The sequence below is a fragment of the Oncorhynchus masou genome, chromosome 1 (genome assembly GCF_036934945.1).
Source record: "Oncorhynchus masou masou isolate Uvic2021 chromosome 1, UVic_Omas_1.1, whole genome shotgun sequence".
Taxonomy (NCBI): domain Eukaryota; kingdom Metazoa; phylum Chordata; class Actinopteri; order Salmoniformes; family Salmonidae; genus Oncorhynchus; species Oncorhynchus masou.
Window position 1 is genome coordinate 68,913,745 of NC_088212.1, and position 144,179 is coordinate 69,057,923.

Here is a 144,179-nt window from a genome sequence, read left to right on the forward strand (position 1 = left end):
TGTTTCAACATAATTTGCCAATGTATTGTGACGTGGAAAATACATTGGATTTGAAAAAGTAATCAATGTAAACTGCTGTTTGAGGGTGAAATTTCAACCACAGGTTTATGTCATCATTGCAACCAATTTTCAATATAGACAAACCTGGTATAAAATATGTTTAATTTGTACCTTTGAAACAATGTCAGATCTTCAACATTATATCCACTATAAAAAACTAAATAATAGGCCTGTCTCAGCCTCCAGTATTTATGCTGCAGTAGTTTATGTGTCGGGGGGCTAGGATCAGTTTGTTATATCTGGAGTACTTCTCCTGTCCTATCCGGTGTCCTGTGTGAATTTAAGTATGCTATCTCTAATTCTCTCTTTCTCTCTTTCTTTCTCTCTTTCTCTTATTATTTGACCATGCTGGTCATTTATGAACATTTGAACATCTTGGCCATGTTCTGTTATAATCTCCACCCGGCACAGCCAGAAGAGGACTGGCCACCTCACATAGCCTGGTTCCTCTCTAGGTTTCTTCCTAGGTTTTGGCCTTTCTAGGGAGTTTTTCCTAGCCACCGTGCTTCTACAACTGCATTGCTTGCTGTTTGGGTTTTTTGGCTGGGTTTCTGTACAGCACTTTGAGATATCAGCTGATGTACAAAGGGCTATATAAATACATTTGATTTGGTCAGCACCTCAAACTGGAGATTTGATCTATCTACAACTATTCATTTGTTCTCCCGTCTAGGGTTTTAACCAAACCCATTTTTTATATTTGTCACTGACTACTACCAATTTGCTAACGTGAGAATTATTATTGAGAGATCTCCTAACTAAATATATTTACTGTTGCTATAAAAGTAATTCCAAAGGGTAGGTTCAACAGAGCAAATTAAATGTAACCATACTCTCTCTATAAGTCATATATCATCAATTATACTATTTAGGCCAATATAGCATCTGCAAAGTCATTAACAGCTATTGTTTCAATTAAACACAGGTTTCACTAACATGTTGGAGTTGTCTCCATGTCAACCAGAAATAAATCAATGTTAAATACCACAAAATCGAATCAAACTTTATTTGAAGTGCAATTACATTTGAAGGAGATGTATTTTCTACTTGGATAGTTCCATCTGTGTCACTGACTTTGTCCGGCTTTAACTCCACTTTGTCTACAAATGTTTAATCGATATTTTGGATTTACATCTTCATCTTCAAAGTTAAAGAAGAGGAAACTTTAAATCCACTTTAAATAAAGTTGAATTTGAGTGTCACGACTTCCGCCGTAGTCGGTTCTTCTCCTTGTTCGGGTGGTCGACGTCACCGGTTTTCTAGCCATTACCGATCCACCTTTAATTTTTTAATTTGTCTTGTCTTGTTTTCCTACACACCTGGTTTCAATTCCTTCAGTATTAGACATGTATATAACCCTCTGTCCCCCCCATGTCTGTGTCTGGAAGTGTTTGTTGTTTCGTGTATGTGCACGCTAGACTAGTTTGCGCTGGGTTATGTCAATCCATATTGTGTTTAGTGTTCTTAGTGCCGTGTGTTTTGTTCACGGAAAAGAAATGTTCCTTTGGCTACCCAACTTCTGCTCTCCTGGGCCTGACTCCCTTTCAGCCAGTTATGCATGCCTAGCATTGAGCCCTATTCTTTACCTTTGATTCTTGGATGAGATGGAGACATGAATCCAACACATACATTATTCATTTGTAGACAAACTGGAATTTGTTGACAACCAAACACAATTCAATATCGCTGGCCACATTTTGAGGTTAGCCTACTGTAACTATAAATGGCTTCTTATGTCATCATAGAAGCATGCATGTTCAAGATAGCATGCAAAGGTCGAAGGTCTGTGGAAATCTTCACAGTTGCTTTAATAATCTGTGCAGAATCTTGAAAAGCATTGATCACTTGCAATCTGTACTTTTAATGTAATCTCAACTACAATCCAGGTAATTTGGTTGTGCTATTAGACGAAGCACAGTGATAACACATTAAGTTGTATAAATACAATTTATTTGCCATTGTATTCCCGTTTGAACTTTGTTGTGCTTTTAAAATGGTTGATAGCACAGTGATAAGACATTTAGATGACAACTAAACCAGGAATTTGGTTAAGCCTTTAGTTGGTTGAAAGCATAGTAATAACACATATGGATTTCAACAAACTTCTGTCTGTCTTTTTGAGTGGGTAAATAAAGGTTGAAATATAATTTATCAACGTCTCACCCAAATATTACCTTAATTTCCACGTTGAAACAACTTGGTGTGCCCAGTGGAATGTTTATGTTAGCATTAAACAAGGTAGTTTTATTTTGACTTCTTGGTATATCCACTCTCCACAGAGACATTCTCTCCTTCCTCAGTCATGTGGTTCCAGCTTCACCAGGGGAGATGAGTTCAGCCAGTCAGTCTTCCTGATTCATAGTGCGGGTCTACAGGAGACAGGTCTGCTTCACGTCAGGTGAAATGACTGCTGGGAAGGAAGTGTCTCCAGCAATCAGCCTTGATGAGGCAGCCAGTGGACCTGTCCTGTGAGACAGAGGAAAGCCACTGTACGTGTCAGACTGGCTGCAAATGCGGATGGACACAGAGCAGACCTCTGCATTAAGGCAGGCTGGCCACCCCTGAGAGATGGGTATTTAGCCAGCAATTATGCATCTCACAGGACTGAGGGAGTCAACGGGAATGTCCCCCTCAACCCCAAAACTTGAGGAATGTTAATCTCGTGACCTCATCTCATGAGTTAAACGTTTGCATGCACAGCCTCTGAGAAACATGAACAGAACATAAGCAGGGAAATAAAGAAAACGGCTCAATGTAACATTGTCATTTCCTTAATCAGGGTGTTCACTTTGAGTCATAAGAACGTATGGTTTCAGAAGTCGTAAAAAACATTGTTCATTGCTTTAAAAAGACTTTGGCGACTTACAGCAAAACAAATGACAGTGAAGTGACACCTCCCAGGCAGGGCAAGCTATCCCTGGAGCTACCACAAGAGAGCACAGCTGGCCGGCCACCCAGCCCCATGCATCCATCCCCTCTCACAGCACAGCACTACCTTCCTGCTGTCACAGTCACACACAGGTTTAAAAGCCCTGGCTTTGAACACAGAGCCAGGCACAGGGAAAGTGACAAGCAGAAACCCCCCGAAAGACATACAGCCGCCCAAATGGGGCCACCCTGTCCCCTCCATTGGCAAATTGCTGGCCAGCTAGCCATTTGGGAGAGTGGTCGTTCACGTCGATAGACTCATAAGAAAGCGACACGTTGGCTCAGTGTGGTGCCACTGGACTACGTGACAAATAGGGAGCTCCTAAATCATTACATTACAGTGTGAAATGACTGATTGGCACAGCAGACGGCCTGATCCAGGGAGAGTTAAAGATGCTCTCTGTTTTAGATCTCACCCGTTCTGTAACATGTTTATGCAGCTGGATAGTTTTATTGGACCAATTGAATTAAGTTGTGATAATTGAGCTAAGTACAATGCTCAAGGGTGCAGTACCCCACCTGTCAGGGTGCTGGGCTCTAGTGGGTGTTGCGTCACATTCTTATTCAGTCTATGTTAAACTATCAGTGTACTTAAACTTACAATTAAAATGCCTATAGACATTTATAGAGGCTGTATTAAAATAGTGGTTCAATTGGGCCTGAACCAACCCACAGGACAAAAACTGGCTGAATCAACGTTGTTTCCATGTAATAAAAAAAAATACAAAATCTATGTGATGACATTGAATCAACTTGAAAGACGGACTGAATTTACAAAAAGTCATCAACGTTAGGGAATTTTTTCCAAAGACTTGGTGACATTTATTTTTTCTTTCACGTTGAACTCATTTTAGTTGATACCTCGACCAAATGTAAATCAAAACTAGACTTTGAACTGAAGTCTCTGCCCAGTGGGAACCTTACTGTTACATTAACCCTAACCCTAGCTTCATGTCCAAACCCCAGCTCAACCTTAACCCTAACCCTAGCTTCATGTCCAAACCCCAGCTCAACCATAACCCTAGCTTCATGTCCAAACCCCAGCTCAACCTTAACCCTAACCCTAGCTATAGGTCCAAACCTCAGCTCAACCTTAACCCTAACCCTAGCTTCATGTCCAAACCCCAGCTCAACCATAACCCTAGCTTCATGTCCAAACCCCAGCTCAACCATAACCCTAACCCTAGCTTCATGTCCAAACCCCAGCTCAACCTTAACCCTAACCCTAGCTTCATGTCCAAACCCCAGCTCAACCATAACCCTAGCTTCATGTCCAAACCCCAGCTCAACCTTAACCCTAACCCTAGCTATAGGTCCAAACCTCAGCTCAACCTTAACCCTAACCCTAGCTTCATGTCCAAACCCCAGCTCAACCATAACCCTAGCTTCATGTCCAAACCCCAGCTCAACCTTAACCCTAACCCTAGCTTCATGTCCAAACCCCAGCTCAACCTTAACCCTAACCCTAGCTTCATGTCCAAACCCCAGCTCAACCATAACCCTAACCCTAGCTTCATGTCCAAACCCCAGCTCAACCTTAACCCTAACCCTAGCTTCATGTCCAAACCCAGGCTCAACCCTAACCCTAACCCTAGCTGAATCTCCATTGCTTGGCCTATACCATTGAGACTCGAGGACAGACATGTTATTTGGATATTCAACATTCCCTCATTCTGAAACTGTAAATTAGGAGCTACTAGCGCTGTAAAGCTTAGTGACAGTCTGCACGAGAGGATCAACTCATTTCCTTTACCATGCAGTACAGCACAGTGTGGGGAGAACACAATTCACATCTTAATAGATCAAGTGCTTCTCTTTGTCCCTGCATTCGCACAGCCTCTGTGACTCACAATGGCGTCAGCGAGGATGTTGGACTGGCGTGACACTTGACTGGAGAGCCCAGCTGACCACCTGACCTCCCACTGGTGCCTGGGGAACACACACACAGCTGCCTGAAAACCATAATTGTGACTCTTCCCCCCTAGTGACAGCAGATGCACTTGTGTGTTCATTAAATCCCCACCCATTCTATATTTAAGGAGTATTGTTCTGTATTGATGCACACCGGGCATACACACACACAAACACATCTTAAATATAATCAATTCCCAGTTCATTGTTTTTTCCCAAATAGCTTTTGGAATAAGAGATCTATTTACTCATCCACTCATTCAACCATCCCTCCATTTAGCGCTCCATTTATCCCTCCTTCGTATCTATCTGCACGCCTGTCTGACTTACATAGTTTCATAATTACTGTATATCTTTTACTTCCAAGTCTTACTCTTAACATTAAAATAGTTGTGAAACAAAAAGGAGATGCATTGTTGGACAGATATACTGTAGCAAGGGATTTAGATTTAGTAGATTTGAATGTTAGATTTAGTAGATTTGAATGTTATGGCAATATTCTGGCAACTTAATGGAATTTTACATCAAAGCTGTTTATATATTCGGGACTTATGATTTACAGCGCTGTCCTTCAACCATTTCCCCCCCCAGAAAATACAGCTGCAAAGCTATAAAAACCAGAGGAAATTGGATTTGACAGTGTTTTTCATTCTCTCATCCCCCCAAAATAACATTATCTCTGATTTCTCATCTCTGACAACCGATGAGAGGAGGAGGGCAAAAGCTAAGTTTACAACTGCAGATCCTCATTTGGAAAGGTGGCCAAGACAAGATAGAGAAAAAAATAAACAGTCGCTGGCTGTGGCCATTCTTCAGCGAGTGCTAGAATGTCCCAGCCCTCCAACCACTGGGATGGAGAGTCTTGGTTAGTGATGACAACTGATCTCTTCCCTCTGCAGGCACTCTCCTTTGACGAAGCCCAGCACATCTCTCTAACTTCTGGACAGAGCAATCAACCCCCTCTCTTTGTATCACATGCACAAGTGCACACCCAGCGCACGCACGCACACACACACACACCTACTACACTGTGGGCCATTTGTGTTGTTAAGTGTGTGCTAAATGCTACAAGGTGATTATCAGGAGGGGCAACTAATTGCCCCCTGTCCTGTAAGAACACCTTGGCTGTTGTGACTCTCACAGTCCTCCTTGAACTTCAGTGGCGAGGCCTCACTGTGCTGAGAGTTCCCAAGCCCTGTCAGTGAGCCTCAATACAGGCAACAGACATCAAATTAAATATTTTGGACTGGAAATATAAACAATAAAAACATGATACGTTTTTTATCATTGTATCTTGGAGACAGCTGAGCTCCAAGTCTTTATTGGGGAATGTTTGCTTTCACAACTTTGCCTTGATACAAATCATGCAACATTTTCACAGCTTTGAAAACATTGTTTAATGGAGGGGAATTGTGAACATTGGGTCTTTTTACAAATCCTGTCCAGAGTATGACAGAGTCTCCCCTTCCTAATAATGGAGGAGGAGAACAGGGCTGAAGGGATGAACATATTTCCATGATGCACTGTGGTCACTTCTTATCGATAATGTAATGATCAAGGTTATTGTAGTTTTGTGTCTTTATGTTAGTTTTTATTTCTATTCGTTTTAGATTTTGGGGGGAAATTCAATTCAGTTTCAGTTAGTCTTCCTACTTGATTTACTAGTTTTTATTCAGTTTTTGTTAGATAAAACATTTATATTTTGTTTTTATATTATTCAGTCTCAGTTTTAGTGTTAGGGACATAAAGTAGCCCAAGCATTGGAGGCTAGGAATCTTATATGTGTTGTAGGATCTATTTATTCCCTGTTAGCTAGTGAAAGCTGGCAGTCTCCTGTTAGCTAGCGATAACTAGCAGTCTCCTGTTAGCATGTGATAGCTAGTAGTCTCCTGTTAGCATGTGATAGCTAGTAGTCTCCTGTTAGCATGTGATAGCTAGTAGTCTCCTGTTAGCTAGTGATAGCTAGCAGTCTCCTGTTAGCTAGTGATAGCTAGCAGTCTCCTGTTCGCTAGTGATAGCTAGCAGTCTCCTGTTCGCTAGTGATAGCTAGCAGTCTCCTGTTAGCTAGTGTTATCAATTAGTCTTGGAAATCCCAAACCTAGAGCAACAAATAAATAAAATAAAATGTTATTTTTCACATGCTTCGTAAAAAACAGGTGTGACTAACAGTGAAATGCTTACTAATGGGTCATTTTCCAACAACGTAGAGTTAAAGAGTAAAAGATAGAAAATTGAAATAGTAACACAAGGAATAAATACACATTGGATAACAAATATCAATAACAAGTAAATAATAACATGGCTAAAAACATGGAGTACCGGTACCGATGTGCAGTCGATGTGCAGGGGTATGAGTTAATAGAGGTAGCTACAGTTGAAGTCGGAAGTTTACATACACCTTAACCAAATACATTTATTCCTAGTAACAATTCCCTGTCTTAGGTCAGTTAGGATCACCACTTTATTTTAAGAATGTGAAATATCAGAATAATATTAGAGAGAATGATTTATTTCAGCTTTAATTAATTAATTTCATCACATTTCCAGTTAGTCAGAAGTTTACATATACTCAATTAGTATTTGGTAGCATTGCCTTTACATTGTTTAACTTCGGTCAAACATTTCAGGGAGCCTTCCACAAGCTTCCCACAATAAGTTGGGTGAATTTTGGCTCATTCCTCCTGACAGAGCTGGTGTAACTGAGTCAGGGTGGAGGCCTCCTTGCTCGCACATGCTTTTTCAGTTCTGCCCACACATTTTCTACAGGATTGAGGTCAGGGCTTTGTGATGGTCACTCCAATACCTAAACTTTGTTGTCCTTAAGCCATTTTGCCACAACTTTGGAATTATGCTTGGGGTCATTGTCCATTTGGAAGATGCATTTGTGACCAAGCTTTAACTTCCTGACTGATGTCTTGAGATGTTGCTTCAATATATCCACGTAATTATCCTGTCTCTATTTTGTGAAGTGCACCAGTCCCTCCTGCAGCAAACCACCCCCACAACATGATGCTGCCACCCCCGTGCTTCACGGTTGGGATGGTGTTCTTCGGCTTGCAAGCCGCCCCCTTTTTCCTCCAAACATAAAGATGGTCATTATGGCCAAACAGTCCTATTTTTGTTTCATCAGATGAGAGGACATTTCTCCAAAAGGTTTGTCCCCATGTGCAGTTGCAAACCATATTCTGGCTTTTTTCATGGCGGATTTAGAGCAGTGGCTTCTTCCTTGCTGAGTGGCCTTTCAGGTTATGTCAATATAGGACTCATTTTACTGTTTATATAAATAATTTTGTACCTGTTTCCTCCAGCATCTTCACAAAGTTCTTTGCTGTTGTTCTGGGATTGATTTGCACTTTTCGCACTAAAGTACATTCATCTCTAGGAGACAGAACGCGTATCCTTCCTGAGCGGTATGACGGCTGCGTGGTCCCATAGGTGTTTATACTTGCGTACTATTGTTTGTACAGATGAAAGTGGTACCTTCAGGTGTTTGGAAATTGCTCCCAAGGATGAACCAGACTTGTGGAGGTCTACAATTTCTTTTCTGAGGTCTTGGCTGATTTCTTTTGATTTTCCCATGATATCAAGCAAAGAGGCACTGAGTTTGAAGGTAGGCCTTGAAATACATCCACAGGTACACCTCCAATTGACTCAAATGATGTCAATTAGCCTATCAGGAGCTTCTAAAGCCATGACATCCTTTTCTGGAATGTTCCCAGCTGTTTAACGGCACAGTCAATTTAGTGTATGTAAACTTCTGACCCACTGGAATTGTGATACAGTGAATTATAAGTGAAATAATCTGTCTGTAAACAATTGTTGGAAAAATGACTTGTGTCATGCATAAAGTGGATGTCTTAACCGACTTGCCAAAACTATAGTTTGTTAACAAGAAATTTGTGGAGTGGTTGAAAAACGAGTTTTAATGACTCCAACCTAAGTGTATGTAAACTTCCGACTTCAACTGTATGTACATATAAGAGGGGGTAAAGTGACAAGGCAACAGGATAGATACAGTGCCTTCAGAAAGTCGTCATTTTTCTTCTACATTTTGTTGTGTTACAGCCTGAATTTAAAATGTATTCAATTTAGAGTTTATGTCACTGCCCTACACACAATACCCCATAATGTCAAAGTGGAATAATGTTTTTCAACATTTTTCCAAATTAATAAAAAATGAACAGCTGAAATGTCTTGAGTCAAAAACTATTGTTATGGCAAGCCTAAATCATTTCAGGAGTAAATATTAGCTTAACACGTTACACAATAAGTTGCATGTGTCCAATAATAGTGTTTACATTATTTTTTAATGACCACCTCATCTCTGTACACACCACACATCCGATTATCAATAAGGTCCCTCAGTTGAGCAGTGAGATACACAAACAAATTCAACCACAAAGACGAGGGAGAAGGGTTTAAAAACAAGCTGAATATCCCTTTGTGCATGGTGAAGTTATTAATTACACTTTGGTTGGTGTATCAATACAGCCAGTCATTACAAAGATATAGGCGCTCTTCTTAACTCAGTTGCCGGAGAGGAAGGAAACTGCTCAGGGATTGCACCATGAGGCCAATGGTGACTTTAAAACAGTGGTAGGAGAAAACTGAGGATGGATCAACAACATTGTAGCTACTCCACAATACTAACATAAATGACAGAGTAAAATGAAGGAAGCTTGTATAAAATAAAAATATTCCAAAACATGTATCCTGTTTGCAATGCACTAAAGTAAAACTGCAAAACATTTGGCAAAAAAAAATGTACTTTTTGTCCTGAATACAAAGTGTTATGTTTGGGGCAAATCCAACACAACAGATCACTGAGTACCACTTCATAATTTCAAGCATGGTGGTGGCTTCATCATGTTATGGGTATGCTTGTCATAGGATAAAAAAACCCTGGTTCAGTTTGCTTTCCAACAGACACTGGGAGACAAATTCATCTTTCAGCAGGACAATAACCGAAAACACAAGACCAAATATACAGTGGAGTTGCTTACCAATACAACGTTGAATGTTCCTGAATGGCCTAGTTACAGTTTTGACTTAAATTGACTTGAGAATCTATGGCAAGACATGAAAATCTTGAAAAGCTTGAATAATATTTTTTTAGAATAATGTGCAAATATTGTACAATCCAGGTGTGCAAAGCTCTTAGAGACTTACCCAGAAAGCTGGCTGTAATCGCAGCTGTAGTCACTGCCAAAGGTGTATTGGCTCAGGGGTGTGAATACTTATATGAATGAGATATTTCTCATTTGTGTGTGTGTGTGAGTGTAAGTATGTGTGGCGTCAGTATACATGTGTGCGCATGTTATTTGTGTGTGGGTTTATGTAGTGTGTGTGTGTGTGTGTGTGTGTGTGTGTGTGTGTGTGTGTGTGTGTGTGTGTGTGTGTGTGTGTGTGTGTGTGTGTGTGTGTGTGCATGTGTTGGGGTGTCAGTGTAAGTATCTATGAGTGTGTGGGTATGGGTGTGTGGGGACCATGATGATGGTGTTATAGTCATGTGCGGCCATGCAGTCATGGGTGAACTACAGGAGGGGACTAAGCACACACCCCTGAAGGGCCCCCGTGTTGATAGTCAGCATAGCGGATGTGTTGCTGCTTACCCTCACCGCCTGGGGGCGGTCCATCAGGAAGTCCAGAGGGAGGGGTTCAGTCACAGGGTCCTGAGCTTGGTGATGAGCTTGGAGGGGACTTTGGTGTTGAATGCTGAGCTGTAGTCAATGAACAGCATTCTGACATATGTATTTCTCTTGTCCAGGTGGTTGACGGCAGTGTGGAGTGCAATAGAGATTACGTCATCTGTGGATCTGTTGGGGCAGTATGCAGATTGGAGTGGGTCCAGTGGGTCTGGGATGATGGTATTGATGTGAACCATGACCAGGCTTTCAGCATTAGGTCTGGGGAGGATGTCAGATTCTCTTGGACATTTAGAAAAACTTGTTCTAGGGAGGGCCCTCTTCAGACAGACAACTCTGCCAACAAATCATAAGTTTGAGTAGGCAGGCCAAGCCTGAAAAATCAAACTCTTTCCATAGCCTGTAAGCAGACATCTCAGAACGTCGTGATTCAAAACAGTTTCCTGGCAAAATCTTGGCTGTGGTTTTAGTGAAGGTAGATGATGCAAACTAGCCACTTGAAATGCACTCATTAAAAATAACCTCCACATTCTCCATCTAGCCACTTCTTTGTGTCCGGTGGGGATGTTTTCACTGTTTCACTGTCTTCACTGTTCTGACTTTTCCTCTCTGTCCCAACTGACACAGGTACTGTATTTGTATGTATGCTGAAACATTGGTATATTGTGGGAGGCAAACCATCTGTCTAGAAAGATAGATAGTAATAGTGATGCACAAGTTATGCTCATTTGAAACATCACCTACTTCTGGCAGCATTTACCTGCCAGATTCAGAAGCTTGAAAACACAATTGAAAAAAAAACGTTTAGAAGAGAAAAAACTACAACTGAACATAATGTTTTTTATTTTATTTTGGAGTCAAAGATAGTTTCAGTATAGTTAAGTTTTGAAAGAGGTTTCTTAATTATTTTATTTCAGTTTACTAAATTGTTTTTTCATGATTAGTTTCAGGATTCCTGCAACATCTGTAGTAAACCTAACAGGTTGGCCATCCAACGTAACTACATATTCAATCCCTTGGTCATATATTATATATTCCATTTAATTATTGCATGATAACCTTACATAGCACACTGGGTAGAAAAGGAAGACTGATTATTTATCTTTTTCCGTCTTGCCTAATACAGTTGTGAGAACAAGTATTTGATACACTGACGATTTTGCAGGTTTCCCTACTTACAAAGCCTGTAGAGGTCTGTTATTTTTATCATAGGTACACTTCAACTGTGAGAGACGGAATCTAAAACCAAAATCCAGAAAATCACATTGTATGATTTTTAAGTAATTAATTTGCATTTTATTGCATGACATAAGTATTTGATACATCAGAAAAGCAGAACTTAATATTTGGTACAGAAACCTTTGTTTGCAATTACAGAGATCATACGTTTCCTGTAGTTCTTGACCAGGTTTGCACACACTTGTAGCAGGGATTTTGGCCTACTCCTCCATACAGACCTTCTCCAGATCCTTCAGGTTTCGGGGTTGTTGCTGGGCAATACGGACTTTCAGCTCCCTCCAAAGATTTTCTATTGGGTTCAAGTCTGGAGACTGGCTAGGCCACTCCAGGACCCTGAGATGCTTCTTACGGAGCCACTCCTTAGTTGCCCTGGCTGTGTGTTTCGGGTCGTTGTCATGCTGGAAGACCCAGCCACGACCCATCTTCCATGCTCTTACTGAGGGAAGGAGGTTGTTGGCCCAGATCTCACAATACATGGCCCCATCCATCCTCCCCTCAATACGGTGCAGTCGTCCTGTCCCCTTTGCAGAAAAGCATCCCCAAAGAATGATGTTTCCCCCTCCATGCTTCACGGTTGGGATGGTGTTCTTGGGGTTGTACTCATACTTCTTCTTCCTCTAAACATGGTGAGGGGAGTGGAGTAGACCAAAAAGCTCTATTTTTGTCTCATCAGACCATACGACCTTCTCCCATTCCTCCTCTGGAGCATCCAGATGATCATTGGCAAACTTCAGATGGGCCTGGACATGTGCTGGCTTGAGCAGGGGGACCTTGCGTGCGCTGCAGGATTTTAATCCATGACGGCGTAGTGTGTTACTAATGGTTTTCTTTGAGCCTGTAGTCCCAGCTCTCTTCAGGTCATTGACCAGGTCCTGCCGTGTAGTTCTGGGCTGATCCCTCACCTTCCTCATGATCATTGATGCCCCACGAGGTAAGAACTTGCATGGAACCCCAGACCGAGGGTGATTGACCGTCATCTTGAACTTCTTACATTTTCTAATAATTGCACCAACAGTTGTTGCCTTCTCACCAAGCTGCTTGCCTATTGTCCTGTAGCCCATCCCAGCCTTGTGCAGCTCTACAATTTATCCCCGGATGTCCTTACACAGCTCTCTGGTCTTGGCCATTGTGGAGAGGTTGGAGTCTGTTTGATTGAGTGTGTGGACAGGTGTCTTTTATACAGGTAACGAGTTCAAAGAGGTGCAGTTAATACAGGTAATGAGTGGAGAACAGGAGGGATTCTTAAAGAAAAACTAACAGGTCTGTGAGAGCCGGAATTCCTACTGGTTTCTTATGTCATGCAATAAAATGCAAATTAATTACTTAAAAATCATACAATGTGATTTTCTGGATTTTTGTTTTAGATTCCGTCCCTCACAGTTGAAGTGTACCTATGATAAAAATTACAGACCTCTACATGCTTTGTAAGTAGGGAAACCTGCAAAATCGGCAGTGTATCAAATACTTGTTCTCCCCACTGTATGTGTGAACCCATTAGTGAGTCCTGTGCATGGGAGTTTGTGCATATGGCTCCAGCTGAAAAGAGTGCCAAAATACTCAGGTTTTTTAAATGTCCATTTATTCAGATTTGCCAGTGTTGTTTTCCTCTTTAGGTATCTTAGAGACTGGTTTTACACTGTCTACAGGCATGACTTCCATAGCCGGTTGAAGGCTGATCCTGTCACACACATTTTGAGTGCAGCTGGGCCACCCAGTCTGGACGTGCCTCTAGCATGTCATCCCTCTGTGTGGTCCTCACAAAAGAGAAACAGATAGATGGAGGGAAATGTAGGGAAGTGCCAACTAGGAGAGAGATGTTTCAAAATCTGACACTGTCATTTCTGGGCAAGGAGGGGGGGGGGGATGGAAGAGAAATACAATATATATATAAAAAATAAATATATCCCATTTAGCAGACGCTTTTGTCAAAAGCGACTTACAAGTCGGCTGGGGCCACTACTTTTACACATGGGTGGCCCTAGCGGGAATCGAACCCACGACGCTTGGCGTTGCAAGCGCCATGCTCTACCGACTGAGCCACACAATAAAGCATAGGTAGAGACATAATGTGTTGTGAGTCATGCCATGGGAGGAAAGAACAAAGTTGGAATGGTAGTGTGAGAGGTGTCAGAGGAGGAGTGAATTAAAGCATTCAATTGGATTTGCAGGGAAATAACTCTATATTATAGTAGGTACCTGTTGGGAGGCCTGGATAAATGTGAGAGGCAAAGTCTGCAATGCTGTCATGAAGGCAAAGGGTGGCTACTTTGAAGAATCTAAAATCTAAAATATATTTTGATTTGTTTAACACTTTTTTAGTTACTATTTCATAGTTTTGATGTCTTCACTATTATTTTACAATGTAGAAAATAGTACAAATAAAGTAAAACCCTTGAATGAGTAGGCGTGTCAAAACGTTTGGTACTGTATATATATTGAACTATGCTTCCCTCCTGGAGCTGATAGTATGAGAGCCATTGAAACCATGGATCCCAAATTAGAGCAGTAAGATTATTATACTGGAGTATATTATAACTTTTAATAAGGGCAAACTCCCATTTCCTATTTGTAGAGTAAACACAGGTTATATCATTTACAGACATTTTTACTTTTTTAACCATCACATACAGGAGATGAGGATCATGTTTTGCAATAAAAACACAAGTAATGTAGACTATAAATACCATAAACCAGTTTGGATCTTCAAATGTGGGTTTGTGAAAATTCACCATAAAGAGCACAAAATCCCCCTTAATCAGGTTTATTTGTGGCTTGCTGGATGGAGAGAAGAGAAAGGCATTTTCCGGAGCACATGGTACAGATCCAGTGCCCTGAAGGTGTTGTGTCAGTGAAACACAGGCAGCTGGGAGAGATTAATAAACGGCCATGCATCGTAAATACTGCTGTGCTCCTGTGATTTATGCCACATCAGACAGTAGAGGGATGGGGAGATAAGGGCAGCGCAGAGACAAACGTTCTGTTCCAGCGTGGGAGGGAGGGGGACACATCTCCCCACCCTCCATCTGATGCGAGCTTGTGCTGTGCCAAAGGTATCTGAGGCTGGAGAGACTTGATGAGGAATCTGGGAGTCACAGAGAGGAGAGAGGAATAGGAATACCCAAAGCAGGTTTTTCTGCTATCATATGGGTGTGTAACCTCGCATCCAAAGAGACTGCTTAGTCTAACTTAGTCAGTCAAGCAAAAATGTATGTTTCTTGAATCAGTCATTCGCATACATGCCATCGGATCACAGGTGATAAAACACAGAAATACTGGTCTGTATTTGATTAGACAGCTGTGTCTGTGTTTAGTTTTTTACTGCGATACATTTTTTCCCTACCTCTAAATCAGTAGTTTCCTATCTGGAATCAATCATATACACATAAGATAGCCTCCAAAATGACCAGTTGACTTGCTTCATGAAAAGCCAACGGGTGCGAGTATTTACACTCACACAGATGGGAGTGATTTGTTGATATCCAAACTAATATATAATGTCTTGTTTTACCAGGGTTTGCAGAATGTTGCGGTCACAGAGGGGAGGAAAGGGTGAATTACAGCGCTCTCTGGCCAACAGGAGAGGAAGAAGGTGGTTAGAATCAGGTCTTTTGGGGGAGGAAGGAGGTTTCCATGGCCAGAAAATGTAAGACATGTAAAACAGGATCTACAAACCAGTAACCTACTCCAGGTTGACTCTCCACCCTAGTGGGCACAAACTGGTTGAATCAACGTTGTTTCAAAGTAATTTGTCAACGTATTGTGACGTGGAAAATACATTGGATTTGGAAAGCGTCATCAATATGATTGCTTTGAAGGTGAAATTTCAACCACTGGATTATGTCATAATGGTAACCAAATTCAATATAAACCAACCTTGTATAAAATAGGTTGAATTTGTACCTTTAAAATAACCTCAGCGTTAAATCCAATATCAGAAAAAAACTCAAACAATAGGCACTTTCTACTGGAGAATTGATCTATCTACAGCTAACCTTTGATCTCCCATACAGGGTTTTAAACAAGCCCAACACTGCTTAGCTTTGATATTTGTCAATGACTATTACCAATGGGCTTTTGAGAGATTGCCACTTAAAAATGGGTAGGTTTAAGAGAGCAAATGAAATGTGACCATTATTTATCACTCATATCACGAACAATGCTATTTAGCCCTACAGTATATAGCATTTGCCAAGTTATCAACAGCTATTGTTTCAATTCAACCTAGAATTCAACAAAAATAGGCAATACAATAGGCCTAGGGCAGTGTTCCCCAACTGGCAGCTAGAGGCCAAATTTGGCCCGTGGGTGATTTTATTTGCCCCCTCTCAATTGTTGGACATTAAAGACTGTAAAAACACCAGCAAATCAGCTCCTACTTGGCAGACCGCTCCTACCAGGTGACGTGAAGTGGATCTGTGTCTGCACCACATAATCTCACTACTGGTGTCCCCCAGGGCTTGGTTCTAGCCCATCACCTCTTCTCTCTATACACCAAGTCAGTCGGCTCCGTCATATCCTCACATGGTTTCTACTATCATTGCAATGCGGATGACACTCAACTACTTTTCTCCTTCAACCATTCTGACACCCAGTTGGTGACATGCATCTATGCGTGCCTGGCAGATATCTCAGTTTGGATGTTGGCCCACCACCTCAAGCTCAACCTTGACAAGAAAGAGCTGCTCTTCCTCCCAGGGAAGGCCTGCCCACTCCAATACCTTTCCATCACTGTTGACAACTCCACAGTGTCCCCCTCCCAGAGTGCAAAGAACCTTGGCGTGGCCCTGGACATGATCTGTCCTCCTCTAAAATCACAGCAGTGACTTGCTCCTACAACATCCATAGAGTACGATCCGACCTCACACAGGAAGAGGAGCAGGTACTACTTATCCAGGCACTTGTCATCTCCTGTCTGGACTACCGAAAGTCACTGTTGGCTAGGCTCAACGCTTGTGCCATCAAACCCATGCAACTTATCCAGAACGCTGCAGCCCGCCTGGTGTTCATCCTTCCCAAGTTCTCCCATGTCACCCTGCTCCTCTGCACACTCCACTGGCTTCCAGTTGAAGCTCACATCACCAAAAAGACCATGGTACTTGCATACAGAGCAGCAAGAGGTACTACCCCTCCCTATCAGTGATAGACATTTGGGTGACAGCTAAATAAAAAAATCGGACATTGTTTTTCCATTGGAATTTGGTTGTGCTTTAAGATTTTTGAAAGCATAATGATAACACATTGACAATTCAACTAACTTTGGGTGAATATAGGTTGTAATCTCAATGATCACCGTCTAAACCAAATATTACCCAAGTATCCACATTGAAATGACATGTTGTGCCCAGTGGGACTTTTGGAGCTTAGCTAGAGGTAGACAGAGAGAGAGGAAGGAGATGAGAAAGAGCTAGAGAGAGAGTTTGAGAGGAGATAGACACTGGGCCCTTGTGCCTTGTTAGTTGTTACTGTACCTGACAAAGGCAAAGGCCCATAAACAAATGGCAATTTGAAGCATTACAGCAGCAAAGGGGCTTTGTCTTTTATAGATGGTTTCATACACTCATCTCACATTATGGAATGTTCTGGATATGGTTTCAATATCATTTTGGATCTGTGTACCTTTCTTTGCCAATGGGCCTTCCTCCCCACGCAGACTGATGCCACTTCCACTCATCTCTCTCTCCCCTCTATGGGAATTTGCGGTCACTTTGCAATCAGACCAACTTTAAATGTAGATACTTACAATAATCATCCCAAAGTAAATTATACCAAACTATGAAGACATGAACACACTACAACCATGTGTGTTCGCTTCAGTCATACAGTGCAGTTCACTGAGGTGCAGCCAAGGAGAATGATTAATGACTCATATTTTCTATTTTTTTGACTGAACATTATCAGATAATTGTGACAAAATGGTAGGGTGTGAGTTAAACAAGGAAGAGTTGGCATGGCACAATGGATGAGAGCACTAAATATAGCTGCTGCAGGGAAGCGGCCAAGTGGGATACGGTACTGGTATATCCTGTTAAACTCAAACTGTCTGTGGTATTATCAGACCGACAGTCTGGGATCTTAAATCCATCCACCTTAATGCCAAAACACAAAGGTGGAACACAAGCTGCTTGGCTGAGCCCTGTAAATCCGAGACCCTCGTCGGAGCGGATGGGGAAAGCGGACGGGGTGAATATTTGCTTTATGACAATGACATGGGTAATAATGAAAAGAAGATTTACATCATCACAATAATCACAATGCTTCAGGGGTGATGTCATACAGAGCCCTTATGGTAGCAAACATCTCGCTTACTGCACAGTATGGAGGCTGTCTTGCAACGTCACACAAATACCCCAGTGTTTAGGTGGAAAACCTCATAGTTATAGCCGATTATTGCTTAATATTTGATTTATTTTGTCATTTGTATACCCAAGTTTTAACTGGCAAACCTCCTGTCAGTTGGAGAAAATAACAGATGACACTGAAGGTGCAGGCACCTTCCAGTGTCTCCTCCTAATACTTCAGAACTGTACACACAGCACAGAGCACTGGATATGAGTCAAATACATAGGATGGGGCCAGCAGGCTCTGGTATGAGCCTTCTGGCCCCATCCTATGTGTTTGACTCATATCCAGTGCTCTGTGCTGTGTGTTTGATGTCACTCACAGCCCCCCCCCCCCCCCCTCGCCGCGGCCACAGCAGTGGTGCAGGCAAGCTGAGTGGCGGCAGGATTTGTTTTTCTGGGCAGACTGCGAGGAGTCGGTTTAACGGTTGGGGATTATTATTTAACGGTGCTCCACATGGAGCCCTGCATCCCCGCTCCTGAGAGAGAAAGGTGTTAATTCCATTTCTCAATGTGGTTTTAGTTTGCCCCATCGCTGACATGCTTCTCAGCTCTAATGGGCACCAGTGACGGACAGCCCAAAGCTCGCACCACGTTCGGTGGGAGAGAGTGTGCAATTATGTGGATGGAAAATGCAAGGCAATTACCGAATTGAGCAGTCCTTATATTTATATAATAGCATCCACTACCATACCCTTCGGATAATGTAAATAAATAGTGAGGTTAGTGAACAATGACATAGTAGAGCGTTTTGACATCATTATCAAATAACGGCGTTAACAAATAAGGCATGAAATGACTTCGCATACAGAGCGCTGTGGATGAAAACTGAGGGGCTCCTATTTAGCAACGGCAAACAAACAATTGCTTCATAGCTGTAGATCAAGTCAATCCTTTTAGTTTGGCATCAGTTCTCTCAGATGCTCTTTCAGTCTGCTGTCTGGCAAGGTGAAGGTAAAAGAGGAAGATTGGCTTTTACTTAGCAGATCAGCAGTCCAACAATCCTCCCATCCACCCTGTGTGTAGTGGGACTGAACAGAGAGTACACTTTAAACTGAATGGGTGGACAACTTAATCTTGTTTCATCATAGAAGGCATGTGGACAGTCAGTATATCAGCTATACTGGCCAACAGACCACCATTCACATTTTTGAATTGCACAGCACACTAGAAAACACATTTGATTCACTGTAATAATCCATCAACTAACGATTACATGAGAATGCATCTAAGTGTAAACCAGGCCCAAATATGAAGGCATTCTGGGCTAGCAGCTGGGTGGGTTTCAGCAGCTAAGCTGTTCTGCTCTGGTCTGCTGAGATCCTGCTAATGACTATCCATGTGGACTCCATTTCCTTCCTGTCCCCATCCCGCCCACCTATTTATCCTGACACACACAGACACCGAGAATGATAGTGAGAGACTTGTCGTTTTTCTCTCATATGCTTTTAAACGGCAGATAGGAGTTCCCAGTAGTTTAGAGGGAAACACATTTCAAATGCCTGGACAACAACCGACAACAGTGCTTTCCCCGTCATTTGCTAGGAAAACATTTACCGTCGTAGGCTCCCCGCCCCCAGCCTGCGTTCCCCACTGTAAATCATGATGAAATGGCTTGCAGGTGTCAGGATTAAAGAATAGTCACACAGGACCTCCAGCCCCAGCTGGGTCCCTCCCTTTGCCAGGTCTTCTGTTGCTATTTGTTTTTGTGAGATCCTCTTGTATAGTACCAGGGACCGGCACCGAGGAAGGCAGGGCCGGTTTGGGGACGGGGGGGGGGCTCTGGGCCTGATCTGAGTTATGCACTCAGTTAGCCCAGTGAGTAAGAGAGCAGATGTCCCTCCTGCCCTCTCAGGGTGTTTAGCATACCTGCCTCCTCCAGTTAAACAACATAACCTTCACACATCTCTGGCTGTATGAGCCAACACCGGCCCCCGTGCCAGAGGCTCTGGGATCAATAAATCCTCCTGTCAGCAGCCATGAGCAGCACAGAGAGAGGAGCTACGCAAAGAAGAGGATGCTTCAAAAATGTTACTTTATGTGACTGCGGTGTAAACCGTGGAAACCTTGAAACTGACAGCACAGTGCTAACAACACGCTCAAAGTATAAACCCAAATGAATGAACTTTAAAGCTATGTGTCTATTTGCTGAGTGAATCCTTCTGATAGTTTCACTCAGGGGTGCTCAGTCCACTCAGGGGTTTTCAAATGCTCAGTCCACTCAGGGGTGGACTGTGCATTTGCCAAAAATGCCAGATGGGCTGGTCAATTCTTAGCCTATTGGGCCTGTCTAACTTGGCTTTTTTGCACAAAATTATAATTATCTGGCTAATAATGGGCTAATAATAGGCCACATGGGGGTCCACGAGCAAAGAAAAATGGGCAAAAAATGGGCCGGTGTGATAAAAATGCCAGAGATGATTTCTGGTACCAGTCTGCCCCTGGTTAAACTCTTTGTTAAATCAACCAAGAAACAGAGAGAAAGGGAAGAAAAAGAGAGGACACAATTTTCTCTCTCCAATCTTTCTCTGAAGAACCTGGGTACCTGATTACCTGCTCTTTAAGTAGTTAAGTACCTCCCCTGTGTTGTGCTGACTAGGCTGTTGTGAGAGAAGAGTGAGTGGTTCTGCCAGCCCTGTTCCCCAGCTGAGGAGAAACCACAATATTAACCAACAGCTTTGACAGTGTGGGAGCATTCTCCATGGAGAGATGCAGTCCCTGGGCATTCTGAAGTGGTCCAGAAACCTCCTCACTGAAATTACCACTGACACATTGGTGAGTCTGCAGCTAAGGGCTGGAGAGAATATGGAGATATGTTGATATATTGAGAGGGACTACTGAGTCCATTACTGTGAACCATCTATAATACTACACACTGTAGCTATGGGCTAGACTAGTCATTATCATACCCTATATTTTATGAAAGGTCATATAATCTTAAAGTCTTTAACATCCTGCGCGTGCCAAAAGACAGTATTATATTAGATTGTACAATATGGTCTCTGAGGAGCAAGCCATGTTAATATATAACTGCTTTAATAATTCTTAAAGATTTAAAGTAACACTGACTTCAAACCCCCCTCTACCACAAAGCTGGAGGAAACTCAATGATTTGGTGGGAAGTAGGGTTAGTTTACAAGTGCTTCAGTGAAAGGGGACCCCACAAAGCAGGTTTTATACAGCCAACGTTATTTCACAGAACACAATCTCTTGGACCACTTGTACCCTCTTCTTGCGCTAAAGAGGAGAGACAGTCGGGGAGAGGGGGAAGAAGAACGCTCTCATGTGGCTGATTTGATAATGACCCTTCTGTTGGGAGCGGATTGATAGACGCTGTCAGAGAAACATAAGAACTCTCAAGAGCGTTGTCAGGGGCCTGCGCGAGCCGAAAGCCATAAGAGACGTGTGTTGCTCCTGCCAAAGGATGTCCACCAGTCCCCATCCACTGCCAGACAGGAAGGGGAGACCCACTCAGGTTGAATGGAGCAAGCCGCTGCTCAGCAGCAGATGTAAGGGTGGATTGTTCCCAGTAGAAATATTAATCCAGAAGGGTTTGAAGATTATGTTGTGTCGTTAAAGGTATTTCAATAACTGTCAGAGTTGACATATTTATTTTGTTGAAAGGAGGAAGAGGAAGAGACATCTCTCCAGAAGATAAAACAAACACTCCACCCTTGAGACCTCACAGTGTAACACCATCTGAGACTGTTGTTCCTGTGCAACATCTGAAACACACACTGTCTCTTCACACACAGAGACGGGAGATCAGTTGGTATGGCGGATGGCCTGTCTATGTCTTACGAGGGCTCTATTTCTCTGGGAGCCCACTGTATATCTGCGAGAAGTGAAAACGATATGAGAGGGTGGATACTGCAGCCGTGGGGTGACTGACAGTACCTGCCAGCGGAGGCACCCCATGCTGCATGTAAAACATGTCAGAGAGGAATGGAGCCATCCCCTCCCCTCCCCTCTCCTTCCTTCCATCATCCCTCGCCCTGATCTGCTCTCCTCTTCCACACACTCTGCTTTCTATTAGACAGCACTGTGGCACCTGTAGGGGCTCAGGCAGAGAGGTACAGACACAACCATCTGCAGCTCTGTGAGCATTTGCCAGTTTGTGATACGTTGTGATACATTCTCCATTGGTCACGGCCCTCTGTGTAATTCCACTTTGTTTTGTGCTGGCGAAGAACAAAGAGGAACAGGAATACAAACAGCCTTTATGAATTTAGTTAAGTGGATGGGTGGATGACACTCCACCCTTCATATGATTGAATCATAGGGCCGCCCTCCATAACAGGAAGACAGCACTTTCTTTCTGCCCCCTTTACCTTTACATTTCGTACTGTGATTATGTCAGCAGAGATTGTTTATAGATAAAGGGCTAGTTATTCTGGATTTTAACCATATGTTTATGGGTGGAGAATTCCATGTAATCATTTCCCATAGGATTTTGTTTGTGAGCCATTTCTAGACATATATATAACATACATCTCGAAACCCACCAATAAACAATGAATCCAATAACAACAGCAGGAGAGTTTTACTCACAGTTGCACTGTATGTACACTACATATACAAAGGTATGTGGACACTCATTCAAATTAGTGGATTTGGCTATTTGAGTCACACCCATTGTTGCCAGGTGTATAAAATCTAGCACACAGCCATGCAATCTCCATAGACAAACATTGTCAGTAGAACATGCACAGACAGAGCCCTGACCGCAACACCATTGAACACCTTTGGGATTAAATGGAACACCGACTGCGAGCCAGACCTAATCGCCCAACATCAGTGCCCAACCTCACTAATGCTCTTGTGGCTGAGTGGAAGTCCCCACAGCATTGTTCCAATATCTAGTGAAAAGCCTTCCCAGTAGAGTGGAGGCTGTTATAGCAGCAAAGGGGAGGCCATCTCCATATTAATGCTCATGATTTTGGAATGACATGTTCGACGAGCAGGTTGTCATGTAGTGTACGTAGAGGATGCCTGGTTGTTATTTTTTTTAAATGCCTTCCTCACCATCTTAAATAAGCATGCCCCATTCAAGAAATTTAGAACCAGGAACAGATATAGCCCTTGGTTCTCTCCAGACCTGACTGCACTTAACCAACACAAAAACATTCTATGGCGTTCTGCATTAGCATCGAACAGCCCCCGTGACATGCAACTTTTCAGGGAAGCTAGAAACCAATATACACAGGCAGTTAGAAAAGCCAAGGCCGGCTTCTTCAAGTAGAAATTTGATTCCTGCAACACAAACTCAAAAAAGTTCTGGGACACTGTAAAGTCCATGGAGAATAAGAACACCTCCTCCCAGCTGCCGACTGCACTGAAGATAGGAAACACTGTCACCACCAATAAATTGACTATAATTGAGAATTTCAATAAGCATTTTTCTATGGCGGGCCATGCTTTCCACCTGGCTACCCCTACCCCGGTCAACAGCACTGTACCCCCCACAGCAACTCGCCCAAGCTTTCACCACTTCTCCTTCTCCCAAATCCAGTCAGCTGATGTTCTGAAAGAGCTGCAAAATCTGGACCCCTACAAATCAGCCGGGCTAGACAATCTGGACCCTTTCTTTCTAAAATTATCTGCTGAAATTGTTGCAACCCCTATTACTAGCCTGTTCAACCTCTCTCTTCGTGTCGTTTGAGATTCCCAAAGATTGGAATGCACATGCGGTCCTCCCCCTCTTCAAAAGGGGGGACACTTGACCCAAACTGCTACAGACCTATATCTATCCTACCCTGCCTTTCTAAGATCTTCGAAAGCCAAGTCAACAAACAGATTACCGACCATTTCGAATCCCACCATACCTTCTCCGCTATGCAATCTGGTTTCAGAGCTGGTCATGGGTGCACCTCAGCCACGCTCAAGGTCCTAAACGATATCTTAACCGCCATCGATAAGAAACAATACTGTGCAGCCGTATTCATTGACCTGGCCAAGGCTTTCGACTCTGTCAATCACCACATCCTCATCGGCAGACTTGACAGCCTTGGTTTCTCAAATGATTGCCTCGCCTGGTTCACCAACTACTTCTCTGATAGAGTTCAGTGTGTCAAATCGGAGGGTCTGTTGTACGGGCCTCTGGCAGTCTCTATGGGGGTGCCACAGGGTTCAATTCTTGGACCGACTCTCTTCTCTGTATACATCAATGATGTCGCTCTTGCTGCTGGTGAGTCTCTGATCCACCTCTACGCAGACGACACCATTCTGTATACTTCTGGCCCTTCTTTGGACACTGTTTTAACAACCCTCCAGACGGGCTTCAATGCCATACAACTTCCGTGGCCTCCAATTGCTCTTGAATACAAGTACAATTAAATGCATGCTCTTCAACTGATCGCTGCCTGCACCTGCCCACCTGTCCAACATCACTACTCTGGGCGGCTCTGACTTAGAATATGTGGACAATTACAAATACCTAGGTGTCTGGTTAGACTGTAAACTCTCCTTCCAGACTCACATCAAACATCTCCAATGCAAAGTTAAAACTAGAATTGGCTTCCTATTTCGCAACAAAGCTTCCTTCACTCATGCTGCCAAACATACCCTTGTAAAACTGACCATCCTACCAATCCTCGACTTTGGCGATGTAATTTACAAAATAGCCTCCAATACCCTACTCAATAAATTGGATGCAGTCTATCACAGTGCCATCCGTTTTGTCACCAAAGCCCCATATACTACCAACCACTGCGACCTGTACGCTCTCGTTGGCTAGCCCCCGCTTCATACTCGTCGCCAAACCCACTTGCTCCAGGTCATCTACAAGACCCTGCTAGGTAAATTCCCCCTTATCTCAGCTAGCTGGTCACCATAGCAGCACCCACCTGTAGCACGCGCTCCAGCAGGTATATCTCTCTGGTCACCCCCAAAACCAATTCTTCCTTTGGCCGCCTCTCCTTCCAATTCTCTGCTGCCAATGACTGGAACGAACTACGAAAATCCCTGAAAGTGGAAACACTAGCTTTAAGCACCAGCTGTCAGAGCAGCTCACAGATTACTGCACCTGTACATAGCCCATCTATAATTTAGCCCAAACAACTACCTCTTTCCCTACTGTATTTATTTATTTATTTTGCTCCTTTGCACCCCATTATTTCTATCTCCACTTTGCACATTCTTCGACTGCAAATCAACCATTCCAGTGTTTTACTTGCTATATTGTATTTACTTCGCCACCATGGCCTTTTTTGCCTTTACCTCCCTTATCTCACCTCACTTGCTCACATTGTATATATACTTATTTTTCTACTGTATTATTGACTGTATGTTTGATTTACTCCATGTGTAACTCTGTTGTTGTATGTGTTGAATTGCTTTGCTTTATCTTGGCCAGGTCACAATTGTAAATGAGAACTTGTTCTCAACTAGCCTACCTGGTTAAACTGAATAAAAATAAAAATACAACATGTAAAGTGTTGGTCCCATGTTTCGTGAGCTGAATTAAAAGATCCCTGAAATGTTCCATATGCACAAAAAGCTTATTTCTCTCAAATGTTGTGCACAAGTTTATTTACATCCCTGTTAGTGAGCATTTCTCCTTTGCCAAGGTAATCCATTCACCTGACGGTATGGGATGTCAAGAAGCTGATTAAACAGCATGATCATTACACATGTGCACCTTGTGCTGGGAACAATAAAAGGCCACTCTAAAATGTGCAGTTTTGTCCCACAACACAATGCCACAGTCTCATGTTTTTAGGGAGCATGCAATTGGCATACTGACTGCAGGAATGTCCAACAGAGATGTTGCCAGAGAATTGAATGTTCATTTCTCTACCATAAGCTGCCTACAACATTGTTTAGAGAATTTGGCATCACATCCGACCGGCCTAAACAACTACAGACCACGTGAAACCACGCCAGCCCAGGACCTCCACACCCGGCTTCTTCACCTGCGGGATCGTCTGAGAAGGGGAAGGGGGGAACTGAGGAGTATTTCTGTCTGTAATAAAGCCCTTTTGTGGGCCTATGCCATTCCCAGGCCCACCCATGGCTGCTTCCCTGCCCAGTCATGTGAAACCCATAGATTAGAGCCTAATTTATTTATTGCAATTGACTGATTTCCTTCTATGAACTGTAACTTAGTAAAATCTTTGAAATTGTTGCATGTTGCGTTTATATTTTTTTTCAGTATATGTTTGTATGTAACACTAGAGGAGGATGAGTGTGTAAGGTTAATTTAAAATAAAATATCTAATACAGGAACAGGAGACTGATTCCTCTGAATGGGCCATGGATACGGGAGTCTAAACTATCCTGTAACACACTCTCACACTGCACAGTCACATGGCCCATGTTCCTGAACATGGTTAAGGTGGCCAATCCAGACTCTCTCACCATTAAAAAGGGATTGGATTTCATGAGATTTTTACTAATAATAGAACCCAATCCTAATGACAATAGCAGCAGCCCAGGCTGTAAATGGATATGAAGCAGTCCCAGTGCAGCACAGTGAGAGCAGGGCCACACACTACAGTACTGCTCTCTCCTGTCACAACCAGTGAGAGGCTTCCTGACATTACACCCAGGTACATTATGTCTTTCCTCAGCCCCAACAACTTGTAGGAGACTTGTGGCAGTCAACTTGTGGCAGTCATATGAGGCACACAGGACCATTAAGATGACCGTGAGAGACTACAAAAGGAGATATCAGACAGAGATGTAACACTCAGTCGTTCAGAAACTTGATCAGAAAAGTGCTGACTAAGCATCATTTGTGAATAATATTAACGCTGACAGCCTGGAGCAGCTTAAGATAATTAACGTTTGGAATTAGACAGTGTCTTCCTCCTCATTAAACAAAGATGTTTTATTTTGGGGACGGAGAGACGGGACTGGAGTGAAAAAAAACAGGAAGCCCCGCTCTCTTTTCCCTGACAGATGCAGTTTGTATCAAACTAACAAACAAATAAACAAGAAAACAGGGAAAAGACTCCCACTCCCACCCTGTCTCCTCTGACGGATCACACCCTTCAGGAGCCTCCCCGTGGAGCCAGAACCATGCTGCAGACTCGGCACTCCAACACACTCCCTGCTGCAATCAAAACCACCAGGCCCCAGGGCTCAGAGCGAGCTTAGCGTGGACACAACATTACAGCATATAAACAAGCCTGCAGTTCCTTATAGAGGCCCTGTAATTGTTATGAGCTGGGCTAAGGAGGATTGCCTCTTTTTTACAGCAAGGTTTTACTACTGTTGTAAGACACAGTGCCCAGATCAGAACTTTATTACACAATGCAGACTTCATAGAATACAAGACATTCTCACCAAAATGCATACAGTACAGAACCCCCGTCCACCTTCCCCAGCAACACCCTCTCATCTGTAGCCTACTCCATGACTGCAGCTTATGAGAGAAGAACTGTCCTTCAGATTTGATCTAAAACCCCTTTCAACTCCCTGCCCACATCCAACTTTCACACCTGCAACATTAAAAAGAATGTAGGCAAAAATTATATTTGACATTTCAGAGGTTGTATTTCATGACCCTTTAAATGAAGTTAGTGCTCTCAATTTGTAATGTCTGGCACCATTCCCTGATTTGCTGCTAATTTACACTCCTGGTGCTTGTCAATTGGTGCGTTCACAAATCAAGAGGCATGATTTCACTTAAAAAATAATGAAAATAATGAAAAACAGAATTACATTGTACTCATCACACCTCTTTGCTGACAACTTTAGATTGACGTCACATATAAATGCCCCAGCCAGGAAGTTATTACTTCAAACTGGTATTCTGCATCTTGACTGCCATAACTGACATCATCCACAGTCATCAGAGCCTCATGACAACCTCTCTCATGCCATCTACCAGGCTACTAGCAAATATACCGAGACAACCAATGTTCTATCTGTCACTTTGAATGGAAACATGCTCACTTTGTACCACTATAAGACACCACATGAAATAAGTAATGATGTTACACAACGTCAGAGTTAGCAGTCTCATGCACCAGGATACAGTACAACTCCTCTAATAAGCCAGGCGGCTGGACTTGCGTAATGTGTTGGGAGGATACTACGTAACATAACTCCACTAGATATAAATAGGCGAGAGACAAAAAATATAAGCCATCATCATTAATGGACTTGGTATATCTGATGAGCAGAAGTTAAAGGGGGAAAAGGGTATTGAGTAAAAAAAAAAGAAGAAAAGTTGGACAAAAGCGGATTGTTATTGTTACATGAATCTGGATGCAAGAATGGGAATTTTCCTCCTCATTATGGCCAAGCTGCTGGGCAAGACTGGTTTCTCTCCCCTACCGTGCCCTGGCACTCCCGCAGCATCCCCACGGAGACGGCTTCCTCGCCGTGATGAGCTTTTGACAGGCCTCTAAACGGCCCGCTTAATGCCGTGCCAGCCCAGACATGGGGCGGCTGGGACGCTGGCAGCTTCTTGGCCCTCTCCGCGCACCATGGGCCTCAGCCCATCTAGACCCTCTTTTCTCTGCTTTTCTTTCTGCAGCCTCATGATTGTTATGCAAAGTTCTCCAAGCAACAGTTGTTGGAGTCCGCTTAGCCACAGATGTAGACAGGGATTTCAGACTGTTTCCCCTCTTGGTAGATTTGTAGACGTAGATCTGGGCTGATTGTTGGTGTTATCTGGACTAAGCAGATGCTGGGCTGTGGCCCATTGGGCCAATCATGAGGGACATCCACCACACCTCAGAACAGCAGGTTCTGGAATTAAACACAATTATGTCAGCTCAGGACTGCAAATGACAGCTGACAGCTGTTCAGTCAGATCCATTCAGAAATGGTAACATTCATTGCTTACTTTAAGTTATGATGAGGTGTCATCATAGCCGAGGCCTTGCTGGTGTGCTTGCATTCCAACTCCTACAAACAACACTGACTGTATCCTCATGAGAGCAGTTGCATGAAAACAGAACCTAGTTATTTTCTGTGTGCGTATCATTATCGTCAACTGGCCAATAAAAACCTTCCTATGTTTATCCAAAGTTTACAATTTGTTGGTGGTCTGTCCAGTGTAAAAAGGTGCGAGACAACAGGTTCCAGGTACGGTAAGGAAGGGCACAAAGTGGTGCTACTGCCATCTTGTGTTAAGACTGTGGAAGCTACATACTGTCGGTAACACGTCTGTAGTCCCATCTGCTGGAGGAAGCTTGAAAACTTCATAGTAATTTATTACAGCCATGTAATGTTTTTTCCCCCCATATGTGGTCAGGGATACAGCTACTGTAAGATAAATATTTTTGTTAGGGAAACTAACGTGGCTTATTCTTATAGGCCACAGGGGTGCAGAGCCTGGCATACTGTATTCCACATGGAACCTCGGTAGGATACAGTTCTGCATGCAATGTGTAACCTGGACATACAGTACAGTAGCCTATATCTTGACATATGTCACTCAGAATGCTATTCTGGCAAAGCACTATATTAAAGATATCAAATACTACTCATGGCCATAATTTTTAAAAGTCATAATCAGCTTCTATCTAAATAATATTTATATGGTTAAGTGTTATTTTTGCATAACACATACCAGCTTTTCTATTTATCCCTGCCTGTGCAAGGGCCTTCTCTAATGTATCTACTAACATACAGTGCCTTCAGCAAATATTCACACCACTTGACTTTTTTCACATTTGTTGTGTTACAGCCTACATTTAAAATGGATTAAATTGAGATGTGTCACTGGCCTAAACACACTACCTCAATGTCAAAATGGAATTGTGTTTTTGGAAATGTTTACAAATTAATTAAAAATGAAAAGCTGAAATGTCTTGAGTCCATAAGTATTCAACCCCTTGGTTATGCCAAACCTAAATAAATTCAGGAGTAAACATGTGCTTAACAAGACACATAAAAGTTGCATGGAATCACTCAATGTGCAATATAAGTGTTTAACATGATTTTTGAATGACTACCTCATCTCTGTACCCCACACATACAGTCCCTCAGTCGAGCAGTGAATTTCAGACACAGATTCAACCAAAGACCAGGGAGGTTTTCAATGCCTCGCAAAGAAGGGCACCTATTGGTAGATGGGTAAAAACATTGAATTGAATATCCCTTTGAGCATGGTGTTATTACACTTTGGATGGTGTATTAACACACCCAGTCACTAAAGATACAGGCGTCTTTCCTAACTCAGTTGCAGGAGAGGAGGTAACTGCTCAGGGATGTCACCATGAGGCTAATCGTGACTTTAAAACAGTTACAGAGATAGGAGGAAACTGAGGATGGATCAACAACATTGTAGTTACTCCACAATACTAACCTAAAAGACAGAGTGAAAAGAAGGAAACCTGTACAGAATAAAACTATAAAATAATAGAGCTATGCACAAGCAAAATCCTAAGGGAAAACCTGGTTCAGTCTGCTTTCCAACAAACAATGGGAGACAAATTCACCTTTCAGCAGGACAATAACCTAAAATACAAGACCAAATATACACTGGAATATTGAACATTGTACAATCCAGGTGTGCAAAGGTCATTAAGGAATATTGTGTGGAGATGGGTGAGCGAAAATCTATTTAATTCCGTTTCATTTCAGGCTGTAACAACAAAATGTGGAATAAGTAAAAGAGTATGAACACTTTCTGCAGGCACTAAATCACAATATGACAAAGAAAATGTATACTACCAAGCCTTTCATTGTCTTCATAAAAAACAACATTAAAATCAACTTCAACTCATGGAAAAGTAAAGGATGGAGTTCATCTAAAAATACCAGATAGCAGCATTTTGAAGGGGATGTTTACTTCATGCATGATGAGACCCAGTTCCAGACAGCTGTAGTGCATCTCTAATGCAGTGTTTTAATAGGAGTAACACCAGCCAGGGAATTCAGTGATCTTATCTGCATATGGTGTTGATGATGGGGCAGCTGCAAACACTTTCAGAACAGTTGAGGCCACGTGCGATGTCTCTTCTGGAAGACATCAGGCATGACATAAACAACCCTTTTCCTTACTGCCGTCTGTCTCACAACTTTCTCACAGAAAAAAAAATCTGAGACAGAGGCTTGAGAAACTAACTGTTGTCTTGTTAAAGTTATGAGTTACCTGGTCTCATTGGACAGAGCAGACTAGACTAATGAACAGCAGCGGAATAGGGTAAAATAATACTGAATATCCGCACTTACATGTACAACCATGAGAGAACTCAGCAGGATACCAGTTGAATAGCACCCACTCCCTGAATAATTTTTTCTCCGTTATCAAAACACTGCCATTTTCTGATCTGCTTTGACATATGTCTTCCGCGCATCAGGATTTATTATGAAAACAGATTTCCGGTGAATACCATTGATTGAAAAAGCTCTACATCATAAATAGAAAATTAGACTGAAATGTACAATTGAGCAACAATCCACATATCAAAACACCAATGAATGAAAAGAAAAAACCTGGAACACATAACTCAATCTGGTCCCAGTAAGAGGAGGCAGAGCTGGTTGTGATTGGAATGGGGGAGATAAACTACCATCACATAGCTGCTGACTGCTGCATTATTCAAATCCTTTTGTGCTCTAGGAAAAAAAAAAACATAAGAGGGGAGAGAATGGAAAACATTGTATGACCTCAGACTTTGTAACATGGCAAATGTAGGATAATGCAATCATTTAGCTGAGAATCCAAATTGAGCTTAATGCCAGTCTATACATCACTGTTCACTGTACGGCCAAGCTGGCTGCTCTTTGAACAGGCAGTTTTAAAATCATATGCCATTTTGCCTTCCCAAGTGCAAATTATTCCAGCTCCCCAGAGATGTGTGATTTCGGACACACAGTTGGAGCAAATCACTTGCAGGCTAGCTGAGCAGTTTATTAATCTGAGGTAAGGGGTGTGGGATTCACCACAACTATAAACAACCTCCCAAACAAACAACTTAAAGGCTCTGGACATAGAACGCATGCTTGGTTCCAGCTCAGACATATCAATGTACTTGTGAGTGATAGCACAGGCCGGAAACCATGTAGCAAAGCTGTAGGAAAAATGCAACCCCGTAATTGGTAACAGTCTCCACATTTATGTAAGCAAGGTAGGCCTAATTAATACCAGTACGAGGAAGATCCTCTCCTGAGCTCGCTGACATATTTATTATTGGACGTTCGAGCAGAGCTTTCTGGAGTCCATCAGACCTGTGTCTAAACACACAGCAGCCAGATGGTATTTTTTTCTATAGCAGCTCCCACCAATGGCTCAACAGCAATTACCAGGGGTTATCAAGGAGCATCAACCATGGAGCTCAGACAGACCGACATGAATTCTCCCTCATTTCCCCACTGTGCTCGCCTCAATCCCTTCTCTACTTCTCCTCATTAAAATTCCTGAATCGTACTAAAGTTAAAACGGGTCTGTATAACAATTAGGGAGGATTGGACTGGAGGTGATGGGAATAGATGTTTGGGAAGAGTTTTTAATGTTGTTGGCACTCCTTATCAGCATTAGTAAAAAATAAAAAAAAAGCTGAAAAATGGCATGTCAGTCTGCTGCCATCCCATCATACCCTGCCACTCCGGAAAGTAACATGAGCCAAATGCAAGCCAGATGTATTCCAGCCATTGGGCCCGATTCCATCAAGCTGCAATATTTCACTAGACCGTATATTAATCTTCTAAAGCGTGTCACAGATTTCTCCACTGATAACATCACAGGGTTTAAATGATGGTTGAGTCATAGCTCTCATCAAACCGTGGCGGGGTTAAGAAAACATTCTGCTGGAAAATGTCAGCACACTGCTCCATCGCAATTAACCGCTTCCACCTTTATTTTCAGAGCTCGCAGAACTTAGGGCTATGATGATTTGTTCCCATTTCTAGAATAAGATCAACCAAAATATGGTAAGAACAGAGTTTTATTTTCAATAAGAAACACTGTAGAAAAAGATCACCCAAAAAATAATTTCTTTGTTTCTCACATGCAGACAGTCATTACTTTGCAGTCTTTTGGAAATGCAACCACCAAGTGAGTCAACAATACCAGACAATACTGTAAGCAGCCTCATCACACAACTGATCTTTTACTCTCTGACAACATGGTGAGATAGCATACCTAATGCTCCCTGCAAGAGACTAAAACATCCTCACCCAACAGGAGGCCTAAGGTTCTGTGGCAGCTCTTATAAACTGGACAGGATGCTGACTGGGTGACAACTCAGTGAATCATTGATGGTGAACCAAGACCCACACAATTTACCTCCCAGGATAGACAAGACAGGGACACCCACTGTGCCTTCAAAACCACCCGATGCCCATGACCCTTTCCATCTCCTCAAGCAGGGCTCTAATCTTTGAATTGCCAATTCCCTTCCTTCCATAGGTCCTGATGCAGGGCACAGAGACTGTTGTCTCAGAGGTCAGGGGTCACCAGAGTTTCCTTGCTGCGGCCCCCTGGATTAGTCTTCCTCTGAGGAGAGCTGGGCTCCGTCGTCATGAACCTCCCTGTAGGCGCCCAGCGAGCCCCCTTCCACAACATAGCTCCCTGTGCTGAACCTCAGCCCCTCAGACAGCTTTTGGGCTGCCAGCTTGGCCTGCAACTCCTGAGGGAAACACACAATTCAGGAAAGATGCTTACATTGAAAGGATAATTAACCTGGAAAATGAGCAAGTGCTTAGCAGTAAGCATCCGGCTGCTATGCTATACCATGAATGGAAGTAGCATAGGGAGTGTTCATAATCAGATGAGCAGTGTTTTTGTGGTGATAATGGAATAGGTAGGTAGACTCAACACTTATAACACATTTCATTCCCTCATGTAATCTGTGGGGTAACTGTTACCTTGAGGAGTGAGCATTTTGGTGTTGTTGGACATACCTTAAATGTTGCTCTGTGGTGTGATGTGTCAGACAGACCCAGGGGCCACTCACCTGGTGTTTCCTGGTCTGTTCGCGTAGCAGGTCAGCTGACTGCTCCAGTGTCAGCAGCTGGGCAGGGCCATAGTGGAGCAGTGGGAGCCTGGCCGCAGTGATGTCATCAATGTGCTTCCTGTCTCGCTCCCTCCTGGCCTCAACAGAGAGCACCGGTGATGGTAATAAGCCTCCAGGGGATTGGTTGGGTGACAGAGACCCTGACGGGGAGCCATCAGTGTTGTGGGCAAACCTGCAAGCATTACAGGAAGAGTTAATATAAGCGTTAGTAGGTGAGAATATTAGTGCATCTCTATAACTAAAGGCAGCATCACTGAACTATACAGTATTCTCATACTTTCATACAATGTGGACTTACTGATTAGGCTTGTACTTCTGTCTCCTCGTAACCGGGTCCTTCTCAGTCCTCTCCAGGACTTCTATGTAGTGTGGTTTCTTCTGTGGCTGCCTTCCAAGGAAGGGGTTGCCAGTAGCAGGTCTGTTGAATGTGTCTTTAAGGGATCCACTCGAGCCAGTTGAGTGGTCAGACAGAGTGACCCTCTGCAAGGCTTCCGCTAGGTCGCTCTCTTTTGTCCTGTCAGAGTCTGGAGAGACCTCTGCATCATCACCAGCCTGGGCCATATTCATGGTTCCAGCAGCAGATATTTTGGACACACTGTCTTCTTTCAGCGTGTCAACTGTTTTGCTCTCCTGAACATTAGGTGACAGAGGTGAGATGTCCAATTCTTGGACATTTCCAGGAGCTGTGTCCCCAGCTTGTCTCCTATGTTGGGAAGTTCCTGGTTTATTCTGGCTACCACGTGGTCTTTGTGTCAAAGCCTGCTGGTATTTAGACTGCAGCTCTGTCCTGACAGATGATAGCATATCTTGCTTCCTCTCCTCTTCTTCATTGTGGGCAAGAGCAAGGCATATTCTCTCTGCAAAGTCTGAGATCTTCTTCCCTTTGTCTGGAAGGGTCTGTATAAACCTCCTGTTGATAACATATCAAATCAGTCTGTCAACAAGAGATAGCCAATCATTAACTACTGCTTTCAGCTCAACTTTAAGAAAATGTAGTTGGCAGTGATAGTAAAACAAAGGAATGTCAGGTTCAGGGTAAAAGGCATTTCCCTAGTTCAAGTAACGTCAGCTAGCTTGCCTACAGGTGGATGGTATATACACACAAGCGCCAAAACTGGCACCACTGTCTTGGCAACTGCTGGAAGTTTCTAGAAGAATGTAATGTTGTTGTAGAGACTAACCATGAGTTCACTTCTGTCAGATGAATGATATGAAGTTACTTACTTGTTAGATAATAATTTATCTTGGCGTGACAGTAATTCACCAAGTTCTTCTTTGCTCTTGGTTTTGAGATCCCCCACTTGCCCCTGGCGTTCTGATGGAGCTGCCCACGATGACGAGGACATTGTTAGCAAGCTAGTAGCTACTAGTCTAAAACCCGCCCAAATAAGCTTACCGAATAGCTCAAATGACCCTATAAAAACATTACTTAGTTAGTCCATTAGCGTTACACTTAACGGGATTATGTTGTTCAATAAAATATACATTCATATTCAGCTGCCTGTTAGCTAGAACTTGTATTTTGCTAACTACGTAGCTCGCGCGCTGTCATTGTAACCGGAAGTAGTACGGAAGTATGATACCTTCAATATTGTTCTTCTTTTGCTTTAGGATTTGGTTGGCGGATCGCATCCAACTTTTGGGTGCACACACCGCCACCTACTGTACTGGTGTGTGAGGCCATTCACAGCCTACCTACAGTCAATTATTGATGAACGTTTTACGTCTAGCTCACACAATATAATTTAAAAGTATGCATTACGGTGTCGCTAATAGAATAATTGTGGCAAAAACTAATGTAGACATTATAATAAATGAATTTCTATAGGTTCCAAAAATATTATGTTAAACGGTGTAGCTATGTAGTGCCAAGATGGAGTCATGGTGGCTTCAACACAGTACCCTCTATAGTCATCTAGTGTATATATAAACAATTGGATGCTACATATAACCTCCCTGAAAGCTTCACAAAATGAACAATTTCAGCCACTGGACTGTGACCATATTCATGAATGATTATAAAAACACCACAATGTCACATTTCCAAAGTCAAATCAATCAAATGTATTTATAAAGCCCTTCTTAAATTAATTGATGTCACAAAGTTCTGTACAGAAACCCAGCCTAGAACCCCAAACAGCAAGCAATGCAGGTGTAGAAGCACAGTGGCTAGGAAAAACTCCCTAGAAAGGCCAGGGCCTAGGAAGAAACCTAGAGAGGAACCAGGCTATGAAGGGAGGAGCCCTCTTCAGAAGAGGAGTCCTCTTCTGTCTGTGCTGGGTGGAGATTATAACAGAACATGGTCAAGACGACGAGCAGGGTCATAATAATAATTAATAATAATGACAAAACATACACTGATTTCATTAGTATGCGCTGGATGAGTATCATTCAAGAAAGGCACATCATGCTTATCATAACTTCTCATATACACAGTCCTGGCAGTGTAGACAAATTACTTATACCAGTGGCTCAGGGATGGCAGTCAGTAGAAATAGTTCTTCAGTTTTGTCAGATATAGTTAAATATTATCCAATAGATTTAAAAAAAAAACAAAAAAAACGATTATCATCATTGTGGAGTATCAGTGATGAAGCTGTTAATAAAGGCACAAAGTATATGTATTTTACATATTTGTACATAATTTGACTAATAATAAAATAATATTGCATCTAATTTATAGAGAGCAAACTAAAAATGTTAGAAAAAGATACAGTATAAATTTAAACCTTCATACATGATAGTGAATTCAGAATTCCATAAACCATACAAGAACATTCACTGTAAACAAAACCAAACATAATTGAATAATTTCAAGTATTATTTACAGAACAGTAGACTATTTATACAATATGCAACATATTCCCTTATACAGTATACTGAATAGCTTTCATAAAAAATATTTATTCATGTGATTACTCAATGTTAATCTTTGCTGTTATCTCCATAAGTTTCATGAAAGGTGTGTAGATTTTGGATGGGCTTGATCTTGGTCGAGAACAGGATGGGGCTGAAATGTCAGTCTCTGGACTTGAGGCTTTATCTGTGATTGGAACTGAGGCAGGCTCTTCTGTACTGGACTGATCAGGGCTTAGAGGGCCAGACGTAGAGAGCGTTGGACTGGTTAGTGTTTCAAAGGATCTTGAGGAGTTGGTTGACAGATACCTGCTGTACTCAGGAGGAGTGTATCTCAGTAAACTAGACTCCAGTCTGCTGGGTGGCGGTAGACCTGATCTGAATGCCCTAGACTGTCCTAGGTATTCTGTAGAAGAGGGATGGATTGGGGTTTGTCTGGGTTGGTAATGTGCTGCTGGAGGTTGGACATTAGTTTCAATCTCATACCCTTGTATTTCAGGTCTGTGGAAGTAAAATGAGAAAACAGAATAAGTAACTTAAAAGAGAAACCCAACTACAGGAAATGAAGACACGTGTATAGTAGAACCAGTGGTTCATACCTGGGGAGCAGATCACAGCCCACTCCTATCTCTCTGGTTTGCACAACTTCCCTTGGCGCACTCTGTACAGACATAAAATACTTCAGCTTGTCTTCTAACTCATTATTCTAGGAGGAAGGAACAAAGTCAGATCATGCAAATGAGGTGGATGTGATGTAATCCAAGTGGACCAGACAGAGACAGATGATGTCACAAAAGGTGCAACACTGAATTTAGAGGTAGAGTCATGTCAAAGGACAACACACAGATTGACGATCCGAAACGTAGGAGAACGCTGGACATGAATGCATCCATAAAGTTAAAGTTTTGAAAACCACACCAACATTCATAATGTTCGGGAAGTGGACAGTACATAGTGTGGTCGCAGTCCAGTCTTACCTCACACTCCACAATAGAAATTCTGTCCAGAAGCTCTGAGATGAACATGTCCTTCTGTGCCACTTTAGCTCGTAATGATTCAACCTTTACATTTTCAAGATGAAAAAAAGAAACTTTGCATATCAGTATAACATTCATATGTCAGTGTACTCATGTTTCCATTGACAGTGAGACAGAGCGAGAGAGAGAGAGACAGAGCGAGAGAGAGAGAGAGAGACATATCTTAGTCATTCACCTCCTCTATCATGCCTTTGACCTTCCTCTGCTGACAGAACACCATGTCATTCAGGTGTTTGATTCTCTCACGGAGCTCCCCTGCCTCCTCTTCCAACTTTTGAGAACTGTAATAATTAATTATAGTGTTATCACTTCAGTATATACATTTCAATGGGATGGAACATATAAAATGCCATTTTTGTTTTGGCATTTGTACCTCTTTGCTACAGTTGCATCTGTTTTGTATGTCACCTCCATCAAGCATAGACGCTGTTCACATTCCTGCAGTTTCTTCTGAAGATGGCCCTTTTCCTGCAAAAAATACATATTATTATAGTATTCTTGCCCAAAGGAAATATTACACCTAAAAACTATAGATATAAAGATAATGTTGCATGCATTATTGCATTATTGGATGCGTTATTCTGGGTCTTACCTGTCCCATACAGTCCAGCAGGCGCTCCACCTCACTGATCCTCTGGTCCCTTTCAGCGATCTTGGCCTCCGCAATCTTAGCATTCTTCTCTGCCTCCTCTAAACGCCTAATATACTCATCAATTTGGGCCTAGTTGAAAAACATTGACGGTAAACAAAATATATTAAAAGCTTTAATGCAGAGAACATACAATTTAATCTGGGCTCATTATTATATCAACACTTGGAAGTTAGGCTACTCTACATTTAACAGTACTATAGTGAGTTACTTGTACCACCAGAGGGAGACTCATACCACTTGTATGAGCAGAGTGAAACTGAAACCTTTCATACTGTTGACATCACATGAGGTTGGTGGCACCTTAATTGGAGAGAACGGGATCATGGTAATGGCAGGAGCAGAATCAGTGGAATCGTATCAAACATATGGTTTCCCTTCCATTTGCTCCATTACGGACATAATTATGAGCTGTTCTCCCATCAGCAGCCTCCTGTGGTTTACATATACACTTTTCATTAATATGTAAGATGGTGAAAACATCACCGGCCTTGGTTTTCGCATGATTTAATCGATCACCGCCCTTTCTCTTCAGGCAGTAGCTTGTGCGAAGTGATATCAGAAGGAGACTCAGCAGTACCTGTAGCTTCTCTATCTCCTCTCTGTGTTTCCTCTGCTCCTCCTGAAGTCTCTCCTCATACTGTCTCTGTAGCCTCGCTGTCACCTCCTGCACTGCATGGCTGTTGGCCTCCTGAGACGATTCCACCTGGACAACACAAGCACACATCTATCCGTCAATTTCAAACAACACTGTGACGATTCAAAGACCTGCTAAAGAACATTCATGTAGAAATGTCTGTTGATTCTGTATTTTTCTAGTGAGTCCGGCATGAATGTTAATAGTTAAAATCTGGAGGACTGGTTCTTTGAGCTTCAACTATCTGTCAATGACATGTCATTCATCATCACATAGAATTGAAGTTGAGTGTTCAGTGGTCAGAGTGGACAAAGCAGGTCAGAGAAGGCAAATCAGTCAAAGGATCAGGGGAGTCACAATCGAACATTGAATGAAACAACCAGAACATGAAGTGTGTGAAATCAAGCACAGCATTCTGAGACTGAAGTAGAGAGGTAAATTAAAAGAACGGAGTAAGCCACAGAGAGATATCAATCATACAATGCAAGGATGGTTAACTTTGATGGGGGTGTGGCCACAAAAAATCTGAACTTATTATAAGGAGCCGAAGTACCCACATGTGCGTACAACGCCTCCTACCACATTGCAAGCAAAACATTTTAGCAGCCCCCCTCTTGACAGTGGAGAGAACATTTTTACGTTTTAGAGTTAATTTCATGCAATTCTGCACATTTTGCAATGGGGCGTACAGAAAAAGTTGCCGTTTTAAAGCAGTTATTCACAATTCTTTACTGCAATCCTTCACATTTTGCCATAGGGCAAAGATATTTTGCAATTTTACAACTAATTTAGTGCAATTCTGGAAATTTTTCCATAGAATGCCAACCCAATGCTCCCGAGTGGCACAGCGGTCTAAGGCACTGCATCACAGACCCTGGTTCAATCCTGGGCTGTATCACAACTGGTCGTGATTGGGAGTCCCATAGGGCGGAGTCGTCTGGGACGCGCTCACCAGACAAGCACAAGCACTGTCGTGGATGCAAGGTCCGATCCCACTTCTGACAGCAATGTAATGAAACAGCAGGGAGCAGGTCTCGAACCTTCGACCTTCTAGCCCGTAGTCTAGCGCGCTATCAACTGTGCCAAAAATGCAGAATTAAAAATAGGTCTTGCCCCTGGTTCAGAGTCATACACAACAGAGATGCTGCCTGGGCCAAAACTAGATTCACAGACTCGGCCCAGACTGGCAGTGTGTCAGGGGATTGAGAAATTGTGTGTAAAACTAGTTTAAAAAGCCAAAGCCGATTATTATGTTAATACACTATCTGAATGCACCGGGAACCCAGCTACATTTTGGAAAGCTGATAAGTCCCCCAATAAATTAATTTAGATTCTGGCCCTATTACAGACCAAATTGATATCATTAATGCATTTAATCACCATTTTATATCTGCAGGCTTTATATTTAAGTGTATTTCAAAACCAGCTCTTCAAAAGAGTAGTTTGGATGTTGATGGGGAAAATCTATTGAATTATACAGAAAATGCTGGTCAGGAGTTTTCTTTTCAGAAATTCACTGATAAAGAAGTCCTGGATGCTAACGTAACGGATGTGAAATAGCTAGCTAGTTAGCGGTGGTGCGCTAAATAGCGTTTCAATCGGTGACGTCACTTGCTCTGAGACCTTGAAGTGGTTGTTCCCCTTGCTCTGCAAGCGCCTTGGGTTTTGTGGAGCGATGGGTAACGATGCTTCGTGGGTGATTGTTGTTGATGTGTGCAGAGGGTCCCTCGTTCGCGCCGGGGTATGGGCGATGGGACGGTCTAAAGTTACACTATGCTAACATTAGACAGAAATCCACAGTGGCTAATCATTTGGAGTCTGTTCTGCTTAAGTGTGCATCTCCTTTTATTGCTGGCTCAGTAGCCCACATTTTTTATTTAACATTGTTACCAGGAACTATTCCAAAAGCATGGAAATCTGCATATGTGCTGCCACTCCATTACGGTGGGGATTCAAAACTACCTTGTTTAGCTAAGATTGTTGAATCCTTGGTTAATGTACAACCTCGTTCCTTTTTATCTGATAATTGTATTTTTAATATAAACCAATCAGGGTTTAGGGCTGGGCATAGATAGTACTGCCACAGAAGCCACGCTAGTTGTTAAGGATCTTGTCAATGCCTTGGATGCTAAAAAGAGCTGTGCTGCCTTGTTTATTGACCTGTCAAAGCATTCGACACTGTTGGTCATTCTGTTTTGCAGAAGAAGTTATCAAGAATAGGCTTGGGATATACAGCCTGTTTATGGTTTCAGAATTATCTTAGCGACAGAACTCAGGCCAGCTTGACAGATGGGGTTAATTCTGAATTTCTTGAGATTCAAAAAGGTGTTCATCAGGGTTTGAGGGTTTGACATTATTGTTCACCTTGTATATTAATGACACACTGTTAATAATTGTAACATTCATCTCTATGCAGATGACACAGTTTTGTATTCCTGTGCCAACTCGGTGCAGCAGGCCATACATGAACTTCAGCATGGCAATGATTCATTTCAGAAATCACTTACAGATCTTAAATGAGTGTTAAATATAAGTAAAACCAAGCTCATGCTGTTCTCTAGGTCACAAAATGTTGACCCTGAGGACCTGCATATTTGCGCTACAAATGGAGCCCAAATTGAGGTTGTTTCTCAATATAAGTACCTGGGTGTCTAGATTGATGTTGTTCCTTCGTAACGCATATAGAAAATCTGACTAAGAAGCTAAGACCCAAGATCGTTTTTTTATACTGAAATAAATCATGCCTCAGTATTGAAAAAAGGCGAAAGATTGTTCAAACAACACTTCTCCCCGTATTGAATGTTGGTGATATTGTGCATGCACCATGCATCAACCTCTGTTTTAAAACCCTTGGACACAGTCTACCATTCCTTTTATCACAGGGGACAATTTTAGGACTCATCATTGTAGTCTGTATAAAAATGTGGGATGGACCTCTCCGTCTGTAAGAAGAGAGCTGCATACTCGTATTTATTTACAAAGCAATATTACAGAAACTCCCTTCATATGTAACTTTATTCATTAAGTTAAGAATCATAAGTTACCAAACCCATTCTCAGGAATGGATAACAGTAGAGATTTCTTCAGTCTCCACAGATTTGGTCAAATCTGCATTTTGTTTTTTTGCCCCTAATTTGTGGAACAGTCTGCAAAGTTCACTGCAGTTACATGTGCTGGTGCCACTCAGGCAGTTGAAATTATTGAATCACCTCTATGTAGATCAATGGGATTGCTTTTATTAAATATGTTTATTTTGTTATGGTGTGCTGAATTATATTATTTTATACACATGTGTATGTTTTATTGTTATATTTTTTATTGTAATGTATACAGGGCTCTCTTGTAAAATATACTTTTAATCTCAATATGACTTTTGAAAAAATTAAGCAATAAGGCACAAGGGGGTTTGGTATATGGCCAATATACTAAGGTTAAAGGCTGTTCTTGTGCACGATGCAACATGGAGTGCCTGGACACAGCCCTTAGCCGTGGTACATTAGCCAAATACCACAAACCTCCGAGGTGCCTTATTGCTATTATAAACTGGTTACCAACGTAATTAGAGCAGTAAAAATAAATGTTTTGTCATTCCCGTGGTATATGGTCTGATATACCACGGCTGTCAGCCAATCACCATTCAGGGCTCGAACCATCCAGTTAATAAGTACATTTATGTATACAAATACACCCAGCGTATTTACACAAATAAAGCCCATATCATTTTCTTTATTTTTGCACACATAAGAAACTGATACCATTAGAAAATGTATATATAACTGCAAATTTGACCAATTTAATACCTGAATTCAAATTTTTAAATGTATTTTTTATTTAACTAAGCAAGTAAGTTAAGAACAAATTCTTATTTGCAATGACGGCCTACCCCGACGACGCTGGACCAATTGTGCGCCGTCCTATGGGACTTCCAGTCACGGCCAGATGAGATACAGCGTGGAATCAAACCAGGGACTGTAGTGATGTCTCCTGCACTGAGAGGCAGTGCATTAGACTGCTGTGTCACTCAGGAGCCAATTAGTGTTTTCCCTCACCGGGAATCGAACCCAGGCCGTGGCAGTGAGAGCACCGAATACTAATCACTAGACTAGACTATCCATCAAATTGATTACACAAATTCAAAATGTTTTGAGTATCTTCATCCAGTGTCCAACTTTTGCATTTATTGGAATTGTTTTTATAACCTTTTAACAATTGTGATGACTGTTGCTACTTCATGGCACTCGTTCAGGGTGAGGATGGTGTATCCTGTGATCACGAATGACTAGAGTAAACTGTGCTCCATAAACAAAAAGCAAATGCTTACCAGACCTGTGCCACTGTGTGGTGCTGGTGTGCTGTGTTTACATTAGTACTCTACCTTCAGTTTGAGTGTGTGGTTCTCAGCCTGGGCAAGTTCCAGCTGCTTCTCCCTCTCCTTCAGCCTCTCCTCAGCCTGCTGAAAGGAGCTTCTCAGGCTCTTCATCTCATCCCGGGAGTCCACACGATTGTGACAGCTCTCGAGTAGAGATTTCTGCAAAAGGAAGCAAGTTCTTTAATTCCTCATACCAACCATGGGCATTATTGCATGCAGCAATCATGAGCAGAAAGATTGAGTCATACACTGAAACTAAGATTAACAGCTTCGAGCTACTTTATAAAACAAACATGTATAATGAACCAGACAGGATATCCTTAAAACCTCTTGGAACTCCCCATCCCGGATCCGGGATCGTGACTAAAGCCTCAGGCTCATTAGCATAACGCAACGTTAACGATTTCTGAAAATCGTAAATAAAATGAAAATAATGCGTCTGCTCTCAAGCTTAGCCTTTTCTTAACAACACTGTCATCTCAGATTTTCAAAATATGCTTTTGAACCATAGAAATTGACTAATTTGTGTAAGAGTATGCAAAGCTAGCATAGCATTTTGAGTAGCATTTAGCACGCAACATTTTCACAAAAACCAGATAACCAAATAAATAAAATCATTTACCTTTGAAGAGCTTCTGATGTTTTCAATGAGGAGACTCTCAGTTACATACCAAATGCGCAGTTTTTCCTGAAAGCGTCTGTGTGTAGGAGAAATCGTTCCGTTTTCTACATTGCATCTGGCTACCGAAACGAACCGAAAATTCAGTCACCTACAACGTCAAACTTTTTCCGAATTAACTACATAATATCGACCGAAACATGGCAAACGTTGTTTGGAATCAATCCTCAAGGTGTTTTTTCACATATCTCTTCATTGATATATCGTTCGTGGAAGCTTGCTTTCCTCTCTGAATCCCATGGAAAAATACTGGCAGCTGACTTTTGCGCACCAATTTCGGCGCAGGACACCGGGCGGACACCTGGTAAATGTGGTCTCTTATGGTCAATCTTCCAATGATCTGCCTACAAATACGTCACAATGCTGCAGACACCTTGGGGAAATGACAGAAAGGGTTGACTCACTCCTCTCGCATTCACAGCCATATAAGGAGACAATGGAAAACAGAGCCTCAAAAATCCTGCTCATATCCTGGATGCCGTCTCATCTTGGTTTTGCCTGAAGCTCACGTTCTAGGGCACGCACAGAAAATATCTTGGTAGTTCTGGACACGTCAGAGTGTTTTCTTTCGAAAGCTATCAATTATATGCATAGTCGAGCATCTTTTTGTGACAAAATATCTTGTTTAAAACGGGAACGTTTTTCATCCAAAAATGAAATAGCGCCCCCCATAGCATCAAGAGGTTAAGGATAGTGCTGCACATCCCCCCATGGGGGGGTTATGAGACATCCCACTGGGCAAAAACTGGTTCAATCAATGTTGTTTCCACGTGATTTCAACCCCAAAATTCTATGTGATGATGTTGAATCAAAGTGGAAAACTGATTGGATTTGCAAAAAGCCATCAACGTACGGGAATTTCATCTTTTTTTCACCCAACTTTTAACTTAAATCCAATCACAGGGTGACATTTTTGGTTGATTTCACATTGAATTCACAAATGTAAATCAAAACTAGACATTGAACTGACGTAGGTGCCCAGTGGGATGGCCGTGACGAGACAGTGACAGGCCTGTTTGACAGTGTTGTTGATCCTGTACCTGGAGGTCGATGTTGGCAGATATGAGGGAGCTGTTCATCTGGTCAAAGCTGTCCATGGCTGCAGTCCGAACCCTCACCTCTTTCTCCAGACTCTTCCTCTGGGAGTTGGCAGTCTGGAGAGACACACATGGCACACCCAATTCTCAGATTTTGTATCCATTTTGTGCTTATAAGAAGCTGTTAGCTGTCTTATTAGTCATGTGTGCCTTTGTGTATTGTCTTACCCTGATGTCTTGTGATAGTTTCTGCATCGAATGTTGCATTCCTCCAAACTGGCCATACATCCGCTCTCTGACCTTCTCCAGGGAATCTCTCACCTGTGCAGCACAGAGATAACACACGATTGAAGTAATCCATCCTTATTGCTTAATTAGCAAATCTATAATATTGTCCATGTTACAGAATCCTGGTGTTAGCTCTTGGATACCCTGCAGGCCTGTCAGGTGTACTGTACTGTAGGCCTCTGCTCTGTTTACACTCCTTAACTTGGATCAGCTTCATCGTTATCTTCTCCATCTCCACTCACCTCCTTGATGTAACTCATCTCATCCCTCAGGTGATTGACAGACCACTCGCACGCCATCACTTCCTGCTGTCTATCCGAGCCTCTCCCCTGCAACACACCGTACACCTTGGGCCCGTGCTGCCGCTGCAGCGACGTCTCTAGTTCCCCATTGGTCGCTGCACTGAGGTGCTGAGGGAGACAGGATCAACCCGGTCAGGTTTCTATCTAGGCAGACTTTCTACCAGCCTGTAGATGTGTGTGTGTGTTCGCCTCTATCTGAGTGTTTGTGCGTTTGCATATGTGCGCATGCCCAGGTATTTCGAGCATTGCTGCTGAGCACTTGAATCTGGAGGTTGGGAAGCAGGGATGGAAACAGGGTGTAGTGAGGGTGTCATATTTCTGCAACCCAGTACATGAGCTCCTGCTGTCTCCCTGCTATTGTTCCTCTCCAACAGGGCTCTTAAGGAGCACAGGTGCACACTGACACAGGTCCTTTGTAGCTCAGCAGTATCAAGAAGTGGCTCTAGCACCTTTATGTTATCTTACAGTAACATACAGTATGAGAGGAATCCACTGGGTGACACAGATATAGAATCTTATCAGTCTCACAATGAATAAGTCTTACTGAAGCAATATGTTTCCATTGTTATGATCAGACAGGCAGCCAGCCCACATTTGAGTCTGTTATCTACCCTACATTATTCAACAATAGAGGAGCCAAAACAATGGCCCGCCCTACTATGCCACAGACTCCAGTATAAACGATGGAAGGTGAATCTGTTTGCCTTTGACAATAAATTTGGGACACTCAAATTAGTATGATGTTACGTTTGGCATGGTTACATAAGTCAGATGGTTATACTTAAGGCAAACACAAAAGTATTGTGGGTGGGCGGATAACGCAAATGTCGAGCAAACCAAAGATTGCGAGTTCAAATCTCATTACGGACAACTTTAGCATTTTAGCTAATTCGCAACCTTTCAACTACTTACTACTTTTTAGCTACTTTGCAACTACTTAGCATGTTGGCTAACCCTTCCCTTTAGCCCTTTTAGCTAACCCTTTCACTAACCCTAACCTTAACCTTAACCCTTTCAGCTAATCCTTCCTATAACCCTAACCTTAACCCTTTAACCTAACTCCTACACTTAACCCTAACCCCAACCCTAACTCCAGCCCACCTAACATTAGCTAGCTATGTAACGTTAGCCACCTAGCTAGAATTCGTAACATATCATACATTTAGTAAATTCCTAACATATTGTAGGTTTTGAAAATTCATAACATATAATATGAATTGTAATTTGAAGTGGGTGATGGATATCCCCAAATTAATACATACCATACGAAACATAACATATAATACAAAAATTGAGAGACTCGAATTCACCTACAGAATAATACGAAATGCTCTGAGACCAGGTTGTGCACATAGGTCCATATGACCTCTGTTTCCACCAGAGGCAGAGGGTTGTACCCAATACTACACATCGACAACATTTGTTTGACATACACAGAAATCAATACTTAGAATTATCTGAGGATAGGTTATATCAAGGATAATACAAAAGGTTCTTGTATATACAGTGGATAGTTTGCATATTTGTGTTTCACACGCCAATAGCAGAGTTGACCACAAATTCAGGAAGTCACTTCCCATATTCTCACCATAACATTCTGTAACTTTCCCTTTCAAAAGCCTCTATGTAGGAAACCATGATAGCTTTTTATGTTGTGGTTGTGGTAGTTTACCTGTACAGGTGACTCACTGCCAGCTGGCCTCTCTCTCTGGATGAGTGTGTTCTTCTTCTTCCATGTTCCGTTGACAACCTTCTGCTCTTGCTGAGAAGACAAACAGAAACAAACAAACTGTGTGTTCACAATGTATGGAGATATTTCACAACCCTGTAACCTGATTATCACTGAATGCTTGTAATATTTTGTTTGCAAATGATATGGTTCAATGTACACAATGCATTCCCCTCTTTCAGATAATGATATGGGCTAAAGAGTAGATTATTAAATGCATGGATCATGTACCTGTTCTCATCAAACTGTTGATAACAGATTACCATCTTTGTTGAAAATAGTCTACTGTAGTTTTGATCACTGGGAACAGTCATTGTACTCATTTCTAGACCACATCTTAGTCATAACCCATACATTTATTTTTTAAAGAATGGTTTGGACTACCGCAATGCTTTGTGGGGAAAGAGCTAGGATAAACCTAGTTTCTGGACACTCCTTGATGACAGACATCAACAACACGGGATGGTAATTGATATACAGTACCAATCAAAAGTTTGGACATGCTTATTCATTCAAGGGCTTTTCTTAATTTTTTACAATTTTCTACATTGTAAAATAATAGTGAAGACATCAAAACTGTGAAATAACACATATGGGATCATGTAGTAACCAAAAAAGTGTTAAACAATATTTTTTAGATTTTCAAAGTAGCCACCCTTTGCCTTGATGACAGCTTTGCACACTCTTGGCATTCTCTCAACCAGCTTCATGAGGAATATTTTTCAAAGTGTCTTGAAGGAGTTCCCGCATATGCTGAGCACTTGTTGGCTGCTTTTCCTTCACTCTGCGGTCCAACTCATCCCAAACCATCTCAATTGGGTTGAGGTCGGGTGATTGTGAAGGACAGGTCATCTGATGCAGCACTCCATCACTCTCCTTCATGGTCAAATAGCCTTTACACAGCCTGGAGGTGTGTTTGGGGTCATTGTCCCGTTGAAAAACAAATGATAGTCCCACTAAGCGCAAACCAGATGGGATGGCATATCGCTGCAGAATGCTGTGGTAGCCATGCTGGTTAAGTGAGCATTGAATTGTAAATAAATCACTGTCAGTGTCACCAGCAAAGCAGCTCCACACCATCACACCTCCTCCTCCATGCTTCATGGTGGGAACCACACATGCGGAGATCACCTGTGCACCTACTCTGCATCTCACAAAAAAACGATGGTTGGAACCCAAAATCTCAAATTTGGACTCATCAGACCGAAAGACAGTTTTCCACCGGTCTAATGTCCATTGCTCATGTTTCTTGGCCCAAGCAAGTCTCTTCCTCTTATTGGTGTCCTTTAGTAATCATTTATTTGCAGCAATTAAACCATGAAGGCTTGATTCACACAGTCTCCTCTGAACAGTTGATGTTGAGATGTGTCTGTTACTTAAATTCTGTGAAGCATTTATTTGGGTTGCAATCTGAGGTTCAGTTAACTCGAATGAACTTATCATCTGCAGCAGTGGTAACTCTGGGTCTTCATTTCCTTTCGCGGTCCACATGAAAGACAGTTTCATCATAGTGCTTGATTGTTTTTGCGACTGCACTTGCAGAAACTTTCAAAGTTCTTGAAATGTTCCGGATTGACTGACCTTCATGTCTTAAAGTAATGACAGACTTTCGTTTCTCTTTGCTTTTTTGAGCTGTTCTTGACATAATATGGACTTGGTATTTTACCAAATAGAGCTGTCTTCTGTATACCACCCCTACCTTGTCACAACACAATTGATTGGCTCAAATGCATTAACCTCTTACATCTATGGGGGCGCTATTTCATTATTGGATAAAAAAAACGTGCCCGTTTTAAGCGCAATATTTTGTCACAAAAAGATGCTCGACTATGCATATAATTGGTAGCTTTCGAAAGAAAACACTCTGACGTGTCCAGAACTACCAAGATATTTTCTGTGCGTGCCCTAGAACGTGAGCTTCAGGCAAAACCAAGATGAGACGGCATCCAGGAAATGAGCAGGATTTTTGAGGCTCTGTTTTCCATTGTCTCCTTATATGGCTGTGAATGCAAGAGGAGTGAGTCAACCCTTTCTGTCGTTTCCCCAAGGTGTCTGCAGCCTTTTGACGTATTTGTAGGCAGATCATTGGAAGATTGACCATAAGAGACCACATTTACCAGGTGTCCGCCCGGTGTCCTGCGCCGAAATTGGTGCGCAAAAGTCAGCTGCCAGTATTTTTCCATGGGATTCAGAGAGGAAAGCAAGCTTCCACGAACGATATATCAATGAAGAGATATGTGAAAAAACACCTTGAGGATTGATTCCAAACAACGTTTGCCATGTTTCGGTCGATATTATGTAGTTAATTCGGAAAAAGTTTGACGTTGTAGGTGACTGAATTTTCGGTTCGTTTCGGTAGCCAGATGCAATGTAGAAAACGGAACGATTTCTCCTACACACAGACGCTTTCAGGAAAAACTGCGCATTTGGTATGTAACTGAGAGTCTCCTCATTGAAAACATCAGAAGCTCTTCAAAGGTAAATGATTTTATTTATTTGGTTATCTGGTTTTTGTGAAAATGTTGCGTGCTAAATGCTACTCAAAATGCTATGCTAGCTTTGCATACTCTTACACAAATTAGTCAATTTCTATGGTTCAAAAGCATATTTTGAAAATCTGAGATGACAGTGTTGTTAAGAAAAGGCTAAGCTTGAGAGCAGACGCATTATTTTCATTTTATTTGCGATTTTCAGAAATCGTTAACGTTGCGTTATGCTAATGAGCCTGAGGCTTTAGTCACGATCCCGGATCCGGGATGGGGAGTTCGAACTTTTAAGAAGGCACGCCTGTTAATTGAAATGCAGGTGACTACTTCATGAAGCTGGTTGAGAGAATGCTAAGAATGTGCAAAGCTGTCATCAAGGCAACGGTTGGCTACTTTGAAGAATCTCAAATATAAAATATATTTTGATTTGTTTAACACTTTTTTGGCTACTACATGATTCCATGTGTGTTATTACAATGTAGAAAATAGTACAAATAAAGAAAAACCCTGGAATTAGTAGGTGCCCAAACGTTTTACTGGTACTGTATAAAAAGCTCTTGTTTCTAAGAGAAAATAGGAGCTTCCACACTAAATACATATTAGCTCAGAGGAACTTCAGCCAAAACATCTACTCTGCAGCCCATCAAGCCAGCGAGAGAATGTGTCCTTCGCCCATCCAGCAGAGATAAGAGATGGGGAACAATGACGCCACTGTTGTTTCATGGCCTCCTGAGCTCGACGTTGCTTCACATTTCCACACCAGATAATCCACAGAGAGAGCAGGCTGACGAGAAATTATGAGGCGCTCTAAATAGGCAATGTGAATTCCAACAGATGGGAGAGAAGAATGGCCGGCATTATGTTTTATGGCCAGTACTGTACACACCCTCTGAAAGAACTCAATATGTCAGCCTCTATTGCATTTTAAATATTACAATATGGGTGTTTCAGCATGTTTGCAGAGGGAGCATTTATTCCAGTTTTGTCCTGGATTCTTTGAAGCTGTAGCTGCAACAGACACAGATTTTTCTTCTTCTATCTAGTCAGATAAGGGGCTGTGAAAAAAGTATTAATGTCCTGCCAAAGGAATTTGACCCTTGCTGAACTGGCAGTGTTATGTATTCATGGAAAACCAGATGAGAGAGGCCTAGTCTGAAGAACTCAACATTGAAAGCAATGGGCAATATTTGCTTCTACACTCTTAGAAAGAAAATGGTTCCAAAAGGGTTCTTCGGATGTCCCCACAGGATGAACCCTTTTGGTTCCAGGTAGAACTCTTGGGTTCCATATAGAACCCTCTGTGGAAAGGGTTTTACATGGGACCCAAAAGGGTTCTACCTGGAACCAAAAAGGGTTCTTCAAAGGGTTCTCCTATTGGGACAGCCGAATAATAATTTTACGTTCTAGATAGCACCTTGTACTATTCATTACTTTAATTGACATAACGCTATCTAAGCTTGGCTGTGTATCAAAATTGCTTGCACAATGAAAGACTCCACTGTGCTATATACCTCTGTAATTTTTCTTTGTGCCCTGAGCTTTATTTCCTTTCCTTAGGACATGTACAGTTGAAGTCGGAAGTTTACACACACTTAGGTTGGAGTCATTAAAACTCGTTTTTCAACCGCTCCACAAATTTCTTGTTATAGTTATACTATAGTTCTGGCAAGTCGATTAGAACATTTACTTTGAGCCTGACGCAAGTCATTTTTCCAACAATTGTAAAGACAGATTATTTCACTTATAATTCACTGTATCACAATTCCAGTGGGTCAGAAGTTTACATACACTAAATTGACTGTGCCTTTAAACAGCTTGGAACATTCCAGAAAATGATGTCATGGCTTTAGAAGCTTTTGATAGGCTAATTGACATAATTTGAGTCATTGGAGGTGTACCTGTGGATGTATTTCAAGGTCTGCCTTCAAACTCAGTGCCTCTTTGCTTGACATCATGGGAAAATCAAAAGAAACCAGCCAAGACCTCAGAAAAAAATTGTAGACCTCCACAAGTCTGGTTCATCCTTGGGGAGCAATTTCCAAACACCTGAAGGTACCACTTTCATCTGTACAAATAATAGTACGCAAGTATAAACACCATGGGACCATGCAGTCGTCATACCACTCAGGAAGGAGACATGTTCTGTTTCCTAGAGATGAACATACTTTGATGCGAAAAGTGCAAATCAATTCCAGATCAACAGAAAAGGACCTTGTGAAGATGCTGGAGGAAGCCGGTACAAAAGTATCTATATCCACAGTTAAACGAGTCCTATATCGACATAACCTAAAGGCCGCTCAGCAAGGAAGAAGCCACTGCTTTTAAACCGCCATAAAAAACTACGGTTTGCAACTGCACATGGGGACAAAGATCGTACTTTTTAGAGAAATGTCCTCAGGTTTGATGAAACAAAAATTGAACTGTTTGGCCATAATGACCATTGATATGTTTGGAGGAACAATTGGATACCATGAAATTGGGGAGAAAAAGGGGTAAAAAAAATATTTTAAAAATAAAAAGATATGTTTGGAAGAAAAAAGGGGAGGCTTGCAAGCTGAAGAACACCATCCCAACCTTGAAGCATGGGGGTTGCAGCATCATGTTGTGGGGGTGGTTTGCTGCAGGAGGGACTGGTGCACTTCACAAAATAGATGGCATCATGAGGCAGGAAAATTATGTGGATATATTGAAGCAACATCTCAAGACATCAGTCAGGAAGTTAAAGCTTGGTCGCAAATGCGTCTTCCAAATGGACAATGACCCCAAGCATAATTCCAAAGTTGTGGCAAAATGGCTTAAGGACAACAAAGTCAAGGTATTGGAGTGACCATCACAAAGCCCTGACCTCAATCCTATAGAAATTGTGTGGGCAGAACTGAAAAGTGTGTGCGAGTAAGGAGGCCTACAAACCTGACTCTGTTACACTAGCTCTGTCAGGAGGAATGGGCCAAAATTCACCCAACTTATTGTGGGAAGCTTGTAGAAGGCTACCCAAAACATTTGACCCAAGTTAAACAATTTAAAGCCAATGCTGCCAAATAGTGAGTGTATGTTAACTTCTGACCCACTGAGAATGTGATGAAAGAAATAAAAGCTTAAATAAATCATACTCTCTACTATTGTTCTGATATTTCACTTTCTTAAAATAAAGTGGTGATCCTAACTGACCTAAGACAGGGAATTTTTACTAGGATTAAATGTCAGGAATTGTGAAAAACTGAGTTTAAATGTATTTGGCTAAGGTGTATGCAAACTTCAGACTTCAACTGTATGTGGAACTTACAGTACAGGTCATGTAGAATTAAAAAGATTTGCTAATGTAACCCATTTGATTAAAATGCCTTAATTTCAAAACACACCATCCTTTGACTCAAGCCCATTGTGGCAGTGGGGGTCTTACATTGCAGGCGTATAAACTTTCAGTCTAGCACCTCTGTGCCACAGTTCCAGGCAGTTCACATGGAGCAGATGCATTACACCACATCCAGGTCAGAGTCACCGATAAGCCTGTCTCACACTGAGTGTCGGGTTACATGACACGCCCTTTTTAATTTCATGGTAGATCACCACTTTCGTCATTGTCCTTTTCCAAAGCATGATATCTCCGACTTAAATGTAAGATGTTTCCTCCCTCCTTCACTTAACACATATGACAAGATAGTTTTCTTTCTTCGTCTTCTCCATCTCTTTGCGACACCATAGTCTTTTTGTCTCCTGCTACCCAGGTTTCACTTCCAAATGACTAACAAACCAAGAATATGTGCACAATATAGGAGTGTTCCCTATTGTTACCTATATTTTCAATTCCTCTGAAGATAACATCTATATACAGCGAGTTTAACCATCAAATAATCTAGTGTCAAGGACAGCCCACAGACTTTTACGATAGTCGCTCTCCATGTTTGATGCTGACCTTTATTTTCAGATGTAGGTCGTAGTGACATCATCTGCTTATTGTTTGATTCACTCAAAGTACTGTACTGATGAATACTGAAATGGCATTATTGAATGAAACCCTGACAACAAGGGAAGAGTTATGTCAGCTGCCTTCAACATGCCTGCTAAGTCAATAGATAAAGGGAAGCTAGAGGGGATGTGGTTGGAGGAGAGGGGGCACTTTGAACATCCTTCTCTCCTCCTTTCCCACTGTGCGTCCTTACATACTAATCCTCTGTTTATGTTCTATCTGTAAAGGCCTCTGAAGTTAATGGGCTGGGATAATTATTAATGTAATGTGCGATATGTCCTGGCCGCTCCAGAGCGCTGCTCTTGTTAGTGCTGGGTGGCTCGTTAAGTGGGCCTAGCTTAGGCACAGACTGATACCACATTGCAGTCTGAAGCGCACAGCTGGCCATGGCAGAGTGGCACGGCCCTCATACGACTGGCACAGATGTGAAGTATCATCAGCAGGGCTCTGAGTATTTCCAGACCACATAACTAAACCAGGAAACCTGGGTCCTAATTAACTAGGGCCCAAAGTTGTTCTTCTCTGTGCTGCTCATTGTTCAACCCTGACCTGGCTGTTGTCTTTCATCAGTAGTAATGCTGTAAACATGCACAGCTTTCTGAAGGGAAACACCATCAGATTACACCATTAATCACGCTGCTATCAGCTGAACTGTGATGGCAAAGGGGTGGGGCAGGTTAGAGAAACATTGTACAAGGTACAAAGAACAGCATGGACCTATCTCTCTGCTTTCTGTCACTATCTCAGTCTCTGTGGAGGAGCGACCAAATCATTCTTCACCTAACCTCAATGTGATTCTAAGCAGCACACTGTGTGCTGTCAAACACTTACATTACAAACTAGCTGATGTAACTTTGCCAGACCACAGCTTCTCAACACAAACAGAGCAAAACGGCGAACCACCTCTGGCAAACAACATGCCTGCCTTTATTATGATGTAGGCTACCCATGTGTACTAAGTCGGTACCATGTAATTTAAAAGAGTTCTGTGATTGTTTAGTGATTGTTTATTGGCTAAACATTTGTATAAGATGACCAACAAAATGTTACAGTATGATGTTATCATGTGTCGTGTACATTATATATGACATACGGCATCTGAAAACAGACAACAGTAAGCGGTTCTGTGTAATCCTGTTATCAGCTAGGCTTGTGCATGCTGAAGAGAGTTCTACTGTAGATGAAAATGGACACGCAGCTCCTAACTTTGTGCAGCGTACTGTGAAAATCAGACACAGCTGTGTATGTGTCATGTATACTCCCTCTCCAGCCTAGGTCATCAGGCTGCTGATTATCCAGCACACATGTCACCATTGTCTTGCGCACCTGCGCCTCATGACACTCACCTGGACTCCATCACCTCCTTGATTATCTTCTCTATATCGGTCACTCCCTTTTCCTCAGGTGTTATTGACTCTGTTTTCATGTCTGTGCGTTGTTAAAACACTCACTTCCTGATCTTGCTTCCCGACTCTCAGTGCACTCGTTACAGTATGTACTGTACACACCCCTGTGTGGATACAATTGCATAACCAACAGCCCAGATAATGTAATAGCAGTAAATCTCAGTGGTTCCACCTTTTCCTCGTCTCTGTATTGTGTAAACAGTTTTTTTTACCTTTATTTTACCTTTATTTAACTAGGCAAGTCAGTTAAGAACACATTTTTATGTTCAATGACGGCCTAGGAAGAGTGGGTTAACTGCCTTGTTCAGGGGCAGAACAATAGATTTTTACTTGTCAACTCGGGGATTCAATCTTGCAAACCTTCCAGTTACTAGTCCAACACTCTAACCACTAGGCTACCTGCCGCCCCGAATGCTACAGTCCATGGAATGTTTCTAGAACTGAATCAAAGCTGGTTCCTACTTCACAATTCTCACCTGACTTGAGTGTGTTTGAGGGATAGAGAGGGCTGTGAATAAGAAAGGGAGAGAGGCAGAGCATACAGACTACAGGTTGAGGGAGCAAAGATTAAGGGAGGGGAGAGAGAGAAAAGATAAATCCAGGCTCCATAGGGTGGTGAGGCTGACTGGGTGTGTGAGGCTGACTGGGTGTGTGAGGCTGACTGGGTGTGTGAGGCTGACTGGGTGTGTGAGGCTGACTGGGTGTGTGAGGCTGACTGGGTGTGTGAGGCTGACTGGGTGTGTGAGGCTGACTGGGTGTGTGAGGCTGACTGGGTGTGTGAGGCTGACTGGGTGTGTGAGGCTGACGGGGTGTGTGAGGCTGACTGGGTGTGTGAGGCTGACTGGGTGTGTGAGGCTGACTGGGTGTGTGAGGCTGACGGGGTGTGTGAGGCTGACTGGGTGTGTGAGGCTGACGGGGTGTGTGAGGCTGACTGGGTGTGTGAGGCTGACTGGGTGTGTGAGGCTGACTGGGTGTGTGAGGCTGACTGGGTGTGCATTTTGAGTCTCACTGTGTCTGAGGTTGGTTTCTTGGTCTCATTCTGTCCATTGTCTCCTGTATGAAGAGTTAATCTGAGTCGCCGGATCCTCCTCTGGGGCAATCAAAAACAGATAGAAACACACACAGACATAAAAATAAAATGTCAATGTCACTCAGTTCAAGCTCATGCATCAGTAATCAATGTCATAGTTGGATGAAAATTAAAATGTGTTGTGTTACCCAGTGTCACTCTTTATGACATAAAATGGATTGGTTCATATAAAATGTGATCAAGCATGTGAGACACAACATTTGTGTTGTAATGAGCCTGATTGTTGTGTTACAATAAGCAGTGGAATGTTTCTGATGGGGTCCAAATACAACAGGTTACCATCAGTATTTATAATTATAGACTGTGACACCACAAACAAAAATGATGCAAATGTAACTGCAATGAGGTAACTGCATCAATATGCCTTATACCACTTCAAGCTAGCACTCAAAACAACCCTTTAGAACCAAGGTGCCCTAGGAGCTGATTAACATACTGTAATTGCTAAAGCAATCTCTTGGTTGAGAGTGAAACATGACGCAGTAATCATCATAAGGATTAATCCAACCCCATGTTGGCTTTTATGTTGGCTATAAATCCTTTGGTGTCACTTCATTAGCTGTGAGAATGGCTTTTATTGGCAGTTTAAAGACGCTGTGTGCTTTGCGCTCTGGGCTTATCAAATAAACATGACAGCCCTGCCTCCCAGATACTCGGCTCTCATTACAAACTCAAACAGATACACATATCCCTGAGCCACATGCAAAATTCCAACATACCGGCAACACTCAAAAAGCGAGAATGATTAGTTGTGATGTAGATATGCTACGAAAACTAGCATTGAGCAGCCAGACGTGAGGAAAACAGATTGAGAGAGAGAAAAGTGAACGGGGAGTGGGGGGAGCAGAGACAAAAGCAAACAAACACCAGATAGTCTACAAACACACTGACTTACACAAACCAACACGCCATGCTACTCATCTGACAGGCAAATGAGTGATGTTTGGGTTCTATCCTGGTGTGAGTGTGGCCCCCTGGGGCTCCTTACCTCACTGGGCTGCTCTGGACTGTCCTCGGTGGTGGTGACCGATCCTGGTGAGCTGTAGCGTAGCATGTCTCCCCTGGCCTCTGTCCACTCCCCTGTTATCTCTTTTCCTCTCTCCCTCCCTCTCACTCTCTTTCTGGACTACTGTACAAACTCACACAGCCCCCAGCTCCAGCCACTGTGTGAGAGACTAGAGAGTGAATGAACAAGAGGGGAGGGGAAAGAAAGATCCACTCTGACAAGTTTCTCTCTTCAGTGTTATGTAGAATTCATTTTCCAGTTGATGAACAAGGCCTGGTATTCCTGTTGAGTGCCAGTCAGTCAGTCAGGGGCTAGACTACAGACCAGCTCCACACAATCCCTACTGTTCTGCTACTGTATAGAACTATGACACTGTCCCAGCCCGTAGACAGCACCTGACTCCACCTGGCTCTCTCTCTCTCTCTCTCTCTCTCTCTCTCTCTCTCTCTCTCTCTCTCTCTCTCTGAGCCTCCCATCAGACCTGTCGGGCCACATTTCATCCACTCTCTTGCTCTGCGCCTCTCACCTGGGTTGGGCTGTCACAGGGTGGGCCCTCACAATCATGGACAGGTGGAGCTCTATGGCACATAGCCCCGTTTACACCATGCCCAAACCTGTGGGTTTTGTGATCTGATCAATATGATCAAATCACTTTCTGATCAAAGTTGGTCAGATCTACACATGGTTTTAAAATGTGTCTCTTATCCGTCCAATGTGTCCACATTGTGATCAGATTTCTTGGGGCCTCCCTGTATGCAAAACACTCAAAGTACTGTAATATATTTCAATTCAAAATATGCCATTACGTCAGAAGAAAAAAAATGTAAAAAAATGTTGTTGAAGACCTGCCCTTAACAAATTAATAATTCATTAATGATCTTTGTTGTGGTGTATTGAATTGTGGTGTATAAGTGGCTTTTCATTTGTACTTATTGTATGCAGTTACATTAAATTGTTTTATTTTAAATACATTTTCTTTCATATTTTAATGTTACCTAAGACCTTTATAAACACAACCAATTATTATTTTTGCAATAGCATATATGAAATGAATTTATTAGACTGTCAGAATGCTCACGTCCAAAAGACTCATCACTTGCTCAAAGAGGCCCTTTCTAGTGGTAAATGGTTTGACCATCCAGATCTGTTTACACTTGACTGATATCCAGATACAATGGGTCCCTGACTACCTTCAGAGGCGGTATTCAGATCACAATGCGTTCTTTAATCGTCTACACCTGTCTTAAAAATGTGTGCACAATCAGAATGTGGACAAGATCAGGACAAAGGATGCATGTTAGCACAAGGTGTAAACTGGGCTCGAGAGACACATTATATTCTCTCTCATGGCAGGTCATTACTGTAGGTAGCCAGGCTAGGCAGGACTGCTTCTGGTTCTGTAGCAGTATTGAGTGTCTGCAGTATAGACATTGAATGGTTTGTGGGTAATCATGTGTGAGTTGAATTACAGTAAGGTTGTATCGAAACCTGAATATTAGCAAACAGATATGTTTGCTTATATTCAGGTTTCGATAGTGTTTTATTAAGGCTTGGGGTGAAATGTGTTGATGATATGGTAGGCTGCTCATTTAAAATGTGACAGGGGATATTTGATCATTATGGGAGGAGGTTTTGACAAAGAGGGGTTGCTGATCCTTCCAGAGTTTGCAGTGAATGTGAAAATAAAGATAAATATACTACTGTACCTTCCTTGAGAAAAATGCATAAAGTAGTTAACACATTTCTCTATGTCACAATGGGGGATCACATTCCTGGCATTGATATGGTCACAACTCTATGTCCTCCCTCAACAGAAACAGACACATAGAAACTAAACTAATGTCCAGTGTATTTTCTTTGGTCTCATAGTAAAACCAATTGTGTAACAGGTCATGTTATACATAGGCAATGAGTGGAGGCATAGAAAAGTTCAACTAAAATATGTTTCAACAAAGATGTGCCAATATGTAAAGTAAGTAAATTCTCTGAATAGTATGAGTGTTATTTCCACGTGTTTAAGTTAACCATTAACCACACAACAAACAAATGGTTTTGTTAACTTCTGCAATCAGGCAACCAGCCACCTAGTACGGCCACCCTTTCATGCTATACAGATCACTTATTAAAGTAACACAGTCATGTATCAAACTCAGATGCCATATTTCACTATCCCATGAGTACTATATGTCAGGTAAGGTGTTTTTATTGTAATCTTAGTGTCTTGCTTCTGGAAGGCAATTGATACAAATCAAATCAAACTTTATTTGTCGCATACGCCGAATACAAGTGTCGTCTTTATTGTGAAGTGCTTACTTACAAGCCCTTAACCAACAATGCAGTTCAATAAGAGTTAAGAAAATATTTACCAAGTAGACTGAAATACAAAGTAATAATAGAGAGAGATTTTGGTTCAAGACAGCAGAGGTGTATTTGGAGGGCAAGTTGGTTAGGATGATATTAATGAGGGTGCCCATGTTTACGGATTTGGGGTTGTACCTGGTAGGTTCATTGATCATTTGTGTGAGGTTGAGGGCATCTATCTCAGATTGTAGGATGGCCGGGGTGTTAAGCATGTCCGAGTTCAGGTCACCTAGCAGTACGAGCTCTGAAGATAGATGGGGGGCAATCAATTCACATATGGTGTCCAGGACACAGCTGGGGACAGAGGGTGGTCTATAGCAAGCAGCAACAGTGAGAGACTTGTTTCTGGAAAGGCGGATTTTTAAAAGTAGAAGCTCCAATTGTTTGGGCACAGACCTGGATTAGTATGACAGAACTCTGCAGGCAATCTCTGCCCCCTTAGGCAGTTCTATCTTGACCGAAAATGTTATAGTTAGGGATGGAAATTTCATGGGTTTTGGTGGTCTTCCTAAACCAGGATTCAGACACGGGTAGGACATCCGGGTTGGCAGAGTATGCTAAGGCAATGAATAAAACAAACTTGGGGAGGAGGCTTCTAATGTTAACATGCATGATACCAAGGTTTTTACGGTTACAGAAGTCAACAAATGAGAGTGCCTGGGGAATGGGAGTGGAGCTAGGCACTGCTGGGCCTGGATTAACCTCTACATCACCAGAGGAACAGAGGAGGAGTCGGTTAAGGGTACGGCTAAAGGCTATAAGAACTGGTCGTCTAGTCCGTTCGGAACAGAAAGTAAAAGGAGCAGGTTTCTGGGCGCAATATATTCAAGGCATAATGTACAGACAAAGGTATATTAGGATGTGAATACAGTGGAGGTAACCTAGGCATAGAGTGACGATGAGAGAGATATTGTCTATAGAAACATAATTTAAACCAGGTGATGTCACAGCATGTGTGGGAGGTGGAACTGAAGGGTTAGCTAAGGCATATTGAGCAGGGCTAGAGGCCCTGCCATGAAATAAGACAATAATCACTAAACAGAACAGCAATGGACAAGGCATATTGACATTAGGGAGAGGCATGCATAGCCGAGTGATCATATGGTTCCAGTGAGTAAAGCTGGCTGGAGACACGGCAATACTTTGAAGAATCAAAAGTCTAAAATATATTTGGATTTGTTTAACACTTTTTTGGTTACTACATGATTTCATATGTGTTATTTCATAGTTTTGATGTCTTCACTATTATTCTACAATGTAGAAATAGTAAAACTAAGGAAAAACCCTGGAATGAGTAGGTGTTTTCAAACTTTGACTGGTACTGTATGTCTGGAAATGAGTTTGATCAAGCTATGTAGCCTATTGATTTTTTATTGATGAATAAATCAAACAAAAATGTGTGTTGTTTCTCTGTAATAGTAGCCACCTAGCAATTTTATGAAGTTGACTTTAGCTAGCCAGCTAGATAGGTTCCCAATCTCCCAACTTCATAACTCACTACCAAGCCATCAGGCTATCAATCAAGTTAGAGTAGCTTGTCTAACTATTTTAGCTGTCATGCCTGCTGGCAAGGTTTCTAGACTTTAGAAGACACTAAAATTGCTTTAATTATTTGGTTATGATACTATAACCCAGTGGTAGTTGTACTAAACTCCTAAGGCATAAAAGTTCTTAAAGAATCCATGTGCATTATTAAAATGACAAGACTGCAGGAAAAAGCTGTTTCAGGCATTTGAAAAATGAAACATTCTCTGAAATCTGGACTTCCCTCCCTCCATACTCATGTACTTCTTGCCCCTTTAAAATAATGGGTGGATAATAATGGCCCCTATTCATCTTTACCATGTCATGCTTCCTTCCCATCTCACCAACAGGCAAGCATGCATTTTACAAGTTTAGAGAATAATATCAAGAGGATGTGAGAACACAAATTACAGCAGACAAAACAAAGCCAACATTCCGGATGTTGTACCTTCTAACGTGTGCCTTTAGCATTTCTACAGCTAGAGGTCAGCAGAGTACCATGTACAGTTTTGAGAAAGTTATAAATAGTTGGTCGGACCACTTCTTTTCATTGTTCAATATTATCTGAAAGAACAAGATATTCTTCAATCTCAACTAAAACATTCTAAAAGTTATTGAGACCTGAACTAAAAAAAAGTGTCTGAAATCATGGTACAATACTTTTAACAGAAAATCACTGCCACCAACCACGACAGCTTAATATTTTGTAATTGTAAAGTTACTACCTCATGACAGTTTCCCGCTCCCCACTTCCCTCTTTCACCAATTGCTGCATGAGTTCAAACAAGCACAGGACAAGAATTTCAAGAATGGTCATTTTGTAAAGCCCTCACAAAAGCCCCACCCCGAGCAGTGCACTCCCAGTGTGTATGCTGCTTGGGCTGACAGAGGGGCCAGAGATGATCCCCATGCATTTAAAAGGTTGATTTGTTTGTTCTCCACAGAATGGCGACAAATGCAGGTCACGACCTGGGAACAATGATCTGCCAGCCTTGCTGAGAGGATAAGAAAGCCTTGTCTCTACTCCCTTTCTTCCTCTGTAGTCAACTGTAAAATACATTACAAAAAATAATGAAGTCATATCTCCTAATGCAGCCTGGTTTCCACATATGGTGGGAGGGTGCATATCTCTTTAACACAAGGGATAAATCATGTCCTTTACCCCTGAGACCTTGGAGGACCTGCCCTGCTGTACTTTGGTGTCAGGTGCTGGACACAGGATCAATAGGCTTCAGCAGGAAAATACTGGCCCACTGAGTTCCATATTAAATATGGGGGGCTGATATTGACACAGCTGCTTTGGCCAGACGATACAATAATAAGTAGGATGAATGAGGTCACACTGAGACGATCATAAAGCATTCACGCACCACCGAGGTCAATCCTTTCAACTTCCTCATACAACTAAACACTCTCCAAAGTTGCTTATTTTGTGTACCTAAATAGATCAGAAGAGACAGATGTGATCAGCAGTATGATTTACAGAGACAATAAGCATGTGAGATTAACTAAGGATAACTTTATTTCATTTTAGCAGGGTTTTTAGTCTCAGCAAAGTACAGATGTGTACATACAGAGAGGTAGCGGCAGTATTTCTTCTCAACCCCCCCCACTCCAAAACGCCCGGAGGAGGCACACAGCCAAAGGCCTCTTCTTCATTCCATATGGCAACAGCCTTGGACGCCTTCAGAAATAATCCCTCAGACAGTGCAAATCATCACAGTGTAGCTAAACAGATCGATTGTCAATACAGCTCACCTGTAGAAAGTCCCTCATCATATAAACTTGCATAACAGAGGACAGTCCCCTCCAACAGATAATAGATAGGCACAACAGATGCTTATAACAGGTACTGACTGTATGGTCATATAGCATATTAATATGCTCCCCACAGATCCACATAGCAAATACAAACACAGGTTTTCAACAACAAAAAATATTGTTCATTTTACAGTAGATTGACTCGTATGTCCAATATTAACACTGTTTAGTTCTTGGAGGATATGCCATAAACATAAATAGCTTCTTCTCACATTGTAACATGTTTCTGGTAAAAGTCATATTTCTATGAAATACAGAGATGAATCACTTTTAAGCAAAAGTAAGGAATGTGTTAATTACTATAATGCAAAAACAAAATGGACAATTGACGATTTAAACAATAATCTCAGGAGTAAACAGAGCAGTCCCCGTAGTTAGTAGAAAAGCCCAACTAAAAATACACAGTAGAACCTTGATTTGAGAACGGTGATCTAACCAGTCTTTATAAAAGTTCTACTGTATCTTATTTTAATAAAGGCAGGGTTGAATACTGCAATAAGTCAGGAGTCATAAACCTGAAAACAGAAGTGATAAAACCGAGATGTGTTCTGTAGACCACGCTAACATTACGGATGGATTACTATTCCTTATTCAGGTTGCTTTTTTAGATAAAAAAGCATCTGTATAAAGAGGAATCCCTCATACAAATTTCCCTAAGAACATATTGCCCTTCATTCAGCCATTTCTTCATATATTCAACAGTAAATAAATAGCAAATATTTCACTCAAATCAATTTAAGACCTTACACTCTGCCTGACTTCATTACAAAATTGAATTGATATTCTAATGCACAATACAAAAATGAATGTTTCAAATTACATTTGTTTCAATCAGACTTGATAAGCGGCTTGACATATTTGATTAAGGATATAAAATCTAGTGAGGGATTAATACATTTCAAAAAGGCATAAGAGGTTACAGAATGCTGGCCTTTACAGTGCATTACACGGTGAATAATTGGATTCCCTTTACATCTCATTGCTGGATCATTCATAAGATGTAAGAAGACACGTGCAATGATTAACTTAGAACTTAGAAATTGTGCTGATAATTCAACTATTGCTAAATTATAGTCAATCATTTACAATACATTGTAATTAATCAATAACTATTATCTAACCATTCCCTGTCAATCTATGTACTGTGAAAGGAAGAGCAAACACACATCACTATGCAATTTGACCAGTTTTCCAAAAGCACATTGTGACCTGAAAGTGGTCTCTCTGAATAGGAGTCAGTCCACTTGGTCCTTCTGTAGTTTTAGTAACATTCTCTTCATTGTGTTGGTTCACAAAGAGAATGTTGATATGATGTTGTCTTTGATAGAGGAGCGTTTATAGCCAGATGAAGAGCGGAAGTAGGTCTCTCCGTCCGTGCTGATGTCATCCTCATCATCGTCGTCCAGAGGAGCAGTGTTAGTCTTACGCCTTCAGGGAGGGGAAACTAGTGTTATTCTGGGTGGAGGGCTGGGTGAGGTAGTTTACACAGTATGAAAGAGTTACAGTTTGAGAGAAAGTGGGCTAAAGCCTACACACATTGCATTTGACTATGTTCGTGTTAGACTACATTGTTCAGGAAGGTGTGAGTAATACCCTAGAGCAGTGGAACGGAATATGTTCAGATGTTTTACAGTAGGTTTACATAATGTGCGTGCCCCTGTGAAACTTCATAAGCATGTGCTTTACACTGTGGAATCTCTTGGTGCACGCTGTTAGCTTCAGCTGGCTAGAGCTGCATTACAATTAACTAGGTGAACAAATACCAAAGCAGAATGAGCATGTTCTTAGCGTCTTCTGTTAGCCATGCGTATTTAGCATTTTTACCTTATCTCGCTACGCAGGGATTTGAGCTGGCTCTGGAGCTGCTCGTTGGCCTCCTGCTGTTCATCCAGGTCTCTCTGCAGCTTCTTCTTGCCGTGTTCCAGCCGGTCAATCTCCTCCTCCGCCTCGTCCATCTGCCTCTTCAGGGCCTTCAGACGCAGGTTCAGCTGCAAGAGGAACACCAAGGGTTAACACAGCTGTGTGTGTGTGTGTGTGTGTGTGTGTGTGTGTGTGTGTGTGTGTGTGTGTGTGTGTGTGTGTGTGTGTGTGTGTGTGTGTGTGTGTGTGTGTGTGTGTGTGTGTGTGTGTGTGTCATTTAAACACGACTGTGTGTGTGTATATATATATATATGTGCATGTTGCATCCTGACCTGGTCCTTCTGATCCTGCAGTGAGTGGTGCTCTTCATCAACTTGCATCATCATCTCCTTCACCTTCCTCTCCAGCCTCCGGTTCACCAGCTGCAGGTTGGCACGGTCCCTAGAAAACACAGCACCATGGGTAAGACTACCGATCTGCTACATGTCACATACTGTAGCAGTACATAGAACGCTCTGGAAACCACAAGGTAATTGGCCATATGCCACATACTGCATACATCTACACATAGTGTGCAGTATGACCTAAGAATGTAAAACTAAACTAACCAACCCAATGAACCAAGGTTAAGTGCAATGTGACCTAATTACTATGAAAGCCAGACAGCTTCTGTAATGAGTCTGTAGGCAGCACTGGTCCCTGTAGCAGGACCTCTCTTCTCCCTCCAACCCCACCTCTCCCTAGGAACCCAACCCTACCCCAACCCCATCTCTCGCTAGGAACCCATCCCTACCCCAACCCCATCTCTCGCTAGGAACCCAAACCAACCCCAACCCCATCTCTCGCTAGGAACCCATCCCTACCCCAACCCCATCTCTCGCTAGGAACCCAAAACAACCCCAACCCCATCTCTCGCTAGGAACCCATCCCTACCCCAACCTTAACCATACCGCTCCTCTCCCTCCAGCCTCTCCTCCAGCTCCTGGATCCGGCTCTCCAGCTGGCTAACCAGGCCCTCCTTGTTAGACTTCTGGGAGCCCTCCAGATGGGCTATTCTGCTCTTCAGGTCCTTGTTCTGTTAGAAACAGTGTGAGAAACAACTTTGATACGCAGTCTTAATCCTACTTTATTTAGCTAATGTTTTGGTCAACAAGACCATTTTCAGAGCAAGAGTATAGAGATGGAGACAGAGAAGGAAAGATAAAAGACAGAGATGGATTAGATGAGTGCATGTTTTGGTATGAGCCTAATGTACTTTTCACAGATAGACTGCTGTTGTTTCCCCCCAGACAGGAAGGGAGGAAGGAGTGGGCAGAACAGAGCAGTGTGTACCTGTCTCTCCAGAGTCATCTTGTCACACTCCAGGTCCTGTCTGCCAGCCCTCTCCTGCAGGAGTTCATTCCTCATCTGCTCTACCTGTCAACCAGAGCGGAGAGGACTGTCATCGCAATGGTTACACACTCTGAGAACACAATTATTATGAGAGGCTGCTTGTGTGTCGGTAGGAAGAACCCTTCCTGTATGTGTAGGTGTGCAGTTGTTGTAGTGTCTTACTCAAGGTGGAAGGAGCCTTCCTGTAGCTAATTGGGGTTTTGGATATTCTTATTTGGTTGCATTCCCTTGAACTGATCTCACGTCAGCTCTCAGTAATGTACATTCAGATAGACTCAGAGTGGTAAATCAGTTATATTTAGATTAACCTATCATAGCTAGTGCTAGGAATGCACTTAAGCCCCACAATTTCTCAGGGAGTTGAACTTCTCTCCAAAAACCAGACAGAGAAAAATGTAAATGTTAGCTTTTAAGCTTGACTATTTCTGTGAAAGATTAGCAACCAAGAATAATAAACAACCTTTGACTCCTGGTTGGTTTGCTTTAATTAGTTATGATTACAAACTCAAACTACTTCACTGTCTCTGAGAGAGAGAGAGAGAGAGAGAGAGAGAGAGAGAGAGAGAGAGAGAGAGAGAGAGAGAGAGAGAGAGAGACACTAGTTCAAGAGCAGGGAATACAGATGAGGATGGAAAAAAGACAACTAATCGACACGTTTTTTTGCAAGGGGAGCTTAGTATGGGTGATATTTTATGCCAATTAGTGTGTGACAGTGGGCTGCTCTGATGAGCGATGGGCCACATAACTGGTGTGCCCGGTGCAGTGCTTGAGGGAGCTGATTCAGCAGACTGGAACATACAGCAGAAACTAATCTGCTTTGTGAGAGACGGCGGGAGGAGAGATTACTCTCATTTAGACAGGAGAAGAGCACCTGGTGCCAGGAGAGGCGCAGGTGTTCTTCCTGCCGCCCCCGCCCCCCTTCACTTCCAGCCATCATGGCCATACAGACCCCACTCTCTCCACCCCCCTCTCCCACTGACCACCACATCCTCCTATCCTAACCCCATCCACTTCACTATGACTGTACACCATGCCACCGTTGCCTTGGTAACTCACCTTGACCCAGTGTTGCGGTGATGCCACTTTGTCTAGTGCTACTCTTTTCTCTGTGCCAGGAGTTTCTTGCCTTTAAGGAAATGTAAGTACTTGTTCATTCCTTCTAGGCCTCTCATACTTTGTTCAGGTCTTTACATTTCCATCCATTTCAAGGTTGGAGGACTGTGCAGACTTAGCCCTTTAATCTTACTACTGCGGGACAATGGACCTGACCGTAAAATAACTAGTCCTATCTTTGTTAGACATGAAGAATGTATCATGATTGCACTGGCAGCATGTAAATCAATGAGAGCACAGTGAATTGCAGAGGTATTGCAACAGGGCAGAACCTTGGAGGTAAATGCCCTTAGCACGTGTTGAATAATACAAAATACATCCTAGAGGAAAAAGCTTGTCCTGTACATGAATTGTATCTGGAATAATGTCACTTCCTCATGAAAAAGCACCGAACCAACAGTCTCCTGATCGGAGTTAGCAACCCTTTCTGACAACAACCCTTTCTTCAGGGAGCATGTACTCTGATCTCAATCTGAGTTTATAATGGCCACATCAGCAGGTTTATCAGAGGGGAAGGAAAGCTGCAGTGTTGAGGTCTGACACCCTCAGGATGTGAGAACTATGATCAGCCACAATAAATGGATTTGTCCCTGGATTTGTCCCTTAGTCACAGCGAAGTGAACTCCATAGCCATAAACTCGATACATTTGGCAGTGTGCACATTTTGGCTGAGGTGGTGCATTAAAAGGGGTCTTTTGTGACTGATGCATGAAAATTGGATTGGCGCTTTTACACCGAGCAGGCAGCCTGCCAAACTGAACGATTATGCAAGATCCTCTTACATGGCAATAATCACTCTGCTCTCTCTAGAACACAAATTAACTGGGATAGTGGGATTTTTGGGCGGCTGTTCCATACGGGGGGGGGCCACACACACACACGCAATGAAGAATGGCTCGGTGTGTAGGTCTGTGTGTGTGGGTATTTGAGCTGTCAATGGCGGGAGGGGATGGCAGACAAGCACAAAGAACTGATACGGGATGTAAGCTTAGATGTCACATTATGCCAAGCTGCTCTGGAAAGACTGTACTTGAAATGCTTTCTGTCTTTTGCAGATGATAATGAAGTTAATGGAGTTTAAGAGTGTGACTCCCGGTCACAGGAGAGTCAAGAGACAAATTGGTGAATGACCTTGGTGAACCACGGTTAATGAATGTTAGAATGCCCCACTGACTGGAGGTCAGTTCGAGTGGTCAGTCATAGTGATAATAGACTCACCTGTTCTCTTCCTCGGTCTAACCTGACAATCAGCAGGTCTCCACTTTGCTTTTCCTCATCCAGATCCAGCTCCAGCTGATTGATCCTGTCCTGCAGTACACAGCATCAACATTGACAATGGTAATAACAATGACATTATTATTTGACCTTGCTGTAAACATGGGGTTGCTTTTCTGAATGACAGCTTTAGATTTCCTTCTGCAGTGTTTTGCCATCACACCACAGTCAACAGCAGAGTACACATGACTTCTGTCTATAACAAACTCAGGTAAGAACCCAGCTAGCACATGTGTTTCCTTGGAAGTTGTGGGATTGTATGTTTTTGATTTCACATTGGCTATGGGAACAAAGCCATACGTTTCCTGACCGGTAAAACAAAACTTTAAAAATAAAAAAAATTCTGAGAACAGAATTAAAAATGTTGCCTGTTCTGGGAACGTGCATTTTTTTGGTTGCAAGGAGTTCCTGAAAATGTTTTACTCTGGTTCCTTGAATGCTTTCCTAGGAGGTTTTATTAACGGTCTGAGAATGTTTTACTCTGGTTCCTTGAATGCTTTCCTAGGAGGTTTTATTAACGGTCTGAGAATGTTTTACTCTGGTTCCTTGAATGCTTTCCGAGGAGGTTTTATTAACGGTCTGAGAATGTTTACTCTGGTTCCTTGAATGCTTTCCTAGGAGGTTTTATTAACGGTCTGAGAATGTTTTACTCTGGTTCCTTGAATGCTTTCCGAGGAGGTTTTATTAACGGTCTGAGAATGTTTACTCTGGTTCCTTGAATGCTTTCCTAGGAGGTTTTATTAACGGTCTGAGAATGTTTACTCTGGTTCCTTGAATGCTTTCCTAGGAGGTTTTATTAACGGTCTGAGAATGTTTTACTCTGGTTCCTTGAATGCTTTCCTAAGAGGTTTTATTAATGGTCTGAGAAAAGAATCTCTAGGTTATTTGGAGGTTTTTGAATAATTTCATTAAAATATTCACTGAATCGTTTAATAACACTTTTAATAATACTGCTATCTTATTTTGCTTTAACCCTTTATCTCCAAGCACAGATATTACTGTCTAAATTAATTTTTCTGTCCTATTTTATTGTGACACGGCATCAGTGAGATTCGAAACAATAAATTGTTGAAGGAAGTAGGTCCTTTTTAGATATTGCAAAGAGAAACTAGAGAGCATAAAGCATTAACATAATAGAAACAGTTATTTCCAACATGACAGCGGATACAACATAGCCGGTTCCAAGCTGAGTCCATCTGCTCCAGCTCAAAGGTAGCACACTTGAATAACCTGGCCAACAACCAATGAGGGCCTGCCAATTAAGCTATGCGCTTTCAATCAGATCCATATTTCCAATATCACATACTGAACACGTGCATACTATTTTAATCAGATGTGCATAATAACATGCTGCTTATCTCTCAAAAACTTCAATAATCTTCTGTTCTCTATCAATGGAATTAGCCCAATCAGCAAGTACTGAAATACCCACAGAACAACGTTGTTTCTTAACGTTCTCTGAACTATTTGAGAACATGCCCAATATCAAATCAGTTGGAGAAAGTTCCTAGAACATTACGAGAATTTTTAATAAATGTAACCATGTTTTAACTTTACAAAAAATAACTAACAATTCCATTTAAGGAACTTAACATACTTTTCTTGGTATTTAATTTATTTAAAACAGAATGTTTCCTAAGATTACTTGTTGGTTATTACTGCATTGTCGGAACTAGAAGCACAAGCATTTCGCTACACTCGCATTAACATCTGCTAACCATGTGTATGTGACAAATAAAATTTGATTTGATTTGATTTAAATGTGCTAAGAATGTTCTAAAATCAAGCAACTATCCTGCACCATTCCCAGAAAGTTGTGGGAAGGTTGTATGCAAAATAACCATAGGACAACCCTGCTCTCATCAAGCTCTGAGAAACATGGTTCTCAGAACATTATGTGCTAACTGGGAACTGTTCCTTCCTCAGGACTGGAGTACAAACAGAGATGAAATGGAAGGACTAGCATAGACTGAAGACTCAAAGATAACCAATTAATACAGCACAAAAAGGCTGACACTTTAAATGGCAGAAGAAAGTCTCCATGAACACATGTATAAAGTATATAATTTAGAGACAATGTGAAATTAATAACTAAGATATTCCTCCATACCTCCATGAGTTTGACCTGTCGGATTTTGTCATCCTTGGAGTGGGCTTTGGTCTCTGCCTCCACCTCCAGGTGGTAGACTTTCTGATCCAGGACCTTCTCCTTGAGGACCGCATCATCTCTTTCCCTCTTACACTGCCTCAGATCTTCTTCCACGTGGCTCAGCTGCAGGACACACACCACACATACTTTTAAAACAGAATGGGAATGAACAACAGCTTTTGTGAATGGCTCCTACTCATTTAGCAGTACGCCACAGCGAACAAATAAACCACACCTGTCATACTGTTACAGTAACATCCATACCTGTCATGTCCGCTTTAGCAATGCAATTTTAGCAGTGGCCACAATATGCCATCTGTTCCTTTAACAATAGTGACTTAAGGGAAACTTTCGCAAACACTAGCCTGGTGAGTGAAGAAGATGAAAGAAGAAAATACAGTTGTCTTTAGCAGGTCTTAATAGGCATGCTTATAAGATATATGTGGGGGTTGGGAAAGACTGGAGATCTGAAGCAGATCAAACAGTGACCTCATCACCAGGCCTTAGAGGAGTGAATGGATCAGCGGGGAGGAGAGGAGGATGTGTGGTCTGTCATTCCAGCTCTCACAATTAAGACACAACATCCCCCTCTTCCTGTAGACCAGCTGGACAAAGATACATCAGCATATCCCATCTGTGCATATACATTACACTGGGTAGACTACAACACAGAGATGAACCCTTAGCAGCAAGGCATCTCTCTTCTGTAAAACTGACACATTTCCATGGAAAAAGTGAACACAATTCCAATGGAGTTTGGACTGTGTTGGACTGAGTCTGGCCACCTGTCTTTAACCTGCTGTAGGAAATAGGTTTTCTTTAATGACATTCTGCAAGGGGTTAGTAACTCAGATACACAATGAGGGAGGACATTATTAGATCAAATAAGCAATGCTTATCCCATATTCAACAAAAACATTCCAATGTGTTTAGTAGGTCAAACCACACCCAATGAGCAGTGGCCCTGGGATATAACAACGTTATGTGGGGCAGACCACAGCTACTAAGGGGTTAGAGCTAGATTGTGAAAATGAACCATATTAATTATAAAAACATTAGCAGTAGAGTTCCTCAATTGAGGAATAATGCCATGAAGAACTTTACAGAGGCTCACTCCAAATGTCATAAGCCTACATAGCTACAACTCCTTTAATGTTTTATTTTTATTTCACCTTTATTTAACCAGGTAGGCTAGTTGAGAACAAGTTCTCATTTGCAACTGCGACCTGGCCAAGATAAAGCTTAGCAGTGTGAGCAGACAACACAGAGTTACACATGGAGTAAACAATTAACAAATCAATAACACAGTACAAAAAAGGCGAGTCTATATACATTGTGTGCAAAAGGCATGAGGAGGTAGGCGAATAATTACAACCTTGCAGATTAGCACTGGAGTGATAAATGATCAGATGGTCATGTACAGGTAGAGATACTGGTGTGCAAAAGAGCAGAAAAGTAAATAAATAAAAACAGTGTGGGGATGAGGTAGGTGAAAATGGGTGGGTTATTTACCAATAGACTATGTACAGCTGCAGCGATCGGTTAGCTGCTCAGATAGCACATGTTTGAAGTTGGTGAGGGAGATAAAAGTCTCCAACTTCAGGGATTTTTGCAATTCGTTCCAGTCACAGGCAGCAGAGTACTGGAACGAAAGGCGGCCAAATGAGGTGTTGGCTTTAGGGATGATCAGTGAGATACACCTGCTGGAGCGCGTGCTACGGATGGGTGTTGCCATCGTGACCAGTGAACTGAGATAAGGCGGAGCTTTACCTAGCATGGACTTGTAGATGACCTGGAGCCAGTGGGTCTGGCGACGAATATGTAGCGAGGGCCAGCCGACTACAGCATACAAGTCGCAGTGGTGGGTGGTATAAGGTGCTTTAGTGACAAAACGGATGGCACCGTGATAAACTGCATCCAGTTTGCTGAGTAGAGTGTTGGAGGCAATTTTGTAGATGACATCGCCGAAGTCGAGGATCGGTAGGATAGTCAGTTTTACTAGGGTAAGTTTGGCGGCGTGAGTGAAGGAGGCTTTGTTGCGGAATAGAAAGCCGACTCTTGATTTGATTTTCGATTGGAGATGTTTGATATGAGTCTGGAAGGAGAGTTTACAGTCTAGCCAGACACCTAGGTACTTATAGGTGTCCACATATTCAAGGTCGGAACCATCCAGGGTGGTGATGCTCGTCGGGCATGCGGGTGCAGGCAGCGATCGGTTGAAAAGCATGCATTTGGTTTTACTAGCGTTTAAGAGCAGTTGGAGGCCACGGAAGGAGTGTTGTATGGCATTGAAGCTCGTTTGGAGGTTAGATAGCACAGTGTCCAAGGACGGGCCGGAAGTATATAGAATGGTGTCATCTGCGTAGAGGTGGATCAGGGAATCGCCCGCAGCAAGAGCAACATCATTGATATATACAGAGAAAAGAGTCGGCCCGAGAATTGAACCCTGTGGCACCCCCATAGAGACTGCCAGAGGACCGGACAGCATGCCCTCCGATTTGACACACTGAACTCTGTCTGCAAAGTAATTGGTGAACCAGGCAAGGCAGTCATCCGAAAAACCGAGGCTACTGAGTCTGCCGATAAGAATATGGTGATTGACAGAGTCGAAAGCCTTGGCAAGGTCGATGAAGACGGCTGCACAGTACTGTCTTTTATCGATGGCGGTTATGATATCGTTTAGTACCTTGAGTGTGGCTGAGGTGCACCCGTGACCGGCTCGGAAACCAGATTGCACAGCGGAGAAGGTACGGTGGGATTCGAGATGGTCAGTGACCTGTTTGTTGACTTGGCTTTCGAAGACCTTAGATAGGCAGGGCAGGATGGATATAGGTCTGTAACAGTTTGGGTCCAGGGTGTCTCCCCCTTTGAAGAGGGGGATGACTGCGGCAGCCTTCCAATCTTTGGGGATCTCAGACGATATGAGAGAGAGGTTGAACAGGCTGGTAATAGGGGTTGCGACAATGGCGGCGGATAGTTTCAGAAATAGAGGGTCCAGATTGTCAAGCCCAGCTGATTTGTACGGGTCCAGGTTTTGCAGCTCTTTCAGAACATCTGCTATCTGGATTTGGGTAAAGGAGAACCTGGAAGGGCTTGGGCGAGAAGCTGTGGTGGGGGCGGAGCTGTTGGCCGATGTTGGAGTAGCCAGGCGGAAGGCATGGCCAGCCGTTGAGAAATGCTTGTTGAAGTTTTCGATAATCATGGATTTATCGGTGGTGACCGTGTTACCTAGCCTCAGTGCAGTGGGCAGCTGGGAGGAGGTGCTCTTGTTCTCCATGGACTTCACAGTGTCCCAGAACTTTTTGGAGTTGGAGCTACAGGATGCAAACTTCTGCCTGAAGAAGCTGGCCTTAGCTTTCCTGACTGACTGCGTGTATTGGTTCCTGACTTCCCTGAACAGTATGAGTATGAGAACAATGGATGTGATGTAAGATAAAGTCACAGCTAATACTTTAATATTTTGTTCAATTAAAAGAGGTTCATAAATGCATCCTATTGTCTGAAGTTCTACGTCGCTGAAACATTCTGATGCTTCACCCATAGAAAAACAATGATTTAGATTTCTCTTCCCACCCTCCAGAGCTCCAACTCTTCATGCTAAACCACAGATATCTATGAAAAGATACATTATCTAACCTATTTAACCCTGTAATACCACCAGGCCACCAGGCATCTCTACAGCTGTGACCTTCCGGTCCAGTTCAAGGCAAAGGGGAAGTATAAGAGGGGAGAGGACACACATTCCAAAGTCATGACCTCACTGTATAAACCCTGAGTTGGGGTTTACAACACACTGAGTCAGGACAATGGGTCATCCTCCATTATCATGGGGAGCACTGGCCAACCCACCTCCTCCTGCAGGGACTTAGCAGCCAGACAGGACTTGTCCAGCTCCACACCCCGTTCCCTCAGCTGTCTCTGAAGCTCAGCCATCTCCCGACGGTTCTTCTCCTTGTACACATTTATCTGCTCCTGCAGCTCCTGGGTGGACGACTGAGAGGCCTCCACGATCTCACTCATCTACAGGGAGAAGGTAGAGTTAGCCTTGCTAACAAACAGACATGCATGCACACACTGACACATGCCTGTGGTGTGATATTTGATTGACTAAAGCAAGGATGTCCGAAGGCCTTTAGTTGGTCCACTCACCTCCCTCTGTAGTTTCTCCACTGTGCGGTCCAGCAGACTCCTCTCGTCCTCTATCTCATTCTTAGTGTTCTTGAACTGTTCTTTTTGACTCCTCTCCTCCTTCAGCCTCTCCTCCAGTTCTCTGTGGTCATGGTTCAGCTTGGTCAAGTTCCTCTGTAACAGAAAGAGTTTAGAAAGATGGGTCAGAATGGTAAGGAGGACCAGCACTTATGCTTCATTATTCTCACCATTAAATGCTCCCGAGCTTGTAGTTAAAGCCTGGTCAATCTTACCTGTACATCCTCTAACCATGTGGTCAAAGCCTGGTCAATCTTACCTGTACATCCTCTAACCGCGTGGTCAAAGCCTGGTCAATCTTACCTGTACATCCTCTAACCATGTGGTCAAAGCCTGGTCAATCTTACCTGTACATCCTCTAACCATGTGGTCAAAGCCTGGTCAATCTTACCTGTACATCCTCTAACCGTGTGGTCAAAGCCTGGTCAATCTTAGCTGTACATCCTCTAACCATGTGGTCAAAGCCTGGTCAATCTTACCTGTACATCCTCTAACCATGTGGTCAAAGCCTGGTCAATCTTACCTGTACATCCTCTAACCATGTGGTCAAAGCCTGGTCAATCTTACCTGTACATCCTCTAACCATGTGGTCAAAGCCTGGTCAATCTTACCTGTACATCCTCTAACCGCGTGGTCAGAGCCTGGTCAATCCTACCTGTACATCCTCTAACCGCGTGGTCAGAGCCTGGTCAATCTTACCTGTACATCCTCTAACCATGTGGTCAAAGCCTGGTCAATCTTACCTGTACATCCTCTAACCATGTGGTCAAAGCCTGGTCAATCTTACCTGTACATCCTCTAACCATGTGGTCAAAGCCTGGTCAATCTTACCTGTACATCCTCTAACCATGTGGTCAAAGCATGGTCAATCTTACCTGTACATCCTCTAACCATGTGGTCAAAGCATGGTCAATCTTACCTGTACATGCTCTAACCATGTGGTCAAAGCATGGTCAATCTTACCTGTACATCCTCTAACCATGTGGTCAAAGCATGGTCAATCTTACCTGTACATCCTCTAACCATGTGGTCAAAGCCTGGTCAATCTTACCTGTACATCCTCTAACCATGTGGTCAAAGCCTGGTCAATCTTACCTGTACATCCTCTAACCATGTGGTCAAAGCATGGTCAATCTTACCTGTACATCCTCTAACCGCGTGGTCAAAGCATGGTCAATCTTACCTGTACATCCTCTAACCGCGTGGTCAGAGCCTGGTCAATCTTACCTGTACATCCTCTAACCGCGTGGTCAGAGCACGGTTGGCACGTGACATCTCCTCCTCCTGCTCCTTGATTTCTTCCAAAGACTCTTCCAGCTGCCTCTTCTCTCTCTGTGAGCTCACACATACACATTAACATACACCAGCATTAGACAATAGGTAACAGATCTGGTCTTCAATGTGAAGTTTTATTGCTGTCAATCTGATTGACACTCCTGTGCAGTTTACAGTGGCTCTCCTTTATATAACTAGCAGCTCATGTTACACCCGAGGATCTGTCTTTTTCAGCCATCTATTTCCTGTGGTAGAGGAACGCAAAATCCACCTGTAACTTAAATCTTGCTGGATTGATTGCTTTCATTTTACTCCTACGACTCTTTTATACTTTGCTTGTGCCTATTTGTTTTATTGGTTAACGTTACGACCGCAGAAATGTTTGTAATGACCTGTCAAACACACTCCGGTAACTTCTGAAATGGGCTGAATGGAATACATTGTCTTTCCGTTGCATCGATAATAACACTAAAGCTAAGAAAGAAAGAATTTAATACAGTTGAAATGTTAACAAATTACATGCACTGGAATGAAAGCCACATCTGAAAATGAACACTCTAGATTATAGTGATATTATGTCTGATCTCGCAAACAATCTCGCAAATAATGTAAAGTATGTTTAGATAGGTGTAATCTAGAGCCATGCGTGTTTATTTTTAATCCAAGGGTATAGGGTAGACAGAGCAAGTGTTTGGCAATACATTTTATACCTGCATTCCCACCAAAATCTCTGAACTCCATTCATTATTTGTCCATGCCAGTAAATGTTTTATGCACTATAATACAGTCAACATCTGATTGATTATACAAATTCTAAAAGTTTGGGTTTCTCTATTCCTCACCTCAAGCCGGCCGACTCTGTCCCCCAGCTTGCTCTCCTGTAGCTTGGCATCATCGATGATGCGGTTGAGTTTGGCCACTTCGTTCTCCAGCTCTTGTGCCCGCTTTCTCAGCTTCTCGGCCTCCTGGCTAAGACGTCCCGCCTGGCCCTCCACTGCCCCCTTGGCTGCCTCCACTTCTGCCTTCTCCTTGCCCACTGCAGCACTGCTCTGGAGAGCAGACAGAAGGGTCAGTGCAAAGTAAATACAGGGTCGAAAGATGCACCGTTGCACAGAAAAGGACGCAATACTGGCTTGACAACTGGTTAAAAACAAAAGTCTATGGTTTTATTTACAAGGCAACTCAAATTCCTTCACAACTCCTCTGCAAAGAGACTCCCAAAACAATTCCTTCATAACAAGATCAAGGGGATTTAAGAGGTGGATGCATGACAATAAGTCTAAGCATCTATTCACTTGCCATTGAACTGATGTAGCTTGGCCCACACAAAGACAGCATGTCACCCACAAAAGGCTGGGGAGATTGAGGTGAATGGTCCAGTCCAGTAAATCTGCCCCCTGGGCACCAACACCAATGTCTCCACGGCTTTACCTACCAGAGTTGTACAGTTGTGGGGCTGCTGCTTAAGCCTCATGGCTCTCGCTTGTTCACCGCTTGTCACTAAACAGGATCAAATTCCATAATTAGATGACCCACTGTTGGTGGCAGCCTGTCTTTGTATGAACTTGGCTGCTGTGGCAGGACAGTGTGAAAGGAGGTCCCTGTGTTCCTTGCCTCTGCCCAGTTTTATCAATGGAGAGCCTGCCCTGACTAGCCTGTCTGGGTTGCTGCTGTCCTAAGGGAGAGCAGTCAATGCACTCTGGGAAACCTGAATTCTGTCTTCATGTAACCTCTTAGCTGACAACAACACACAGCACTCTATCTAGGCCCGCATTAAGTTTTGCATAGAAAAACAGATAGCAGGTTTTGCTGTGAAGACGCTGTCAGAGAGGGATGTACATTATATCCTGAAAGTGACAGTTTATGAAGATATAGTAGCAGCCAGGCTCCCACATATTTGTTCAGAAACAAGAATATCTGGATGAGGCTATGCTTGACAGAATGCCAGACAACAGGTTTGACAGTTTCTTGTTCTGTTTACTACAGTGAGAAATGCCCGTGCTGCACGCCTCCACAGAAACAACCAGGAACTGACATCCATATGGGGTTCATTACTGATACAAAGGGCCAGAATTTTCCCTAACCAGGAAAAACTGGTAGCCCAAGATAAAAGTTATACCCAAGGCCCAGATTTTTTCCTAGTCAGATCACGTGGCTCCTGGCCTGTCTCGTTACAGTACTGGGCCTATAATTAATTGACTAAATATGATTCTGTAAACACAGGTGATATTTAAGCAATAATGCACGAGGGCGTGTGGTATATGGCCAATATACCACGGCTAAGGGCTGTTCTTATGCACGATGCAATGCGGAGTGCCTGAATATAGCCCTTAGCCGTGGTATATTGGCCATATATCACAAACGCCTGACGTGCCTTATTGCTATGATAAAACTGGTTACCAACGTAATTAGAACAGTAAAAATACAAGTTTTGTCATACCCGTGGTATACAGCCAATCAGCATTCAGAGCTCGAACCACCCAGTTTATAATATAGGCTCTCAGTTTTCTCCCCATTCTTGTTATACAGTATGCAGGCAGGGAGGGACTTAGCATGTTCATTATGAGAAGGAATGTCTGCTCCCAGGGGGATTAGAGGCAAACGGTGCAGATTAACACACTGTGGTTCAATTCCCCTTAGCCTCGCCTGGACAAGCAGGCAGGCACCTCTCACTGGACAGGTCCAAGAGAAGCCTGTGTACACACACACTGCACACACCTGACGCACGTACCAGTCACATACTCCACTCCCACTTGACGTACGCACACTGACACATCTGTTTCTCTCACACACACACACACACACACACACACACACACACACACACACACACACACACACACACACACACACACACACACACACACACACACACACACACACACACACACACACACACACACACACACACACACACACACACACACTGTGCTCCAGGTGAGCACCAACGCTGACTCCCTCAGTGGAGAGTGGAAACCATTCACTAATGAAACAGCATGATAAATAGCAGACAGCTAATGACATGAAACTACTTCAATTACAAGACCTGTGATCATCAGTCATAGGTTTAGATACATATATCTTACTAAATGGGTGTCTTAAAAGGAATCTGACTTAGTGCTTGGGAATGTGTTTGAATCCCCTCATATGTCATTAGAACCACTGTACTATGGTCCCTTTGTGACTCATTATCTGTCCACAGAGCTGAAAGCGTCCAAAGTCCGACCACCTCGCCCCCTCACTCATCCCCTCACCACTGGGTGAAGTGGAGGACCCTCATTGGTCACTGAGGCTTGGTGTTCCAGTGTTTGAGCGGAGGGTGGTAGGCGAGGGGTTAAGGTCACCCAGTGGAGGGGAGAGCAGAGAAGACAGATCATTAACCATACCACCTCCAGGACCCACTGAGGCCTGTTGGGCCTGTTCCCCTCCCCGACACCCTTATCCCTGCCTGGGTCAGCTGGGGCACAGGAGGAGCCTGCAAGTACACAGACTCACTGATATGCAGTTGTCATGACATTGGCCTGGGGGGTAGGTTTATGACAGTCATAAATAATCAAATCAAATTTTTATTTGTCACATACACATGGTTAGCAGATGTTAATGCGAGTGTAGCGAAATGCAGTAATAACCAACGAGTAATCTAGCTAACAATTCCAAAACTACTACCTTATATACACAAGTGTAAAGGGATAAAGAATATGTACATAAAGATATATGAATGAGTGATTGTACAGAGCGGCATTGTCAAGATGCAGTAGATGGTATCGAGTACAGTATATACATATGAGATGAGTATGTAAACAAAGTGGCATAGTTCAAAGTGGCTAGTGATACATGTATTACATAAAGATGCAGTAGATGATATAGAGTACAGTATATACGTATACATATGAGATAAATAATGTAGGGTATGTAAACATGTAAACAAAGTAGCATTGTTTAAAGTGGCTAGTGATATATTTTACATCAATTCCCATTATTAAAGTGGCTGGAGTTGAGTCAGTGTGTTGGCAGCAGCCACTCAATGTTAGTGGTGGCTGTTTAACAGTCTGATGGCCTTGAGATAGAAGCTGTTTTTCAGTCTCTCGGTCCCAGCTTTGATGAACCTGTACTGACCTCGCCTTCTGGATGATAGCGGGGTGAACAGGCAGTGGCTCGGGTGGTTGTTGTCCTTGATGATCTTTATGGCCTCCTGTGACATCGGGTGGTGTAGGTCCCCTGGAGGGCAGGTAGTTTGCCCCCGGTGATGCGTTGTGCAGACCTCACTACCCTCTGGAGAGCCATACGGTTGTGGGCGTAGCAGTGGCCGTACCAGGCGGTGATACAGCCCGCCAGGATGCTCTCGATTGTGCATCTGTAGAAGTTTGTGAGTGCTTTTGGTGACAAGCCGAATTTCTTCAGCCTCCTGAGGTTGAAGAGGCGCTGCTGCGCCTTCTTCACAATGCTGTCTGTGTGGGTGGACCAATTCAGTTTGTCTGTGATGTGTACGCCGAGGAACTTAAAACTTACTACCCTCTCCACTACTGTTCCATCGATGTGGATAGGAGGGTGTTCCCTCTGCTGTTTCCTGAAGTCCACAATCATCTCCTTAGTTTTGTTGACGTTGAGTGTGAGGTTATTTTCCTGACACCACACTCCGAGGGCCCTCACCTCCTCCCTGTAGGCCGTCTCGTCGTTCTTGGTAATCAAGCCTACCACTGTTGTGTCGTCCGCAAACTTGATGATTGAGTTGGAGGCGTGCGTGGCCACGCAGTCGTGGGTGAACAGGGAGTACAGGAGAGGGCTCAGAACGCACCCTTGTGGGGCCCCAGTGTTGAGGATCAGTGGGGTGGAGATGTTGTTACCTACCCTCACCACCTGGGGGCAGCCCGTCAGAAAGTCCAGTACCCAGTTGCACAGGGCGGGGTCGAGACCCAGGGTCTCGAGCTTGATGACGAGCTTGGAGGGTACTATGGTGTTAAATGCTGAGCTGTAGTCAATGAACAGCATTCTCACATAGGTATTCCTCTTGTCCAGATGGGTTAGGGCAGTGTGCAGTGTGGTTGAGATTGCATCGTCTGTGGACCTATTTGGGCGGTAAGCAAATTGGAGTGGGTCTAGGGTGTCAGGTATGGTGGAGGTGATATGGTCCTTGACTAGTCTCTCAAAGCACTTCATGATGACGGAGGTGAGTGCTACGGGGCGGTAGTCGTTTAGCTCAGTTACCTTAGCTTTCTTGGGAACAGGAACACTGGTAGCCCTCTTGAAGAATGTTGGAACAGCAGACTGGGATAGGGATCGATTGAATATGTCTGTAAACACACCAGCCATCTGGTCTGCACATGCTCTGAGGGCGCGGCTGGGGATGCCGTCTGGGCCTGCAGCCTTGCGAGGGTTAACACGTTTAAATGTTTTACTCACCTCGGCTGCAGTGAAGGAGAGTCCGCATGTTTTGGTTGCGGGCCGTGTCAGCGGCACTGTATTGTCCTCAAAGCGGGCAAAAAAGTTATTTAGTCTGCCTGGGAGCAAGGCATCCTGGTCCGTGACTGGGCTGGTTTTCTTTTTGTAATCCGTGATTGACTGTAGACCCTGCCACATACCTCTTGTGTCTGAGCCGTTGAATTGCGATTCTACTTTGTCTCTATACTGACGCTTAGCTTGTTTGATTGACTTGCGGAGGAAATAGCTACATTGTATTCGGTCATGTTTCCGGTCACCTTGCCCTGATTAAAAGCAGTGGTTCGCGCTTTCAGTTTCACATGAATGCTGCCATCAATCCACGGTTTCTGGTTTGGGAATGTTTTAATCATTGCTATGGGAACGACATCTTCAACGCACGTTCTAATGAACTCGCACACCGAATCAGCGTATTCATCAATGTTGTTGTTTGACGCAATACGAAACATATCCCAGTCCACATGATGGAATCAGTCTTGGAGCGTGGAATCAGATTGGTTGGACCAGCGTTGAACAGACCTCAGCGTGGGAGCTTCTTGTTTTAGCTTCTGTCTGTAGGCAGGAAGCAATAAAATGGAGTCGTGGTCAGCTTTTCCAAAAGGAGAGCGGGGGAGGGCCTCATATGCATCGCGGAAATTAGAATAGCAATGATCCAAGGTTTTACCAGCCCTGGTTGCGCAATCGATATGCTGATACAATTTAGGGAGTCATGTTTTCAGATTAGCCTTGTTAAAATCCCCAGCTACAATGAATGCAGCCTCAGGATATATGGATTCCAGTTTGCAAAGAGTCAAATAAAGTTCGTTCAGAGCCATCGATGTGTCTGCTTGGGGGGGAATAAATACGGCTGTGATTATAATCGAAGAGAATTCCCTTGGTAGATAATGCGGTCGACATTTGGTTGTGAGGAATTCTAAATCAGGTGAACAGAAGGACTTGAGTTCCTGTATGTTGTTGTGACCACACCACGTCTTGTTAACCATAAAGCATATGTCCCCGCCCCTCTTCTTACCAGAAAGATGTTTGTTTCTGTCGGCGCGATGAGTGGAGAAACCAGCTGGCTGCACCGATTCCGATAGCGTCTCTCGAGTGAGCCATGTTTCCGTGAAGCAAAGAATGTTACAGTCCCTGATGTCCCTCTGGAATGCTACCCTTGCTCGGATTTCATCAACCTTGTTGTCAAGAGACTGGACATTGGCGAGTAGTATGCTAGGGAGTGGCACGCGATGTGCCCGTCTCTGGAGCCTGACCAGAAGACCGCTTCGTTTGCCTCTTTTACGACGTCGTTGTTTTGGGTCGCAGGCTGGGATCCATTCCATTGTCAAGGGTGAAAGGCAGAACACAGGATCCGCTCCAGGAAAGTAATATTCTTGGTCGTACTGATGGTGAGTTGACGCTGCTCTTATATTCAGTAGTTCTTCTCGACTGTATGTAATGAAACCTAGGATGACCTGGGGTACCAATGTAAGAAATAACATGTAAAAAAACAAAAAACTGCATAGTTTCCTTGGAACTCCTCTCTCTACCCTACTGAGGTTACATTTGCAAAACCCTTGGTTAACATAGAGATTCTGGGAACATCAGTAGGTGGGGTGAAATGAACTATATTCTGGTAATCCGAACAATTGAACATATGCGGTGGTACTTAATGAATATGATGTCAGTTCGGTTGTCATCTGAGACATTCTCATCAATGATAAGATGACAAACTCAACAGTGGAAAGTCTACACATCAGAGTTATCGGATTCACGTGGAATTGTTGTTCAATTTAAATGTTTGAATATGAAATTATTTGTGATGGGATGAAATGTGATTTTAGCTTCTAAAATGTGAGATGTGGGTTTTCATAAGATAGGGCGGGCCACTGATTGAGCAGCCCTGTGAAGGGACATGGGCTATAAAACTCTCCTCTCCCTTCCTATATAAGCCCTTGACGACAATAGAACTTCCTGTTCCGGGGATGTAGGACGACGGTCCTATGTCAGAATGGTTCAGATAATAACTACAGAACGAAGCCAACATCAGCGTGTGCTTTGGTTGCGAATGGTATGAACTTTGAACTCTTATTCACTACAGAAGTGATACCTCCTAGCCGTTGAGTTAGCAACCGCAGCTGTAACCGCAGGTTAGGAAGGAACAGACAGATTATCCCGTCACCACACAACGACGTTACTACAACGTTTCCAATTGACCACCAGAGACATTCTTCAAAGGACTCGGTTGGGCAACACGGCCTTCCATCTACCACCAACCTATCGAAGCGCAGCTCAGTGTAAATATTTATTGCATTTTCCTTTTCCAAATGGGCAGTAATTTACAATGCATAAGATACTGTATTTACGATAGCACAGCTTCTTCCCTTTGTTCCTCAGTTTTCCTGCTCTTTCACTCAACCCAGCCCCTTTTCCTTTGTGTAACAAGCTGTCATATCTGTTCCGCCGCTAGGGACGTTTTCCTTTATGACGTAATTTGTAATCAAGTTATGATTTAATATGTGTATGTGTAATTCTGTGTGAATAGTTAGGTATTTAGTAAATAAATGATTAAATCTAATTTTGTATTTACGAGTTTATTCGGAAGATAACAGCTCAATAAATATTATTTTGTGGTGCCTGACTCTAGTTAATTACATTTGATATTAATTGCAGAGAAATTATTTTATATAATAGCATGTCATATCACTTAATCCGGCATAGCCAAAGACACGACACAGGTGTCACTGGAATTACCTATAAACCAGACAAGGATATTCCCCCACAAAAAAAATATCCTTAAAATGTGTCAACGAAGGCAGTCTTATCTCTTTCAAAACATTAGGCATCTTTCACCGGTCTAGGACTTTACAGAATCCAAGGACAGCAGGGGGTAGAAGCTTGTGAAAAACATCACTGTTTTTTTACAGGTCACTTAGTCTATTTAGCTGGAATATGTGAAGAGTGTAGTATCATCTCTGTATTCAAAATGTAATCAACTGGGGCTGTAAGAATAGGGGCAGGTTGAGGGGGAGGTGAACATACAGAAAATGTAGAGTTGAGCTCTCAGTTTTTTCTCATACAAACATCCCCTCACCCCCTCTTTCACTGTCCCATTTCCCACCCTGGGTTCTTTGAGAGTCCAGTCTGGGCACTACCACTCAGAGGGTGAGGGGAGAAAGACCCATGGGTGGTGGAAATTCACAGGGTGCCCTGGTGATCATTGTTCCTTGTGTTTGCCATTTTGTACTCACTCAGACTGTTACAAAGCCTCAAAATTAACAATTTGGGAGTTTGATTTCAAGGGCTGTCTTGTGTACTCTTAAACTGATTGTCTATAGTCAGGCATTAACTACCATTGTGCGGCCAGTAAAAAGAGTGGCACTAACAATGCAGTGAAGTATGCATCGCCCAGTGTGTGAGCACAGATTCAAATCAATCAGCTTTTTCAGGGTGCTCTCGGGTCACTGGGAACACACACAAACCCCTGCTGAATCTGCTTTGGAGCCCAGGGAACAAACATGGAGTTTTCTGATATTCCTGCACCAATTACGGTCCATAAGAAACCTGCCAGGGTAATCCCACACCCAGTAGGGCCCACTTCTAATCACATTTTAGGCACATAAATGACTTTTTTAAATGACAAGGCAGTTAATCCACTCTAAATCCACAATGCATCAAAAAAGTATAATCTGACTCTAACTGAATCAAAATGTTTATTTTTAAACAAATCCTGAAAATAAAGATAGTGGTGTACTCATGCCCTTGTCAGTGAGTAGCATACCCTCTGATTGGTTGTCACAGACAAACTGGTGTCATCTATACTACAGAGATTAATGTAAAAGTCCTGGCACACCCCTAAACACATTATATGTGTTTACTATCACATGCATTTACACCAGTGAACACAACCTTTTATATGAGTGCACTGTTGTGGGCATACAGCATTCACACGGTTTTAGAAAGAATACCTATTTCAGACAGTAACACTCAGTGCAAGATTGCAGTAAATCAAAAATAAGTAACTATAGTAGAGCACAGTGTTCTGCTCCCTCTGCTCTACCATGGCCTTGGGGAAGGTACAAAGCAACACTTCTTTGATTGAGCTGAAACATTGTCAAGTTGCTATAATGTCCCAACAGCATCCCTGACAAAAAGGCTTTAGTTAGGAGCTGAGGGGCAGAGTGTTCCCCCTACCTAACCCAGGACATAGGCCAGGATGCAGAGAAACACAGGATATCCCTCTACCCCAGCTACAACAACACACTGATGGTGACATCGTTCAAACAGACACATACTGGCCACAATCACAAGTGAATAAAATCAACATCACATAATTCATAATTGTTTACTTCAGACTACCTCAGTTAGAGGGTACTGTGAGCCAAGGTTGATGCAGCCTCATAGCATTATGGTCCTGTTTTCAAATGACTTCCATTCATGTGCTCTCCCCAATGGAACATAAACATGGGATAAGAGGGGAAGTCAAGATGGTCATCTTTGTGCTTCTATTTAGTCACGATTGCCTAAGGTCCTTCCAGGAACGGGTCATATCCTGTGTAATATCAGGTTAACGGTATTCAACACCATGTATTCTGTCTTCAAGGAAAATAAATAGCACCACAGATCACTCAAGCTCTTCTCTGGCAATGAATAAGCCTTCGTTTGTTTCACCAGCAAGAAGGTATGCATTACAATAGCGTCGCTCTCCAACAAAAGGCACATAGACTACGGTCTGCCTAGTAAAGACAGGTTTGTGATGGCTTGGGAGAATAGCTTGCAGTGGAAATTAAAACTTGCTGCTTGAGGAGCACTGGCATCTCTCCAGTCACATTAAGATGCCCGCCATCAAATCTTGTCTTGTCCTTTGGGACATGAAAACAGAAACCTTTTTAAATGGCCAAACGATAGGATTTCAGGGATGTTTGGGTTTAATAGAGAATGAAATAGGCCAGTGCAGTGAGAAGGCAGTCACAGTAGAGCTTTGTGGGAAACTGGCCCTTTTGTGTCCAAAGAAATGGAACCAGAGAATTAACATTTACTGTCACAAAACTCCAAGCCTCCCCAGAACGTGGCATTATTATTGAGTAGCACATCACCAGAAGGCCAGTGGCTTCAAACGAAGGCCACTGGGAAGTGGGATGACACAATGTCAAAGTCCACACACACAGTACTCTATTATGATCTTTTTTTTACCCCCTTTTTTCTTCCCAATTTCGTGTTATCCAGTTGGTAGTAGTTACAGTCTTGTCTCATCGCTGCAACTCCCGTACGGACTCGGGAGAGACAAAGGTCGAGAGCCATGCTTCCTCCGAAACACAACCCCACCTAGCCGCACTGCTTCTTGACACAACGCACATCCAACCCGGAAGCCAGCCTCACCACTGTGTCGGAGGAAACACCGTACACCCGGGCGCAGTGCACGCTGGTCAGCGTGCACTGCGCCCGGCCCGCCACAGGAGTCGCTAGTGCGCGATGAGACATGGATATCCCTGCCAGCCAAACGCTCCCTAACCCGGACAACGCTGGGCCAATTGTGCTTCGCCCCTTGGACCTCCCGGGCGCGGCCGGCTGTGACAGAGTCTGGGCTCAAACCCAGAGTCTCTGGTGGCACAGCTAGCACTGCCTTAGACCACTGCGCCACCCGGGAGGCCTCTATTATGATCTTAAATGGTTGATGTGAGGCCAACCCAGAGTGATTTATAATATCAAAAGACACTTCAGAAAGTCATTATGGTAGGACAAAACACTCACATTGAGCATAGTACTTCTTTTCACTCTTGGACGAAAGCCAGACCTTGGGGGAATCATGATGCCTGGTCGGGCTGGGGAAAAATCACAGTCAAATGACTGGGCTTTGAATGTCAGGAGCTGAGGTCAGATCCTGCTGGAGGGAGAGTGACCAGTGCCACTTGCAACCTGAGCAGACTACGCCACTGGACAGTAAGTCCATGCTAAATACTTTGACTGTACTTGCCAGTACTTCCTACTCTGTTGGATGTTTAAAAGCAATGTACCAACACAAAACGGCCTATTGTGTGGAGAAACCACATATTTCCTAAGTCTCGGTGTGAGTGAGTTAAATCCTTAGCTTTCTGCCCCTGGTCTTAAAGCTGCGGTACATTACATTTACATTTACATTTAAGTCATTTAGCAGACGCTCTTATCCAGAGCGACTTACAAATTGGTACATCACAATCTTGAGCACACTGACCCTCTCCTCCACACTCCTGGGGGTATTTGTTGGAATCTCCAAAGCCTTGCATGCATTTTGGCACAGTAGGCTCCCTCCCCACCAGCTCAGCTCTGCCAGGCAGTGACGCAGCAGAGGAACAATAGGCCCATGAATTCAGGCCAAAGCCTCCTTTCACACAGGCACGACCCTCACATGGCAGGGGAACAACTTCTCTCACTACACACACACAAACAACCAGCTCTGTGCAAGGAGATGCAACCAAAATGGGTGTGCATCCAATAAGCCAGTGAAAAACTATTTCTGGGCAGAACATTACAGGCAGCAGCATATCACAGTTCATCTAAACAATTCTGAGAAGCCGTCCTATATTAACTCCAAGTCTTTTTGAAGACAAATTCTTCAAACAGGGAAGAACATGATAGCAAACAGATGGACAAGAAAAGCGCTGAACTTTAGCTATGACACCCATTCCTCTCTTTTGCTGGTAGATTTCCAGAGAAATCCCTTTCCTCTATCAATCCCTATATTTCTCCCTCCCTCCCTTCCTCCCTTCCCAGTAAATCCTCACCTTCCAGCTGTGCCGGGAAGGGAACACAGCAGAGCGCTATCATCAACTGAGGAAACACACTGCCTCCTGTGGGACTCTTTACCTTCAAACAGCCCTGAGGAGGTGCTCACCAGGCCACATGGCTTCAATGATTACACACAAAAATAAGTGAGTCACAGAGAAAATAAAGACAGGCAGGGATCACTCAAGTGGAGGGCTAGAAGCTGGGGGATGGGGCTGCCACTGTGTCAGGGGATGTATGGGATAGGGCTATAAGGGCTGAGGCTTTTGACTGGGGCTAATTCATTTATGAATGAAAATACAACAGGGACTGTATGGGTAGGGTGGAGGGGATCAAGGCTGAGGGATGAGAGTGGGCTGGAGCTGGGAATGGGGTTGAGCCTGGAAATGGAACTAGGGGCTAGGGCTGGTACTAGGGGCTAGGGCTGGTACTAGAGGGTGGGGTTGGAACTACTACAGGTTGGGGCTGTCTGGGGTCTGGGGTTGTGGCTCTCTGAGAGTGTTGAGAATCAGGAATGTCCCTGAGAGGGGGTATAACAGCAGCCCCCTGAAGAGGCATGGTCACGTCGCACCCCTCCCGACCCCACCCACTGGTCAGAGCTGGAGCATTGTAACAGAATATGCAGGACGGAGGGGGTCTGCTGGGTGCACACTCTCTAACCAGCCAGGAACATTCTCTGACACACCCTTCTCTCTGCTCACTGCACCTTATCAGTTCACATTTTTCACATTCCCTCAAGTCTCACTGCTGTGAAAAACCTGATTTACACAGAACTGATCTACAATAAGTAACTTATAGTAAGTAGACTACAGTCTGATTATAGATTCTCTATGAATATTGTTGTTTGACCTCTATAGTTTCTACCTCTATAGATTAACATCTAAAAAATGGCCCATGCTACAACTAAATAAAAATACAATTGAACCTAAAAATGCAATGACACAAAACAAACACACATATTTTCAGGGAGATGTCCACTCCATAACTCCTCTGACCCACTTTATTCAGCCTATCCCAACCATATCCCAAACCCCTGCTGCTATTATTGTGTGAAACAAACTCATCATTCATCTACTGAGGTCCACAATTATCCCTGCCCCTTCAATGGATGAACAGAGAGAGAGGAGAAACAGTGAGGAACACTGCACAACTCATGAACTACAGCTCATTAGATTAGTGACGGCTTGCCACTGCAATTAACGGGCAACGGGAACGATTTAGCGCTCCAGGTTCCAGCATTATTCTCTGCATGGGGCAGCCCTATCAATGCACATTTCATGGCCAAAGGAGAAAGGAGCAGCGTTTCGATGGGAGACAGGACAGATGAATGGTTGACCGCGCACACTTTATACTAAGCAATTCAGCAGGCTGTGAGGTCGCTCACTCACACATGCAGACATTATCATTACTTTCAATTCTGCCAATGCCTGGTGGTTAAAAGTACAGTAGGCTGTAACCACTATAAATAGTTTTTGTGTGTGACAACCTAACAATGGATTGGTATTTTAGGGGAAAGGCCCAAATTACTGAAGATAAACTGATAGCAGCCAAACTGTCTGAATACTCAGTAACAATAAGGTCAGAATCTTGAATCTCACAATCTTGTCGCTTGTATATAGAGCATTGGTGGCGAATTCTTGATGACAAAATCTTCCCCGGAAATGGAAGTAATTATTTTCAAGCAAGAAAATTATCTCAGAAGGGGCTGGCTGCTGTGTAGACCCCCACCACAGCAGGAGGAAGCTCGGGACAAGGAGAGGACTTCCAGGCCCTGACACAAACAGGAAGCATGTGAGCCAGGCAACACCTAGTCAACACAATGCTCCTCTAGCCTCGTCAGTGTGGTCCTCTTGTCTCTCTCCTCCATTAGCCCTATGTATGCTCTTACCTCACTGTCCTCTCTACCACGTCCCTACCCTGTCTTCTCTTTACTAGTCCATTTGCCTCTCCCAAGTCTTTTAAAGGCTTTGTTTGGTCCTATTTTTCTTCCTGTTGAGCCACCCAGTAAAACGTGTTTACAGCAAAACAACACCTCAACATCATTAAATACTTCCTAAAGCTTTTTAATGACACTATATGTCATCTAGGGTAAACAGAGTCCAATAAGTTCCCATGAAAAGTGATGACAAGCTGGTTTAACTGCCAGATAGCTGAGTCTTTTTTATCTTGGTTGGTTCAGCTGAACTACGGAGAAGGGAGTGTTTTTGCCCAGCACTGTTTAACAGTTTTTAGACTTGTTTTTCAGCCTTCAGCTGGGGTTGTTATTAAAGTCTGTGCAGTGAAATGCAGTTAGGCAAGTTCAAGAACAGAGAGGTGTAGAGCAGTTCATGTATAGAACTATGACATTCTCTAACACTGGCACCATGCAGTCAATGATTCACTAACTCCTAGAGGACTTTCCAGACATTCATTCAAGTATGCATACTGTATGTAACATTTTAATCTCAATAAACACAAAAGCCTGATTTCCTTATAATAACATGAGGGTTTCATTTCCTCAGTAAATAAACAATGGAACACTAAAGTTAGACAAATTCAATGGCCTTTGGATAGCAATCATTATTTACATGTTCCAAACAAATGAAATATCTTAACAACTGGAAGACAATGATTGGGCGTAATCTTATTTTTCCAATTCCAATACACAGTAGTCATAACAAAAACAACTTAAAGAGTTTTTGTTCGAGGTAAAACGGTCATATTGTGTTTGTTACTAAAATTGAGCTTAATTTTGAGGCACAACTTTGAAGCTGGTTGAAAGTTCCTGGTAATTTCACTTCAAAGCTATCAAATATCTACTGATGCCGAACATATGGCAACAAATACAATCCCAAACAAACACTTTACTACCCAAAATGCACGTGATGCCATACTCTAGGGTTTGCCCAAATCTCCCATTAACATCAATACACGCAGCAAACAGGTGACGTCCTGAGGACATTTGGCGACGTGCCCATTAAATCCTGAAAGGGTTTCGACACAACGTTATCCCACTGACGGTCTAAGAATGTTACACCTGCTACAGGTGAAATCAGTTACTGATATAGACATGGTGGCGTAGCAGGAAGATTGGAATTCCATGAACTAAGATGTGAGTTCAAATCCCAGGTGAGGACATGTTAAGCAATAATTTCTGTATGAATAAACATACACAATGTAATCATGTATGTCAAATATGTAACACTGTATGTTAAAAGCTCTGGTTGTGGTGTGGGTGTCCCAAGCATTGCCAAAAGATAAAGACACGCACCCCCTAAAAAAAGTATTTAAAAAAAAGACAAAGCATTGTTACTGGATCAGTGGTCAACCAATCAGAGCCTTGATGAGCTTGGCAACAGTAACAAGGGGTGATGTGTAAATTAAGTAGGGTGCGTGTGCCCTGGGTAAAATGTTTGGTTTTTTTTGGGTGAGGGAGAATGTTTCTTTGCGACCAAGGCACCATGACACAACATCCCAAGAACGACCTAAAACCTCCTCAGGGACGTCACCGAGACCAACTGGGAACTAGACAAAACCTCCAGGGGACCATGATACAACGTTCTGACAACCTTATCCCATGGGTGGCTGGGGAACATCGGTTACCTGTTTGGCCATCTCCACAGACGTCTGCAGCTTGCGGATCTCCTTCTCATACTGCTCCCTCAGTTTATCCACCTCCTGGTCGTGTGTGGCCACCTCTGCCTTCAGTGCTCCCTTCAGGGCAGTCAGCTCCCTCTCCCTCCTCCTCAGCACCTCCTCCTGCTCCTCCTTGGCCAGCAGCACCTCCTGTAAGTCCAGCTTCATCTGCATCAGGTCCTACACAGCAGGAGAGAAGGAAGTGGTGACAGTGTCTCTCTAAAATCTCACCCTGAGATGAACTGCTACCTCAACAGGTGACGTGCACAGAAATCTCCAGCACTGCCATTATTGCCAGAGAAATTCTGCTTCAGCAAATGTGCCAGGAAGAATAACATGTTTACACATTACCAACACTGGCACTACAATGGTATTGACATGGTGGTTATTATGGGACCGCAAAGCCTTTTCCATGCAAGCCACTAAGCTCCTATATGGCAACGCTCTCTACTCTGAGAGCTGTGGGACCTGGCCTGTGTATTACCTCCATCATGGCATCCTTCTCTCTGTCGGCCACCACCGTCTTGGCGCCATCCAGCTCATCGTGCATCTCTGACAGCTGGTCCTGCAGGTCCCTGATCTCTGTCTGGTACTGCTCCCTCTCCATCTTCACCTGGAACAGCCTGCCAGACACAGAGCAGCATACAGTCACAACACACACACCATCACCTGAACCTTGCTTCACACAATGGAACGATACCACCTGCACTCTGTCAGAAACGTCTGTTCTCCAGGCTAACAGGGGCTATGATGAGCACCTGATCTACCAATCACATCACAGTCACACCACCTGCCCACTCCAACTGTAAGGGGTGCGTAACTGGTGGCAGAGAAGTCAGACGCAGGAGAGCAGAACTGGGTAATAACCGGAGCAGTTTAAAATACAAAACCACCGGCATCCAGAAATACAACGTATGGGTACAAAACCCGTCGCGCACCAGACAACAATGTGCACAAGAACTTACAACAAACAATTCCACACAAAGACATGGGGGGAACAGAGGGTTAACTAGTCCAACATCAACATACATTTAAGCCATGATGATATTTACTCCTCACTTTGTGGGGCTTTGTTGGGACTCTGCAGTGTACATTAACACAAAATGTCAGAGGGGAAGGAGAACTATAGGAGGCCATTGTGTTCAGACAAAGACAGAAACTCTAATGGCCGAAAAGAAACTGCAAGCCCAAGGAACACATTAGAATATATAATCCCCCTGTGAGAACAGAAAACAAACTACAACTTTCTCCTCCACAAAAGTAATAAAAGTTATCCCCATTGTTCTGGTTTCTTAACCCGGGCCTTGTCGACCTGTCACTCCTTGCCTCACAGTGTATGCCCTGGTCTGGTGGTCAGTCACTTACTCCTCCAGTGTGGTGCGGAGCTCAGCCTCTGTTTTGGCCAGTTTGTCCCTCAGTCGGGAGCATTCCTCCTGGCTCCTCTCCAGCTCCGTCTGCAGGACCTTCACCCCCGCTCCGGCCTTTTCATGGGCCACAGTCAGACCCATCTGCTTCTTTAACATGCATGGATACACACACACAATTAAATAAAACACCATTCATCTCACCACACCAAATTAATATGAAATGCATGGCGCTCATAGTATAGTATCTGAACTACAGTTTTGACAACGAACTATCTAACCAATAAACTCAGTGGCTGTGATGTCTACTGGTCTGCTTAAGTTAGCTATTAGCACCAATAGGATTATTGTGTCTTAAGAGGCAGGAGCCAGGGATTCTCATGTCCTGCACAGACATCCAAGATAGCAGCTAGAGTCAACATGTCTGACATGGCATCATAGTATTACCTTGGTTTGCTCCTCCAGCTGCTTTTTCAGTTCAACAACATCCTTCTCCAGTGCCACCCTCTGTTCCTGTAGGGCTTTGGCTTGGGTCGCTATGTCAGGAGACTGGGAGGGGCAACAGTGACAGGAGTTACATTTGACTCCATTTCCCTTTTCAAAATAACTCACAATATATTTGCATGATAGCATTTTCGTACAATACAAAAACATGTCGGTTGCTTTGGTTCATGGCAGATCTTAATGAAGAAAAGGAAGGGTGGTGACTAGTTTCTCTCCATACTGCACTGGTTTACACATGGCAGTTAATGGAGGCTGGTGGGAGGAGCTATTGGAGGAATGGCTCATTGTAATGGCTGGAAAGGAATATATGGAACGGAGTTAAGCATGTGTGTGATACCGTTCCATTTTTCCATTCCAGCCATTACAATGAGCCCGTCCTCCTATAGCTCCTCCCATCAGCCTCCACTGTTGGAGGTGGTAACCACAGTGGCTGTTGTCAATGCTAGGTCAACACAGCCTTGTGGCTTGTATGCTGCTCACTAAGCGAAAGCTTCTGGCCTAAGGCTAAGATAAGAGGCTCATAGATTTAGCTGTTTGTTGAGTTTAATTACAACAACTCCACAACAATGCCTCACTTTGTTGTCGCTCCCCGCCGCCCGTGACTTTAATGTCTGGATCTTCTCAAACACCAGGTTGACCTTCCTCTTGGTGGTGTCCTCGTTATCAGTGCTCCTGCGGACACACACGCGCGCACACACACACATAGTCAGAACACAGGTGCACTCCCACACTCGACTGATCTGAGGGTAAAGAGGGGTCTCTGTGTGTGGTAGGTGGATCAGATCAGGGTATAATCCCAGACTGTTTCCTGCTCTGCCGGGGGCCAACTGCTTTGATGTGTCACCTCGCAACCCGCTCAACCTCATTACAGCTATCCATCAGGAGGCACATTTAGGAGAATGTGTCTCCCTTCATCCCTGGCCCTGCTATACAACTGGGCTGTATGCAGGGTGCACCCTCTCTCTTCCTATATTGGGACAGAAAATGAACAGAACATTGGGTTGCCACAACCTGAGGAAGGTTCTAAGGTTCCATTCAATTCCACTACCTGACAGGGGAGTTCTAGCCCCCCTCCTTCATTAAAGTTTAATAACTTCAGCGAGTGAATGTTTGTCCTTTCTTTGATGACTCAGCACACCACTTCCATCTGTGTTCCTTTCCATTGACTTCTGACCCCTGACCTGTGACCTGACACACCCAAAGCAGTTTCCTGAACTGGAGCACACATGGAATGTAGACACTTAGGAACTAAGGCACTTTAGAAGTTTAGGATTTAAATTGCAAATCTTCTAAAACTATGGACACAAATGTACAGTCCAACCATGACACAATGCTCTGTGAGAGACACAGAACTTGACCTGGGATTGGATAGGAACTCCAAGATCCAGATTTACTGGTGCTGTGATTGACATGTTATCCTATTGGATATATGCACTGGACTTTCAGACTTGGCTTCTTGACGAACATACTTGGTTTAAGCTTTGTAACCCCCCCCCCCAAAGCCTTTTAACCTAGTCTAGCTATAAAACTTTCAGAGAGTGAAACCAGCTATGCTATAGTAAGCTTCAGCTGGTGTAGCTTGGTACTGAACAACAACAAAACTGTCTAGCGCCTCATCTTACTATTTAACAATATAAACCATCAGGTGTCATGACTACCCTTACCAGTTCATCTATCTTAAACCAGGAAGTACACCATAGAGATACTAATCTGAGATGCTTCCCACCGATAACTCCTCCATTCCCCCTTACTGTAAGTGATGGGATTTATAGCATGGGGTGAACGGTGAACATCAAGAATCAGGTGATGAGCAGAGCAGAGTTGATACCTTACATTCCTCAGTAGAGAGGGAGAGAGAGAGACAGGGAGAAAGAGAAATGGGAAGAGGAACGAACACCACTAAGCAGATGCATCGACCACAGCTTAGATATGGAGGTGTAGACTGAATGGGAGTATAAATTCCTTCCCTTTTATCACAAACAGTCAGACTCAGATCAAAAACATTTAAGTGCTCCCATGGGGCATTTTCCTTTTCAAATGATGCTTTCCTTAAAGATGCACTATGCAGAAATAGTTCCTACATTTCCTGTTTGCAAAATGTTTAATAGTTTGGTTAATTTCAGTTTATGTGGCAAAAGAAGCAAGTATACTGTATGGAATCATTGTACCATCTAAACCACTGTGATTTTTTTTTACATTACCAAAAATATTGTAATTTCAGCTGTTTGAAGCTGGTGTACAAAACCAAAAGTAAAAAAGGCAAAAACAAAACTTAATAATGGGAAGCACATAGAACAGATCTACCGTTTCATAGACTTTCTTTCAATGAGAATGACAGCGTTATAACACATATTTCTATGTGAATTTCTATGTGAATTTGTTGGGGTAGCCCAAAAAGTTACATATCGCACCTTTAAGAGTGTATCTTGGCACATGTTATGTTTAGACTGTGCAGTTTACTGCCCGCTACATAGTGAAAGTGATACTCATGGCGTCATAATGGTGCCTACTAGTGTATTAATGTATTAGCAATTCATACAAAACATTATTCCATTAATACCCTTTGAATATAATAGACATTTCTGTAAAACTGGAAAATGTTCTGTGATAAAAAGTGAACCAGGAACATTACATCAGTGAGGTAAAAACTCACCCATCCTTGAGGTAATTAAACAAAATCTGTTTTGCCGTCTCTTCATGTGTTTGTTGTGAAAGCTCCTGCTGACCTTTCAAAAGATCAGGTGTCACCTGGATGCAAGAGGAAAGAAACAGAGAGCCATCAGAGATCTGACAGATACTTTCACATGCAGCTACGTAGTAATAGAGAATGATTAGTTAAACAACTAACCTAACTGTAATCATAAATAATGTATTGTTTACCTGCACATCCATCTCTGCATTAGACTTCTTGCCCAAGTTAGAGGAAGGGATGGATAGAGAGGTTGTAGTCACACTTGTTAAAATCTTTGTGCTTGGTGAAGATTGACCATCCTCAACATCTGTACTGTCCAGGGGTAATGTAGAGGAGCGATTTAGCACCGCCTTATACCCCTGGATGGAGCCTGCTGCTCTAGAGGTCATGCTCTGAGCGGAGCCTGGAGCACTGCTACCACAGGCTGAAGCTTTGGCACTTGGCTTCCCCTCCACCGCTGTCACCCATGAGTTTTTTCTCCCAGATACCTTCTGCAGATGCAGCTGTGAGGGGCGGAGGACGTGCTCCGTGGACCTCCCCTGGTTCTTGCTAAACGCATCCATGTATTCCGACTCTCCCTGGAGGCTAAAGGGAAGGGCGCTGTCCACACTCCTAGAGCGCTTCCTGTCCTCTTGGTTGATCCTGTTCCTGCGGCCCGCCCTGCCCCGTCGCTGGTGACCACCATCCTTGCCGTCAAACTTGCCGATGAGCTCGTCCACGCCGGGGATGGAGCCTGTGTCGATGTCTCGGCCCGTGCCGGGTTGGAAGGGGATGTAGCGTCGGTTCTGGTGGCGGTTGATGGTATCTGCGTACAGCGCCTCCAGCTGGTCGGTAGAGGAGGTAGAGGAGTGGCGGGAGCGGGACGAGGACTGCAGCACGGGGCCGCTAGAATCAACTCTGCGCAGGGGGAGGATGTCTGGCTCATGGCGGCTGCGCTCCAGGCTAGAGTTGGCACTGCTGATGGAGCTGGTGGACCGGCAGGAAGCCTTAGTCTGCTCACTGGGAGGGCTGGACACAGCATAGGGCTGGGGTATGGGGACACGTTGGGGCAGCTGGGGCTGGGGTGGAGACTGGGGTTTAGATTGTGGCAGAGACTGGGGTTGGGGTTTGGACAGGTGCTGAGACTTGGGTTTGGACTGGGGCTGGGCCACCTGGGTCTGAGTCTTAGACTGTGGCTGAGCCAGCTGGGCTTGAGGCTTGGATTGAGACTGGACTAGTTTGATTTGAGGCTTAGAGGGGGCTGGCTGGGGCTTGGGCTGGGGCTGTGTTCTCTCCTGCAGGGCAGGACTCCTCCTATGATCCAGGCTGGATGACCCGGCATGGGCAACTACTGGGGAGGTGGATCTGGGAGAAGAGCCTTGGTAGGTGCTCCCAGTCTCCGCCAGGGACATCGGCCGCGGAGGCAGGCTGTGGTTACCATCCAGGTTCAAGGTGTTGTTCTCTGGGTCATAAGGCTTGAGGATCTCTGGGTGTCTTTGGAAGTTCAGCAGGGTGGACGCTGGCTTCTTCCCCTGCTCTGTGACTCCATTGTGAGAGCCCGCAAACTGCATCTGTTTCTGGGACCTGTACTCAACAAAGGGGCTGTCAGAGACAGCCTCCCTGCTTCCTTTGAAGTCATACTCATGGTAGTTGTCAATAAAGGAGCCCTGTGGGTCATTGTAGCCGTTACTATTAGGATCTGTATAGGAGTTGGACCCACGGTCCTGGTTGTTCAGCACCACGTACGGGTGTCCATCAATCCCCTGGACCCTAATGCTGAGGCCATAGGAGCCAGCTCCATTGTGAGGCCTGGAAGAGCGATTGATTCTGTACGACTCCATCAGGAAATGAGCAAGATAATAAATCCCTCTCCCTGGATCAGGCCCACCTCTGCAAAAAAGGACATAATCTGGTTTAGTCAGAAATGAGATGCCATCAGATTTAATAACGTCAGCAAATGTTTCACTGCTCCATGGCCTGCTAATGAGAGTTAAAGCCTCACAACATTTGATTATGTCATCTGGTCTAATTTTCCTTTTTTCTGTACTTAATGGTCTTTGTGTCTAGAGAGTGATTCCACAGAGAGCATCCTAACTGTTCAGCTCCACCACAGGTTGCCTAGCAGCTAAGAGCTTTGGGCCAGTAACCGAAAGGTTGATGGTTTGAATCCCCGAGCCGGCAAGGTTTCAAAATCTGCCATTCTGCCCTTGAGCAAGGCAGTTAACCCCCAACAACAACTGCTCCACGGGCACCGATTCAGTTGATTCAGATGGGCTGGGTTTAAATGTGGTTCAATGCATTCAGTTGTGCAACTGACTAGGTACTCCCTCTTCCTGCTAAATGAAGGAGTGAGACACTGCACTGCCCTAAAATAACATAAGAGAGCCCAGTCTTTATCAACACACTGAACTTGAAAAACAGTGAATCAACATTTGCTACACTCTTTTGAAGGGCAAATATGACCAGGTACTGTATACGAAACCATAACAAGCAGGTTACTAACTGGCATCTTAACTGATACTATTGGGTATTCACATTATAACACACAAATAAAGTAGAGATCAAGTTCTTTGACTCAAGTATCTGAGTGTCTTCTGAGTAAAGACATATATTTGTGAATTATCTGCCAGATTACAAGTAGTGTGTAGTCTGAAGCTGAGGACAGAGCATAGGGACATTTGACCCTAAGAAACAGGTCTGTATCAGCTAACAGGAAGGCCAGCAGAGACACACAGCATCACAGACATCAGTGGGCACCATGTGTTTGTATAGACAATGGGCTCTTATCAGAGTCCTGTAGGCTCAGCTGATAAGGTCCTATTTCACCCCCCAAACAAACAAATGCATAGATGAAATTCATGAATGGCCTGGTGTTACAATAGCAGGACAAATGGTGATAGGATGGGAGGGCTATGATAAGGAAACAAAGGTGACAGCAGATCACTTTGTAATGAAATGCACAGACATGCCCGCAAGGCAATCTCAATAAATCACTCTTTGAAACAGAAAACGAGTGTTGCCTACTGCTCTACAGAACTGAACCAGCATGTTGATATAGAAGCAATGCAGCAGGCTCTTCCTGATGCTATTAATACTCAGAGGACAGAACATCATACTTTCCAGCCATTGAAGGGAAGGGAGAACAATGAGGCCAAGTTAGCCCCTTTCTCCAAAAGGAAAGGCACTGTGGAGGACAGAAAGCAGCAGAAGATGACACAATAGCCTCTTTCACACCAAGTATCACATGTATCCAACAACACAAGAGCTGTGAGGTGTGAGTGCAGCTCTTTTCCTCTCATTGTGTTACTCTCTGCAAGGGAGGAAACACTTGCTGAGCCAATTTCTCCCCCCTGTTCCCCTGCAATCCATAACTAGAGCACTACCCTCGCCACGGTCCCCCTACACCTCAGACCAAAGGTCAGTGCTGAGAGTGGGTTAGGATGTCACGGCCCTGCCTTTGATCTTTCCAGGGAAAGATTAAGAACAGAAAAAAATGAGAATAATCTACATGTGCAGTGCACTGGCTGGTTCTCCACATCCTGGGGGTGTGTTGGTATCACAATACACCATTCAGGCCTGTAAAAGACAACTATAGGAGAGCACATTAGGATACTGCCTTGATTGTAGATTAAAAACTGAATAGAAAAGAGTTACATTCACGGCATATTTGATATTTTTACTGTAGTCATGACAGATTGAGTTTATTCATATTCCAGGGAGAGCTATTAAGCCTTAGAGATATGATGTAATTCATAATTCAAAATTACTACAGTTACTAATAGCATGTTATGACATGTAGATCTCATGCATTCATACCAAGTAAATAACAGCAAGTAATGGAAAACCAGGAGAAAAGAGGTGGACATTTTATTCCAAGTAATTTGCTCTTGGGTAAAGTTAGCCATGCATGGTTTTAATAATTGTTCCATACTGAATAGATGAATTAATCTATTCATATTACAGAATGTGGTATATGATATTAAAGAATGTGTAACATGTTTGATTAAAAATAATATTTGAATGCAAAATAGATTAATTTAGTATACAACAATTCTTCAAATTCTAAATACTGTAAGTAATTTATACAATTTATAAATTGTATACAGACATATTCCTCTATAATATCTATTGACTTAATAGAAGTACTGTGTAAAAAAATGGCACTGATATTTTTAATTGGAAAAGGGCAAGATAAGCAAAGTTTTCAAAAGTTTATACTGATGCATTAGTTTAGGGTACAACAGGTGGTTTAACTTCTTATTTACATTAACATGAAATAACTCGATTTTGAATGTAGTTTTCTCCATGATGATTATTTCAAACAAGTAAACAATTTATCTGCATATATATGTGTTTCTAGCGGCCACTGCCCAGTCAGTACCCTAAAGTTCCCACGCTATGACGCATTCAATGACTACTGTAACAAAAAGTGTAAGAAGATAAACTTGTCACTTACCAGCTGCGCTTTACGAACAATAATCGCGTATTAGTTGTTCAATAATGGACAAACGTTTAAGTGGCATACTCCACGGAATTGTTCAAAATCTATTTGTTGCAGGTCATGTTTTCTGAATCAGTTCAGTTTCGAGACGCCTGAAGCTCTGCAATACCCCGCCCCCCGCTAAGAACTCTGTAAACCCGCCCATCTCAAACCCTACTACCAAACACTAAACCTCAAAACACTGATCGAGGACCAGATTGACAATGTCAACCTAAACACTCCCAACTTTTTGTCAGTCAACCTGTTTGACAAAGAGTCCCTTTATCAGTTCATCAAAGATACTCTGTTGCGAGCCACAGTTGCAACAGTTATGTACTACTAAAGTTCATTGTGGCTGATGTGAATAGCCCATATTGATGTTGGTTGCAATTTGTGAATTCAAATGAAAATGTACACTGTATGGAACACATCATATGGCAGGGCCCATCACGTTCTATATCATCCTCATTAATCATAAATGAAAATGTTGGTGAGCTATTTTACAAAATCCTTCAGGCCCAGTTAAATGTTAATGGGTTTTCCATTAGCCTTACTAAGAATTTGTGGTTATAATAAAGCTACCAAAGAAAATATATCTAAAATATCCGCAATTAATAGTTGAACTTGTTTTTTTTGGTTGTTGTTGTTTGTTTTTATTTTTTTGTACGCAGATAATGTTTGTTTATTGAAGCATATGGATTCACTGCACGGTGTGGACCACTCCCAATTTGCTAATCTATTTTTAAGACCAACAGCGTCATCTAGTGGATAATTACTTACCTCTATGCAATTTGCCAAGAGTTTACTCTGGGTAAATGCTGCAGTTATACACTGTTATACATCATTTTAATACAGGATGTCCAATTTACGAGAAACCTCCAAAATGTGTTGAAATTGAAATGCAAAAAAATGTGCAGTGTTGACTTTGATTTTTGTGAACATTACAGTGCTATAAAAGAACACATTACAGAGTTATTACAGTATAATAACAGCTATTTTTATATTTCTATTAAAATACTTCCCGTTATTTTTTACACCTGGTTCCCAAGCATGATGATTAAAAAAAAATATTATCATTCTTTAGTTGCTCTGAACCGTTAGAGAGAAGAAAAAAAACAATTGCCCTCAGTCCTTGTTGTGGCACAGAGTAGGCATTTCAATGGCTCACACAAGGACTTTAATAAACGTTAAAATCACAGTCCTTTCGTTTAGAGGACAGCAAAGTGCATCAGCCACATTTTATTTGTGGCCTCAGCTGCCCCCTCCCTTTGTTGTGGCCCACTGTGTTTTCATTTCTGTGTCTGTGAGAGGACTGAGAGTGGGTGGACTGTAAATGTGTCTTTAATCTCAACTCTCTGGCGCTATGTTGTGTTAGTTACAGTGCTGCACAATAGGGGCTCTGTTCTCCTCTGAGGTGCAGCAGCTGGGACCTCCAAGCATGCTCAGTAGAGTGCACTGTCTGACCCTGGCTGAGGGAAACTGGAGGCGTTCTAGAATGGCAATGGAACACAATGGCTATACAGTCAGGTCACGGTCAAGTTTGACTCTTGTGATGGTGTGGCTGATGTTTTTATGTAACATCTTTCTATGTAAGAGGGGAAATTGTCCGTTGGGTTTAAAAAATAAAATCTACCGAAGAAGAGATACTTAATAATAAAAGAGGAGTGGAGACAGATCATTCTGTGGGAAGGAACAATCAACAAATAGACAGACCAACAGAAGGACAGACAGACCTACAGACAGAGATAGAATTGGGATCCACTGCGTGGCAGTAGGCCCTTTGGTTTGGCTCCAGAGACATGAGCCAGGACTCATCTGTCAGCAGGCCCTCCATGGCTCACTCACAGGCAGCCAGAGCCACAGGAAGTCAGCCTTCAAACAAGGTGGTCCCACTCTTATATAAAACATGCCCATGACTCTAGCTGACTGCAAATAAACACCCCCGGGCATGATAAAAGCAGGAAGGAATAAATACACCCACGCACACAGGCAGAAACACACAATCACACGCGCGCGCCCACACACACACACACACACACACACAACTTAAGCGATCCAAAGACTTTACAGCAGTCAGCATCTTCTCTTGTCTGTCACCTCTGTCAGTGCTCTGAACTTGGATCTGGCCTGTCAGGATACCGTGAGGAATTGTCTCACAATCTCACATACAAAAGGATAATGCTCTGCAGATGTGGTGGGTCACTGAGACAACTTCTGGGATTTAAATCTGTCTTATAATTGGACAAGGAGGGCTCACTGATGTCACAGCACAAATATGTGCATATGAGTTCTTAGTTAGGAGAGGACAGCCAACACTATGCTTCTGCAAATGTCCATGCAAATACCCTCATGTTATAGGATGCACTGACATGCATGCCTGTTGACATTTTGTTTAAATGCAATGGGCACCTTTTAAGCTCTTATTTGTGAATGACAAGTGTGACATTTTTATTGTATTTCATACGTGTAAACGACACACACAGCAGCTGAATTTGACAAAATGTGTTGTCTATTCTTCTGTGATGCCTTAATATTCAATACAAAAGTACCCCCTCAAAGTTATTCTGTAAGTGAGCATAAAATTAATTTCAAAAAGAAAACAGCCTTTAGAAAAAAGAGACTAAATATATGCTGCTATCACACTTTATTAAAAATAGAAACATATATTCCATACAGACTACAATGGTCCACTGATATTGTTTTAAAAATTAGTAACATACTATAAAACACACTCTTGCACAGAGTTCCTCATTTGGCTAAGATCCACTGTAGAAAAGTCTTCTGAGGGGGAAAACCAGGGAAGGGTTGTTGAGTCAGTAGCTCACTTGAGTGAACACATCATGGGACTGTACTTGTATTGAGCTCAACCAAATGCGCCACCAGCACATCATTTCATAAAACAATCACAAAATTCTAAATTGAATGTAAATAACTGGAAAATGAAAGGTGGAGAAACAGAAAATAAAGATGACGTCCAAAGAAGGAAATATATCCACAATTGTGTTAAAAAAGATGGCACATTTATTGCTACATAAATGTTATTTACATGCTGTGTTTTCTGTTACAGAGACAGATAGTTAGATTTCTTGCTGCTAGTTTTTGATGTGCATCAACAATACCTAGACTTTTTGGACACAAGTACATATCTTTTATCCACCAACAATGGAGACTGAAGATCAAGATGGAGAGCACACCGTCATAACATTTGAGCTTGTACAATACCTCAATGTACTAGACTGCCAGCTACAATCCTACTATGTTTTAGGATGCTATTTGTATGTTTCAGATAATAATGGTCAGGTTATGGTAAATAACCATACATTTTACTATCTAATATAGTAAAATAAAGTAAGAAACTTTTTACTCAAAACTTTCGATTTAAAAAATCTAGAAAGAGTAAAATTTAGAATTCAAGAAATGTTCTTACAATATTATTGTATAAAATACTAATAACTACAGTGAAAAATAAGCCAAATGTTTGTTTTTTTAAATCTTATTTTTGTTATTTTTTCATATATTATACGAGGAAAAAAATCAGCTGGGAATACAGAAAAGTCTAACATAGGAGCAAAGAGACAGACAGCAGAACATTCTAAAATTACGGGGGAAATGACAGAGCAGGCAGTGACATACATTTTAACCTCAATCAGAGTCTGCCAGTAACATGAATACAAGCTCATGAATACTGAAATGATGAACAAGGCCACATACAGTCAGAGAAAATACAACAATACGTTTCCAAATTTATCACAATAAGAAAATGATTGTAAACCCCCCCAAAAAATGTATAAACTCCTTGGAGTGGTTCTCAATGGCATCCTTCGTTCTATGACTTTATTTTAACAGAATAGGCTCTGGATGTGGCAGCCTTGTTTTAAAGGTGGATAATAATGGAAGACAGTATACAAGGAAACAAATGGAATAAAAACCAGGAGTTAAGACCAAAATACTTTTTTTAAAGAAAGTAAAGCATGCGCACAGATAAAAATGTAAGTGGTGACCATTGTTCTTCATCCTGAAACATAAAAAAAAAATCTGCTCAAAACTGCGTTTGTTCATCATTGTACTATACCTATCTGAAGGACCAGCTGTTTGTGATGTTTAACAGCATGTGAACTCTTAAAGCTCCCCCTTCCCTTTCCTTCACCAGTAACTTCACTGCTTGGATCAAAACAAAGCCATTCTAAATAACTTAGAACTCCTCTCTGCTATTTCACGCTTGACATCATATGCTTTACTATGAAGCCTAGAGAAATGATTTGTATACAATTACAAATAAACATATAACTTTTGATAACTTTGAATAATGTTTTTTTTTTACTTTTTTTTTCTTTAGTTATTTTTAACAGAAAAAAAGTTATGTGAAAATTTAATTCAGGCCAGGTGATATTGTGGTCGTCGTTTTGATTCTACTTTTTCACTAAGCAATCTTTGATAAGACAGTGCTAGGCTATTACAAAGAGCATGACCACGGCTGTTCAACTAACCAGAGACCATACTGTAATAACAGAAAGCAAACTGCAATATCAGAAATATGTCATTGTTTACATTTAACACTATATGGCAAAGGAATGAAAAGGCAGTGAAGTCCCTTTTCCTTTAGTTAAGACACTAAGAAATATGCAGGGAATGCTAAGGTTTGTAAATGGTTTGCTTTCTGTATTTGAACTGCTCACTCCTGATAATAAACACCTTATAAGTCTTTAGTTGACCTTTCAGGAAAACTAGAGTTTGCCATTCTTCTGTCACCTGTGACACAGAGTTTATAGTGTTCAGGCTAGTGTATGTGTGGAACACTATTTAGCTGGGCTCATACCCACCACTTATGTCAACTCCTCTTCCTCTAATTATGTCAGTAACATGAAGACTGAGCTATACCAAACGGACACATGAGCAGGTTGTTTTGGTTTAAACATGCTGTTCATTGCGGCATGAATAAAATATAAATAATATATGTTCTTTTTCTAAATGGGATGCTTAAGTCTTTTAGTACTCAATACCGCCAAATGATTTTTAGTTGGGCCCTAAAGATCACTTTAAATTGCCAAATATATTAATTTGTATCTTTCTCAGGAGCCTGAGTATCTTAATCTTAGCTCAGGTGCCCGAGACTGGCGAGGGAGAAGGGCTGGGCCATACTAGTGACACTGGCAAACTGTAGATCAACTGAAAAGCCACAGGCTTCTTAAAGCATATTCATAACTTTCCCTTTAGACATAGACTTTACAGCTCAGTAACATAATAAATAGAAAACATAATACAAAACAAATAAACATAATTGCTGTTACAATGCATTCGTCAATTCAGTTTAGGCACAAGGCAAACTTCCACATGGGAGGGTGGAGTAGATCGCGACAGTCTCTGATTGTTCAGATGCGACACGCTGCTTGCAGACAGTGATATGTGCTGAAGTTTTCTCGTGGGCAGAAATATGTTGGATGTCATCACAGGGACCTGGACACTGGGCTTTTCTTCAATCTAAGGATTGCGTTAGTCTGGGGTTTAGCTTCAAGTGGTCTGTCGCCTCCAATTTGTGTCACAAACTGTGAGTCCTGTCTGCCATTAGGAAGCAAGGGCACCATCTCTATCTTACAGAATTGATCTGGATCATGTTGATCTGAAGGGGCAAAAACAGGAATAACTCCATCACAAAATATGATGTTTCATAAAGTAAGTAATGTAGTATCTCATCACAGCTATTACTGACAGAGTGAGAGTGTGTGGATGGTGCTCCATGGAGATGTACTACTGTACCTGTGTGCTCCTCAGAGTCGGCCCATGGGGTTGGATGTGTCGGTGAGGCCGGGGTGGACCCCATGGTGGGCTTGCTGGTCCCCAGAGATCCCATGGCCAGACACCTTCTCCTCTTCCCTCCTCTTAAGGCAGGCTGCTTTGGGGTTCAGATTCCGCTCTGCGTGTATAGAAACAGATTAACGTGTGTCATTACTCTTCATAAGCGGTGTTATAACTCTTGTGTGTTACATGTGAGAGTGTAGGAATGCTGACCTCTGACTTGTTGCTCCAGGCTCAGTATGACTGCCACAGCCTGGTGCAGGATGAGCAGCTTGGTCTGGGGCTTCTCGCTCTTCAGGTGCAGCTGAACCATGCGGCCCAGCTCCTTGAAAGCCTCATTGATGTCTCGCACCCTCAGGCGTTCGCGGGCGTTGTTGGCCATCCTCCTCTCGCGCTCCCGCTCAGCCTTCTGCTCTGGGTTCAGGTTGTCATCATCCTCATTGATGCTGCTGCAGAGGGAGAGAGGCCCAGAGGTGCAACATTAAGACTGAGGCTGATTGTTTTTGGCTATTCACATGATTGGACTCCAGGGAGATTTAGGGACATTCTAAAACTGAATGTTTTAGACAGAAGGTCAGAAAGATTCATGTTTGTGGTTATTAGGTTCATTTACCTTGTCCTTGTGCCTCCTCTGGGAGTCTTGATGTCTCTCTTGTCGCTTTCGTCTCCAGAGCCGAGGTCGTCGGAGGAGTGGCCATCATGCATGTCGTCTCTGTCCTGGTTCTCTACCTTCAGCTCCAGGGCTGCAGCCACCTGACCAGCCAGACCTGCAGCCAGACCTGCAACACACAGACATAAAGGTAAAGAGTCAGTTCAAATAGAATCTCCGATCATTTACAGCCAACAGACATTTCACATGTAGTTCTTTTCGTTGTGTAGTGTAGAGATGGGATGGTCATGGGTGAAGTTGGGAGTGTGTCATGTCACACCTCTGAAGGTTTCCACTTGGTGGTTGAGTTCAGCGGTGGACATGCTGGACATGTTGGACATGGAGCCCACGCTGGGCGGCCCTACGTGACTGTTGATCAAACTGCCAGCCTCATCCCGGTGAGAACCACCCTGTCAGAACACAGAGAGAGAGAGAAAGACAGGGAGACAGACCAAGAGAGAGAGAGACAGTACATGTTCAGCTGTAGGGAAGGGTTCTGGTCTGAATGAGCCTGGAAAGGAAGGAACGATGTCTATTCAACCAGAGAGAATGCTTTTATGACTCAGATATCTCACACTTGAAAAGCAGAGAGAGATAGAAAGAGAACTTTGTTGTTCAACTTCACTTTAGACTGACCTTCACAAGTGGAATGCTGTTGCTGTCTGTTCAAAAAAGAAATAACAACCTCCCAGAGCCTGGCTCAGAGCTTTGAGGGAGATTTTGTAGTCTACAAGCCGATGATGAGAACCTTGGTTGAAAACTGTCCATTGAAAACACTTGTGAAATCCAAGCCAAACATGCATTTTTACAACAGGTTTTTCTAAACACTTGTCATGACAAATTGAACACAATGCCTGACCTTTCTGGTGAGCTAAACAATCATAGTTCCTCAAATTAAAAGCAGGATATACAGGTGGAGCTGCAGTACAGGAGTCCGTTTCTGAGAACTAATGATGGTTCCCAAGTCCCTCAGTTCTGACACTGGGGGGTGCTTTGGTGCTGTACTTCACCATAACAAAATGCATAATTCATATTCAGGATAAGGGAAACACAAACATACATTTGTATTGCTGTATAATCTCTTCATAATAACGAATGCAGTGATGTGATGGTAAACCTATCCCCTTCTCTCTTTTCTTTCTGATTGCTTTTCTCTCTTGGGTTAGCCACGGTCATTATGTTCCGAGGGTTCTTCTTCCTATTCTAGATATATCTATCTCTGATCTATTTGGAAGCAATATAAGGCAAAACCCACTCCAAAGGCAGACTATTTCCTTATTTTCCCTCCATATTGCTTGTGAAACAGGTTCCTCCCACCATGCTGCATCACCATCGCTGTGCTCGCTGAAGTTTACCACATGTTCCCCACTCAGCTATTTGGTTCTCTTCTGGGAACTAGGGGAGGAGGAGAGGAAACCAGTACAGGGGCGGGGGGGTGTATCTTCCATTTTTCTTATGGAATGTGATCCCAAGTCACTGTTGGCCTCTGTTAACCCCGCTGCCCCTAACCCCCCTCCCCCCCCCCCTCCTCCTCACTACGCTAATCTCTGCAGCGCTCTCAACAGGTGTCCAAACAAGTCTTTGTCTGGCGGAGGAGGAGGGGCGCGGGGGTGCTGTCGAGGGAAGAACGCTGCCATTTTCCTTGCTGGGTCTGATTACCATACAGCTGAGGACCTCTATTTGGGTGGAGACTGGCCTCAGGCGCGCGCTTCCTACCATTCAGATTTGTTGAGTTGGTTAAAAAGAGGCAGTGAACGAGTGAAAAGGGCTGTCCTGAGTAAACGGCTGTGGCTGTGCCATGCTGAGGTGGCTGAGCTCTGTCTGAGCAGCAGTCTGAGGGGACCCTCTCTCTCTACCACAGAGGAGGCTCTGTGTTCATGCAGACACAGCCAGTCCTCTTTTAGTCTCACAGCTCACCAACATCATCACTATAGTCCCTCAACACTCTGTAACGAGCACACCAAACTGAACCTCACCATGGGAGAACCACTAAAAAATCATTTTTAGTCACAGACCAGTAAATACTATCCTGAGAGTTCCAAGGACCACAACACCGATATCAAAATGGCCATGACTGAAAACACATGGTGCGCTGGGACATTTTCTTCCTTCTACAGAGAGTAACAAACCAGAAATACTAGTCCCTGTATTTAAATTATTCTGGGCAAAAGGGACACAGGCTCCAAGCTTGCATGCTGTGAAGGCTGTGAAAGGCTGTAAACTTGTCTGTAAAATGGCACTGGTTTTAGTTTTGGCAGTACAGATACAGGAGCACCAACTCCAATAACAGTCAGGGGAGAAGTAGTACGGCAGAAACACAGAACACATCCAAACCTGGTCCACTTGAAAATTGGATATGATTGTTACCACAGGCCAGGGATCAAATGCCTCCCAATTTTCTTGTGGGTTTGTTGGCCCGATTACCATGTGAGTAATGCAAGGACTAGTCTCACAGATGCTACTCCACAGCAAGAATGTTTACTAATCAGCCAGTGGTAGGGGGACAGGTTCCTGTGAGGAGCTGGGACTGGACAGTAAATGATGAGGTAAGGAAATGTTGAGCATGTTTCAGTCCTCGGCATCCTCCCCTCCTCCATCACATCCCCTGAATGCCTCCATCCATTTTCTTAGAAAAGGAAGTTTAATCCAAGAGGATCTTAATCCAACCCTCCACCCACATACGCCAAGACTGATTCAGAAAATTCAGGAAAAATATGGCCTAAATTATTTCCCATCACCTAGGGATTAGTGTAGAACTGTCTCCCTCTGTTGAAACTTCCACTACAGATGTGCTCAAATCCCTCTCCTCTCCGATATGAAATAGTTCAGATGGAGGATGGGCAAACACATTATGCTCTGCACCGAGACTTGCATCCCCTCATTCCCCAGGAGCCACCTCATAGGAGTGCAACTGACAAACACTTTCCAGACCAAAGCAGAACATCACTCCATTTTGCCTGGTTTCCTCATTCAAACCTGTATACGAAGCCTTCAGGCCAACCATTACACATATGGAAAGTATGTGAGTTTAAATTAAACTGCTCTCTGTGGAAAAAGGCAGCGTTTTTGCACATGGCTGTAGACTCATTCTGAACAGGTGGCCAAGGCTTGTTTATTAGCCTATTTGGAGAAACGCAACGCAAAAGCACATATGCCTCTCCTCAGTCGAAAAAACAGACTTTCTTTTAAGTATTCAAAGTCAATTCTTAAGTTGCAAAAAACATGAAACATAATATCCTTAACATCTAAAACACTCAAGATATTTTTCTTCTGCAAAGTTAATTCATACCATTGCTGCTGTCCGACTAGCAACCAATCCGGCGGCAGGGAAGTTTGCTCCGAGGGTTGCAATTGGCCCATTCTGTCCCAGCAGGCTGTGTATGTCGCTGGGCAGACTGGTGGTGGAGCCCACGGCATGGTTCCGCAGGACGAGGATGGCATCATCCAGTCTGTCCAGGCGATCCTCCATCCGAGACTGGGAGGACCGAGAGAGAAGAGGGGAGGGGAGAGAGAGGACAGAGCAGTTTACTATAAACACATTAGGACAAAAAAATGGAGGACATTGTGATCTTATGGCGTGATCTTGGAGTGAAAAAACACCACAGGGATAATAAAAGCATAAAAGAAAGACACTGAAAAACAGATGAAGACAAGCATCCTCATTTGTATCTATAGAAACTGATAAACGGGCTGGCACACCACCCATTTGTATCTATAGAAACTGATAAACGGGCTGGCACACCACCCATTTGTATCTATAGAAACTGATAAACGGGCTGGCACACCACCCATTTGTATCTATAGAAACTGATAAACGGGCTGGCACACCACCCATTTGTATCTATAGAAACTGATAAACGGGCTGGCACACCACCCATTTGTATCTATAGAAACTGATAAACGGGCTGGCACACCACCCATTTGTATCTATAGAAACTGATAAACGGGCTGGCACACCACCCATTTGTATCTATAGAAACTGATAAACGGGCTGGCACACCACCCATTTGTATCTATAGAAACTGATAAACGGGCTGGCACACCACCCATTTGTATCTATAGAAACTGATAAACGGGCTGGCACACCACCCATTTGTATCTATAGAAACTGATAAACGGGCTGGCACACCACCCATTTGTATCTATAGAAACTGATAAACGGGCTGGCACACCACCCATTTGTATCTATAGAAACTGATAAACTGGCTGGCACACCACCCATTTGTATCTATAGAAACTGATAAACGGGCTGGCACACCACTCATTTGTATCTATAGAAACTGATAAACGGGCTGGCACACCACCCATTTGTATCTATAGAAACTGATAAACGGGCTGGCACACCACCCATTTGTATCTATAGAAACTGATAAACGGGCTGGCACACCACTCATTTGTATCTATAGAAACTGATAAACGGGCTGGCACACCACTCATTTGTATCTATAGAAACTGATAAACGGGCTGGCACACCACTCATTTGTATCTATAGAAACTGATAAACGGGCTGGCACACCACTCATTTGGAGCACCATGACTATTCATTTGGTATTAAAGCATCTTATGCTCCTAAGCTGATTACTGTAAGCTGAAATGTCAAAATAGAAATAATAAACAACAATAAAAAGCGTGGCAACAAAACATTTGAAACTCCAATTAAATGGAACGGAACGGTGGCCAAGCTGGTGAAAGAAAGAATAACAACTAAGGATGTGAAAAGGTGCCAAACACTGATGGGTAAAGTCTCCATCTAAAGGACAGGAGTACCTCGCATACATCCTTTAAGAATGACATGGCATCCTGGAGATGCTCATGAAGCTGCTGATGGACTCGAGTTTTCTGCCAAAATCAGATAGAACAGGAAAGCATGTGAGCACAAATAAACAGTAGTGGAAGAGCCAGAGAAAGTGTCGACTGAGATAGAGGGACAGAGATTGTGTCGACTGAGATAGAAGGGCGGAGAAAGTGTAGACTGAGATAGAAGGACGGAGAAAGTGTAGACTGAGATAGAAGGACGGAGAAAGTGTAGACTGAGATAGAGGGAGGGAGATTGTGTAGACAGATAGAAGGACGGAGAAAGTGTAGACTGAGATAGAAGGACGGAGAAAGTGTAGACTGAGATAGAAGGACGGAGATTGTGTAGACTGAGATAGAAGGACAGAGATAGTATAGACCAGTGGCTCCCAAACTTTTGGGGAACTCTGTCTGGTTTTCAACTTACTCTTGAAATGTCGAAATTGGGTAGTGCACCATCAGTATTTCTTTTGTCATGTCAGTCATTGCGTACCTTAGAGAGCTTTTTGTAACTTGTCAGAAATGTCCAGATCAACTAGCCCATGTCAGATAATGTTCCTTAGCTAGTTTTTTTTGTTCGAGTCACTCAAATATCACACAAATACACATTAGACATGGTAAAATGTATAGAATTGCAAGACAATTTGCTTTAAAACTGCAAAATTTTCTCTGCACCCCATTAGAAAATGTGATGAATTGCAGGAAATAACATTGTAGGTTTAAAACGTATTTCCACCAACAAGAGGGTGTGAACAGTGCTTGTGCACATAGAATTAGACATGGCATGCACGCGCGTATGCAGGGGGGTGCGCGGGATGTTCCCCAATGCTGGAGTTTGGGAACCCCTGGTGTAGACTGAGATAAAAGGACAGAGATAGTGTAGACTGAGATAGAAAGACAGAGAAAAAGCAGAGTCAGACAGAGACAGACATATGGTAACTAATCATTGTGTCAGGCAGCATCAAAACTGTGGTCCTGTGTAGATAATAACCCCTGACCACTCGTCCTCTCCTCCCACCATGAGGTCCCATCCCTCCCACACATTCGTCGTTCACACTGATTTGGTCGCTTCACAAAAATCCCATTGTAGATGGCATTCAAATATAGTGGGTAAATATTTATCCCCACAGCCGATGGTGTGAATGTGTGATGTGGGCGTCAGGCGGCGTGGGGTGAAAACGGATCCCAAGTTGTGTTTCTGGTCCGCAGGCAACTAGAGCTGGAATCCTGGAGCAGTGGTGGTTCAGTCAATGCAACAGCTGCCAGGTTCCCCAGCCCCCATAACACCAGACCCCCAACCCCACCCTGGCCCACGGAGTAGGGGACAGATGGCAGGAGACACGCCCCAAGGGACGGTTATTGTTCAGCAACACCCCCCCCCCCCCAACCCAGAATCTTCATGTAATGCTACCCTGCCCTACGTGAGAGAACCCATCTACTGTGTGCTTGTCCATTAAAAAGTGCTCAGGGTGTGGGGGAAGGGAAGAGGGGGGGGGGGGCAGGGGGACTTACCAGTGAGTGCAGGGAGTTCTCATAGTTGGGGGAGGAGGGGCTCTGTCCGGCTGCACCACGCGACCATTGGTTGGTACCTGAGAGAGACAGAGCAGGAGAGCCACAGTTAAACACCTGACATGGCTGATTCAGACATCCCAACATGGCCAATGATTAGAGACCTGCATCCTGCTCCACTCTACAGGGGCTGACTGACACACAGCACATCCACATCCTGTCTGGTCTCTTGTTGTTATGCTGTGAGAGGTATTTTCAGCATTGGGGCTCAGCTGCATCATTTCCTGGTGACTGGGCTGCATCCTGCAACATGAGCCAGGTCCGTGGGTGGAAGGCCCCAACATACACCAGCACACTGGGACATGGCCTACATGTACATCCGCTCATTAATGAGGTAATAGCCCAGGGAACAAAGTGAACAGTGATAAGAGGCCCGGCTGGGACCGAGGCTGTCTTCCACCGACAGAGTGATTCTTCCACGTCAAAAGGACTCCCTTACTCCATCCAATGAGCCAGAAAGTTCCAGAAGGCTCTAGCAAGGCTGCACTCGTGGGTGCTCCTCTTGTCCGCTGATCTAAGCCCGATGTGATTGGCTTCCAGGGGTCACGACACAAATATCCTCTGACCAATCACATGCCAAGCTGAGGTATAGTGTAACAGTCCAACAGCTCCGTGGCTTGCCAAAACACGCAGGCCAAGACAGACTCCGAGACTTGACCTGAATTAACTTTCCATTCTGAGATTCTGGAGACAACCAAGAGATGGCAATAGTCCAAACAAATGGTGGAAACATCTAATTAAGGAATTCCATTCTGTCCCAGACTGGGTGATCTCTAGAGCACATTTGAATTGTACATTAAGCAGAGGGGATCACAATGTGTGGGAATGGTTATAATCAGTACATGAAATGTGCAATGGCACATACAAAACAAATCAACTCAATTTGATTAGGGTGAAACTAAAATAATCTGCGTATCAAATTGAGGTATCCAATGCAAAAAAATATATTTTTATTTGTCTCTTTATCTTAGCCAATGTTGTCTGAAATATTCCAACTAACAAACAACAGTGCACCAGGAGGTAATGCATTACACCAAGCCTGTTGTGTGCACATGAGAACAGTTCAAGTCTCCTTAATCGATTGTGACAATGAGGAAACCTCCCAGGTTATTTATACTGGGCTGTGTTAGTGGGCCAGCCCCAGCTATGGGCCCTCACTATACCGCCTGGTCTCCATTACTGTGGCAGCAGACCAACACCCAGCCCACGTACTGTAGCATACTCTACAGATGGAGACATTGTTTAGCTTACCTCTCATTCTCTCATTTAGGCTGGTTGTCAAAACCAACAGCAGGCCCCATTTTCTCCCTGTTCTCCTCTAAAATGGTATTTCAGTATTTGAGAGAGAAAGATCGGGAACTGGGAGATCGCTAGCTAATGTTAGTTTGTTTCTGACAAACACTAGGATTACATATCCACTTGACCCGGGGGAACTGTTTCCATCGATTCATTGTCAGAAGTGTAAACTAAGCATTAGTCGTCTTCTGAGAGAAAGTCTCTTCACACAAAGGTCCTGGAAAAGCCCGGCTTTAATTAAGAGGCTATTTAAAGTAACTTTGGAACAGGAAATGAGGGAGCCTTTCTGCTCAACCTCAGCGTTTCCCTGGCGTTAACCAAACAGGAAGTACTCATAACTAAGCCTCCCTGGGCCTCTGGTCCCCACGTGGAGGAGAGGAGGAGGAGGAGAGGGCTAATTGAACACACCAGCCAGAGTTGAGTTGAGCAGCACCAGGGTGTATATCTGTCCCTGCCTGGTTAGGTTATGAAAGTAGCTAATCCTAATGAACAGATGGAGCAATTTGTGGTTAATCTGAACATCATGCCAAATCATGCCCCAAACTGACCTCTGTAATGCCCCCTATTCTAATTAACAAACTTCAAACAAATAAATGGATATTAAATCGCAAAACATGAAACAAGAAATTCATTTTCAATCATCCCAGTTGCCCTTTTAAGCTACATTACATTTCATTTTTATGGAGGCGTTCTATTGAACTAATGGCAACAGATTTGGAAATTGACTTTTGGGAAGGGTTTTGGACAAAGGCAGAAGTTTATTCATATGGAAAGTCATGGATGTGGAGTATTTGTTTTGCATTTGTAAATTGAACAGAAACTGTAGATTCACTGAGGATTATGATTGTAAAGAGAAACTCTGTTTCACATTGTAACAAAAGTTGGTGCCCTTGGTATCATGTTGTATCATTATTTGTATAACAAAACAATCCACACCCAAATAACCACTGTACCTGCTTCACAATCTCCAGGTGACAGGAACTTCACTGATAAAATCTAAATGGTTGTTGGCATTCTATCCCTGTCCTCCCAAGTAGGGCATGCTGCCCTGAGGCCTGGCTGGCTGAGGTGTGAAGAGGGTGCGTGAGGGGTCGGCATCCCTCTGTGTGAAGCCAATATAATCCTCCTCATCAGCTGAGTCACTGTCGCTCCTCGGGCAGAAAAATGAGGCCCTTTGCAGGCCGGTCGGTCCATGGGGAGAACAGCTGTCCACAGACCAGAGCAACAGCTGAGGACGAGGGGGGCATACGTGGAGACAGCTGTCGCCACTACATCACCACACACGGCACAACTGCCCTCTAAAACAGCACGCTGGGCTTTCCCTCTCTCTCTCTCTCTCTCTCTCTCTCTCTCTCTCTCTCTCTCTCGCTCTCTCTCCCTCCCCTCTCTCTCTCTCCTCTGCCAGTATCTCTCACAATTATTAAATGTCCCCTCCACATTGCTCTGCTACTTATGGAAACTGATTATCTGAATTATCTGGTAGAATGAATGCAGTGACTGAGAGGAGAGGATGTCAAACTCTAAGATAGTCTCTTGGGCCCCTTCAGCAACTGAAGAGAGCTGACTCCTTATCACTATGTAGCTAGGGGTTGTCTGGGGTAAACTGCATCATCTGTCGCCATGAGGCAATGTCGTCAAAATCAGAGACTCTGAAAACCATTGTGAGATAAACATCACTTGCAGTGTATGGAGGAAGCAGTGTGAATGCTCTGAGGAAGCAATAACCAACATCTCTCCATGGCATTGGTTTAGGCACTCGTTTAGGCTGGTATATTGCTATAGTGCAGTAGATCAGAGTGCAGACTGATGTTCTACCTGCCCTTCCAGAGGGGGCGCCGGTGGTCACCACTGTACCTGCTGAGGCGGCAGCACCTGCTGTGCCAGTCAGGGGCGACGGAGATCCTACAGGGGTGGAGGGGTTGGATGGAAAACTACTGCTGGTGTGGTCAGGTGAGTAAATCTGTAGAGAGAGGGGAGAGAGAGGGGGGAAGAGGGAGAGGAACGAAGGGGAAAAGAGTGAGGGGGATGACAGAAGGAGGGAGAAAGAGAGAGATCTGTCAATAAGGCAGAATGTGCAGCTCTTTAAAATCACAACCTATCGTTTCCCCATACTTTTTATAGCCTGTGTCACCATCTTTCTGCCGGAGCACGGCCGAAATTGACTCATCAATTCTGGGGATTTTCCAACCAGGGAGCTCATAAAAATGTTCAGAGCATACATATGGGCCTTTAACGGTGAGCAGTGGCTTCAGTGAAAGCAAAAAAAAAAAAGGGTACCGCAAACCATATTCACTGCGACACCTGAAGGCTCTGACCAGTCAGGTGCCCTCCTCCAACTCTGATTAGTGTTGTTTTACTTAGATCTCCCCCACTAGCTTCAACATAGATAATATCACACAAATACTCTATCTACAGTAATATGGCTGATACACTATTAGAGGAGAAAGTCAACGTCTTTACTTTGGGGGGGAAACAGGAACAAAGTGGTTGAAATCCTTTAAAGCTAAAGTGGACTAAAATCTGCCCTAAATCCCATTAATATCTTTCTAACATGGTGCTATATAACTCCAGTATAAACCCAGGGTGGAGTGCTAGATAAGGGAGGTGACGAGAGAGGGAATGCCCAGCCATAGACAGGGAGAGATACAAAGGCCAGCATTAATCCCCCAATAGTGATAGAGCGGAGGGGGTTATCCTGAATGAGCTGCACTACCGCACCTCTCCATGCTAGACCACGCCCTGAACTGAGCCCCAGTGAAGGGAGAGAACCACTAAAAGTGGAAGATTAGTATACACTCAGATCGTACCAGTTGAGGTGTCTTGTATGGACTATAAAAAACAATGTCTCCTCAATGGCAGAAGAGCTCTGTTACCATACCGTAGCATGTACAGACCTTCCACTGTGTTTGTGGGGAATGTAAAGCTTGGGTCAATGAGGTTTTAGGGTGACATGACTATCATGAGAGAGAGCAAGAGAGAGAAAGAGAGAGCGAGAAAGAGAGAGAGAGGATGATGTGATTCTGAAGCATACAGATTATATCTTTAAAACTTTCACGGGGATTTCATTTGTTTAGAGAAATACTGGATTAAAGCTGACAACACATCCCTGATTTGTTCCCTTTAAGAGGATAGTTTGTGCCATAATGGAAAGTGTCTCCTAGTAAACCAGGGTATTAGAAGTTTGATTCCCATTAATTAGCAGAGGCAGTAGATCCAGAAGGATTTCTCAGTCCTCCAAGTAAACATCACATCCTACTCATAGGAAACCGTTTAACTTCAGTAAACACAATGGAATGCCGTTATTAATAATCTTCTCTTTTAAGCTTGATCACCAAGCTTTTGTGTTTCAATCAACTTTTGAAAATCCAAGTGGTTTGGCTATTGCATGTCACTCCGTGTACCAAAAGAGATGTTTTTCCCTGTGGGGATTTACACATGCTTCTTCTTCTCTATTCTTTTAAATCACATTTCTCAGTCAAAAGGATTTGTCACTGTTCAGTATCTTTACCCTGAGACACTCAATCCTGTTGAGAAGTAATGACCATCAACTGTGATCACAAGTGTATGTCTCAAATCAATGGGACTCGAAACGAATTAGCCAATATCTCTTCTCTTTCTAAAGCAGGCCGTCTATAGCCGTGACTCCTGACCCTGCAATATACAACGGGCCATTCTTCTGGTCCCGGGCTACTTCTGCTGTATTCAAACTGCAACACGACTCATTTTACCAACAACAAATGAGGCTCCGCCTCCTCATCGGTCACGCTCCCCCGGGCAGCGGGGGGCCAATAAGCATGGCCCGTTTAAAAGGCCGGAGAACAAAAGGCCCACAAAGGGCGGCCCGCAGAGTTGAGCCACAGCAGTTAGGAACCCCCTTCACTCCCCCTGGCCTCCCCACCCCCTCGTCTCACCCCAGCCCAACCGTGTCCATTTCACTGCAGCTTTGTCATGCTAATAGAATTGAGTCTGCGAATACAAAAATACTTAATTTGTGATTATCATACACACTTTTCTCTTTCGGGTGCGCACCACTGAGCCATAGCACATCCCAAATGTAAACCCATAACGCTTTTACACATCCTACTTCTCTCACTTTTTACTAGGAATAAAAGCTATTGTCGGTTTCATTTCTCTGAGGTAAGATACACTTTATAGTCAAAATGATGTCGACTCCCCTTCAAATTAGTGGCTTTGGCTATTTCAGCCACACCCATTGCTGACAGGTGTATAAAATCGAGCACACAGCCATGCAAACTCCAAAGACAAACATTGGCAGTAGAATGTGGACTGGGATATGTTTCGTATTGCGTCCGACAACAACATTGCCGAATACGCTGATTCGGTGTGCGAGTTCATTAGAACGTGCGTTGAAGATGTCGTTCCCATAGCAACGATTAAAACATTCCCAAACCAGAAACAGTGGATTGATGGCAGCATTCGCGTGAAACTGAAAGCGCAAACCACTGCTTTTAATCAGGGCAAGGTGACTGGAAACATGACCGAATACAAACAGTGCAGCTATTACCTCCGCAAGGCAATCAAACAAGCTAAGCGTCAGTATAGAGACAAAGTAGAATCTCAATTCAACAGCTCAGACACAAGAGGTATGTGGCAGGGTCTACAGTCAATCACGGATTACAAAAAGAAAACCATCCCCGTCTTGCTCCTAGGCAGATTAAATAACTTTTTTGCCTGCTTTGAGGACAATACAGTGCCACTGACACGGCCTGCAACCAAAACATGCGGCCTCTCCTTCACTGCAGCCGAGGTGAGTAAAACATTTAAATGTGTTAACCCTCGCAAGGCTGCAGGCCCAGACGGCATCCCCAGCCGCGCCCTCAGAGCATGCGCAGACCAGCTGGCTGGTGTGTTTACAGACATATTCAATCAATCCCTATCCCAGTCTGCTGTTCCCACATGCTTCAAGAGGGCCACCATTGTTCCTGTTCCCAAGAAAGCTAAGGTAACTGAGCTAAACGACTACCGCCCCGTAGCACTCACTTCCGTCATCATGAAGTGCTTTGAGAGACTAGTCAAGGACCATATCACCTCCACCCTACCTGACACCCTAGACCCACTCCAATTTGCTTACCGTCCAAATAGGTCCACAGACGATGCAATCTCAACCACACTGCACACTGCCCTAACCCATCTGGACAAGAGGAATACCTATGTGAGAATGCTGTTCGACTACAGCTCAGCATTTAACACCATAGTACCCTCCAAGCTCGTCATCAAGCTCGAGACCCTGGGTCTCTACCCCGCCATGTGCAACTGGGTACTGGACTTCCTGACGGGCCGCCCCAGGTGGTGAGGGTAGGCAACAACATCTCCACCCCGCTGATCCTCAACACTGGGGCCCCACAAGGGTGCGTTCTGAGCCCTCTCCTGTACTCCCTGTTCACCCACGACTGCGTGGCCACGCACGCCTCCAACTCAATCATCAAGTTTGCGGACGACACAACAGTGGTAGGCTTGATTACCAACAACGACGAGACGGCCTACAGGGAGGAGGTGAGGGCCCTCGGAGTGTGGTGTCAGGAAAATAACCTCACACTCAACGTCAACAAAACTAAGGAGATGATTGTGGACTTCAGGAAACAGCAGAGGGAACACCCTCCTATCCACATCGATGGAACAGTAGTGGAGAGGGTAGTAAGTTTTAAGTTCCTCGGCATACACATCACAGACAAACTGAATTGGTCCACCCACACAGACAGCATCGTGAAGAAGGCGCAGCAGCGCCTCTTCAACCTCAGGAGGCTGAAGAAATTCGGCTTGTCACCAAAAGCAATCACAAACTTCTACAGATGCACAATCGAGAGCATCCTGGCGGGCTGTATCACCGCCTGGTACGGCAACTGCTCCGCCCACAACCGTAAGGCTCCCCAGAGGGTAGTGAGGTCTGCACAACGCATCACCGGGGGCAAACTACCTGCCCTCCAGGACACCTACACCACCCGATGTTACAGGAAGGCCATAAAGATCATCAAGGACAACAACCACCCGAGCCACTGCCTGTTCACCCCGCTATCATCCAGAAGGCGAGGTCAGTACAGGTGCATCAAAGCTGGGACCGAGAGACTGAAAAACAGCTTCTATCTCAAGGCCATCAGACTGTTAAACAGCCACCACTAACATTGAGTGGCTGCTGCCAACACACTGACTCAACTCCAGCCACTTTAATAATGGGAATTGATGGGAAATTATGTAAAATATATCACTAGCCACTTTAAACAATGCTACCTAATATGTTTACATACCCTACATTATTCATCTCATATGTATACGTATATACTGTACTCTATATCATCTACCGTATCTTGCCTATGCCGCTCTGTACCATCACTCATTCATATATCTTTATGTACATATTCCTTATCCCCCTACACTTGTGTGTATAAGACAGTAGTTTTGGAATTGTTAGTTAGATTACTTGTTGGTTATTACTTCATTGTCGGAACTAGAAGCACAAGCTTTTCGCTACACTCGCATTAACAACTGCTAACCATGTGTATGTGACAAATAAAATTTGATTTGATTTGAATGCCCTTGGGGTGGCAGGTAGCCTAGTGGTTAGATCGTTGGGCCAGTAACCGAAAAGTTGCTGGATCGAATCCCTGAGCTGACAAGGTACAAATCTGCCCCTGAACAAGGCAGTTAACCCACTAGGCCATCATTGTAAATAAGAATTTGTTCTTAACTGACATGCCTTGTTAAATAAAGATAAAATAAATAAAATACTGATGAGCTCAGTGACTTTCAATGTGGCACAGTCATAGGATGCCACCATTCCAACAAGTCAGTTTGTAAAATGTCTGCCCTGCAAAAACTGCCCCAGTGCTGTTATTGTGAAGTGGAAACGTCTGGAAGCAACAATGGCTCAGCTGTGAAATGCTAGGCCACACAAGCTCACGGAATGGGACAGCTGAAGAGTGATGCACGTAAAAAATAGTCTGTCCTTGGCTGCAACACTCACTACAGAGTTCCAAATTGCCTCTGGAAGCAACGTCAACACAAGAACTGCTTGTCAGGAGCTTTATGAAATGGGTTTCCATGGACGAGCAGCAGCACACAAGCCTAAAATCACCATGCACAATGCCAAGTGTCGGCTGGAGTGATGTAAAGCTTGCCGCCATTGGACTCTGGAGCAGGGAAACACGTTCTCTGGAGTGATGAATCACGCTTCACCATCTGGCAGTCCAACAGACTAATCTGGGTTTGGAGGATGCTAGGAATATGCTACCTGCCCCAATGCATAGTGCCAACTGCAAAGTTTGGTGGAGGAGGAATAATGGTCTGGGGTTGTTTTTCATGGTTTGGGCTAGGCCCCTTAGTTCCAGTGATGGGAAATCTTAACGCTACAGCATACAATGACATACTAGACAATTCTATGCTTCCAACTTTGTGGCAACAGTTTGACGAAGGCCCTTTCCTGTTTCAGCATGACAATGCCCCTGTGCACAAAGCGAGGTCCATACAGAAATGGTTTGTCGAGATTGGTGTGGAAGAACTTAACTGGCCTACACAGAGCCCTGAACTCAACCCCATCTAACACCTTTGGGATGAATTGGAACACCCAACCTCACTAATGCTCTTGTGGCTGAATAGAAGCAAGTCACCGCAGGAATGTTCCAACATCTAGTGGAAAGCCTTCCCAGAAGAGTGGAGGCTGTTATAGCAGCAAAGGGGGGACCAACTTCATATTAATGCCCATAATTTTAGAATGAGATGTTCAACAAGCAGGTGTCCACATACCTTTGGTCATGTAGTGTATATTAGGCCGGGTTACAGATGAGTCCTGGGAGTTATTCAAATGAGAAATAATCAGTAAGAGGAGGGACAGAAGAGCTCTCTGTGAGGTTCTGTGGCTGTTGAAACCAAGAGGACATATTCATCCTCAGTAGCACAGGTTTATGAGTTACTGTCTGTCAAACATGATCAAAAATGGAACAAATACCAAGGCTGGATTATTCAAACTGGTGCGTAATCTTGTATACTCAGAGATTAAGTCTACAATTATCCAGGCTTAGGCCCAGAAACAACTGCAAACACATCCCTCTGGGCTTATTTAATCAGCATTCACTATAGCACTTAATACCCATCGTGACCACCGAGGTCGCTTCCTTTACAGACTGAAGAGGGCCATTAATATAATGCACCATCTCAATTTAACACAGGAATAAAAAATATATTTGATATTAAAGTGAGTGGAGAAGGTACTGTAGTCAAGAACACAGGATTCACACCCAGAGAGGGGACCAACCTAGAGGGGATATCCACAGAGGATTCCTAACCATCCATGTAAGCCTAACGCCTCAATCAAACTGCCTTTCAGAGGGAGAGAGTGCAATTTTAAGTGTGACATGGATTGTGCCTCCATTTACCAGTAAACCAATAGTGCTTTACTCCCAACAAACAACCTCTGTGGATTTGTAACATGGTTTCTATCTCTTTTGAGGCTTTCCCATTTACCCGGAGGACAACAGGGGTGTGCTATACTCACCGAAGCCAAAGCTTTGCCCAGTGCATCTCCAGTCTGCTGGCTTCCAGAGGCGTTCCCCCGATTTGCAGCAACTACAGAAACAAGGAGAGGACATTTATAACACAGAGCATAGATTAAAGAAGAGAACATCATTATAGGAATTTATCTCGCCTATTGATATTGAAGAGTAGATCAACCAAATATTCACCGTACCCATGACCCCGTCGGTGGTGTTGATAGGCGGGGTGTGTGTTGGGTTAACGAATGGTGAAGTGCTGGCGTTGCTGCGGTGGAAGCTGGACATTGGAGGAAGACTGGCATGGATGTCTGTCGGCGATACAGAGTGTGGAGGGTAATTCTGAAAGAGAAAGAGGACAAAACACTTGTTCATCAGGACAATGCAATATTGTGTGTGCCTACACTTGTTCAGTGGTAAGAATAGCATTGTGCATGGTGAAAAAATATCACTTGATAAAAGAGAGGTTATATGAATGTGGAGCCCAGACAGACAGAGGGCTTTGGTTGGACAGCAGCTGCAGGCTCCCTGTGAGTCCCAGTGAGACACAGTGGGCAGACAGAGCAGAGCAGATGAAACACTGATAGAGGGGGTCAGCCGTGTCTTACACAGATACTGCCCAGACAGCAACATCAGATAGAGAGATAGCCAGGCCACAGCTCAAAACAATTACTCTCACTACAGGTTCAGCAGAGAGGAGGGGATGTGCTCTAATGGGGCAGGACAGGACATGGAGTCTGAATACACATCAGTCACAGTGTTTCCCGTAGCCAGACTTTTTCTGTAGGCAGGGTGGGCAATATTATGGGCTGCAATGTTGCACACCACAAATATTCAATTGATACCAATGCAAGCCAAATGTTTAATGAGCAAGGGGCAATAGAGCTTAACAGGGAGGGGGTAGACTGTCTAAGAATAGGTAGGGGAAACATTGAGACATCACTAGCTGGGTTGCTTACCAGGCGGTCATGTGAGTGCATGTTGACGTAATTTCCTGACTGCGGCATGTGAGATGAAGATCCTCCCAGCATTCCTCCATAACTAGGCTGGTTGATCCCATTGGAGGAATTCCACGGATCAGAAGAGTTGTGGGACCCATCTAATGACAACAAACAGAGTTGAGTTGAAATTGATCCGTCTTGAGTTTCATCCCTATTCTTTACAGTATAATGACTCATGTAACAAAAGGATCAACCAATCGAAGAGACATCCTGGATTTGATTCCAGGAGAGGGCAGACGTTTAAATGGCTTTAGTTTAATAACCAGTCAAGTTTACATAAAATGCAATATGCCTGAACCGCCATGAAGCAAACCACAACAACAAACCACAAGACACAGCTTGATTATGAGAGCCCAGAGAGACCTTTCCACAGAGGGCAGTCCCCCTCCTCTCTGCTGAGTTTCTGGATCACACAAGGGGGTTGTTCACTCTCCCAGTCTGGTCTTAGGACTGAAACACAAGCCCTGTCCTGGACACAGCTGAGATAACACTAAGCCTCCCTTGGCTAACAGAAACCAACCAGATCCCTTCAAAGACAGGCGACTGAGACCAGGCTCAGTGAAATACTGTCTACCAGAAGAAAGAAATTGCTAAATCGAGCTGAACATTTTAAACTGTTTAGCAACATCAGAGAGAGTGACTACAGAGAGAGTAACTGCGTGTGATGTTAGGATGTTTGTCCAGAAATATTTTCTCATGGGTCTACTATCTATCAACAGGCAGGGGAAGACATTGACAAAGACAGCGCCTCAGATTGAACAAACAGATAATACTGGCTTCTTTAGACTCCATGACAGAGACTGTCTTAAGTCAGAATCACTTACCAAAGAAAGTGGTTGCAAACATACTGCTGGGGGGTTTGGGAGATGAGTAGGAGGGAGAATCTCTGTTGAAGTCTTCTGTGTTGGGAGACGGGGCATACACCTGCCAGAACAAAACAGACATTATTAACATGAATAACAACAGCAGGTGCATAGGGCAGTCTAGCATTTTGTCAAAGTCATTATCCTCTAAGATGTAACTTGTGATTGTTCTCTGTATGTGGCAGGAGCATAATGATGATGATTTGGTTGAGTTATTAGGATGATGTTGAAGAGGAACAATTCTAATGCCCCACCACCCTGCCTGGTGGGTTGATCACAATCTAAAGCCAGTGCATTAAGGACAGCTTCATTAACCATCATTAGATGCAAACGAGTATCTTCGCCTAAATTTGTCCCTATTCCTCACACGACTGTTATTTGTAAAGTAGCGCTGTATGTTGAAGCCGGAATCATGTCTACTTTAATGAATGTAGTGAACAAACTGAGCCGTGCCAGTTTAAGAAGCCAGTGGTGTGGCAGCTGGGCTCATTTGGAAGGCTCGTGGAGGGAGGACTGGATTATCAGGGGGTGTTTGCATTTCAGATTGTCTCAGCTCTTAATGGAACTATAATGACACCAGCACACACAAGCGTTCATAAAAACACTGCAAATTGCAGCTCGCCAAAGAAACAAATCAAATCAGAAAATCAAATATGGAGCCTGTGCTTTTCTTTATTTTGCTACCTGGTTGTGAGCTGGAGAGGGATTGAGGGAGGGGATGAGCGGTGAAGCACAGAGGGCTGTTGTGCAGCTGTGGCTGTGCCAGGCTGGGTGGGAGGATCAAAGGGTCGTGAGGCCAAACATTAGTGATGTGGTCTCTGACTTCATCCACTCCAGATGGAGGGAGCGAGAGCAGGGGAGAGAGAGACAGTGAACTCACCACGCCACAAAGAGGGCCGGTCCCTCAACCCTAACACCATCACCATGCAGCACAAATCACTACCAGACCTGCCACCCAGCCCCCCCCCCATCCTCCAGTCACCAGCAACATAAATTCCTTTTTTAATGACCTAATGGCATACTCATCTGTTTGCGTGAACAGAGCTCTTCAAGAACTTCAAAGGTTGCTTCCTAACGCAACAAGATGTGTCAGTGGGCTTGGAGAGAATGTTTTGTTGTCCGACTGAAGTATAATCATCTTATTTACAAGACACAAACCCAACAAATTTCATTCGTCATCACTTTACTACGTACGTCAAGAGAAAGACATACACATACTCACTCACGTGAACAACATATCAGTCAGTCAGCTTAGCCAACACTCAGGGCCACAAGCAGTGTGTGTGAACATGTGATTAGCTGTGTGTATAACTCCAGCACCCTTTGTACATGTCGTTTAGCAGGGAGGGGATCTCTTGGGTCCTCTGGCTCGCACATGTGACCCAGGGTGTGGGGACTCCCGTGGAGATTCCAGGTTAGCCTCACACAGGAGCCCTGGCTTTGTCCCAGTCTAAGCCTCAATGGGCAGCATATGGCAATGGATGATGCTAATTGTCCTCTTCACACTGGGCTAGCCAGTCAAGGCATTAATAAAACACCCAAACACCGGGCGCCTCATTCCCCTAGCTTCTGGAGGAGAGTGCCCGCCTGGGTTTCCTTTTACTACCACATGAATTAAAGAGACATCACTCAGAGCCCGGGCCAGCAGGGCCAGCGGGACCAGCATAGTTGTTGGAGTTTGGGTGTTTAGTTTTTGTATATTTTCCGCATCACGTTTAATTTAAGAATATCTGTAGCCATCATAATCCATAAGCAATCATTAATTCAGGGTTTGTGGTTCATACACTGAACTTACTCATGTTTGACTTAATATCAACAAGCATCAGATTTCACTGTCAGATTGGAGAGAATGGGGACAGTAGGTTCTTGGCAGAGCTTCGTTCTGCAACTCTCTCGTCTCTGTGGCTGATCTGAGAGGGCTGATGAGTCCCTCCACATCTTTCCACACATCACCAGCCTGCAGCACCCGCCTTTGATCTCGACCCCACACCAATCAAAACAGCACAAAACATTATATTGTCAACATATGGAAACACCAAATGACAACGGCGAAAATAACCTCTTAAAAATAAATGATCACCGCAGCAAAAACTCACAAAAGAGAACAGCTGAGAGCAGTGGGCTGCTGGTGTCAACACAGTATCCTGTCTCTGCACGTCACTATGCGGAATCAAACCATGCCCGAGGGCCTTTCTTTTCAAGTCGAAATCTAACACACTTAGAGGCTAAAAGGCACGCACACCGCTCCAACACAATGGTCCCCTGCTCCACAGCCCCAGAACCACCTTCCTGATGGGGCATGTTGAGCGCTGTAGTCTGGTACCAGGCAACCCTTTAACAGAGATATCTCAAGCCTCCAGCTGTTGATGCTTAAAAACTCCAAGATTTAGGTCTCAAGAAACACCATTTTCAAAGACCAACTGCACTCTGATAAATGAGGTGATATCAGGTGTAATATACAGGGAAGCTGTCAACATTCATTTTCAACTCTGAGGCAAAACTCATACTCCTGATGTTATCTTGTCCTGTAAACAGTTATTCCATATTTCCTGAGAAAAACAGTCATTTACTGGATGCCTCCTTGGTCCAGTCCTCAGTGCACTTGAGCGGTATTAGACAGGAAAGGCCGCACCTTAGAAAAACACACTCCACCCACCAAATCCTCCCAAATATCTGAATTCTCTAAAGCTTGGGTTACTCATTTTCTATGGAACTGGAGGAAACAACGGAAATAGAAAACACTTAATATGTCAAAAAACACAGAAATCAAAGACTTTAAGGCTCGTGCCATAAAAACAATAATCCCTCTCAAAACTCCAACAAGTAAATGTGAGGTTTTTTTATGCTCACAATAGACACTATTCATCTCTCCTCTGAAGAAGAGAAGATAAAGAGCTTGGTATTGGTTGGTTATTTATCGACTGCTTTGGATCATAAAGTTGACCCATGCTGCCCACACGTTCCCAATTTTCTCCCTCTGCCGGCCTGTAAGACATTCCTGGTATTCCTTAATATAAAAATATCAAAGCGATCTGTGGTGCTGTAGAAACAAACATTGTCCTAATGGGGTATGAGGAGGGCTAAAACACAGGCCTGAACATGTTGACCTCATAAAAGTGAATCTCACAATAGTATAGAAATGTTCAACTTCCTGGTTTCTTTAAATCAGAGAATGAGGTCCAATGAGGCCCTGACTGAATGGTGGAGTTCTCTTTCTGGATGGAGCTGGGTGGGTGTTTCAGTGTTTCTGCTCTCTGGAGAGATGTTCAGAGAATGTGGTCCAATGAGGCCCTGACTCTGAATGGCGGAGTTCTCTTTCTGGATGGAGCTGACTGGGTGTTTCAGTGTTTCTGCTCTCTGGAGAGATGTTCAGAGAATGTGGTCCAATGAGGCCCTGACTCTGAATGGCGGAGTTCTCTTTCTGGATGGAGCTGACTGGGTGTTTCAGTGTTTCTGCTCTCTGGAGAGATGTTCAGAGAATGTGGTCCAATGAGGCCCTGACTCTGAATGGCGGAGTTCTCTTTCTGGATGGAGCTGACTGGGTGTTTCAGTGTTTCTGCTCTCTGGAGAGATGTTCAGAGAATGTGGTCCAATGAGGCCCTGACTCTGAATGGCGGAGTTCTCTTTCTGGATGGAGCTGACTGGGTGTTTCAGTGTTTCTGCTCTCTGGAGAGATGTTCAGAGAATGTGGTCCAATGAGGCCCTGACTCTGAATGGCGGAGTTCTCTTTCTGGATGGAGCTGACTGGGTGTTTCAGTGTTTCTGCTCTCTGGAGAGATGTTCAGAGAATGTGGTCCAATGAGGCCCTGACTCTGAATGGCGGAGTTCTCTTTCTGGATGGAGCTGACTGGGTGTTTCAGTGTTTCTGCTCTCTGGAGAGATGTTCAGAGAATGTGGTCCATTGAGGCCCTGACTCTGAATGGCGGAGTTCTCTTTCTGGATGGAGCTGACTGGGTGTTTCAGTGTTTCTGCTCTCTGGAGAGATGTTCAGAGAATGTGGTCCAATGAGGCCCTGACTCTGAATGGTGGAGTTCTCCTTCTGGATGGAGCTGACTGGGTGTTTCAGTGTTTCTGCTCTCTGGAGAGATGTTCAGAGAATGTGGTCCAATGAGGCCCTGACTCTGAATGGTGGAGTTCTCCTTCTGGATGGAGCTGACTGGGTGTTTCAGGGTTTCAGCTCTCTGGAGAGATGTTCAGAGAATGTGGTCCAATGAGGCCCTGACTCTGAATGGCGGAGTTCTCTTTCTGGATGGAGCTGACTGGGTGTTTCAGTGTTTCTGCTCTCTGGAGAGAAGCTGGGAAACAGGAAGAGACTTTTCTCTGCTCATCTCTTATTCAGCAGCTGTGCCAGTGAGACTTTTACACCTGTGACACAATTACTGCAAACATCTGAGGAAACTCAATTTAGCTCAGAGGCAGGTAAACCGAAACACAAATGCACACAACCACACTACAGACTCTCCCACATACAGACACATAAAATAAAAGTTTTTGCAGGAACACAGAAATCAAAGAGTTTTTTACTGAGCAATCCAGGAATCACATTAGGCTCCCTGTAGAGTCCAGAATGCCGATGTGATTAAAAACAGATGGAATAACAGCAGCGCTGGTGCTAGGAGCTTAATCTACAAACAGGAAAGTCTAACCTTAACAGGCAGCCTCTTTTCCTTAATCATTTCCAGACTTCCACATGTTATTATTTCAACCCAGTCTCAGTGCTGAACCAACCAGCCAGTAAAAAATAAATTCCCAGCTAAATAATAATATTTTCAGTCTGTCTGTCTACGAACAGAGGTGAGAGACAAAAACATGATGTGTTTAACTTTTTTTTCAACCACACACATCCACATATTGAGATTTGTTCCTACTTATAAACAATTGGGGCGGCAGGGTAGCCTAGTGGTTAGAGCGTTGGACTAGTAACCGGAAGGTTGTGAGTTCAAACCCCCGAGCTGACAAGGTACAAATCTGTCGTTCTGCCCCTGAACAGGCAGTTAACCCACTGTTCCCAGGCCGTCATTGAAAATAAGAATGTGGTCTTAACTGACTTGCCTGGTTAAATAAAGGTAAAATTAAAAAATAAAAATAAAAAATTGATGTTCCTTGCTTATATTCTGCTTGATCTCTAATAGAGAAGTCTGTGCTGAAATTAAGTGTAAGTTTTGACATACATGGTTAGCTAAAAAAAAAGAAGAAGTGAACCATCTAACAGTTTCAGGCTATAACATGTCTGGAACATATTGAACTGCAAAGAAAAACAAATGGTACTGTCACACAGCTGTAACTGAGGCAACGGAAAAATCAGTCCACAGAGCAGAGAGGGAAAATGAGAGAGAGAGATACAGCGAGAGAAAGAGAGAGAGAGGGGCAGGGAGAAAAGGAGAGAGAGTAAAGCAGTGATATACTCTAGAGCCGAGAAACATGCTGTGCAGCCGGACAACACAATATTCTGCAATTCCATACTCGAGGGCAAATTACAAACATGTATACACACACACACACTCTCTCTCTCTTTCTCCCGCAGACAGAACTCACCGATTTCCCGTTGTAATAATACATTAAGGAGTTGCTGCCCATTCCAGGGACAGGGTAGGCGCAATACATGATAGCGTCGGCTATTATACTGATGACTGGAGCAAGTGTACTGTTTCAGAGCACGGCAGCAGCAGCACACAAGCCTTCTCCCTAGACATACATCGAACCCGTTAAAAAGGGACTAATTCTTTCAGTCCTGGGCTGGCCCTTCACACATGGATCTACTCAGAGGAAACTTATGCAAAACAGGGCTGAACCATTCGCCACAGTGTTAAGGGGGGCGGTAGAGAGAAGGGGAGGGGCTGATATGGTTCTTCCCACTAAGCTTCATAAGTGCTGAGGCAAAGAGGAAAGCAGATTGGGGGAGGGAAGGCGAATGGGGAGGGGGGGTAAAAAAGTTAAAGCGAGGAGGTGGGACAGAAAACAAATGTGTGAGTTGATTTAGAAAGAGAAAAAAATGATAACTCCCAAAAATAAACATTTGGATTTTCTGCAGGGGAGATTGAACTAAAACTATTTAACTTTGGGCACGATATCATTAATTTACGTTATTCAAAAGCAAACAAATTACTGGGTAAATAACTGCAATAAACATGCTCTCCCACACAGGTTTTAATCCTAAACAGGCTAAACTGTTGTTTTTGTAATAACTGAATTAGTCCGCGAGCGGTAAGGTAACATGAAGGGATAGGGTTTCTACACAACCATCTAGACAGGAGCTGAACCTGTTCTCACACTCAACGTTATACCAATTAACAACCAATATGGGAAAGTGGAGTCTCAACAAGGAAAGGAAAATAGGAAGGGAAAATAAGACCTCAAATTAAATGTGGATTCTATTTCTTAGGTAGAATACCCAGAGTCATAAAAACAGACAGGGAGAAGGAGAAAGAAACGTTTAGAATGTTGTAGAACATCTTAGTGAGAATGTTCATGTATACTGTGTGCTTCCATAACAATTACACTTTCCCTATTGTCAGAATGAACCCCCTTGTCACGACGGTGACTGTAAACAGAGAGAGTTGTTAAACACACGCCACAGCTGCAGAGGGGCCGGGCCATGACGTCAGACAGGCAACAGAACTGTGATGCTCCATTTCCTAAACCCCCGGGGGCCTCAAGCTCAGACGTACACCACAGGCCAGGAGGAAGCAGAGGGATACAACCAAAACAGCCACAGCCATTTCATTTCACTGTCTGCCACTCTCAGACCACTCTGCTGTTCCATGTCGGCCTCCATTGAAGGAGGAGAAAGAGGAGAGGTGGAGAAAGGGAAGAGGAGGAAGAGCGAGGCGAGAGGTGAGGACTGACCCGTGTGCCGTACAGAGCCTTTAAAGCCCACTCCATCCAGCCTCCCTGGAGCCTTTCATGTCTGCCAGTGGAAGCTTCCTGGGCTAAACACAGTCCTGTGCACTCATTGAGAGCATTATTGTTATAGAGAGATGAAAGTCTCCTTTCCCAAAGAAAACGAGGCTTTATTATGTTTTTCCTTAAGTACTATTATTATGTATTCCTCTTTCTTCTCTGAGATTCTTTTAAACTCTTCCAAGGCACTGGGGTCCACATGCTGGTACCACTTTATATCTGGACCCGTTTCAAGTTGATGCTTTAAAGAAAATGTGCGTTTGAAGGAGTCCAAAAACGGGTCCAGACACAGAAGGCCGTGCTGAGAAAAGAACATGAAAGCTCAAAGAGAATGAGTAAAGAGAGATGGACTCAACATTGATAAAAGCAGATGCATTACTACTACTCACAAACACATCATACAACATGTATCTGCAGACACAGGGTGTCACGCTGGCATGAAGAGTCGGGAGACAGGTGCAGGAATGCGTAATAGGGTTTTTTATTCAGCCCAAATTACGGCGTGCGGAGTAAAGGCACGGGAACGAAGACCAAACAAACACGTACACAAAACACAGGGTTGAGACCCAAACAAAAGAGCGAGGAGTACCTCGAATAAATACATCTGCGCAATTCACAAGGGCACGAAAGCCCGAAACACACAGCACAGGTACTCACACGCACCAACGGACATGTTAACAATAATGGACAGCACCATGGTAAACAAAGGGCACATATATACAAATACAATCAGTGGGAATAGGGGCCAGGTGTGCGCAATGAAAGGTCCAGAGGGATCTGTGACACAGGGACACTTTGGGATCATTTACATTTGTCTAACAGACAAACAGATATTAGCTGTATTACTGAGAAGACGCCCATGTTGTCATACTTCATTTCCTGAGCTTCTGAACCATGTCAGTTCTCATCCTAAACACTAATCTTCTTAAGACAGAGCCAGGACCACCACCCTCGATCACTTCATCAACATTGAACCTGGGCCCGGGTCCTGACCCATCAGCCACCAAGAAACAGGACCAGTCTGCATCTGTGTCAAAGTGGGCCAAGTGTTACCTCACTGGCAGCCACCCAGCCATGCACCTGTCCACACAACTCCCCCCTCTAATCACATTTGAGCCAGTGGCCATGCTTTTTCCCCTGGGATTTGTTTGGGTGTTAAAAAAGATCCACTGCAAATCCACCCACTGAGGTCACCTCCATCTCACGCATGGATTTAGCCATGATGTCATAAGACTGGATGGGGGGATTGTTTCCTGTAAGAAGCTCTGGTTTTTATTCGGGGGGTCGGGGGTGCTGAGGGGGGTTCTTAATCTGCCCAAAACCCTACAAGAAGTTTATAACACAAAGCTTTGCCTTGACTTAGTTACACATTCATTACACGTTAACTCCAATGATTTACGGCTGCATAAACCAGCACAGAACAGGCATTTTGTCATCTGTAGGCTGTTCCAGAGCAGGCATACAGTGCAGTGCTACTGGCTCTGCTTCAGTTTGAGATGTTAGAGTATCTCTAACTGCTGAATCTCTAACGACAGACATGTTTCCTCCTCTTCCAACTCCCCCCTGACCATATTTCCCTAACACTTTGCATGTGTGTATGAAGCAGAAAGGTGCTTTACGGTTATTTATAAAGCACTCATTCTGTGTGACTGAGTCAACATACACTTCCTCTAGTGCTGCTTCTGCCAGACATACGTACATGTAGCTATGGTAATCCTGGCTGAGCCACTCCTGGCCTGGCTGACTGATTGACCTGCATAGGAGATGGAGACACAAACACACACACACACACACACACACACACACACACACACACACACAGACAGACACCCTGCCCTCTCCAGAGTTAACATGGATCTCCAGTCCACAGACATGCCTCATAGGATCTTTTTCAGTACACCCCTAAACTTCTGTGAGTTCATTCAACATAGGCTGGAACACAGATCCTCTCTCTTCCATCCAAATATGATCTGAACCACATTCCCTACGAACCACAAAATAACACTCCACCCAACTCCCTTTCATCAACTCTGCCCTTTGTCATCCAAATCCTCCCGGACAAACAACTGTTCATAAAGTTATTTAGTGATAGGACACTGCTCTAGCTACATAGCAACATCACATTGAATTCCTTCCTTGGCTCTTTGTTTGTTCTAAGTCATCAAAAATGATTCTGGAACCAATGAATTGTATTAATATAAAGGGTGTTACGACAACGACAATGTGTACTACACAAGCACAGAGATCCAATACGCATGAATAAAGCTGCTGGATGGAAGGAGGCTATCTCTGAGCCACGACATTAAGACTGAGCCTCTCTATCCAGTTCAGCCTAGTACAGTGGGTCAGTGTTCTTGCCAGTGTCCTCTAGTCTTTCACTGGTCCAATGCACAACCAGGCACCCAAGAAGGACCAATCCAAACAAAGCGCCCTGACATGGCTCTGACTTACACACTCTGAGGAAACCCTCCACTGCTGACGCTCTCTTACACCAGAGGGGATACTACAAAGCACGATCAATGAGTTAGCCAGCTAACTTTGATAAACAACTATAAATAACTATTGATTTTCTGGTTCATTAAGAAGGATAAACTTAGATATGTGTTTTTGGTTGTTGAGCCAATTAGACCATACTCATTTCAAGCTTATCTTTCAAAAAAGACAAGTTAGCTGGCTAACTCATTGATCCTGCTTTGTAGTATACCCCACTGGCCACTCTGGTGTGGTTCAGAGTTAAACAACCTCCAACTAACACACTCTATTAACCTAATCACTAGTGATTGTTGACAGAGCACAGTGCCAAGCCTGCCAGGCAGCAGTCTAAAACCAAGGTCTGCATTAACATGGTGCACTCACGCAGCCTGGCCCTACATTAATCATTTACTACAGGCCGAAATGTGAGTAATGACTTTAATGTGTGCGTTCATTTCTGCTTCATGTTCTTTTAACTCTGTTTCTCTCCTTGTAGATGAAAGCAGCAGGGACCTCTGGAGTTGTTGGCCTTCTCCTTTATCTCCGCCTCTCATGTCATTGTTAAATCTGAGCAACCTAAAGACCGATAAACACAACAAGGCAAGGCCCCGGGAAGGGAGGGGGTGAGGATCTCTGTTCAGGATCATCCCAGGCAAACGAGGGGCATATATCTAATGAGCTCATCCCCATAGGGTCTTCAGACAGGGGTCAGAGAAGAGCAGCAGAGCCCGGCACGCTGCCCCCTGGTGGTCTGACTCTGACCTGCTGACCTGATAGGTGTTGAGACAATGGACATCATGCCAACCCAGAGATGGATGGGAGCTGGTCTGTTGCCAGGAGGCAGAGGTAGACAGAAAGACAGTCCTGTTCTGTTTAGTACTATTAATATTCTAGAATTGATTTTAGAAAATGAAATGGACCATGTCAACCCACATTCCATGACCATGTCACAATGACCATACTCTTAAAACCCTTATTGAATTAAAAAAGAGAGAAATTAAAATAAATGCTTAATCAAAAAAAAATGGATACAAGAATGCCGAGGTACAGTGCATAACGACTGTTGTCTGGTAAGTCATCTGATGCTGTGAAACAGCCAGACAACAAGGATATCCAGATCACTTGAGACGATACAACCGTGCCTACATGAAAGGGCCACATCAAACAATGATTGTTTGGCTGTATTTGCAGAAGGCTTTGCTGACGCGTTTCATCCAAAGGCACGTCTACTCACAAGAGCTGCCCTCTGACAGGTCCTGACCTGCCCTGGTTCAAAGAGAACCCAAAATGAGCTATGCTTACTGCACCATCCTGCTCTGCCTGCAGATGGCTGTCTAGTCAAAATACATGTAGCTGCATCGATGAAAGGGGGCTGTAGTCTCACGGAGTTCAGCTAAACACACACACACACACACACACACACACACACACAGGAGATAACCTCTGTGTGTCATTCACCCAAACACTGCGAGGCAAAATCCTGGGTCTTAGTCTCAGAGCCCGGAGCAGAGCAGACTTCCTCTCTTCTAGTCCCTGTTTCCCTGCTAAGTGAAAGTCTCTCAGAAACGAGGGTGTCTGAGTGATCTGTCAAAAGCAAATGACAATCTTTTTTGTCATTCACAGCCAGGGTTCTCGCTAGCAAAAGTCCCTGAAGGGAGTTGATTCTGCCTCCCACCTCCTCCCTCTCCTGCCACTTTCTTTCTTTCCCTCCTCCAGACTAGCATCACCACAGCCATGGAGGAAGTGTCACATCAAGCCGTTGTGCCAGTGACAAGGGCGCATAAAAAAAGCCTGGCTATTTACACACACACCAGCAATGCCCTCCTAGCTACACATGAATATCCTACAAGATACAGCTTTTCCCCACGAGCCACAGAGCTGCCTGCCGCGGCGCGTCTCTCTCCTCTGTCCTCCTGTCAGACGGACCCTTAACACAGGTGCCCGTACAGCTGCCCGTCAGCAACCCTGCTCCGCAGCATGCTGTCCATTCAATGATAACCCGTTATGTCTTCACTCAGAGCGATGCTCAGTTTACAAAGTGATACATCTAGCTATGACCAGTCAGCCCACTGTATCATGAAGTCAGCCTTACAAGACTTAAGACCGATACAGTCAACCTCTGATCATCTGCAATGGCTAAGGAGTTTGTGTTTGTGTTCATTGTACTGAATTTATGTTCTATATTTAATATAAATATCAGAAGCAATAAATAATGTGTTTGAATTGGGACTAGTGGACTCCAGTGCACATATACACTATATGAGGGTTCCCCAATATACAACATGCTTTGAAATTATTATATTTTAGTCAAATATCTGTTTGGGCTTCTTGCAGTCAATTTACAGTCCACATATTATTTGTAATTAAGTTCCGGCCCCCTGACCAATGGCTGAATCTAGTTGATGATCCTTGTACTACATCATGTTTGTGCCACATTGCTCACTTTATTTGTATTTTACTATGTACACAGTTTATCTATCTACTGTTCAGAGGGAAACGGTGCTTATCAGGTTGACAAAGTTGGTGACCCACCTACATATGTAGGATCTTCCTTTGAGCCAGAATAATACATTACATTTAAGTCATTTGGCAGACGCTCTTATAATAATCCTGCAGCAACAGGAAATGTGAATTAGTATGTGGATAAAAATGTATGAAACTGTTTTGTAGGGGTTGATACATTTTTTGTTAGGGCAAATCATGTTTGACTTTTTAAAGTGGAAATTACAAACTTTAGACTTTTTAAACATTGACTTTACAAACACTACAAGTTTTCATTTCCTGCTGTGCAGGAAAACTCTCAGTAAAAAATGAGTAATCAAATTAAGATCCTACATCTGTACAGTAGCTCCTGTCCCCTAAAAGGAGCATGTACGTAAAATGAACTGCAAAAGTGGGTTAAGAAAAAAGTGTGTATATGAGATGAGATTGGCGTATAAACATGTGAATGTTTGCAATCAGCAGCTGGCTGGCTGTCCCTGATGGCCTCCACATCCTGGTATATACTGCAGGGGAACAACCTAAATGCACAGAGGATGTGCTCCCATAAATATTTTGATTGCAATATAAATCCTACATATACACACATCATATATACACACACATCAGCCGCTCATTAAAAACACACCGCTCTTCAAATCCAAACCTCCTCAACCATTTTTAGGTGAGGATGAAAAAAAAATAGTTTGAAATAAATAAAAGAGAATTCCCAGTAGGGGAAATAATGATATGAAGCATTGTGTTCACTTTGTTAATCAAGCAGCTCTTCAGGCCTCTGGTAAAGCCTGGGTGCTTACACACGCAAAAGCCTTTCAGCAGCCAGCTGCATTTCTGCATTACAGGTACACTGCAGGCTCCTCACCCAGTACGGCACAGCTGCCCTTGGCAACCCTGCTCCAGGTGTGCCTGTGCCCTCGACACCCCTAAACTCCACCTCCTCTGTCTGCTGCCCACAACCAGTCTAGGTCCCTGCAGATAACCCCTGTACACGCACGGACACACACACCCATGCACACGCGCGCGCACACACACACACACACACACACACACACACACACACACACACACACACACACACACACACCTCCTACCAGCCAGTATATAACCTCTAGACACCTATAATCAGTTGCAAGACAAGCTATGGCAGCTCATGTCCCCTCCACCTCCTCGCCCAACACTTCCCACCAGGCCCATACAACACCTCCTAAAAGCCTCCAGACCAGCCCTCCATCACCGCCTACTCAACCTCCATCCCCACACACCACCCATACCACAGGCTCTCTCTCTTTACCTTTCCCTGCAACCAGAGGAAATAAGAGAAAAACAGCCCCTTTTTCCCTGTTAAAGTCTTGGCTCTGTCTTGGGATCAGAGACTAACTCCTCCAACATCCAGGCCTCGTCTTCTCCACACACAGTGACAGAAGAAGAAGCTGCATTAGCTCCTCTACTTATTCCACTCAGGATTGTACTGCTTTGATTCTACTGTTATGAGTCACATAGTGCACCTGCGCCCATGTGTTAAGCAGAGACAAATAAAAGCCCTGCGCCCATTTACACAACAAAGAGATGTACCCCGCAAAGCAACCAATCTTTCTCTGCCTCCCTCCCTGTCTCCTGGCACCACCCCCCCATATCCCCTTCACCTACTTCAGGAGGGGAGAGGCAGCGTGCGTTTCCCCCTCCGCAGCTTTCTTCCCTCTGTTCCTGACAAACTAGTATTCAAACACAAATTCAGAGACAAAACACATCTCTCTTTTATGTCCTGTGTCTTGTTCCATATCTGATTTCAGAGGAACAGCGGTGGCGTTCGCGATTATCACAACTCCCAAAAGCAAATCCAGTCTCTGAGCCACCCTCATCAAAGCCCCCTTGTTCTCTGGGGAAGAAGACTTCAGCACAAAAGTAAAGAGGGATCTCTGCTAAAACCATTTTATACATTTTTTATTAAAAGCATCGGCTGGTACCAGTGGCTGGGAAGTTAAGGCAAGGCTTAATCGCCCTCTTTGAGAATCCACCAGGATTTTCACAATGAACATCTGACTTAGTGATTTATGCATATTAATGAGGCCCGGCCCAGGCGGAGGCAAGCTGAGCTCCACACTTCCTCTGCATTCTAATGTCTTCTGCTCCACCGGGATTATTACCCATGGAAATGTCTCTGATTCTGCACTATTAATCGCTGTCTGTCCTCCTGTTTGGCTACATAATGACTAATTAAACATCAAAAGAGCAGTGCCGGGGATCCGCTCCGACAGCTCTGTACCCCGCGCCCCACAGAGGAGTTGAGGAGACCACGCTGTGACAGGACAGACCCCAAAATCAATCACCCCAATGTACACACACATAAACACACTCTCTAGTATACACACACACAAACAACAAGGCAGGGCTATGGGCTCCCTTACACATCAACCAGGTACCACTGCAGAGGACGTCTTTGAAGAGTCAAGGAAAACAAGTAAAAGCCCAGCAAAGTTTGTGTGACATTGATGTCAACAGCTCTCTTTGTGTGTGTGTGTGTGTGTGTGTGTGTGTGTGTGTGTGTGTGTGTGTGTGTGTGTGTGTGTGTGTGTGTGTGTGTGTGTGTGTGTGTGTGTGTGTTTGGTTAAGCTCACTGAGAGATCTATTTATATATGAGAGGCATGGCAGGCAGATGAAATGATCTTCCACTCACAGATGAAGGCAGACCAGGAGGGACCTTGCGAACTTTCTTTGTTTGTAGAGGATCTGTGAAAAGATAAAACAGGATTGAGGCAATAGAAAGGGCCTTTGTGGGATGTAAACAACACAACACTCATTCACACACTGGCATAAAGAGGGGAACGATGAGGATGCCAACCCTGGCCTAAACATTCCTTCTTGCACACAATCAAGTCAAATCAAAAACAATTTGTCATGTAAAATGCAAAACAATTTGTGCGTGTTGTGCAATCTATTGAAATCACCAGGATAATCATTATTAGTGTTAAAATAGGAGTTTAAATGGCTAAGCAAAAGTCATTAATCCATTAAAAACATAGGGACTCCTGCAGGCTTGTTCATGGAGTTAGTGAAAACAGATCAGCACACACTGCTCTAAACACGATACTAGACTAAAATGCCATTATCAGGGACTTGATAACTTGCCCTGCTCTGTATCTATAGGTATGGGTTAATTGGCACTGACCAATGGGAGTAGGTTCCGGTAGGGGGCGTCTTCTGGGGTTGGCCCCGGTGAAGGGAGGGTAGAAGGGAGGGGCCGTTTTCCCCGATGTGGTCACAGGCCCAGGACTTACCAGACCAATGTCCGGCCGCAGATTGGCCTGGAGGAGACAACAGAGAAACAACAGTTAAGTGGAGAACAGCAGTGTGAAACTAGTGTGTGTGTGTGGGAGAGTGAGAGTGTGAGAGAGAGGGGGAGGGGGGTTACTCATGCAGTCAGGGGGTGATCTTATGTACTGTCAAATATTATCAGTGAAACACTTGGCCATGAATCTGCCATTCCCCTAATGATCTATTAAATACCATGAATCAATCCATTGAACAGCTTTATGGAGATGTGCTCCAGTGGGAATAAGGGGCCACTGTGTGTTATGCTACCATCATTCACTAACAACCTGCCCTCAGACAAAATACATCTCTTTAACGGTAAAGACAGTAAATAACTATTTTCACAGCAGCAGATGAGCGCAGACACCTCAATTAATGCATGTCCACTTAGCAGTAAAATAGTTATTTTTCAAAATGTCATAGATATGTGTTAATTAATGCTTCCTGTGGAGCTGACAAAAGATATATAATGTTAGTTTGAAAACATTCTGAAAAAAATGGTACTGTTCTATAATACTGGTAAATGGTGGTTTGTTATGGAGAATCAGCATAAGCAAACTAATACACATTTCAGTTTCTCTTTTTTATACACACAGTCATTTTTGTACTCCTGTGTGCACCACTGTTAGCAGCTCCACTGAACTACAAGGAGAAATCCATCCAATCAGTCTGACCTAGTGATTTCCCTCTCCTCCAGCCTGCAGTGGAACGGTATTGATCAGCAGCGATCACGGCCTGAGGGCATCTTCAGACACAACCAGGGACATGTCATGACTTGCAGGAGCAGCTCTTTGAAGGGAGAGGGCTCAGGGAGGTGCAGGGGGGTGAGAGGAGGTGCAGGGGTAGGGGGTGAGAGGAGGGCAGCTCAAGGCTCATTAAACCATCAGTCTGATCCCAGGATCTGTGGGCTCCCCCGAAAACCACGCCGGCTTAACTGGACAAAACGTCCGTCCCAGAGACCTGGGAGTCACCAGGCCACCAGCCTGCTGGACCTGTGTCTGATCTCAGGCACACGTATCCAATTAGTGGAGGAGAGCCGAGATGACACAGAGCTGTCCCAAAACCTGCCTCTGATCTGACAGGCCCAGATTAGTGGGCTGGAGTCCTCAGCACCCTCCTCTCCTGTTTACTGTGTCATGTGACTGAGTTGAGGCAGCCTCTGGAAGGTTCCAGCAGCCTCCAGGCTCCGTCAGTATCCACTCCACTCCAGTGACCGTTGTGTCCCCAGCAAACAGGCCAATTAAGGGTGTTGACCAATTAGTCTAATTTGCTGCGGACCGTAAGTGGAGAAGGAGGGAGGGTTGAGGTGAGTGAGGATACCTCAGAAGAGAGAGCTGCTCTGGAAACTGGAGCCCTCATGTGCTTCCAGGAAACACTACAGTAGTTCCTAGCCACCGTGCTTCTACACCTGCATTGCTTGCTGTTTGGGGTTTTAGGCTGGGTTTCTGTACAGCACTTTGTGACATCAGCTGATGTAAGAAGGGCTTTATAAATGCATTTCATTGACTGAGAGGGCTGTTGATTGACCTGGTAACCAATGACATTAAACTAACATACAGTTGAAGTTGGAAGTTTACATACACTTAGGTTGGAGTCATTAAAACTTATTTTCAACCACTCCACAAATTTCTTTTTAACAAACTATAGTTCTGGAAAGTCGGTTAGGACATCTACTTGGTGCATGGCACAAGTAATTAATTCCAAAAATTGTTAACATACAGATTATTTCACTGTATCACAATTCCAGTGGGTCAGAATTGATGTAATAGCTTTAGAAGCTTCTGATAGGCTAATTGACATCATTTGAGTGAATTGGAGGTGTACCTGTGGATGTATTTCAAGTGCTACCTTCAAACTCAGTGCCTCTTTGCTTGACATCATGGGAAAATGAAAAGAAATCAGCCAAGACTTCAGAAAAACAATTGTAGACCTCCACAAGTCTGGTTCATCCTTGGGAGCAATTTCCAAACACCTGAAGGTACCACATTCATCTGTACAAACAATAGTACGCAAGTATCAACACAATGGGACCACGCAGCCGTCATACCGCTCAGGAAGGAGACGCGTTCTGTGTCCTAGAGATGAACGTACTTTGGTGCGAAAAGTGCTAATTAATCACAGAACAACAGCAAGCAAGGAGGCCTACAAACCTGACTCAGTTACACCAGCTCTGTAAGGAGGAATGGGCCAAAATTCATCCAACTTATTGTGGGAAGCTTGTGGAAGGCTACTTGAAACGTTTGACACAAGTTAAACAATTTAAAGGCAACACTACCAAATACTAATTGAGTTTATGTAAACTTCTGACCCACTGGGAATGTGATGAAAGCTGAAATAAATCATTCTCTCTACTATTTTTCTGACATTTCACATTCTTAAAATAATGTGGTGATCCTAACTGACCTAAAACAGGACATTTTTACTAGGAATAAATGTCAGGAATTGTGAAAAACTGAGTTTAAATGTATTTGGCTAAGGTGTATGTAAACTTCCGACTTCAACTGTAGGTCAGAGGGAAGGCTTTGACCTTGGTCAATTTCCACAAAAATGTTAATCATTATTATTATCTGGATTCCCTGGGTATTTCACTTACTATCAATACAAAATATTTCCCCAAAATCAAAACCCCTCACAATAACACCAAAATGGCAGTGAGGTGGTACTCTAAAAATACCATAGATTCTGATTTTAACAGATTGGAATGAAGGCCATCAAGTCCTGTGAAAATCAAGTTTGCCACTGCTTTACTGCAGTAGAAATGAGGGGAGAAGCAGGCTCTGCAAACTGACAACCTGTCACAGAGGCCACTGCATTGACATTGACATGGCACAACAGACCAGACCAGACTCACTTCTGCTGCCTTTGTTCAATGATATTGAATCCTTCCAGCTATATTAGCTGGTGTTTCTTTTATAGAAACTACTGCATGGAACAAAAACCATTCAAGAGCCACAAGAAGTCAGATGAAATATCAATTACCATGTAATCTACAGTACACATAGTAAAGCATAGGAACCTCAAGCAAGGCCAGGGTTTATTGGTTGTTGATTACATAGATCTTCAAATCATTAGAATCCTATTTAAAGATGACAGAAAATGTTGTTATGCTTTCATGAAACTAAACCCATAATCTTTGATATTCTGGAGAGAAAAAAAGAGACAATTGAGAC

The 144,179-nt window shown here is 43.6% G+C and overlaps 4 protein-coding genes and 1 non-coding gene across 10 annotated transcripts in view; all 5 read right to left on the reverse strand.

Annotated features, from left to right (window-relative positions):
- Positions 1-32,954: 32,954 nt before the first annotated feature.
- LOC135549248 (DNA-directed RNA polymerase II subunit GRINL1A-like) lies at positions 32,955-35,611 on the reverse strand. The gene is made up of 4 exons (XM_064979278.1): positions 35,266-35,611; positions 34,340-34,951; positions 33,982-34,213; positions 32,955-33,654 (listed from the first exon to the last, which is right to left on the reverse strand). The coding sequence occupies exons 1-4, from the start codon at positions 35,385-35,387 to the stop codon at positions 33,511-33,513; spliced, it is 1,110 nt and encodes a 369-aa protein (XP_064835350.1). The 5' UTR covers positions 35,388-35,611; the 3' UTR covers positions 32,955-33,510.
- Positions 35,612-36,090: 479 nt separating this feature from the next.
- On the reverse strand, positions 36,091-58,003 carry LOC135549233 (myocardial zonula adherens protein-like). 2 transcript variants are annotated; one of them, XM_064979267.1, is made up of 14 exons: positions 57,562-58,003; positions 56,493-56,573; positions 47,568-47,657; positions 45,836-46,003; positions 45,534-45,626; positions 45,309-45,422; positions 43,596-43,748; positions 39,164-39,289; positions 38,527-38,655; positions 38,308-38,402; positions 38,110-38,215; positions 37,875-37,958; positions 37,497-37,558; positions 36,091-37,398 (listed from the first exon to the last, which is right to left on the reverse strand). In XM_064979267.1, exons 1-14 carry the CDS (start codon positions 57,625-57,627, stop codon positions 36,957-36,959), a joined length of 1,809 nt encoding a protein of 602 aa, XP_064835339.1. In that variant the 5' UTR covers positions 57,628-58,003; the 3' UTR covers positions 36,091-36,956. The 2 variants fall into 2 exon arrangements, with proteins under 2 accessions (XP_064835339.1, XP_064835331.1); XM_064979259.1 differs by having other exon boundaries at positions 37,497-37,603; positions 57,562-58,002.
- Positions 58,004-62,968: 4,965 nt separating this feature from the next.
- Positions 62,969-101,500, reverse strand: LOC135549258 (cingulin-like protein 1). Its single transcript, XM_064979287.1, has 19 exons — positions 101,340-101,500; positions 97,093-98,773; positions 96,866-96,960; positions 94,788-94,884; positions 94,156-94,257; positions 93,710-93,858; positions 92,829-92,967; positions 92,312-92,524; positions 77,398-77,604; positions 76,508-76,612; positions 75,224-75,376; positions 74,924-75,094; positions 71,036-71,197; positions 68,869-68,958; positions 66,478-66,561; positions 66,096-66,220; positions 65,478-65,586; positions 65,110-65,273; positions 62,969-64,713 (listed from the first exon to the last, which is right to left on the reverse strand). The coding sequence occupies exons 2-19, from the start codon at positions 98,722-98,724 to the stop codon at positions 64,575-64,577; spliced, it is 3,936 nt and encodes a 1,311-aa protein (XP_064835359.1). The 5' UTR covers positions 98,725-98,773; positions 101,340-101,500; the 3' UTR covers positions 62,969-64,574.
- Positions 101,501-103,990: 2,490 nt separating this feature from the next.
- The window catches only part of LOC135549266 (transcription factor 12-like), a 97,471-nt gene continuing 57,282 nt past the window's right edge, over positions 103,991-144,179 (reverse strand). For 3 of the 5 annotated variants that reach the window (XM_064979299.1, XM_064979295.1, XM_064979291.1), the window contains exons 7-20: positions 140,867-141,002; positions 140,375-140,427; positions 125,791-125,890; positions 124,925-125,064; positions 124,163-124,307; positions 123,971-124,041; positions 117,319-117,424; positions 114,112-114,188; positions 111,095-111,280; positions 108,086-108,215; positions 107,770-107,935; positions 107,370-107,605; positions 107,118-107,274; positions 103,991-106,980 (exon numbers count right to left, since the gene is read on the reverse strand). In XM_064979299.1, the coding sequence (XP_064835371.1) occupies positions 107,129-107,274; positions 107,370-107,605; positions 107,770-107,935; positions 108,086-108,215; positions 111,095-111,280; positions 114,112-114,188; positions 117,319-117,424; positions 123,971-124,041; positions 124,163-124,307; positions 124,925-125,064; positions 125,791-125,890; positions 140,375-140,427; positions 140,867-141,002 (1,692 nt within the window). In that variant the 3' untranslated portion in view covers positions 103,991-106,980; positions 107,118-107,128. Of the gene's footprint in view, positions 106,981-107,117; positions 107,275-107,369; positions 107,606-107,769; positions 107,936-108,085; positions 108,216-111,094; positions 111,281-112,572; positions 112,645-114,111; positions 114,189-117,318; positions 117,425-123,970; positions 124,042-124,162; positions 124,308-124,924; positions 125,065-125,790; positions 125,891-131,364; positions 131,595-140,374; positions 140,428-140,866; positions 141,003-144,179 lie in introns of those variants that run through there. The other 2 variants (XM_064979310.1, XM_064979305.1) reach the window with 2 other exon arrangements.
- Positions 117,064-117,146, reverse strand: LOC135551700 (small nucleolar RNA SNORD35). Its single transcript, XR_010457355.1, has one exon. It is a non-coding gene; the product is annotated as a small nucleolar RNA SNORD35 (small nucleolar RNA).

Bases quoted from the DNA above. Each gene is read 5' to 3' on its own strand.
- LOC135549258 (XM_064979287.1), bottom strand. From the start codon at position 98,724: ATGGAGTCGTACAGAATCAATCGCTCTTCCAGGCCTCACAATGGAGCT. The intron at 92,525-92,828 runs GTAATACACAGG...CCTGCTGTGTAG, and splicing joins AGAAGGATGCCATGATGGAG to GACCTGATGCAGATGAAGCT. The intron at 64,714-65,109 runs GTAAAAATGCTA...CCCTCCCTGAAG, and splicing joins TCCCTGCGTAGCGAGATAAG to GCGTAAGACTAACACTGCTC.
- LOC135549233 (XM_064979259.1), bottom strand. From the start codon at position 57,627: ATGCTACGCTACAGCTCACCAGGATCGGTCACCACCACCGAGGACAGT. The intron at 46,004-47,567 runs GTAAACTACCAC...TGTCTCCCTCAG, and splicing joins GCAGTGAGTCACCTGTACAG to CACCTCAGTGCAGCGACCAA. The intron at 45,423-45,533 runs GTAAGACAATAC...GTGTCTCTCCAG, and splicing joins AACTATCACAAGACATCAGG to ACTGCCAACTCCCAGAGGAA.
- LOC135549248 (XM_064979278.1), bottom strand. From the start codon at position 35,387: ATGTCCTCGTCATCGTGGGCAGCTCCATCAGAACGCCAGGGGCAAGTG. The intron at 34,214-34,339 runs GTAAGTCCACAT...TAATGCTTGCAG, and splicing joins CAGAAGTACAAGCCTAATCA to GTTTGCCCACAACACTGATG. The intron at 33,655-33,981 runs GTGAGTGGCCCC...TGTTTCCCTCAG, and splicing joins AACAGACCAGGAAACACCAG to GAGTTGCAGGCCAAGCTGGC.